We start from the raw sequence: 144,179 nt of genomic DNA, 5'->3' as shown, positions 1-144,179 counted from the left end.
GCCCTGTAACTGGCAGCGATGAGAGATTTTTTTTTCTTTTTATTGTTAGAGCATTTGATTTATTCATTGCTATCAGGTTGTAAAAAATAATTTCAATAAATATAACAAAATGTTTCTAAAAATAAAAATCACCTACCATGCCTTTAAAGTATAGTTATAATGGGTTGGATCAGGCAAATATGCTGTTTTATGAGTAAATGTAATCTGATGCAAATGGCACCTCAATTGTGGAAAAGTGGCATGAGTGGGAAACATTGTGGGGGGGGTTTCTTTGTGTGTGTGTGTGTGTGTGTGTGTGTGTGTGTGTGTGTGTGTGTGTGTGTGCGCGTGTGTGTGTGTTATCAGGGAATAACAGTAATTTTTGATTGTGGTGTTAAAATCCTGAAAGTGTTAAAATCCACACGTAAAGAAAGCCAAAAGAAGGGTTTTGTTGTTGCTGTTGTCATTTGTGTTTTGAGTCTAAATATATACACTTTAGATCACTGTTTGATCAGAAGTGAAAAAAAAATCAACACTGCTCCTGAACGTTATTTGTTTTATCATAATGAGTTTTGTAATATTACATTAACATGACAATATTGCATTGTATTGCAGTTACTGCCAAAACTTTTACACTAAGAGGCAAAGCCAAATGCAAAGGATTTTATTGCTAGTTCATTTGAAATTATTTGTTTTTGTCAAACAGATTCCAACATGTGAAACCACCATGACAACTCTTTTCAGGGGAAAGTAGCTAGTGCATGCTCAATAAGTTGCTAGAAGTTGGAGAGAAACCTCAGCAACAAATATCAACATGTCAAAATACTTTGCATGAAGAAGGAAGATTTTCTGGAGACTCTTTCAAATAGAATAGAATAGAGTCATCAGAATACCCCCCCACCCCCACCCCGAGAGTAGATAGTAACTTATTCTTATTGAAAAATTTTTTTGGTCATTGTACCAGAAATTATTTATGTTAAAAAAAATCCCTCTCTCAAGAATACAGGGAAAAAATAAACAGTAGTCTTGGGGAGTCAGAAAATAGACATGAAGGAAATTGATATGGATGAAATGATTTGGTTTTATTGCTTATAAATATAACCGGCAGCACGGTGGTGTAGTGGTTAGCACTGTTGCCTCACAGCAAGAAGGTCTGGGTTCGAGCCCTGTGGCCGGCGAGGGCCTTTCTGTGCGGAGTTTGCATGTTCTCCCCGTGTCCGCATGGGTTTCCTCCGGGTGCTCCGGTTTCCCCCACAGTCCAAAGACATGCAGGTTAGGTTAACTGGTGACTCTAAATTGACCGTAGGTGTGAATGTGAGTGTGAATGGTTGTCTGTGTCTATGTGTCAGCCCTGTGATGACCTGGCGATTTGTCCAGGGTGTACCCTGCCTTTTGCCCGTAGTCAGCTGGGATAGGCTCCAGCTTGCCTGCGACCCTGTAGAACAGGATAAAGCGGCTAGAGATAATGAGATGAGATAAATATAACCAAGAAGACAGTCGAAGAACAAAGAAGAGCGCAGGTGGGACAAACTGGTCAGTGATTGGGAACAATGGTCGAGTGTTTTGTCACTGAGAAAAATGGTGATCAGGGATTGCTCATTGGGGAAAATGGTGATCAGGGATTGGTCACCAAAAAAAAAAAGGGGGCGGCACGGTGGTGTAGTGGTTAGCACGGTCGCCTCACAGCAAGAAGGTTCCGGGATTGAACCCAGCGGCCGGCGAGGGCCTTTCTGTGTGGAGGTTGCATGTTCTCCCCGTGTCTGCGTGGGTTTCCTCCGGGTGCTCCGGTTTCCCCCACAGTCCAAAGACGTGCAGTTAGGTTAACGTGGGGCAGCCTTGGGCTGAAGTGCCCTTGAGCAAGGTACCTAACCCCTGACTGCTCCCCGGGCACTGTGTGTGGCTGCCCACTGCTCTGGGTGTGTGTGCATGTGTTCACTGCTTCAGATAGGTTAAATGCAGAGGATGAATTTCACTGTGCTTGAAGTGTGCATGTGACAAATAAAGGTTTCTTCTTCTTTATTGGGAAAAATGGTGATCAGGGATCGGTCATTCTGAAAAATGGTCATCAGGGATCGGTCATTGGGGAAAATGGTGATCAGGGATCAGTCATTGGGAAAAATGGTGATCAGGGATCGGTGATTGGGAAAAATGGTGATCAGGGATTGGTCATTGGGAAAAATGGTGATCATGGATTGGTCATTAGGAACGTCAGATGGAACTCAATGAAACTGAACTAGGCTTTGCCCATTAGTATCAGGTTGAAATGAAGTTGCTATGTCATTAGGAACAGTAATGATCAATGATTGTTCAGTGGGGAAAATGTTGATCAGTAATTGGTCACGGGGAAAATAGTGATTGGTCATTGGGCAAAGTGATGATCAGTGATTGGCCATTGGGAAAAATTGTGATCAAGGATTGGTCACTGGAAAAATGGTGATCAGTGATTGGCCACTGGGAAAAATGGTGATCAGTGATTGGTCACTGGGAAAAATGGTGATCATGGATTGGTCATTGGGGAAAATGATGATCAGGGATTGGTCACTGGGAACATCAGGTGGAACTCAATAAAACTCAGCTCGGCTTTGCCCATTGGTGTGGATTTGACCAGTTTTTTGAAATAAAGTTGCTAAAGTGGTCTGAAATGGTGACAAATCAGCTGACAAACTGGCTAAAATCAGACCGCATGAGGTGATATCCAATAATTAATTATTTCATAAATAAGAGTTTTAAATCTGAGAACAAATAAATCAAAACATCCTCCAGAGATTGCTGTCCTAAGAAATCTAGTTCACTGCTGCCCCAAATCCACACTTCCCCAAGTCTCTACAGAGACCCTGTACAGTCCCTGCATTATCAGGGCCTGACACATACTAATACTCTCTGCACTCACAGAAATCATAGCATAAGTGCCCCAAAATTTATCTGGTACATGAAGACAAATGCAGCTCTAAGACATCCCTGGCCCTAGGGTGTAAAATGGAATAAAACATGGAAGCAAGTGGATAAAAGGCTGGAACAGAGAGCATAGTTACAGTCATATTTCACCTTACAATATCTGTATTGTTCAAATAAAGCTAGCATTTCAAGAAAATAAACATGACACCACTATATCACTATATAACAACTATAAACAGAAATGAGTCACATCTGATTAGAATGGAATTTTTCCTGCCCAGTGTTTTTCAGTCAACATGTGATTATTTCTGTTATATTGTTCCTGAATGATAATATACAAGATTTTTGGATCTGCTTTTATTTATTATTAGTATAAATACGGAGGTGATTATAGAAAACCACACATGCTGATTGGTAGAGAAATTCAGACTATTTCTTGATAATCATCTTGAGCGATTCGGCAAAATGGCTGCCAATCACTTTGTCACCGTAAGTGAGGAAGAATTACAAATTATGAAAGAAAATGCTGTTCGTAAAAGCACTAAAGATGCTATGAAGTTTGGTCAAAAAATATTTTAATACTTTTTAAATATATTTAAAAAAAATAATCACCTGTGTATTTATACTAAAAAATTACCTGCCTCAGGCTCAGTGAATATTGGTGAGCAATAACCTTGACTAATTGTTTATTATTATTATTATTATTATTATTACTACTACTGGGCGGCACGGTGGTGTAGTGGTTAGCGCTGTCGCCTCACAGCAAGAAGGTCCGGGTTCGAGCCCCATGGCCGGCGAGGGCCTTTCTGTGTGGAGTTTGCATGTTCTCCCCGTGTCCGTGTGGGTTTCCTCCGGGTGCTCCAGTTTCCCCCACAGTCCAAAGACATGCAGGTTAGGTTAACTGGTGACTCTAAATTGACCGTAGGTGTGAATGTGAGTGTGAATGGTTGTCTGTGTCTATGTGTCAGCCCTGTGATGACCTGGCGACTTGTCCAGGGTGTACCCCGCCTTTCGCCCGTAGTCAGCTGGGATAGGCTCCAGCTTGCCTGCGACCCTGTAGAACAGGATAAAGCGGCTAGAGATAATGAGATGAGATTATTATTACCTTGCCTGGGACTGAGTCCACCAGGGGGCGAGGTATTGTTTTTGGTGGGGTTTCTTTGTTTTTTATTAATGATATTACGGGAGAACGGCTGGACCATAAAACTTTCAGGATAGATGGACATTGGTCTCAAATAAAACCTCCAACATTTTGAGGGTCATCCGGTCAAGGTCACCAAAAAGGTCAAAATCATTTTTGTTGTGGCTACTGACTCATATAGAGGCGCTAGCCACTATGTTATCGTGCTGTAAGAATATAAGAGTGTAACGATCATGCACTGTGTATGTGCATACACGTGTTCCGATTAAAATGGCCGGTGAGTGTATACAATTTGGTTCACCATTCGAAATAAATGGACTAGACTAAAGAAATCGCTTTCAGACATGTTTATGATTATTACAGAGGGAAAGTGCATTCCACTGAGCTCTAGCACCAGGCCATTTCCGGGAAATGAGTTTCGGTCATGGCGACAGCATGTGTATGTCAGCCTCAGTTTGGAGATTTCAGTTTGGAAAACTGTAAGAGTTAAGAGTAGAATAATATAAAGTACAGACACTTGGTATATTTTACTCCTGTGATTTTTAAATTGTTCATTTTTGGTTTATACTTCATTTTTATGGCTACTGCCTCATAGAGTAAATATACATGCTATTGGACATGCTATTGGACTGCTATTGGACATGCTATTGGACTGTATGAAATGGGATCAGAAAACAATTTTATTTATAAGCAGTAGCCACATTTAGCCATAGGGTACCTATTTTTTTTCCGCAATATCTTCCTTTATATTCATCATAAGTTCTATCGGGTGAGGTTTGTTTTGCCTAGCAACACTTGTTATTATTATTATTATTATTATTATTATTATTTTTGGACTAGATGCTGTTGTTTTGCCTTTATGTTCTATCAATGAACACAAGTACACAGGTATTTATAGATAAATTTATTCTGGGAGACATTTGGCCAGTCATTTGTTGCTCAGGGCTTGATGGTACAGCAAGGCAAAAATTATAGCCCAATTTTATTGTTTTTAAACAATGAAACATTAACAATATTCATTTGAAATATCATGTTCTGCCATGCACAAAATAGCAGCTGTTTCATTTTTTGTTCTCACAGCATAATATAAATTTATTTTCTTGGGTTAATGTGATTGGCAATTGTTACAACAGTGCCGGGGAGGAAATAGCTAGTAATTTTGGAGACATTGCAGTCTAAGGAAACACACACACACACACACACACACACACACACACACACATTGACAATGTTCTTTCTGGTAAATATTCTAGGCACTTAGGTGGACAGTTTTTTTTTAAGTTAATCCATGTAATTTGCTAATAATATCCTATAATCCTTGTGTTTTTTATCAAAGTATGGCAGAGCACAGGGAGAAAAATAAATTAAGTTAAAAAACAGTAAAAAATAAAACTTATCTTTTCTTCTTCTTTACTTTAATTTTATGACTAATTAGATGAACAGGCTGATATAGTGTATGTACTGTACTATATGTTGACTATAATCCTTCCTGTTATTTTGCCAATATTTGGTAGTATATACACTCACTGGGGCGGCACGGTGGTGTAGTGGTTAGCGCTGTCGCCTCACAGCAAGAAGGTCCGGGTTCGATCCCCGTGGCCGGCGAGGGCCTTTCTGTGCGGAGTTTGCATGTTCTCCCCGTGTCCACGTGGGTTTCCTCCGGGTGCTCCGGTTTCCCCCACAGTCCAAAGACATGCAGGTTAGGTTAACTGGTGACTCTAAATTGACCGTAGGTGTGAATGTGAGTGTGAATGGTTGTCTGTGTCTATGTGTCAGCCCTGTGATGACTTGGCAACTTGTCCAGGGTGTACCCCACCTTTCACCCGTAGTCAGCTGGGATAGGCTCCAGCTTGCCTGCGACCCTGTAGAAGGATAAAGCGGCTAGAGATAATGAGATGAGATGAGATACACTCACTGGCCACTTTATTAGGAACACCCATCCACCTGCTGTTTGATGCAGTTCTCTAATCAGCCGATCCCTTGACATCAGCATGATGCATAAACTCATGCAGATACAAATCAAGAGCTTCAGTTAATGTTCACTTCAGACATCAGAATGGAGAAAAATTGTGATCTCAAAGTGTGACTTTCACTGTGGCATGGGTGTTGGTTTGAGCCAGATGGACTGGTATGAGTATTTCAGAAACTGCTGATCTCCTGGGCTTTTCACACACAACAGTCTCTAGAGTTTATACAGAATGGTACGAAAACAAACAAACAAAAAAAAACATTGAGTGAGTGACAGTTCTGTGGGTGGAAACACCTTGTTGATAAGAGAGGTCAGAGGAAAATGACCAGATTAGTTCAAGCTGCCAGTAAGGATGTAGTAACTCATATAATCACTCTTTACAGCCATGATAAGCAGAAAAGCATCTCAGTATGCAACAGCCAAAGACCACATTGGGTTCCACTCCTCCTAGCCAAGAACAGGAATCTTATGGCCCTTTTCCACTACCCTTTTTCAGCTCACTTCAGCTCGCTTCAGCTCACTTCAGCCCGACATGGCTCGCGTTTCGACTACCAAAAACCAGCACGATTCAGCTCGCTTCAGCCCTACTTAGCCCCTAAAACTTGCACCGTTTTGGAGTGGGGCTGAAGCGAGCCAAGCCGTGCCGAGTGAGGCTGGGGGCGTGAGCAGACACTCCCCTGTGCACTGATTGGTGAGGAGGAGTGTCCTCACATGCCCACACACGCCCCGCGAGCACGCTGGGATCTGTAAACACCGCAAACCCGGAAGAAGAAGAATTACGAATTACGAGAATTTCTGAAGCCTTATGCGCCTCGCCTCATCTATACGCTCTTGCCAGTATCTGTCCGCGTTGTCAGTGACAACAAGCCACAGCACCAAGACCAGCAACACTAACGACTCCATGTCCTCCATGTTTATTGATTACTATCCGGGTCGTGAGACTACCGATTAAAAGCTCACTGATGTCACTGTTTGCGCTGCTTAACGACATCACCTGACGTCCACCCACTTTCGCTAACTCCACCCAATGTGTCCACCCACTTCCAGCCAGCACGGTTCAGCGCGGTTGTAGTCGAGATGCAACTCCAACAGCCCCGCTCAGCCCGACTCAGCACGGCACGGCTCAGCCCGACTCAGCCGCGTTTGTAGTGGAAAAGCGGCATTAGAATCAAGAACAAGTTCCTATTAAAGTGGCCAGTGAGAGTAATATATTAATATTTCTAACCTTGCTTACACTGACTTATTGCAGTGCTCCAATAAAATCTGTATCCCCTCTCCCCTTTTTGTTTTTCTTTTTCTGGTGGTTACTGTAACAGTGTGGCCTAAGGGTATTTCTGGTCACCAGATGTGCATGAAAAGACAATGCGTATAAATATATAACTGTATTTATTTTTTCATGTACAGGATATCATTTATTAATGTTTCTTCTCTGCATGGCTAGGCTCTGGGGTGGAGGTCAAAAAGGCCATTTCAGTGCACTGCTGGTTTAAAAGTTCAAGCAAGGTTTACTTGTTTTATTTACAGTGGATATAAAATGTTAAAATGGCAGGTTTTGTAATGAAAAAAATGAAGCCAACATAAATCATCAGAACTTTTTGCACTCAATGTGAAATTACAGAGTATAAAAATGAAGATAAAAACAAGCAGAAACATTTTTTTAGGGAAAACATAGGAAAAATAAGAAAGTTACAATAACCTGGTAAGGGTGTACACCCTTTGATAATTGGGGATAATTCAGGATGAACCGATCACATTCAGTCTCATATCCAAAAGTAATTATCAATCAGCTGTCATCAATGGACCTGGCGACTTGTCCAGGGTGTACCCCGCCTCTTGCCCATGGTCAGCTGGGATAGGCTCCAGCTTGCCTGCGACCCTGTAGAACAGGATAAGCGGCTACAGATAATGGATGGATGGATGGATGGATGGATGGATGGACTGTCATCAATGAAATCATTCAGATTGACTGCAAATACAGATCAGCTGTGTCTGTTGGACTTTCTTCACATTTTCTTGATTTCATCCAACTGCTGAAGCCATGATCCTCAAAGAGCTTATGAAGCATGCATGGTATCTCAATTGTTGGAAAGTAACAATCAGGAGAGGGGTAATTTCCAAAATGTTAGACATGCCATGGAGCACCATGAAGGCACCCATCAACAAGTGGAGAATATGAAGCTCCACAGTGACATTACCAAGAACAGGATGTCCCACCAAAATTTACAAAAGAACTAGAAAAAACTTACCATGGAGGCTGCCACGAGACCTACAGCAACATTAAATGAGCTGCAGGTCTGACTAGTAATGATAACTCTCTGCATGTGACAACAATCTCTTGTATTCTTCATATGACTGAGCTATGGGGTAGGGTGGCTAGACAGAAGCCCTTCCACAAAAAAAAAAATCCATTCCAAACTAAATCATGTAGCAAATTGACCAATTTGGCAATGAGGCCAATTCCAAAAAGTATAATAATTCCAAAAAGTTTGTTTGGTGAAGCATGGTGGTGGCAGCATCATGCTTGAGGGCTGCTTTTCTTCAGCCAGAACTGGGGAGTTTATCAAGGTGGAAAGAATCACAAATAGCTACAAATACCAGTCGTTTTCAGTGCACAACATTCAGGTGTCTGCTAGTAAGCTGAATATGAAAAGGAATTGCATCTTTCAGTACAACAGTGACCCAAATACACTACATCCAAATCAACAAAGGAATGGCTTAACCAGAAGAAGATCAAAGATTTTAAATGGCCTAGCCAGAGCCCTGACCTGAATCCAATTAAAATCTGTGGGGTGACCTGAAGTGGGCTGTGCACAGGAAATGTCCCCACAATTTGACAGATGTAGAATGTTTCTGCAAGCAAGAGTGGGAAAATATTGTCAAGTCAAGATGTGCGTGCTGATAGACTCTTACCTCAAAAGACTGAGTGGTGTAATAAAATCAAATGGTGCTTCGGGAAAGTATTAGTTTAGGGGTGTGCAACTAAGTTATTGTAAGTTTTGTATTTTTCTTTTTTTCACCCTAAAAAATTTCTGATTGTTTTTTCCACTTTATTTGTATACATTGCAATTTCACATTAAAGGTGGAAAAAAGAGCTAACATGATTTATCTTAGTGTCATTTTTTACTTCACAAAAAGCCCCTGCAATTTTACAGGAATGGGTAGACATTTTATATCCACTGTATCCAACTGTGCAAATGCAACTGAATGTATTTCAGTTAAAATAGATCGATATAATTTATTGAGAAATGAAGATTCAAAGATTCCCAGAGAAACTGACATGCACACTTCACCTCAATTATGCATTTTGACAGTCTGTGGTGCTTTAAATGAGCATTGCTAGAGTTCAAAATCTCATTCCTCCAAGGCACATGACGCCAACTGACCACATCTTTTTGAAGTGCAACATTAAAGGAGAACTGAAGTTGTTTTTAAACTTGCTTTATTTCTTAATTAACGTGTTATTCAATTACGTTTTCGGTTTTAGTAACTTTATATCATGACTCGTATTGGCAACTAAGTGCAATTAAATATCATACTTATTGGCCTATTCGTTTTTTAGCCATGTTGAATTTAGTTCGTTTGGTCCACGGCAGGCGTCGCTTATCCATGCGATCTTCACCAGACTTGTGTGAGACTTTGAATCGTGAAGTGTCAGCCAGGTGTCGGTGCCGCCATTTTGAAAACTGTTTTCCAAACGAAATATTGCACAAAAACGAGTTTAAATGACGATTACTGCCTACTTTTTTCAAACTTTCCTGATTGCTTTCAAAACAAACAAAACTTCCGGCTTGATTACGTCAGCATTCGAAAGAGGGCGCGCACGTCTTTTGACAACGTTGGCAGATGTTGGTTACTTTGATTTCCGCTGTACGTTTTACTTCCGTCCTACGATGTCTTGCACAGGTCTCAACAAATCTTGTTTATGGCCATTGCTTTGACATATGGACTGATATATTACAGAGCATATTTCAAACACTCATAACTTGCTATAGCAGTGACAAAATAGCGATCAAAAACGCATTCCTATATTTAATAAAATGAGATAAATAAAATTTTGATAATAAAAAAAATGTCTTCAGTTCTCCTTTAATGGGTGGTGTAACACACTCGGAGGAAAGCGATATCCGTCCACTTCCATATGCATGTGCTCACAGTTTCCTCTGATTGGCCAGCATTGCTGTAATTGGCAGGAATCTTTTTTTGATAGTATGCCACCCCTCAGATACAGAGGGGTAGATACAGGGAGAGCAGAAACAAAAACTCCACAAAGGCTGCAATTTTGCAACCTCAGTGCTGCTGACAAATGAGACTTTATTGTTCATTATCGTTTTATGCAGTGTACACATTCACATCACATCTGCACATGAGGCATCAGATGTTTGCACAATCTCATACCCAAAAGTAAATACACCCTCAGTTGCTCACATTATACCACTGTGGAGTCAGATATTCATTTCATCATAAAAGAGCTTCAGCTTTTCTAAACTCAAATGTTCAAATTTCAAATCTCTCCTGTACCTGATGCAAAAATGCATATTGAATGTGTGATTCTTGGTTCTCTGCCTGTGTTCATTACATTCTTTCTGGGAAAAAAAAAGAAAATTATATCTGCTCTCTATTTCTCATGCTCTGTTGACCTCTCTCTCTCTCTCTCTCTCTCTCTGAATGCACAGTTGCCTTGGAAACTAAATTTCCTGACTGTTAAATGTCTAAAGCCGCCTCTGTTCCAAAATGACGTTGCATTTTTAATGTTTTTTTTCTTTTTGTTTGTTGTTGTGTACCCCGCCCCCCCAAAAAAAAGAATGATGTACCCACAGTATATGCATTTTGTGAGTACAGACCACGCCTTCAACTAAATTACATCAAAACATCAAAAGCTATTTTCTATCTGGAAAAAAATGTGAAGAACTCTGAGAACTGGGGCTGGAGTTCTGGGAGTATTCTGCTTTGCATTCGACAAATTCAGAATCCCTCACTAAGGATTCTTAGATTGGAAATGTTGAATCGCGAAGGACAGAGGGAGGTTCTGGGTATGGAAAGTTCATCACTAGTGGAGCAATAGAGAGATGTGAATTTACAGGAAGTTAACTAATAAGAAGGTGCTCTTTCTCCCAAAATTCACTTCTTTCATAACTCCACAGCAGCAGCATCCTTGAGTTTTAATAACTGTATAAAGAACATCTCAGTTAATACTAAGAGCTTGTCACAATGTTCAGGCATTTTAGCTTAGGTGAAAGTTTATTTCATTGTCTGCTAATTTCCCCAGCAGGACGATTTTAATATTCTCACATACTGAAACATGAAACAGTCATATTTCATTTTAATGTCTTTTGTAACAGTGCATTTCCACAGGTAAAAGCAATCTAATTGAGAATATGATTAGTCCTGGTTGCTCTGCATGTCAAACACTTTAACACTTTAGTGTGGAAATAAATGATAATGATCATATGAGTTCAGTCCGATTATTTGTATTTAAAAAAAAAAAAAAACATTAAAATGAATAAGTATCATGCTTATTCTAGCATACAGGTTACCAGACTTTTTATAACTCACAATATACATGATTGATGTCAACAGTTATTATGACACAGTGTGACTCTCGGTGTTAAATCTGCAATTACATTCTAATAAGGCAATAATAAAAATCCAATCTGCGAAAATTGACAAGCGCTTCAAAAATACCTCACCTCAATTAGAGAGAATTATGGTTAAATATATTTATAGCAGTGGCACGGTGGTGTAGTGATTAGCACTGTCACCTCACAGCAAGAAGGTTCTGGGTTCGAGCCCAGTGACCGACGGGGGACTTTCTGTGTGGAGTTTGCATGTTGTCTGCGTGGATTTCCTCTGGGTTTCCTCCCACTGGATACGTGGATTTCCTCTGGTTTCCTCCCACTGTCCAAAGACATGCAGGTTAGGCTAATTAGTGGCTCTAAATTGACCGTGAGTGTGAATGGTTGTTTGTCTCTATGTATCAGCCCTGTGATGATTTGGCGACTTATCCAGGGTGTACCCTGCCTCTCGCCCATAGTCAGCTGGGATAGACTCCAGTTTGCCCACGACCCTGCACAGGATGAGCAGTTACAGATAATGAATGGATGTTATAATGCATTCATAAAGCACTATGTATTGTTCAAATTATTTCTGAAAAAGTATTTTGACAGCACTTACATGATAGCTGTCATTATTATGCTTCTAATAAGGATAGCTGTACAGTGTAATGCATTTTACACTGTTATATCATTACAAGTTATTATACACATGGCCTTCAAAGACGATGTTACCACCAGAAATACCCTTCTGTGGCAGTGGGGGCATGGTCCAGCGGGTTTGTGAATGGAGAGCGAGGCCAGGGAAGGTGAGTGGCAAAGTGGAAGCACCTGTTGTTAATTAATGTGCTGTCTGTGTGTGTTTGTGTGCAGTGAGAAGGAGGAGGTAAAAGGGGAGAGCAGCAGAGTGTGAGGATCTCTTCCCCTAACTGACATCCGTGCTGCGGCACAGCTTGTATTTGTGAAACTGCTGAAAAGAAGAAGAAGAAACCTTTATTTGTCACATGCACACTTCAAGCACAGTGAAATTCATCCTCTGCATTTAACCCATCTGAAGCAGTGAACACACGCACACACACCCAGAGCAGTGGGCAGCCACACTACAGCGCCTGGGGAGCAGTCAGGGGTTAAGTACCTTGCTCAAGGGCACTTCAGCCCAAGGCCACCCCACGTTAAACTAACTGCATGTCTTGCATGCTTTGGTTGATTTTGTGGCTGACTATGGGTGAGAGGCGGGGTACACCCTGGACAAGTTGCCAAATCATCACAGGGCTGACACATAGAGACAAACAACCATTCACACTCATGTTCATTTAGAGCCACCAATTAGCCTAACCTGCATGTTTTTGGACTATGGGGGGAAACCGGAGCACCCAGAGGAAACTCACGCAGACATGGGGAGAACATGCAAACTCCACACAGAAAGACCCTCATCAGCCACTGGGCTCAAACCCAGAACCTTCTTGCTGTGAGGTGACGGCGCCAACCACTACACCACCGTGCCGCCTAGGCAAAGTCCAAGTGTTGGATGACAGGCTGAAGTGAATGAAGTGTCAAATCTACGTTTTGGTCTACAATGAAAATATTGCTATATGTCTTGTATTTTGAGTGCCACTGATGCAGAAAATCCAGCTTCACAAAGTGATATTGTGAGAAATGACATTGAAAATCTTAGCTTTGTCAAATATAAACATGTAAAGAAAACCATATTGAAGCAACGTTACAAGATTGCTCTTCTTGTTTCACTGCGCACATACGTGGAATGGCTCCTTGATCCAACTAAACTCAACATCAGGAGCTAAAAAGATTTCTTGCAACATGATTTTTCAATATTGCAGGTACTCTGGAAGCAGTTTTTCAACAGACAATGGTAAGGGCATGTCTTTCCCTGTAAGGAAATTCCTAAATCAGTGATAGATGGACTGGCAAATATATTTAACTCACATATCCAGTTTCTTTATTGTTGTTTGGACTTCACTTTAGATATGAAAAGACATAACTGATTTGATTATTAAATTCCAGGCTTAGTGTCTTACAGTCACTTAACCTGTTATGCAGTAACTACAGTGAAACGAACAAATATAGTTATAAGAGCAAGTAACATAAATCTGGACCCACAGACAGGTTATTTGTCATTTTAGTAATTTGCCATTTCAGTGCTGGAGTTGACAAAATTTGACATAAGGGGCTGCATGCTCATGTTGACAAAAAGCGTCAACAGATGTTGCAAATGTAGTGAATGTCAATACCTTGCATTAGAAACCATATACAGCAATGACCTAACCAAGCTTTAGTGTACTGTACAGTGTGTGGCGATCATTATCAGCGTATCCCATATCCCTCTGCAGATGTGTTGTGCATCTTCGCCGATGTGGACTCTGATCTCTCAGACACTGACCTTGAACTTGATGATGTCCAAAGTGAATGTGAATCTGAGCACGGAGACAGAGATGGCAAAACCCACACTGTTGTTCATTTGCTAGCTACTTTCAGATGGGATGGTTATCCTGATACTGATCCATGGGGCCCATCATGGTTGCCACACTTCATAAAGCAATGAGGTGTACTGCTTGACACTATACATTACAAGCCTCTTGATTACTTCAAGCTGTTTTTGAACTGATGAGTGATAAGACAAATATGTATGTTGAATGTTTCTTCGATTCACTGGTTGAACTGTCACCACACTTATGTTTTACATCCTGGAACCCCATAACAAATGATGAGATGAAGGGCTATGTGGCAATCTGTAGATTGAGATGGGACTTTACTGATGTTATGACTACAAGGAACAGTGGTTCCTGTCTGCGATGATGAAACCGCAGTCAGTAGGGGTGAAACAGGTTACAACCCCTTCTACAAGGTGCAGCATTTGCTTGACCTGACTGTGCCCACTTAATGTTACCAGCCTAGCCATGATTGCTCAATTGATGAATCAATGGCAAAGTACAAAGGTCATCTCTTTTTCAGACAATATATGCCAGATAAACTGACCAAATATGGTATAAAGGATTTCATGCTGGAGGAAGCCAATACAGGATACTGTCTCAATACGGTTACTTACACAGGAAAACATTAATTTCCCATAGGATTACTGCAGAGTTATGATGCAGTTACAGGATGAGTACAACCATGTTAGACATGTTGTATGGAAAATTTCTGAGTTGTTCAGCTAGTTATAAAATAAGGGAAGTGGTGCATGTGGCACAGCCTGCACGAACTGAACAAATATGTCTTTGCAGCTCAAGCCAGAAAAGCTGAAACTGAGACTCATCAGTGATCCATTTTTGTGCACTCTGAAAACATGATGGCTGTAGAATGGCAGGATGTGAAAGGGTAACTTGCTTATCAACAGTAGACACAAATACAATGTTTGATAAAGTAATCTGTGAAAAGGGGACACCAGATGGAGGCATGCGAGATACGCCTGTGGCAGTTGAGGAATATAATGCAAAAATGGGTGCCGCTGATTGTCTAGACCAAAGGTTGGGATTGTACATGTGCTGTACAGCCACAAGTCCAAGAACTGGCATCATACACTGTTCCACAGAGCATGTGAATAGAATAGAATAGAATAGAATAGAATAGAATAGAATAGAATACCTTTATTGTCACTATACACATGTACAATGAGATTAAAGCATCTCCAATAACAGTGCAAACAGGGTGCAGAGAGAGAGAGAGGAAAAAAGGGGGGGGGGGGGGTGTAAGGGGGGTAAGGTGCACAGTCCTGAGGTGTATGTGTTGTGTTACACATTATGGAGTGAGGTATTGCTCATTGCACATTATAAAGTATTTCACAGAGAGAGTCACATTATAAAGTATTGCACATTATAAATTATTGCATGAGAGAGTCACATTATAAAATAAAATATTACACATTATGAAGTGTTGCAAGGTAAGGTAAGGTGCACAGACTTGAGGTGTATGTGCTGTGTGTAAGGTGCACAGTCCTGAGGTGAATGTGTTGTGTGTAAGGTGCACAGTCCTGAGGTGAATGTGTTGTGTGTAAGGTGCACAGTCCTGAGGTGAATGTGTTGTGTGTAAGGTGCACAGTCCTGAGGTGAATGTGTTGTGTGTAAGGTGCACAGTCCTGAGGTGAATGTGTTGCGTTTCACATTATGGAGTGAGGTATCGCACATTATAAAAGTATTGCACAGAGAGAGTCACCTTATAAAGTACTGCACATTATAAATTATTGCACGAAGAGAGTCACATAGTAAAATAAATAGACTATAAAGTCAGAGCATATCTGAGTTCAGGGCGGTTATGGCTTTTGGAAAGAAGCTGTTTTTGAATCGATTTGTCTTTGTCCTGATGCACCTGTAGCACCTCCCTGAGGGCAACAGGTCGAACAGATCAAAGCCAGGGTGGGAGCTGTCCTTGATAATGTTCTTAGCTCTGCTAAGGCAGCAGGAGGTGTACTGTAAATGTCCATCAGGGAGGGGAGAGGGCAGCCAATGATCTTCTGTGCTGCCTTAACTACCCTCTGGAGCCTCTCCCTGTCTACAGCAGTGCAGCTGCCGTACCATACTGTAATACAGTACGTCAGCAGGCTCTTGATGGATGAGCGGTAGAAGGTCAGCAGCAGGTTGGAGTTTAGGTTGTACTTCCTGAGGACTCTCAGGAAGTGTAGCCGCTGCTGAGCCTTAATGACTGCTGTAATGTTTACTGACCAGGAGATGTCGGCGGAGATGTGGACGCCGAGAAACCGGAAGGTGTGGACCCTCTCCACATACTCGTTGTTGATGTAGAGGGGGGCTAGGTCGGTGCTGTGCTTAAGTCAACAATGAGCTCTTTGGTTTTCTTGGTGTTCAGAGCGAGGTTATTTTCTAAACACCAGGCTGCCAACTTCAGGACCTCCTCTCTGTAGGCTGCCTCGTCTCCCTTTGAGATGAGTCCGACCACTGTGGTGTCGTCAGCAAACTTGACGATAAGGTTGTTGTTGTTGTGGGTCGGACTACAGTCATGGGTATAGAGGCAGTACAGGAGGGGGCTCAGCACACAGCCCTGTGGAGAGCCAGTGCTCAACGTGCGGGTGGAGGAGAAGTGGGGGCCAAGTCTCACAGTCTGGGGCCGGTTGGTAAGAAAGTCCTTTATCCAGGCACATGTGAGGGGGGGAGGCCGAGAGTGTCCAGTTTACTGATAAGGATGTCCAGGATTATTGTGTTGAAAGCAGAACTGTAATCCACAAAGAGTATGCAGACATAGCTCTGTTGCTGCTCCAGGTGGTTCAGTACAGAGTGTAGAGCTACGGCAATGGCGTCCTCTGTGGATCTGTTCGCGCGATATGCAAACTGGTAGGGGTTGAAGTCTGGGGGGAGGTGGTCCTTGATGTGCTGAAGAACTAGTCTCTCAAAGCACTTCATGATTACCGGAGTGAGGGCCACAGGACGGTAATCATTCAGGCTGGTGACAGGAGACTTCTTCGGCACCGGGATTATTGTAGCTGATTTTAGGCAGGGCGGGATGACTGCCTGAGCCAGGGAGAGGTTAAAGATCCTGGTGAAGGTAGGGGTGAGCTGGTGGGCACACGCTCTGAGCACCTTACTAGGTACTCCATCTGGGCCGGCAGCTTTCTTGGGGTTCACTGCCAGGAACACCCATCTGACATCGTGCTCCTGTACAGTGAATGGGGTGATGTACAAACTGTGTGGTGGTGGGGGCAGGGCTGGAGCAGATGAGTGCTGCTGAGATGTTTCAAAGTGAGCAAAGAAGCAATTTAGCTCCTCTGCCAGTGGCGCACTCCAGTCTCCTGTTGACGCATCACAGTCTCTGAAGTTCGTGATGTCTTGTATGCCCCGCCACACCTCCCGTATGTTGTTGCTGGTCAGGTGGGACTCTATACGCAGCCTATGGTCCACCTTGGCTTTTTTAATTTCTCTTTTCAGATCAGCTTGAGCGGCACTGTACAGAGCTCTGTCACCTGACCTGAAGGCAGCGTCGTGAGCCCTGAGGAGTGAGCGGACCTGGCTGGTCATCCAGGGTTTCTGGTTTGGGAAAACCCGGATGTTTTTATCCACCATCACATTTTCGATACAGAACTTGATAAAGTCCAGTACCGTTCCTGTGAATGTCTCCAGCTCCTGGTGTTCAAATAAGTCTCAATCTGTCCATTTAAAGCAGTCCTGTAGTTTGGAGAGTGCGTTGTCAGGTCAGGTTGTGATAGTCCTTGTGGTGGGCCTGGCTCTGTGTCTGAGGGGGGTGTAGGCTGGGGATAGCAGGAGGGAAAGATGGTCTGACTGGCTGAGGTGGGGGAGGGGTATGGCTCTGTACATGTGCTTGATGTTAGAATAAACATGATCCAGAGTGTTCTCCCCTCTAGTAGAACACTTAACATGTTGGTAAAACTTCGGCAGTACAGTCTTCAAGTTGGCCTTATTAAAGTCTTCTGCGATTATGTGAACATCGTCAGGGTGGGCCCGCTGTTGTTTGTTAACGGTGTTCAGCAGGAGAGAGAGCGCTGTGTTTACACAGGCATCAGGTGGAATATACACAGCTGTGACAATCACCACAGTTAGCTCTCTCGGTAGAAAAAAAGGTCGGCGTCTTACAGACATGTACTCGAGGTCTGGGGAACAGTGTTTATCTATAATTGTTCCGTTGTTACACCAATTATCATGCACATAAATACAGAGCCCCCCTCCTCTGCTCTTACTGGAGTTCTCAGTCCTGTCCCAGCGGAGCAGAGTGCGGCCTGCTAGCTGCAAGCTAGCATCGGGTATTTCCGGATGAAGCCAGGTTTCTGTGATAATTAAAACACGGCAGTCCCGAACATAGCGATTTCCAGCGAGTTGTAATTCCAGATCATCCATTTTATGCACCAGGGATCTGGCATTGGAGAGATACAGGCTCGGTAGAGGTGGCTTGTGTGGTTGTTTTCTTAGCCTTAGCATAGCACCAGACCTGTGGCCCCACTTCTGCTTCCTCTCCCTCCTAGACCCGACAACAATCCACGGAGAGCCCGGCAGTCTCGCTATGTCATCTGGGATGTTATGCTTGTAGTGAAAGTCGCTCGAAACAGATATCTGGTGTTGGTCACCGATGACCAAAAGTGACTGGCAGGTGTACCGGATGTTCGCAGAACCGATGGTGCACAAACAAGCAAGAAAGAAATAAAAAAAAAAAAAAAAAAAAGAGCACTGAAAAGGAGAGCCGTGAGCCGCTGCAACCACGCGCACCGCCATCTTGGACATCTAAACAGGACACATCACTGTTTAATGGTTACATATTGCACACACGTGATAATAAAGATATATCTATGACTGCAGCTGATTTGTGCAAGAAGGTTGTTGATGGTTTGCTGTCTGAGTATGTTGCTGTTCAAATCCCAAGGTGAGGCAGGCTGTTGAAGAATGCACTTCCAGACAAGCTAAGCCAGTGGCATTTCCCTGCCACAGACAGAGACAACTAAATGCAAGCCAGCAGCAGTTGGATCAAAGATTGTCACTAATGCAACACATACTGTCAACAGCGTAACCAATGCATACCATTACGTGTTTTGAATGTTACCACACACTGCAGTACAGGTATGAACAATGGGATAAATGGTGGCAAAGCAGTGCAGAAACTATTCAAAGTTTAAAAAAAAAATTAACGTATATTGTATTGTTGTGAATTCAAGAAAAATTTAAAAATATATTTTAAAAATATAGAAATACTGTTTGCCTTATGCCAAAGTTCAATAATTTGAGTTTTAGAAATTGAAAAGAAGCTAAATAAGCTGAATATTATTCAAACACTTCTTCTAAATAAAGAAGGCTGGAGAGCTGACTCCTTGTAAAGCTGATTCAAGTACAAAATTGTTGGATATTTGCCACCTATAATTTTGATCCAAGAGATTTTCTTTTCCCAATTATATTCTTTTACCATGTTCTCACCCAGCCACGGGGGTCGCACAAGCCATTGCATTTGTAGTGCTGGTCCCATGCCCAAATATATTGGCGAGAGTTGTGTTAGCAAGGGCATCTAGTGTAAAACCTATGCCAAATCAAATATACAGATCATAAACTGTGACATGGATGGGATGGAAGTGAATGATCCACTGTGGTGAGCCCTAGCCAGAGTAGCCAAAAGAGGAAGCAAAAGAAGAAGAAGAAGACACCATGGCCTAGTGATTTGAGAACCAGCTTTGGGACCAAAAGATTGCTGGTTCAATTTCCTGGATCAGCAGGAATGGCTGAAGTGCTCTTGAGCAAGGCACCATAACCCCCAACTACTCCCCAGGCTGTACTGGGTATGTTGTATGTTGCTCTGGATAAGAGCATCTGCTAAATGCCATTAATATAAGAAGATTATTTTACCTTGTTCTAAGAATAATAGGGAAGTACTGTATAGCCTATTCAGTATCTTTAATCCTGCAAATGATGACAGTTTACTTTTTCTTTCTTCATGACAGACTGCTAATGCATATTGAATTTCTTTGAAGAAATTCACAAAAATAATCTTTTATCAAAGCAGATACATGTTAAATGTTTAATTTCATTCACCAGAACACCCAATTCCACTTGCCAATGTATAACACTTGTCAATGTATAAAAATTCACACAACTCAAGTTACAACCCCGATTCCAAAAAAGTTGGGACAAAGTACAAATTGTAAATAAAAACGGAATGCAATGATGTGGAAGTTTCAAAATTCCATATTTTATTCAGAATAGAAGATAGATGACATATCAAATGTTTAAACTGAGAAAATGTATCATTTAAAGAGAAAAATTAGGTGATTTTAAATTTCATGACAGCAACACATCTCAAAAAAGTTGGGACAAGGCCATGTTTACCACTGTGAGACATCCCCTTTTCTCTTTACAACAGTCTGTAAACATCTGGGGACTGAGGAGACAAGTTACTCAAGTTTAGGGATAGGAATGTTAACCCATTCTTGTCTAATGTAGGATTCTAGTTGCTCAACTGTCTTAGGTCTTTTTTGTCATATCTTCCATTTTATGATGCACCAAATGTTTTCTATGGGTGAAAGATCTGGACTGCAGGCTGGCCAGTTCAGTACCCGGACCCTTCTTCTACGTAGCCATGATGCTGTAATTGATGAAATATGTGGTTTGGCATTGTCATGTTGGAAAATGCAAGGTCTTCCCTGAAAGAGACGTCGTCTGGATGGGAGCATATGTTGCTCTAGAACCTGGATATACCTTTCAGCATTGATGGTGTCTTTCCAGATGTGTAAGCTGCCCATGCCACACGCACTAATGCAACCCCATACCATCAGAGATGCAGGCTTCTGAACTGAGCGCTGTTAACAACTTGGGTCGTCCTTCTCCTCTTTAGTCCGAATGACACGGCGTCCCTGATTTCCATAAAGAACTTCAAATTTTGATTCGTCTGACCACAGAACAGTTTTCCACTTTGCCACAGTCCATTTTAAATGAGCCTTGACCCAGAGAAGACGTCTGCGCTTCTGGATCATGTTTAGATACGGCTTCTTCTTTGAACTATAGAGTTTTAGCTGGCAACGGCGGATGGCACAGTGAATTGTGTTCACAGATAATGTTCTCTGGAAATATTCCTGAGCCCATTTTGTGATTTCCAATACAGAAGCATGCCTGTATGTGATGCAGTGCCGTCTAAGGGCCCGAAGATCATGGACACCCAGTATGGTTTTCTGGCCTTGACGCTTACACACAGAGATTCTTCCAGATTCTCTGAATTTTTTGATGATATTATGCACTGTAGATGATGATATGTTCAAACTCTTTGCAATTTTACACTGTCAAACTCCTTTCTGATATTGCTCCACTATTTGTCGGCGCAGAATTAGGGGGATTGGTGATCCTCTTCCCATCTTTACTTCTGAGAGCCGCTGCCACTCCAAGATGCTCTCACTTTCAACATTTTATATATTTTATATGCTGTCTATGTTCTATTGTGAATACAATATCAGTTTTTGAGATTTGTAAATTATTGCATTCCGTTTTTATTTACAATTTGTACTTTGTCCCAACTTTTTTGGAATCAGGGTTGTATGTATATTATATATATATATATATATATATATATATATATATTTTTTTTTTTCCTGCCTATTTTTGTAAAGCGACCTTGGGTTTTGAGAAAGGCGCTATATAAATTGAACATATTATTATTATTATTATTATTATTATTTATATTAAAAGATACAAATGTTAGGGTTATGAGATAATGTTCACCAAAACTTCCTGACACAATTTGCATGTGAACATGTGAAAGTCCACACAGCTGAGGATTGAAGCAGCTAGAAGGACTCTGGAGTGATATACAAATGATATTACATTTGATCACTTAGTAACACTTTTAAAAAGCAGGCCTTGGTACAGGCCTACAGGTTGAAACCCACTTCTATAACACAATTATTATAAAATTATTACAGTTGATAGACTGCATGGCAATGTGGATGAAGTGTAGAGCCTCATTCTTACAATTCACATTTTATGTCTCAACAATGTGACAATGATCTTTTTTGTTCACTGGAATGCTCTTTTTTTATTACCCATTTTTATTCCAGTCTCCTTTGAGTATAATGTGTGGTTTATACTTATCTTCTTGGTGACGGTTTGTTTAATCTCCACATTCTCACCATGTGAAAAGGAAATTCAACTCACATTCATTTTACTCAACCGTCCTCTTGTGATCCAGTGGCATAATCTACTCCTTGGCATTTGTTTAGCCAATATCACACAAATAACTGCAGTTGGCAGTGGAATAAATATTCCAACGTGTCTAAACTTATAAAACACAGAATATTAAGAACATCCATTAACAATAACTGGGTTCCCACTGCAGTTTTGTGCAAAATATAAGTGATATTTTAAAAATTTCGACAAAACACAACTGTGAACGGTCTCTGTTTCCACTTAATGTTATCGACTGAAGCTGGGTTTTCTCCTCTCGTGATAATTTCTCCTCTCAGAATAGCTTTTACAGCATGCTCTTTTTTCAGAAAGGTGGTAATTACATTCGCTATTCCTGTCATGTGACTTAAATGTGAATAATGTGTATCCATTTCAAATTTGCTAAATATTGCTTTATCAAGTCATCTGAAAAACCACCCCATGTGAGCGCATAAACATTTTTGCAATATTTGAGCATTTCTTGGTGGCATGGTGGTAAAGTGGTTAGTACTGTTGCCTCACAGCAAGAAGGTTCTGGGTTTGAGCCCAGTGGCTGACAGGAGCCTTTCTGTGTGGAGTTTGCATGTTCTCCCCATGTCTGCATGGGTTTCCTCTGGATGCTCCGGGTTCCCCCACAGTCCAAAGACATGCAGGTTAGGCTAATTGGTGGCTCTAAATTGACCGTGGGTGTGAATGTGAGTGTGAATGGTTGTTTGTCTCTATCAGTGCATTTACATGCACATCCAAATCGAGCTACTGTCGGTAATCGAGCTAAGGGTCCCAGCAGGGGTGCCAGAGAAATCCAATCCTACATGCACACAAGGAAATCGAGCTATTGTGTGAGGTACATTGTGCACCCGAGCCACAGGTGGCGCTACACGCCCCATCGTGTTGGTACACTTCTGGTTGTCGTCATGAAGAAGAGCTATTCAAGAGTATAAACAAAGTTATCAGTTCCATGTTCACAAGAAGAACGACGACGAGGACAGCAACATCAAGATATATATATATATATATATATATATATATATATATATATATATATATATATATATATATATATATATTCAACTCCTTAAGCTGAATGAGCATGAACTCTATCTCCTCATTGCTCCAGAAGTGCACGTTTCTACTACTGTTGTCATGCCGACCGAGGCTGTTGTGTTTCCCGCTTGTGGTCTCGTCACTCGTCACTTCCGGAAGGGGCAGTGCTGAAGTAAGTAGCTCGACTATGTAGCTCAATAGGGTTTACATGCACCAAGTACTGTAGCTCAGCTACAATCGCATAATCTAGGTCACATAGCTCAATTACAAGAAATCCAGTTCGGTTCGATTTCAGCCGAGCTAAGGTGTTTCCATGGCATTTAGAACTTCGATTTCAGTCGAGCTATGGCAGAAATTCGATTTTCTCTATGTGCATGTAAACGCACTGTGTCAGCCCTGCGATCATCTGGTGAGTTGTCCAGGGTGTGTCAGGGTGTGTCGCCCATAGTCAGCTGGGATAGGCTCCAGCTTGCCCGTGACCCTGCACAGGATAAGCAGTTATGGATAATGGATGGAGCGTTTCTTCAAAATTTACGTTTCCATTATTCATTTTTAGTTCATAATTCCAAATTGTGCATTAAGCAGGTTAATGGAAAAATGACTAGTGATAAAATATGTGTCAACATCTTCCGAATTAGCAAACAAGCTGCATGTGAATTCACTGAGACATAATTTGTGCATGTTCTGCCAACACTGGCTAGATCTATGTGTCCCATTACCCTCACATGCCCTAGAGCACAGGAGACAAGCATATGAGTGTGGTCATGTGTTTCATTAAAGTCCAGTTTGTTTCAGAATCCTGCTCCATAGAGAGCTAGTACTCAAACAGTCATTGAGTCATTGGGGAAAACTTGAGCAGATTGGTTAGCCCAGTCCAGGTTGTCTAAGGTCTGTGGACATATGCTGCAATTGGTGTAACTTTGCTGCTTGTATAACTTTGTCTTAGAAAATACTGGGGACAAAAATAATGACATAATATAACATAAATGATAGTTTAATCATACATATCCACTGAGTCTGAGAGAAAAACAACCCAGCATGAAAAATCTGCACCACTTTTTACACACTTTATGTAAGATTTATGCTTTTTTAAAAATTATTTTTCCGAAGTTACTTGATATGGTTTATCATCTAGGTTGCATTAGTAACAAAAAAGAAAGGAACCAAAACAGCACAATCTGCCAAGCTTGAATTAGGCAAGCTGGCCGTGCAAAATCAGCATAAACATGGCTAAACAGTATTACAGTATTATAATGCATTATTAACCTTTGTTGTAGTATCCCTTAACAGAAACACAAAAACAAAAAGGGCAGCTATGTTTATACACTCCATCATGGAACTTCATGTGATAACTGCTAGCTTTTAGCTTTTGTGCTTTTTTGCAGGGTTTTTTTTCCCCTTCATAAATCCCTTGTGGTCAAAACTGGTATATCATGCAAATTGTTCAGCAATTTGCTCCCATTTTTACCTCCACCAACTTTGTTGTTGGAAGAGGTTATGTTTTCGCCTCCGTTTGTTACTTGCAAAAATTGGAGATTTTTGCAAGTATGTTGAGCTGTCCGTTTGTCTGTTTGTTGGTGCTCTGGTGTCATCATTTCTTGACCAATCTTCACCAAAATGCACAGGACAACTCACGAGGATCACACAAAGACATCATTAGTTTTTGGTGGGTCAAGGTCGCCAAGGTCAAATCTTGTAAAAACACCTAATCAGCCATAACTTCCGTTTCTTTGTGATTTTCGCAAGTATCATGCTCTGCACGACTTTTGATTTGTTTGTTCGTTTGTCTTTTCCCAGTGTAACTCAAAAAGTAGTAAATGGATTTTGATGAAATTTTGAGGAAAGGTGGGCCATGGGTCAAGGAACAATTGATTAAATCTTGATGCAAATACAGATAAGTAGATTGATCCAGGGTCCAGATATGTGCGTGGGTCCCGGATTTTTTTTTTCTCTTCCCAACATAACTCAAAAAGTAATGTATGGATTTTGACGAAATTTTGAGGAAAGATGAGCCATGGGCCAAGGAACAATTGTTTAGATTTTAATGCAAATCTGAATATGTGGCTTTGTTAAGGTATGCACTCTATTGAATGCCCTTCTAATTTCCATTTGTTACCCTTATGGTCCACATAAAAAGACAGAAATAAAAAAAAAAAAAGGATTTTACAAAATTAATTTTATGGCTACATTCATTATATTGTTCTACTGCATAAGACAGTAAACACAAACATAAAATGGAAACTTGACTCCTAAAACGCATTTTTTTTTTTAAATTTTACACTTGAAAGTTTGTTATTGTGGTTTGATGTGATGGTTGCTTTTTTTTTTTTTTTGTGTATTCTACCCTCATGTATTTAACCCATTAAAATCTCTAAGAAAAAAAAAAACATTGTTCAAGAACTCTTAAGATAGTTAAGGATTCTTAGCTTCCTGAAGGTAGAACTATCTCTGATAGAGAAACAGTTCTACAAATTTCTTCAAGGATTCTTTCCTGGGCTCTGTATATTGTTAAAGGTTATTGGTGTGGTTCTAGTTTGGAAGTCATTATGATCGGGAAGCATGGTTGTATGGTATTACATACAAACAAGATGTTTCTCAAAAGCAACTGAAGAAAATAAATCAACTTCTCACTGTATAGGATGTCTTTGTATGCTGTAGCTTTACAATTTCCCTTCAATGGAACTAAGGGTCCCAAACCTGTTCCAGCATGACAATGCTCATGTGCATGATGTGAGATCCATTAAAGGATATGGGACATGGAACATAAATGCACGCTATATCAGTTTCTTTCCATTAAAAATATGAATTAATTGCATCAACAAATACAAAATCATCTATTAAATTCAGCAAAATCGTTATATTCGTGATGATTATATGGCATTTCTGCTCGACTTCCGATATGCATTTTTTGCAACCAGAAGAGCCGCTGTCACGTGATCATACGTCACAAAAACTTTCGGGCACAGCACAAGCGGGTAGATGAATGGAGAAGTGGATGACAAGAAAATTGTTTTTATAGTCTTTAAAGTACATTGGACATCATACATTGGACATCATGGTGTATTGTGCTGCTTATGGTTGCAATAATTCCAATAGGAAATGCCCTGGAGTAAGTTTTTTTGCATTCCCCAAGGACCCGAAGCTGAGGAAAGTGTAGGCTCACCTGCGCATGTGCAGTAGGCTTCGCGCATGCGCAGTAGGCTTGGTAGGACAAATCCAAGAGGTAGGATAACTTTACAGAACACCTGTTGAAAAAACTTTGCACCTACTGTTTCCCACAAACTGTGTTCGGACCATTTCACTGAGGATTCTTTCAACATTAATACTCAGGTACTGAGCGATATTAATTCATGAAACATGAAACAGGAAGTATAAGGATGAGAAAAAAAAACAGTTTAAATCGGGAAGCTGCGCACATTTGCACCAGGCTGCACAAATGTGCGCAGCTTCCCGATTTAAACTGTTTTTTTCTCATCTTTATACTTCATGTTTCATGTTTCATGAATTAATATCGCTATTTTTTTAAAAAAATTGGATCTGCGCGATTCAGCCGTGAAAAAGGCGGCATCCGCCGAAAGGCGCGCTGTTTGCATCCCTGCACGGAGGCCAGGGGACAGGGCAGGAATATTTTTGTTGATATGAGTGATCCGGTGTGATTTTGCGACCCCCCTGTTGAAGACCTCTGCGCTAAGCGTCTGAAAGCCGAGGTAAGGATTAGTATTATAATTTTGGGTGTATCAATTATTGATTATCATAATTCTGACTTGTTTCGCCATTTTGAATGTTTTCATCTCGGACTCTGGAAGCATTGTATCTCAATCAATCTCGAAAAATATCAGCAAAAAAAAACTAGCTTGCAACGAACTTTAGCTAGATCTATGATGAACTTTCAATGTATGATACAAAAATAATACTTCTTTCAACAGATCATTAGCCTTTGAGCAGAATTGTTTTTAACTTACCAGGAAGTGCAATGGTGCCACCAGGGGGTGGCCAGGGGGGGCTGTGGCCACCCCTACAAATTTACTGGCCACCCCACTGGCCAGTATAGATTGTAGTAGCCTCAGTTATGCAGTTCATCCCAAATGCACAGCCAGCCAGGCAAGACGCTCTTGATCTTCGGTGAGTGAGGGAAGATCATCTTCCCTCACTCACAGCAGCCCCTCCCCCCTGCCGCTTTTGCGCGCTCCTACAGCAATGGCTCAGCCTGTGCGCGTGACCGCCGCTTGTACCTACACAGGTAAATAATGACCTCAAGAGGAGTTAAGAGAGAAGATGGAGAAGACTACCAGTAAGTAAATAAGTCAAAATATTCTTTAGTAAAAGAAGAGGGGGAAGTATGAGTTGTAACGTGTGCTTTTTAAGTGCTAAATAGTGCTGTTACAGCAGCTTTTTGACGGATTTTTGACATGGAATTCCTGTTAAATAAAGCAAATATATGATTGTTTCTGTCTCCAGTAGTTGTTTTGTTTACAATAAATGTACACCTTATGCCTTATATATTCATTACACAATGAAACATAATTATTGTGGAACTCAAAATGTTAACTGTACTGTTATTAGTCTGTGTACATTAGATCATTAGTAACATTAAATATAACACAATAAACCAAAGTATATCAGTAGGCATTTCCTTAAGTCTTTCTGATAGTTTTCTACTGGCCGGTTTACTACAACAGTATAATGATATCCTGAAATTATGGCTTTTAGTTTTGGTGTGCCACCCCAAGATTTTAAGTGTCCCCATCTGGCCACCCCTATGAAATATTTCTGGAGGCGCCACTGAGGAAGTGTTATCGAGCCGACCACTTTCAGTTTCATGAGGGCTGAATGAACTCTCACTCTCAGAATCATCTGACCCGTCAGAGTAAAGACAAGATCCATGTTCATGTGAATTTCCAGCTATCGGTTCGAATTGATAGGGTCTAACTTCACATCTCTGTGAAACATCGGGAATATCACTGTCGATGGTGTCCATTTCGGTAACCTGTTTGCATTAGATTCCCAAGCGCTGGCTCCTTGGAAAGTTTTTGTTACGTCACGGGTCACGTGACCACCTAGCTCATTAACGAATCCTTGTTTTACGCTGATGTATAAAAAAACTTGAATAATGTGATGATTTTCACATTTTTGATGCCCTGCAGTGATTTAGATGGCATTTCTTATGTCCTTTATACATAATTATGCCCAGGTAAAAATCCATGTCCCATATCCTTTAAGGCATGGTTTACAAAAGTTGGAGAGGGAGACCTCAAATGGGCTCTCAGTGGTGATTGGTCAGGCGTCCACATACTGTATCTGTATGTTAGAAACTTAGTAATAAAGGAAGTGGAAATGCTTCAAAATAGGATACAGTTCTAAGGTTTATAATTGCATATGGTTTATTTTTGCAGAATTTTAAGTTTTGGTAATGTGGCAAGTAAACACTGTTGTTCATTTAACAGGGAACTTCTTGTGAAAGTATGTGGTTATTGGTCATGCTTGGAAAAGAAAGGTGCCAAAGCTAGAAGTTTGACTTATCAGACAACCTTGGGGAAAAACTTTTGAAAAGATCACAATCTTACTGTCTATTCAAAGGAAAATAAAACCTATATTTACAACATTATGGTACTGATCAAAGTGTTGCCATTTGTTTGTTAAAAAACTTTCCATTCTCTGATATGATTTCTTGGTGGCATGGTGGTGTAGTGGTTAGCACTGTCGCCTCACAGCAAGAAGGTTCTGGATTTGAGCCCAGTGGTCGGTGGGGGCCTTTCTGTGTGGAGTTTGCATGTTCTCCCCATGTCTGTGTGGGTTTCCTCTGGGTCCTCTGGTTTCCCCCACAGTCCAAAGACATGCAGGTTACGCTAATTGGTGGCTCTAAGTTGTCTGTGTGATGGTTGAGAGGAGAAAACCTCTATAATAATCCAGTAGAAGGCAACGGGAAACCACTACTGTAATGTTCCCTAGAGACTTTGATGGCTGAAGCTGTCAGAACGGCCATGCCACTGTAGTGATATACCAAAACGGATGGATATGATTTCTTATTATCACCTTTAAACCTTAGGACAACCATTTTATATGGTGCATGCTATTAGCAGCACTACGAGAGGATAAAAAATTATTTGATGTCAAGTCATTTCCATACCTTTACTTCTAAGATCTCTAACAGCTGCTCTCAGGACGAAGTCTTACACATGTTGTTGATGCTAAATGTAACCCATTCTACAGGAAATTCTTTCCATCCTGAAGAGTGATTGGAGGGAAATGAAGCTCTATCAAACTGTGTTTTGCTCCTATCCCTGGCTGGGGAGCCACAATAGCACCAGACCTTTTTGATCATCCTGCAACTACTTCGAGAATAGCGTGTGTCAACTTGTGGCGTTTTGTCATATTCTTGCCTGACACTTTCATTAAATCTCTGGAGGGATTGTTGACATTTCCATCATGGGCAGTGACACCTGCAAAAAACAAACTCGTTTGCGTTGACGGATGGGCGTGTAATTGAGATCATTATGACTTTCACAGGGAGAAGATACATGACAAGCTCCACTCGGCCTGTCGTTGAGTACTGGTCTGATGAAAATGTGAATAAATTGACTCGTCTCTTATTTCAATTCACGCAACAGTTTAAAGATAACATTTTCTTTCTATTTCTCATTTCTCGCTCCCTCTCTCTAACAGACTTCTTTCTCATCTCTCTGCTCATATAACCTCCGACAATTTAATATTTTCCAGAAATGCATTAAGGAAACAACACTGAGGTTTAATCTAAATAAATTGCTCCCAGTTGGAAGGCAGTAATAATGGTAGGCAATAATCTAGCAGTCTGTGAGGAGAAATTGAAGGATGTAAATAACCTCTCTGCTTGGTGCTCTCCTCCTTCTTGGTGTCATGGGGAAATATTCTCAACTTAAACACCACCAAAAAATTATACCTGAACAGGCCATGCAACCACATTACTCCTGTAAGGGAGGGTTATTCACTGTCATGGCATGCTTACAGTTTGTATCAATAATAATGGCTCCCTAGTTCTGCTGCACCTGCTAGCATGACAAGCACAGCAAATGGCATCTTGTTACCCTCTAACATGCTCAACCATCATAATGTCTACACATAATCATCAACAGAGCATCTCAATAAAGTGGCAGACAGCCAGTTCCATTAGATTAAGGCTGACATATGATGCAAAAGGCAGCAGGTGACACAGTTAAACTGCTCTGAATATTCTGAGCTCAGTTTTATTTGTTCAGGTTAGTTGGTTTTAATGTGAACACTTAAAAAAACAGATGCTAATCTGAAAAGGTGTTTCTGTGCTGCTAATTTTTCAAAGTATTTCCCTTCTTATCAGTGAATTTGAAAGGTGGAAAGACTTGCTCTCAATATTTTAATGCTGTCTTCTGAAGATATATTTCACTGGTCTGGGACTTGTAAAGTTGACACTTGGTTATTTGGTTACTGTGGAAAAAATATCTTGATAGTCAGTTCTGATTGGATATTTGACCACACTTTCTTGGCAGAATTGACAGAGTTCAATTAAATGTGTTGGTTTCCTGGCAAGGACCCCACTTTTAAGGACAGTCCACATATTTTCAAGTAAGGTTGAGGTTAGGATTTTGGGAAGGCCATTACAAAAGCTTAATGTTAACCTGCTTTATCAATTTCCCAACTAGCTTTGATGTGTGTTTGGGGTCATTGTCCTGTTGGAGCACCCAACTGTGTCCAGTTTTCTGATGGCTTGAGGTTATGCTGGATAATTCTGAGGTAGTCATCCTTTTTCATTATTCAGTGCACTTTGTGCAATGCACCAACTCCAGCTCCAGAGCATGATGCTACCACCACCATGCTTAACAATTGGTTTAGCATTCTTGGGGTTGAATGCCTCACCATTACGCTTCCAAACATACCTCAGCTCATTATGGCACAACAACTCAATCTTTGTCTCACCAGACCATAAAACTTCCCTCCAGAAGGCTTTTTCTTTGTCCATGTGGCCAGCTGCAAACATTAGTTGAACTTGAAGGTGTTGATTTGGAGCAGAGGCTTCTGTCTTGGATGTCAGCCTCTCAGTACATGGCACTATAAAGCTTGCTTGACAGTAGACAGTGACACTGGTGTTCGAGCAGCTTCCAGTTCATGGCAGGCCTGTGCCTTGGTGGTTCCTGTGTTGTCCCTGATTATCCGAACCAATTTCCTCTCAGCTGAAGGTGACAGTTTAGGTCTTCTTCCAGACCTTGGCTTTGAACTCATGATCTTGAAAGCTGCAGTTGTTTAGAAATGGCTCCAAGAGACATTCCTGAGTTGGAGAAATTTATGACCCTCTTTCTCAGATCTGCACTGAGCTCCTTGGACTTTCCCATTGTACTGTGTGTTGGTCAGTTCATGATTGCTGTCAAACAAACCTTTTTTATGTTGGCACAGAGAATCTACCAGCTGTAGTCAATCATGATCACTAAAAGGAAGTTAAGTAGCCTTGGCCTTGGCAAATTAAAAGACATTTTGGAACTTTCAGCACCACTGAATTAATAATCAAAATGATTGCATGTATATTTTGACCCTGTATGGATAATTGTGACCATGTATTGATTTCAGGAAACCCAAAATAAATTAAAACTTGTGCACCAAGTTTTTTTTTTTAATTAAAAAAAAAAAGTATGTTGTACAATGGGGGTGGCACTGTGGTGTAGTGGTTAGCACTATCACCTCACAGCGAGAAGATCCTGGGTTCAAGCCCAGTGGCTGACAAAGGCCTTTTTGTGTGGAGTTTGCATGTTCTCCCCATGTCTGTGTGGGTTTCCTCCAGGTGCTCTGGTTTCCCCCACAATTCAAAGACTAGGTTAGGCTAACTGGTAACTCTAAATTGACCGTGAGTGTGAATGGTTGTTTGTGTCTATGTGTCAGCCCTGCGATGATCTGGCGACTTGTCCAGGGTGTACCCCTCCTCTCACCCATAGTCAGCTGGGATAGGCTCTAGCTTGCCTGTGACCCTGTACAGGATAAGCGGCTACAGATGATGGATGGTTGGATGTTGTACAATGATTCTGCCACAGAAAAAGAACACTTCAAAGAAATCAGTGAAAGCCCAATATTACCATGACATTTCCAGTTTTGAATACCACTGTATATACAAGTTGTTGATTAACTCCCATGCATTTAAAGGTTGCAATTATTATTACAAATGAATTCCCATGCCATCCCATTTTTAAAAATTTAAAGAAAATTATATTTACTTCTTATAAAACAAAGTGTGGTTATCTGTCTATTATTAGTATTAGTATTTTATCTTTGACATTGCAGTTCATGGTATTTGATTTGTCTGGGTTTCCTAGACACCCACAGATAAATGGATCTCAGTGGAAATATATTTGCTCGGTGGCCAGGCTGTTTCCTGTCTTTCTCTCTCTGTGTCTCTCTCTCTCATTGGTCACTAATCAGTAACACATGCAGTTGCCTCTGACAGCTTTACAAATCAAGTCCAAAAGGCTTTCAGCTAAAATGTGGAGTCGTGTGCTGCAAATGTGGACATGAAAAGACTCTATGAATGGCAAACTTGCTCCTATTATCTCTCTCTTGTTCTTGTATCAGAGCTCTTCTGCTTAATGTTTAAGATGTCTTAAAGGACTAGCTTTCCTCATTTACATCCAGAAAAAAAAAAAAAAACAGCAACACACACTCTCTGTAATTTGCATACCCATATTGTTTTGCTACACAAGACAGACCTGCATTTGTGTGGTTATATATACATGGATGTTCTCTTCTCTATGGCTATAGGAAAAGGCAGAATGAGATTCTCCTGGGGAGAGTGTGTTGGTTTAGCAGGCTGTTTTCCCTTTAGCCTGCTGAGTCCCCCACAGGGACAACTACAGAAATTCAGCTCAGGTAGAAACATCCACGCAGTGCACTCACCGCCCTCCGCCTCCTCTTACCTGCTACTGACTTCACCCTGAAGAGTGAGGAGTGCCAGGCAGGGCTCGGGTACCAGACGTTCCACCAGGAAAGAAACAAATCAGCTGAAGGATACAGTATGGTATGGTGTTGCCAAGCAACTGTGTTAGAACTACATTCATTACTGGGAACATGAGCACATTAACACTAGAGGGTTGCTCTGTCTGGATTTTTCTTTCTTTCAGTATCTTTCATTCTATCCCTCTTTCTCTTTCAGCCTCTTCATGTCTCCTTTTCCTTTCATTTTTATAAATCTTTTTTTAGCTCTTTTCTTTATTTCTTCCACCCTCGCACAAGTAACAACACCGTCTTGCGATTCAATTCAAGATTTGTATAATGCAACTTGGTTGAAAGTTTGAATCAACTTATTATCAACTTAAGTTTAAGGCCGGAACAACATAAAAACACAAAATTGCTGCTTAAAATTCTTATGAATTTTTCATGAGAGCAAGTTCTTTAAGGTATGCCATAAGCAAATTTAAAACTGATTTATGTGACTAGAAAGTAGAGCTGTAGTATAATTGAATGCAAGTGGAAATCATAGCATATAATAATAATAATAATAATAATAATAATAATGTACAGTAGGGCGGCACAGTGGTGCAGTGGTTAGCGTTGTCGCCTCACAGCAAGAAGGTCTGGGTTTGAGCCCCGTGGCCGGCGAGGGCCTTTCTGTGCGGAGTTTGCATGTTCTCCCCGTGTCTGCGTGGGTTTCCTCCGGGTGCTCCGGTTTCCCCCACAGTCCAAAGACATGCAGGTTAGGTTAACTGGTGACTCTAAATTGACTGTAGGTGTGAATATGAGTATGAATGGTTGTCTGTGTCTGTGTGTCAGCCCTGTGATGACCTGGCGACTTGTCCAGGGTGTACCCCGCCTTTCGCCCGTAGTCAGCTGGGATAGGCTCCAGCTTGCCTGCAACCCTGTAGAACAAGATAAAGTGGCTAGAGATAATTAGATGAGATGAGAGAATGTACAGTTTAACACTGCTTTATGGAGACATGCTTTCATTATAAAATTGTAGACTCAGCCAATGTATTTATTAACTGCTGGAGGTATCATTTTTATCATTAAGACAAAATGTACTCCAGTTTAAATGCTTTGTCATAAAAACAATTCGAAATATACTTTATATTTTTTTATAAACCACATTCCTGTTGAATTCCTGGATCTGATTGGTCAGAAGGCATGGATAGTAATTCTGGCTTGTATTGGAGGATGCTACATAGGCCCACAGTCATACCTGGTATTAACATGCATCCTGGGTGAAGTGAATGGTTCCAAGTACAGGTGTGAAGGGGTCAAATGCCTTCTGAATGCACATTGAGATCCGATCAGTCAGCCAACATTCAGAGGTGGCTGCATACTGCCACATTTTTTTTGAGCAGAGTGCATGCAAATGTGTCCCGGTTCACACTGAAGGACTGTCTACTCAACTGAGATCCTCTTTGAAAGTGAAAATACATACTCATTCTCCTGAAAATGCCGTCATATTAAAGTGTGACAACAGGCAACAATGGCATGCTAAATGCATTAAATGGTTAATTTAAATGCTTTAATTTACAGCAGACTAGGCACCAGAGTTTACACTACACTTTTTTGATGGCCAATATAGCTATTATTCTATCCACATTCACTGGATATGAGCAGTTGCGCGCTCTGATTGGCTACTCTACTACTAGGCTATCAGCTCATATACCGTGAGTAGAGAAAAACAAAATGGCAGAGCATTTTGCTGAAATAACAGAGGATGAAATAAAACTTTACTTGAAAAGTTTGAAGCTTAATTTTTTTCAATAAAATGTGTTTTCATTGATTGACTGTTGATGTAAATCTTGTCAAATTTGAATATTTTACTACACATATATACAATTTGTCACGTGTCTGCTAAGTGGAAATGATTTTGTCAGATGTTTTGTATAAAGTTTTTATTTATCCCATTTACAAAAAATAAAAATGCTCTGTTTCTCAAAATCCAGTGAATCTGGATATAACAAAACAATTATTCCACTCAATAGCATCGTACATAACTTATAGATAACTTGACACTATGCTATTCAGCATCTTTAATCCTGCAAATGATGACAGTTTACTTTTTCTTTCTTCATGACAGACTGCTAATGCATATTGAATTTCTTTGAAGAAATTCACAAAAATAATCTTTTTATCAAAGCAGATACATGTTAAATGTTTAATTTCATTCACCAGAACACCCAATTCCACTTGCCAATGTATAACACTTGTCAATGTATAACAATTCACACAACTCAAGTTAGAACCCCGATTCCAAAAAAGTTGGGACAAAGTACAAATTGTAAATAAAAACGGAATGCAATGATGTGGAAGTTTCAAAATTCCATATTTTATTCAGAATAGAACATAGATGACATATCAAATGTTTAAACTGAGAAAATGTATCATTTAAAGAGAAAAAATAGGAGATTTTAAATTTCATGACAAGAACACATCTCAAAAAAGTTGGGACAAGGCCATGTTTACCACTGTGAGACATCCCCTTTTCTCTTTACAACAGTCTGTAAACGTCTGGGGACTGAGGAGACAAGTTGCTCAAGTTTAGGGATAGGAATGTTAACCCATTCTTGTCCAATGTAGGATTCTAATTGCTCAACTGTCTTAGGTCTTTTTTGTCATATCTTCCGTTTTATGATGCGCCAAAAGTTTTCTATGGGTGAAAGATCTGGACTGCAGGCTGGCCAGTTCAGTACCCGGACCCTTCTTCTACGCAGCCATGATGCTGTAATTGATGCAGTATGTGGTTTGGCATTGTCATGTTGGAAAATGCAAGGTCTTCCCTGAAAGATATGTCGTCTGGATGGGAGCATATGTTGCCCTGGATATACCTTTCAGCATTGATGGTGTCTTTCCAGATGTGTAAGCTGCCCATGTCACACACACTAATGCAACCCCATACCATCAGAGATGCAGGCTTCTCAACTGAGCGCTGATAACAACTTGGGTTGTCCTTCTCCTCTTTAGTCCGAATGACACGGCGTCCCTGATTTCCATAAAGAACTTCAAATTTTGATTCGTCTGACCACAGAACAGTTTTCCACTTTGCCACAGTCCATTTTAAATGAGCCTTGGCCCAGAGAAGACGTCTGTGCTTCTGGATCATGTTTAGATACGGCTTCTTCTTTGAACTATAGAGTTTTAGTTGGCAACGGCGGACGGCATGGTGAATTGTGTTCATAGATAATGTTCTCTGGAAATATTCCTGAGCCCATTTTGTGATTTCCAATACAGAAGCATGCCTGTATGTGATGCAGTGCCGTCTAAGGGCCCGAAGATCACGGGCACCCAGTATGGTTTTCCGGCCTTGACCCTTACGCACAGAGATTCTTCCAGATTCTCTGAATCTTTTGATGATATTATGCACTGTAGATGATAATATGTTCAAACTCTTTGCAATTTTACACTGTCGAACTCCTTTCTGATATTGCTCCACTATTTGTCGGTGCAGAATTAGGGGGATTGGTGATCCTCTTCCCATCTTTACTTCTGAGAGCCGCTGCCACTTCAAGATGCTCTTTTTATACCCAGTCATGTTAATGACCTGTTGCCAATTGACCTAATGAGTTGCAATTTGGTCTGCCAGCTGTTCCTTTTTTGTACCTTTAATTTTTCCAGCCTCTTATTGCCCCTGTCCAACTTTTTTGAGATGTGTTGCTGTCATGAAATTTCAAATGAGCCAATATTTGGCATGAAATTTCAAAATGTCTCACTTTCGACATTTGATATGTTGTCTATGTTCTATTGTGAATACGATATCAGTTTTTGAGATTTGTAAATTATTGCATTGCATTTTTATTTACAATTTGTACTTTGTCCCAACTTTTTTGGAATCGGGGTTATATGTTCTCCCTGTGCCTGTGTGGGTTTCCTCTGGGTGCTGTGGTTTCTTTCAAAGACAGGGATAAGGTCAACTGGTGACTTTAAATTGCCCATACGGTAGGTGTGTGTGTGAATGGTGGTTTCTCTCTGTGTTAGCCCTGTGGTAGACTGGTGACCTGCTCAAGGTGTACCCAGTTTCTTGCCCAAAGTCAGGTGGGATTGGCTTTGATGAATAAGTGGTATAGATAATGGATAGATGGATGCGTTCACCTACATGAAATGTTTGCCTCTCTTTTGGCTATTGTGGAGCTTGAGGCTTTTCTGTAGTATCGCTGGCCTCCACACTATTACTTAAAAAATAAAAAAGATGTCTGCGTTGACATTTCAGAGTTGTACTAATATGCAGAGCCGAGCCAAAGTGCAGGGCTGTTGCTAGGAGTGTGTATAGTCTGCTATAGGTTTTTGATTTCGAGCAATGATTAATCACATGACCAAACAGTGAATCTCTCACTTTCATAACAGCAAAGGCAATAATGTCTAGCAGTATTTTGCCTAATATAAGTTTATCTTGCCAGCATATTTTATAGGTCACACAATATGAAATTATTTAATATGCTAGTAATTAGGTGGCACGGTGGTGTAGTGGTTAGCGCTGTTGCCTCACAGCAAGAAGGTCCTGGGTTCGAGCCCCGGGGCCGGCGAGGGCCTTTCTGTGTGGAGTTTGCATGTTCTCCCCGTTTCCTCCGGGTGCTCCGGTTTCCCCCACAGTCCAAAGACATGCAGGTTAGGTTAACTGGTGACTCTAAATTGACCGTAGGTGTGAATGTGAATGGTTGTCTGTGTCTATGTGTCAGCCCTGTGATGACCTGGCGACTTGTCCAGGGTGTACCCCGCCTTTCGCCCATAGTCAGCTGGGATAGGCTCCAGCTTGCCTGCGACCCTGTAGAAGGATAAAGCGGCTAGAGATAATGAGATGAGATGAGATGCTAGTAATTAATTTATTTATTCGGCCTATTTCCTACCAGACACTTTGGTCATTGATATTTTCATCCGCCAGACAACTACACCTGATACCAGCTAAAAGGCACGGGACATGCATCACTTCTTTACACTGGTTAAAAACAATGCATTTGGTCTTTTCAAATGGAAATGACATACATGTTTATGTGCATATAGAACAGGGAAGTGGGGTCTGGTCACATGAGAGGCATGTGGAGACGCAATAAATGCCAAATATGAACTACTTAGAGCTGTCCTGATCACCCAGTACACATGTTCATACCAGGTGTGAAAAGGGGCCACATATTAATAAGAATAAACAGATTTAAAGATGTGTTATTTTTAACAAGGAAAAATGTATAATCATCGACATGGTGAGGCTTTCAGGAAGAAGACGTTTATTTAACATTTATAGAAGGAGTCAAGGGCGGCATGGTGGTGTAGTGCTTAGTACTGTTGCCTCACAGCAAGAAGGTCCGGTTTCGAGCCCCGTGGCCGGCGAGGGCCTTTCTGTGCGGAGTTTGCATGTTCTCCCCGTGTCCGCATGGGTTTCCTCCAGGTGCTCCGGTTTCCCCCACAGTCCAAAGACATGCAGGTTAGGTTAACTGGTGACTCTAAATTGACCGTAGGTGTGAATGGTTGTCTGTGTCTATGTGTCAGCCCTGTGATGACCTGGCGACTTGTCCAGGGTGTACCTTACCTTTCGCCCGTAGTCAGCTGGGATAGGCTCCAGCTTGCCTGCAACCCTGCACTGCAAAACCCGATAAGGTCACTGAGCTCAAAAATTTTATTGAAACCGATTACATAAAAATTGAGGTAAGTAACTTAAATTTTTTAAGGTAAGATTTCTTAAAAATTACAATTAAGTGTAACTATAGTGTAATTAAGAAATCTTACCTTAAAAAATTTAAGTTACTTACCTCAAAAATTTTTACGTAATCCGTTTCAATAAAATTTTTGAGCTCAGTGACCTTATCAGGTTTTACAGTGTGTAGAACAGGATAAAGCGGCTAGAGATAATGAGATGAGAAAGAGTCAGTTACAGCACTTCTTAAAGGTCATTTAGCTTTCCAGCTTAAGAGAGTCTCCATAACAGAGCAGTGGAGCTTCCTGGTTTCTCTATGACAGGACAAGCTGTATTTTTAGTCTTATTAACTTCAGGAGAGAGAGAGAGAGAGAGAGAGAGGCCTGTGAGGGAAAGATGTTTACAGGTGTTGTTCGGTTTTCTGTGGTTTTGTCCCCACCGAAGAGGGCGCTAGAAGAGCGAGACTTGGGTATAACTCAGTGTCCAAAATGTTTTGTTTATTTTTCTCTCTTTACTTGTGACACGACAGCAGGTTATAAACCTGTGGAAAACACCGAAGTTGTGCTATGCATTAGATGCCATAATTATATAAATAACAAATAGAAAGTCATTATAATATAAATGAACAATCCATATAAATACACACAAATGCATCCTTAAAGCATCAGCAAATTACTGTATAAATATCTGCAGCTTGTATAAATAATTAATCTTTAAAGCATTACCAACAAGATCCATAAACATCAACATTAGAATGCACAACAGCTAATTTGTATAACAAACAACAGACATTACACTTAATCCATTTCGTTACATACACAACACCAGAGCCATTACTACAATTTTCACGTTCAAAGTAGCAGAGACAAGAACCCATTTACAAAGCCGAGTAAGTGAACCACATCTCCCATCATGCACTACTGGAAATAACTACGACTACAGCCCCCAGAATGCAACGCGAATCAGGAAGCAAAGTGCAATAGCGCTTCCATTCAAAAGTTTGTCCCGTCATCTCAGACAAGTAAACTTAAGCATTAATCGGAGGATTAAAACAACGCACTAGCCAAGCGACCACAGTGACAAAGTCATTAACTTCTGACCAGTTGAAAAACAGCAGCTGACGATCAAGCAGTTAACAACAAACCAGCGAGAGAATATTAAACCCAGCACCTTACCGGTGATGTGCGTCGCTCTTCCAGCATGCAATTGGATTTTTGTCTCTGTGCGTGCTCGCTCCCGTTTATCAACACATTTCACGGAATATTACCAGCCAACGGCAAGCCAAAACACCAAACCAGGTGAGTGTCCCCACCCACCTAATCAGCTGAGCAACATTACTTGTGATCACCCATGTGTTGACGTTTTCTACCCTCCACCAAAATGACAGTGCGCAAAACACCTCCCACTTGACTGAATGATCGCAAGATCCAATGAAGTCACAATTTCTACTAATTTCTCCCTTTCAGAGTCCCTTTTTTTTTTTTTTTTTCCAGTGCATGATGCAGATTTGCAGTTCTTCATGAGCTTCGTTGACCAGAAGAGCTGCGAGCCATGACTGGTATGGGATCAGTGGTACAGTCACTTTATCCTCATCCAACGACTGGACTCTTCCTCCACAGACAAGTAGACCCGTGGTGGGATGTTTTTGAACGACCAGGCGATCAAGTGTTGAGTCTTGGAACTTGACGTTGTGTTGGGCCTCAAGGGCCAAGAAGTTGAAGGCGGTAGCTCTTTCATCAGTTGAGAGGCATGTTTTTGCCTCCCACTTTAGGGCTCCTGAGGTCTGGGTGCGTTTGCTCAGCCAGATGTCAACTGCTCTCTTCAGCCAGCCAAGAGCTCCACACAGACGTGTCAGAGAGCTGAATCTTTTTGGTTCAACTAGTTTCACGAGAGCGATGATGTTTTGGGCGGGCCATTTCAAGGGCTGAGCTGTGGCGGACAAGACTGTTGCTGAAAATGCCTTCCTTTGAAGCGCTGAAACATCTCCAGTGACTGAGGAGATAACTTCTCCAGCTGTTTTCACAGGCCATTCTTCAAAGGGGAGTTTTAGGAATCCAGGGCCTTCCTGCCATGCAGATCCTTCTGCAAGGTCCTCAGGGGTTGCACCCCTTGTGATGAGGTCAGCAATATTTGCCTTCCCTTCAACCCATCTCCAGCTGTCGACGGGCCCGGCTTTTTGGATTTCCCCTACTCGATTTGCAAAGAAGGATTGATAGCCATAGCTATCCTTCTGGATGGCTCCAAGAATGGTCTGGCTATCGACTATGTGGACCCACTTGTCGACTTGGATGTAGCAGTGCTTTTCGAAGTAGGACCTCAGGCGAGTTGCGAAGACAGCCCCACACAGCTCTGCTTTGATGGCATCACCCTTTTGGTCTAGAGGAGTTAGTTTGGCCTTTGACTCGACTAACCTGACAATGATTCCATCAGCGGTCTCCCAGCGGAGGTATAGAACGGCTCCATATGAAGCTTCACTGCCGTCAGAGAAAGTGATGCCCATGGGGCGGCCCATGGCTCCAAGGGGAGTGAGGCTTCTAGTGAACCTCACCTTGCCGAGTCTTACGCACTGCTCGAAGAGGGTTATTGCAGCCTCCCTGAGATGCGGTGAGAGGGGGTCATCCCAGGTATCTTTGACAGGACGGTCTTTCCCGGCCTCCTGAAAGGACTCCCTCACCAGCATCACACCCCTTTGCTTGATGGGTGAGGCTAAGCCAATAGGGTCGTAAAGCCCAGCGACTTGGCTTAGCAGTACTCGGCGGGTGAGGGGGTCAGGGGTGTTAGCACGAACCTCTTCCTCTTGTAAGTCCAGCCCTGTTCTCATTTTTCCTCTTCGTTTTGAAAAATTTACAGAGGTGAGCAGGCGGAGCTTGTCGGAGTCTGGCTCGTAACCTAGACCGAGTGCCTTACTTTCCTCGTCTCGCATCTGATTGGGGAGTACCAGGGTCTTGGGCTCTGTTGCTCTGGGACAGTCAGGCTCTTCCCCCCTCCCACTTCGGCCAGTGAGGACCCACGGCTTGAGTGAGAAGCCACCCGCTTTGAGTATCTCCTCGACTCCCTCAGTCATCTTGGTAAGAGCTTGGAGGTCATTATAAGACGTCAAGATATCATCAACGTAGCAGTCCTCTGTCAGAATGCGGCGCTCTGGGATCATGGATTCAAACTGGGGCAGGTTGGCGGTCTCTCTCATGGCTACCTGGGCGATACAACCAGCAGGTTTGTCACCAATATTAACTCTTACCACTGCAAAATCGCCAATCTCTTCCTTGGGGTCATCTCTCCAGAGGAATCGGTGGAGGTGTACCTCCTGATCTTTCAGCCACACCGAGTTGTACATTTTTCTGACGTCACCGAGGGCTGCGTAGAGACCACTCCTAAATCTCAACAGGACTCCTCGGATGGGATTAAGAACATCAGGGCCTTTATGGAGTAGGTTGTTCAAACTCATCCCTTTGAACTCCTGGCTGCTGTTCCAGACTATCCTCACTGGCGTGGAGCTGGAGTGGGGATTGGGCGCGACCAGGTGGCTGATGTACCACACTGGCCCGTTCCAAGCTTTGATCTGTTCCGTGGTGAGTTTGACAGCGGCTCCTCTTGCCACCATGTCATTGATTTGGTCTCCATATGCAGCTTTCCACAGTGGTTCTTTAGCTAGCCGGGCCTCAGCGTTTCTGAACGTTGCTTCCACAGCTTGGCGGTTATTTGGCAGACTTGCAGGGTTGACCTTCCACGGGTAAGCTGCATCCCAGTGAGGAGTATCACTGTGCTTATCAGTCAATACATACGAGAGACAGCCTTTGATCTTCTCAAGTTCCCTTTCTTCTCCAAGGGTCATTTCTTGGCCACCCGGAGAGCACTTGCCGCACTTGCAGCTCCCGCACTTTGGGCTGCATGCTGCCCCGATGCTATCCCACTTGAACCATTCGAACACTTCTTTGTTCGTGGCAGCGGTGTTGCTGAAAGCAGTCGGTGGAAGCTCTTCGGCTGGGACAAGAATCTCTTGGTAAAGCCTTGACGAGGTCCTCATTGTTCGTGCGAAGTGGGTCTCGGACTGATGGAGTGTTAAGTCCACGGACTCGAAAAGGTCGGGGTGAGTGCCACCAACTGTTTTGCCGAGTGGCCCATCCCAAAGGACAAGATCACCCTCCCTCTTTAACGGTTGAGGAACCAGACGACCCTCCCTGTGGCTGATTAGGAGGTCAATGGTCTCAGGCCGAGCAAGATCTGCCGCAGCAACACCAGGGAAGATTTTCTGGAGTTGTGCTGGGGTGACTGGGTGGCTAACCTCGGCAATGCTCTCTAGCCCATAACAGAGTAGCCTGTGTTCAGCTACTGTGCCTTTAGCAGTCTTCACTCGCAGCCGAAGGGAATATCTGCTGGTTTTGACCGTTTTGGTCATGCCTCCGACACCATGCACTATTAGGCGAATGCTCTCACCACTCAACCCAAGCCTTTGGGCGGCACAATGAGTGATATAGTTGGTGTCGGAGGCAAGATCTAGCAATGCCCCGATAAGCTGACCGGAGTTGGTCGTGACTTCCAGGAGCATCATCACCACTGGATGCTCTAAGGGCGCTTTCCCAGCAGAGCAGGTTATGGCAGAGGTAGTCTTATTTGAGAAGGCCTTCCGGAATTCCTCCCTGAGCTCAGGGGTAACTTTTGCCAATAGCTCCTCCTGGTGGCTGGTCAGGCCAAGGCCTTTGCCATTTGATTTTTTCCTGGCACTTTCCAGGGGCACTGATCTGGAGCACAACAGATAATGGTGGGGCTCTTCAGCTCTACAGTCTGCCTTTGTGCAGACAAATTTTTTGTTGCCGCAGACAGGTTGAGAGTGGAGTCCAAGACACTGAGAGCACAGCTTGTTTGCATTAAGATGGCTTTTCTTGCTCGGCAGATCCATTTCTCGGAACGCGGTGCATGCAAAGAGCCTACCTGCGTGGGATGAATCAGAGCAGGCCGTGCACGCTTGCGGCTGGTACCCCTTCTGGCCAGAGGTGGCTTTGGAGAAAGCCTTTTTGGCAGATTTGTCCACATATGATTTTGCCGGGGGGGTTCCTTCTCTCAGGCTCTCATCAAGCTGGTCGAGCTCCTCCAGTACCGCCTCCTGTTTCTGGAGGTACAGCAGCAGACAGTCAAAGTGAGTTTGGGGGGTGAATCCATGCAAGGGCTCCGCCTTATACTCGATCCACTTTTCTTTGAGTGAGCTGGGTAGCTTCCGTTCCAGTGACTGCGCGACAAGCCTGTTCTTCAAGATGTCCTCCTCTCCAAGTATGACCAGGTTGCTCAAGGCCCTCTCCACGGCCTGGATCAGTTCAATCGCCTTCCGGGGATCATTTCCCTTCACGGGGGGTAGGCTTTCAATATCCTCAACAATTTTAAGGACAATTCTTGCCTTATTTCCGAAACGATTGTCAAGGCGCTTGAACATCTCTTCAGGGCTTGAACAGCTGGACAGAACCAAGTCCTTTTTGACTCTTTCACTCAGACTTGCCAGCAGGTGGAACCGTGTTACTCCAGCCGTTCTCATTGGATTTCCTAGCTGTTCCAGCTCTGCCCACTCGGCCTTCCAACGATAATAATCCGTCATATCTCCTGAGAAGACAGGCAGCCGGGTTCGTTCGAGGCTGATTTGTGGCTTGGAGATGGTCGGCATGCTAGGCGATGGCGGGGGCTCCGATTTGGGCTTGCGGCTAAGTTTTTTCCAATTCAGCTCCCACTCCCGTGCTCTGCTTTTGAGTTTGAAGATTGTCTGCTTGTGGGGAGTCACTTTGTCAGAGACGAGCCGTTCCCAGGTTAGGACTTTCTGCTCCAATTCATGGATTCCTTCGAGAAGGCCATCACGCAAGGCGTCAAATTCATGCTCTAGCATCTCTGCAATATTAGCATGTTCCACTTCTTTGCATGTCTCCTCGGTTCCTTCTATGTGGAGCTGAATTTCGGACTTTGCAAACTTGTCGTACATGATATCCCTGGCCAGCTGCATTGAGTCACCATAGACAGAGACACACTGCTCAACTTTTGTTTTTGTCCTCCTCGCCTCCTCTTCACTGCCCTCCACATCTTCCACGGCCTCCAAGAAAGCTAGTGCAGTGTCGTGCATCCTGTTGAAATCAGCACTGAGTGCACGCATCTCATCAATAATTGCTCCCTTTTCCATGATGGTCGCAGTGAGAGAAAGCTTATTAGCGCGTCTGGTGAATGCTGCTTGAGCAGAGGATCGTTTCCCTTTTAGTTCTGTTATTTCAGCGGAATCCATTTTCCTTTTGTTTGATGATTTTAATGTTTGTTGAGGTGAAGTTTATTTAGAGGGATATTTGACTTTTTGTCTTCCTCTTCTTTCTTTACGGCACCTCGGTTTATAACTGTTCGGTTTTCTGTGGTTTTGTCCCCACCGAAGAGGGCGCTAGAAGAGCGAGACTTGGGTATAACTCAGTGTCCAAAATGTTTTGTTTATTTTTCTCTCTTTACTTGTGACACGACAGCAGGTTATAAACCTGTGGAAAACACCGAAGTTGTGCTATGCATTAGATGCCATAATTATATAAATAACAAATAGAAAGTCATTATAATATAAATGAACAATCCATATAAATACACACAAATGCATCCTTAAAGCATCAGCAAATTACTGTATAAATATCTGCAGCTTGTATAAATAATTAATCTTTAAAGCATTACCAACAAGATCCATAAACATCAACATTAGAATGCACAACAGCTAATTTGTATAACAAACAACAGACATTACACTTAATCCATTTCGTTACATACACAACACCAGAGCCATTACTACAATTTTCACGTTCAAAGTAGCAGAGACAAGAACCCATTTACAAAGCCGAGTAAGTGAACCACATCTCCCATCATGCACTACTGGAAATAACTACGACTACAGCCCCCAGAATGCAACGCGAATCAGGAAGCAAAGTGCAATAGCGCTTCCATTCAAAAGTTTGTCCCGTCATCTCAGACAAGTAAACTTAAGCATTAATCGGAGGATTAAAACAACGCACTAGCCAAGCGACCACAGTGACAAAGTCATTAACTTCTGACCAGTTGAAAAACAGCAGCTGACGATCAAGCAGTTAACAACAAACCAGCGAGAGAATATTAAACCCAGCACCTTACCGGTGATGTGCGTCGCTCTTCCAGCATGCAATTGGATTTTTGTCTCTGTGCGTGCTCGCTCCCGTTTATCAACACATTTCACGGAATATTACCAGCCAACGGCAAGCCAAAACACCAAACCAGGTGAGTGTCCCCACCCACCTAATCAGCTGAGCAACATTACTTGTGATCACCCATGTGTTGACGTTTTCTACCCTCCACCAAAATGACAGTGCGCAAAACAGGTGTATTAAACATAAGTGATAAAAGGGACTGATCTGTTTTGTGGCCATTCTACATCATTAAATAGAACTATGAACTGATGACATGTACGGCATGTTGTTCTATACTAAATAAAACATTGTTTTGTGTTGACAAATTGGTATAAGTAGAATAAAACACTTCAGAGCATGCAAATATTGGAAAATAATCAACTTTGGGGTGACTACATCACACCATTCTGTCACTGATTAGTTGCCTATAATCATATGACCCATTCTAGCTTACATACATTATTTTATTTCCAAAACCTAAGTCCAACCAATTGTAGTTACATAGGAACTGATGTATCAAAATCTGTTTTAATCATATTTTCATTTTATTCTATCCACATTCACTGGATATGAGCAATCGCATGCTCTGATTGGCTACTCTACTCCCAAAATACCAGCTCATATACCATGAGTAGAGAAAAACAAAATGGCAGAGTGCATCAAGTCAGATATATCACTTTGTTATCAAGTATTTAACCGGCGAGTTGGCCTAGTGGTTAGCGTGTCTGCTTCTCGATCGGTCGGGTCATACCAAAGACCATCACAAAAATGGTACCTACTACTGTCTGGCAAGGCACGCTGCAATACAGATGTGAGTGGGGAGTCAAACTCTCGCGGTTACCAGAGGACTAGCCCCCCACTGTAACTCTAGCTATGTAATAGGTGAGAGGCCGAGGGCAATGGAAATCGGCGCGGGAAGGACTTTGGCTTTTGGCTATCAAGTATTTAAAAGAAACAGAAATAGCTAAAAGAATATAGGGTTTTTTTTTACCCCAATATTTCCCATTCCACACTCCAGCCCAGTCAGTAGTGGTAATGCTCCTTTAAGCTGGTTTGCCAATGGCCAAAAAACCCTAAAGAAGAAGAAGAAAATGACAGACTGTGTTACTGAACTAACCAAGGACGAAATATAAAACAACCCCCCAAAAAAAAAAAAAATGGAATAAAAGTATTTGATAGTAAGAACATATCGTTTTTTTAAACTTTCAAGAATTATTATTATAGCATTTTTCACAAATTGCTACTGTCATCCTGTTGGTTTGTTCACATTCTAAGCAGAAATGATTTTGTTGGACGTTCTGTATAAAGTTTTTATTTATCAAATTTGCAAAAAATAAAAATGCTGTTTCTCAAAATCCAGTGAATGTGGATAGAATAACACAGTTATTCCACTCAATTTCGTCGTGCATGGCTTATAGCTTACTCGTCGCTCAGCGCCTCCTCAGCCATCAGCTCATATACGACTCAATTTCGTGGAATAACTGTTAAATATTCATCTTGTTAACTTCATATAGCAATCACTAATGAAAGAAGTAGAGCTCTTTTACCTCCTAAATCCAAGTTTAACCCTATGACCTATGGTCATAACCAAACTAAACGATATATTTCACATTTATCTAAACGGCTAAGATGTTACAATCCACGCTTCTTTCCTCCACATTCAAATTCAAATTTTATTTGTCACATACACAATCATACATAGTACAACATACAGTGAAATGCTTAGTGCAATGCTTCGTAAGTAATACAGATAGTTAAAAAAAGGAAAAAGGAGTAAAATAGAATGTAATAAATGGAATAAAGAATAAAAATAAAATATGATAGAATACTTTGCAGAATATACACAGAATATGCAGATTATATATACAGTACTGTGCAAAAGTCATAGGCACCATATATTTTCATACAAACTTTGTTATAGATTTCTGTTTTATGACTTCTACATTATTGAGTCAGTACAAAAACATTTTAGAGTCCAAATGTTCGTTTTCCAGAGCAAAATTAAATGCTACAGAAAAAAAAAATGCATCTGAGCAGCACTTTTCAGATTAAAAAAGAAAACATAATGAAGGCTACTGGGTTTTACTATAAAATGAAGAAGCAAGTGCGACAGTCAAAGTGTCCAGAAGAACTGTGGCTGGTTCTGCAAGATGCTTAGTAAAACCTACAGCTCATTTCCTTATAAAACTGCACTCACTGTACCTGAGATTACTTCTTTTTTTTAACCAAAGGGTCGTCTCACACCAAATATTGACTTTGTTTCATTTATTATGGCTTACTTCTGTTTATAGTATTTTTTTAATGTTGAAACATTTCATTTCATTATTTTTTAAACCATTTTTTGTCTACAGCATTTCTTTACATGTGTCTAAGACTTTTGCACAGTACTGTATATTGCACTAAAGAAAATGCACTTGCAATTGAAATATATATTGCACTGTATTGAATGAAACTGCATGAGATGTACAATTCCAGTGGAAATGTTCTATATATATTGCACTTTGGTGAGATGGAATTGCATGAAGAGGTGTAAGAGATCCGGGGAATGAGAGTGAAGTGGTGACGAGACCTAGTTATTGTCAGTTATTGTCTTTTATTTTCCTGATTAAGAGCCCGAATGGCCTGAGGGAAAAAGCTCCTCCTCATTCTCTCCATGTTGGCCTTATGGCAGCTAAAGCACTTCCCTGACCTCAAGAAAAAGAACAGTCCATAGTTGGGATGGCTAAGGCCAAGTTTACATTAGACCGTATCTGTCTCATTTTCTTCGCGGATGCACTGTCCGTTTACATTAAAACACCTGGAAACGCCGGGAAACGGGAATCCGCCAGGGTCCACGTATTCAATCCAGATCGTGTCTGGTCCGGTGCTGTGTAAACATTGAGAATACGCGGATACGCTGTGCTGAGCTCTAGCTGGCATCATCATTGGACAACGTCACTGTGACATCCACCTTCCTGATTCGCTGGCGTTGGTCATGTGACACGACTGCTGAAAAACGGCGCGGACTTCCGCCTTGTATCACCTTTCATTAAAGAGTATAAAAGTATGAAAATACTGCAAATACTGATGCAAATACTGCCCATTGTGTAGTTATGATTGTCTTTAGGCTTGCCATCCTTCCACTTGCAAGTGGTAAGTGATATGCACTGAGATCACACACACAGCGGCTCAGTCCCGAATCACTGCTCGTGCACTATACTCGCGCGCTCTGTGAGCTGCGCAGGGCCGGAATGCCCACCCTCCAGAGGGCACACGCTGTTCAGGGCGGAGTGATTTGGAGCGCAGGATGCCTGCGGAGCCAAGCGTATCCGTGTATTGGTGTTGCTGTGTGCACGCGAACCGTGTATTGGTGTTGCTGTGTGCACGCTACCCGTTTTAAAAACGTTAATCTGATGATCCACTGATACGGTCTAATGTAAACCCCACCTAAGGTCCTTCATTATCTTCCTGGCTTTGTTCCGGTGCTGCTTGGTGTAGATAGATTGCAGGCCATTAACTCTGTGTGGATGATGCACTCAGCTGATCACACTACTCTCTGGAGAGCCTGTCTGTCCTGCTTGGTGCTGTTCCCAAACCAGGTGGAGATATTTCCCATCAAGATGTTCTCAATGGTGCAGGAGTAAAAGTGCCTCAGCACCCTCAGTAGAAGATGGAAGTCTCTGAGACATTGTAAATAAAACAGATGCTGGTGGGCATTCTTAACCAGGACATTAATGTGGCAAGACCATGACAATTCTTGCATGATGTGAACACCCAGGTACTGAAAACTATTCACTCTCTCCCCTGGGGTCCCATTGATGTAGAGGGGCTTGTAGTTCCTCCCCTGCTTTGTGCAGAAGTCTACAATCAGCTCCTTTGTCTTGTTAATGTTTAGGATGAGGTTGTTGTCCTGGCACTAGATCTCCAGGTTTCTGACCTCCTCCGGGTAGGCCTCCTCATTGTTATTGGAGATCAGGCCTACCACAACAGTGTGATCAGCAAATTTGACAATGGTGGTGGAGTCTGATGAGACTACGCAGTCGTATGTGTACAGAGAGTACAGCAGGAGGCTCAGAACACAGCCCTGAAGGGCTCCAGTACTGAGGGTGATGGGGGGAGACATGTTTCCCCACCCTTACTGCTTGAAGATCCACTGACACACTAATGGGCTGTGTCCCAGATCCTTCAAGTTTGTGAAGACTTTGAGGGAATTATTATGTCGAATGCAGAACTATAGTCCACAAACAGCATCTTAATGTAATTCCCCTTCCCAGAGTCAACATGAACACTTCCGTAAAGTGGAAGGAACATGGCTTTTTCAGAGAAAGAGGGAGAGAGACAGAAATGGGGAGGAAGAAAGGGACTTTTGGTGTACAGACACTGACACTGCTCTCTACTGCTTACATGCTCAATTTAGCCAATAGCAAACTTTATCTCCCTTTTAAAAGCTGCTAGGCTTCTGTGGTGTATAAGCTATGCTTCACTGATGTCTCTCATAAAGAGGAAATACTTGAAACAAGAGTCACAATGACTGTTTTACAGTATAGTTCATACTATTCATTGCTTCCTTTATTTTCCTAATTAAATCCAAGTGATAGGATCTTTCTATTAAATCCCTGAGTGTTTCATGAGTGCTTCTTTGAATCATAAAGACTGTCCTATACTCATCCCAGCACACTTATTCACAATATCTTCACAATGAACACCCATTCAACACACATAATACTGTTTCCCTTGGCTCTTTTACATCTGTTTACTGTAATGATTTATAATCCTGCTATCTGCTATCACACAGAAGAGAATGGGCAAGTCTGGTGTGAGTCTGGTTCCTGTCAAGGTTTCTCCATCATGCCATCTCATAATGTTTTTCATTGCCAATCTGATCACTGGCATTCTCATTATGGATCTAAATCTACAGTACCAGTCAAAAGTTTGGACACATCTTCTAATTCAGTTTTTTTTTAATTAATTAAAAACACGTCATGTCTTAAAGTGTTGATGGACTTGTTTCTCTTTACTTAGTTGAGCGGTTCTTGACATAATATGGATTACTACAGTTGTGGAACAGGGCTATTTGCTGTATATTTATTATTTACTATTTCATGTTTGATCTCAAACACATTAATAAGGCAAGAAATTGCACTAATTAACTTTTGACAAGGCATCTGTTAATTGAAAAGCATTCCAGGTGACTACCTCATGAAGCTGGTTAAGATAAAGCCAATAGACCCCTTTCACATGACGTCACCGCGCCACGAGATTTTGTTAGGCGCCATATTGGAAGACCAAGTACATGCACTCACAATATAAAACAAAGTACGAGCGAGAGTAAAGTGACACGATGGATGATAATTCGGGTTATGTGAGTACATTACCAGCTGCAAGGGCACGGTATGTGGAGAAACTGGCTGTGATTGATGGGTTTGACCCATATGATAAGACTCGCGGCAAGGGAGAATGGAAACATAAGGAGGACCTGACACCAATTCTGCCATCTGTTTGCTACCCAGACATTGTAAACTATTTGTTGTTTACACCCAGTGCCTACACTCAGTGTTCAAACTATGCCGATATTTTCGGGGGGGGGGGTGTCCCTTTTTTTCCCTGGGGGGGGGGGGGGGGTGCTTGCGCTTGTCTCGGAGCGCGGATCTCCAAACACATGAGAAGCCTATCTTACGCACATATCACGCGGACTCCACACCTCCACACACGCATCGCGTCTGAAGTCATAACTCATCAGGGGAAATCGTGTCCACATTGGCATGTTCAAAAAACAACCTCGCGTCAACAATGATACCACACGCAAGAAAAAAAAAACAGTCAGGCTACTCAACAACCAACCTGGCAGCAGCGAGCAAGCCCCAAACCATCCTAAATTATTATTATTATTATTATTATTAAATTGTAGACGTCTGGGAGGCTTGCTCCTCATACAGTTATCAACTTGGGGCCAATTTAGCATGTTTTAAATCTGAATTTCTTGCGTTTGCTTACCTCAGATGCCCACAGATCATGCACAGACTTATCCATTATATCCACAGTTTTTTGCCAAGTCTCACACAGGTTTCTTTCAAGTCTACTGTTGGGCCAATAAATCATAAATAAAACAGCTCAGATTTGTTTGCTTAAGTCGTGTGCCACTCCACTTTATTCTCGTGGGTTCACATACCGCTGCCGTTATTTTCCCCTAATCACGAGTTTGTTGGTCTTCCAAAATGGCGCAGGGTCTGTTTACTTCCGGTTTCGGGTGACGTCAGTGAAAGGGGTCTATAGTGTGCAAAGTGTCATCAAGGTAAACGCTGGCTACTTTGAAGAATCTAAAATATGAAACATATTTTGTTTTTTAACACTTTTCTGTTTACTACCTAATCCCATATATGTTCCAAATGTTATTTCATAGTTTTGATGTCTTTAGTATTGTTCTACAATGTAGAAAATAGTCAAAATACAGAAAAACCTATGAATGAGTAGGGGTGTCCAAACTTTTGACTGGTACTGTACAGCTGGGTTTCTGTAAAGCTTCTCTGAGACATTATCTATTGTTGAAAAGTGCACTGAATTGGAGTGAATTGAATCAAATTGAACTGATAAAATGATATAAGGCATTATGATGAGTAAATGACCATTTCCTAGTTCAGTTCCTTGATGTGCTTTACCGCCATGATGTCAGACTCTAATAAGTCATGTGTGGCTGAAAAGAGAATTTACTCTGAACAGACAGCAAATGGTCGATTTATTTTTCAATATTTCACAAAGGAGTGAGATGATAGTAATATTTCACAACCATTGTTAACATCCCTCATCCCTGACCACTTTTAACACAGCCATAAAAGTAAAATGGAAGGAGTCATGATCTCTTATATGATTAAAATCATGATCTTTTTCTTGGTAGTATCATCCTTTTATCAAATAATGTAACATGCTAGATAAAATCTCAGAAGACATAAAAGATTCCTGCCCTTCTTTATTAAGAATTATTTTTTTTTAAACTGTAAATCTTCCTTTGGTATCACAGAGCGGTAGTCTTTACTGAAAACCATACTGCATGCATAGAGTATGAACCCTAAGCACTGCATAATCATATGTATTCATGATCTATTGATCATTCTGGCTTCAGATCAGATTCAGCTTTACAAACGATAGAGGGTGATGAGGTAGTAAAAACAGCTTATTAAGTAAGAACAAGAGAATAAAGGGCATTACTGCAATCTCCAATCCATTTAACACGTATAATACCACACTATTATACCGTAATACCACGAGCTGGACTACTGCACGTCTGCCTCTCGACCAGGAGATCATGAGTTCTAATTGCGGTCGGATCAGACCAAAGACCATCATAAAAATGGTACCCACTACCATCTGGCAAGGCATGCCACAATACAGATGTCAGTAGGGAGTCAAACTGTCACGGTTACCAGAGGACTGGCTCCTCACTGTAACCCTAGCTATGCAATAGGTGAGAGGCCGAGGGCTATAGAAACGGACATCAGGGCCTCCCAATGCGCCTCAAGAGCCTGGTTAGTACTGGGACAGGAGACTACCTGGGAAGACCAGGTCCTAGCACGAAAAGGACTTTAATTATACCATAATATCTATAAAGGGGTTATACTGGGAATCACTGTGCACATTGTGTTCAGACCTTACTATTATCAATAGACCCAACTGCTGCTCAGACAGTTACAGATGTGCATTCGAGCTACAAAGTAGGAAAAACACATGAATGCCATGTTCAACTTCTGAAATCAAAAAGCAAGCCAGCTAACTGTGATGTGTAATGCATATTTACCTCCTTAAAACAGCAATCTGTGTCATGTTATAGATTTTGCAAAATAATATGTCTGTATGTTGGGATAAATTGATCTATATAACTCATTTAAATAAGTTAAAGAAGTACTACTTTCTTTATTGTTAAGCTGCCATGTTGGTTTAGTCACTTGCTTTTTTCTAGTCCAATTTTAAAATGAAATAATCTTTTATAAACCTGCCTGATTACTGCTGCATTTTTCACCCCTACAAATATTTGTGATGCCTTTTTGTGGAAGATCTTGACTGTGAGCACTTCTAGTTTATCCAATGTAAGTGTAATTCTATCTATCTATCTATCTATCTATCTATCTATCTATCTATCTATCTATCTATCTATCTATCTATCTATCTATCCATTTTTATTTGGACCTGCCATATCTTAATGTGGGCAGCATGGTGGTGTAGTGGTTAGCACTATTGCCTCATAGCAAGAAGGTTCTGGGTTCGAGCCCAGTGGCTGACGGGGGGGCCTTTCTGTGTAGAGTTCGCATGTTCTCCCTGTGTCTGCGTGGGTTTCCTCTGGGTGCTCTGGTTTTGTCCAAAGACATGCAGGTTAGGCTAATTGGTGGCTCTAAACTGACTGTAGGTGTGAATGGTTGTTTGTCTCTATGTCTCAGCCCTGCGATGATCTGGCAACTTGTCCAGGGTGTACCCCACCTCTCACCCATAGTCAGCTGGGATAGGCTCCAGCTTGCCCGTGACCCTGCACAGGATAAGTGGTTACGGATAATGGATGGATGGATAGATATATTACTGTGGTGTCAGACTCAGTTAATGTACTACAGTAGGTGTAATGTTGTTATTATTATGACTGAGACTTATCAACCTCAAGCTCTCTATATTAGGCTACTCTAAAAAAAGATTTATATCTAGATTACATTTAAATCCTGACAATGTCTCATCTGCATATAATCATAACAGTCCTGACTTTATTTTTAATTCCGTAAGACATTACAGTGATGTAGGCGGCATGGTGGTGTAGTGGTTAGCGCTGTCGCCTCACAGCAAGAAGGTCTGGGTTCGAGCCCCGTGGCCGGCGAGGGCCTTTCTGTGCAGAGTTTGCATGTTCTCCCCGTGTCCGCGTGGGTTTCCTCCAGGTGCTCCGGTTTCCCCCACAGTCCAAAGACATGCAGGTTAGGTTAACTGGTGACTCTAAATTGACCGTAGGTGTGAATGTGAGTGTGAATGGTTGTCTGTGTCTATGTGTCAGCCCTGTGATGACTTGGCGACTTGTCCAGGGTGTACCCTGCCTTTCGCCCGTAGTCAGCTGGGATAGGCTCCAGCTTGCCTGCGACCCTGTAGAACAGGATAAAGCGGCTAGAGATAATGAGATGAGATGAGATTACAGTGATGTAGAAGTTCAAAACACACTAATCATCCAACAACACACCAGCAAATCAGAAAGCACAACAACATTAACTCAAACTAGAAAAGATGAATGCTAACTGAACATTGCATGTTGCTGATTGGACAATGTGTATTACTTTTTATTCACAAAGAAAAAAAAAAGAACTGTACATTTCTGTAAAAGTCCTCCAGCTTTCAGATCGACACGCCCTATGGCCAATCAGCATTGATGTGATTTTTAAAAAGGACATATTATTTCTGTTTTGATTTCTGAAATTGTTTGATGTGCTTTCACATTTTTGTGGTGTTTCTGTTGTTTGTTGTTGTGGTTTTCCTTTTAGTTTTGCTGTTGCGTAGTACTGTAGTCAAGACCACCTAAACAGAGACCAAGTCATGACCAAGATGAAAGTGTATTGAGACCAAGACAAGACCAAAGTTTTGAGGGGTTGAGATCAAATCAAGACCAAGGCCAAGACAGGACGAGACCAAGTCAAGACCAGGACCAGACCAGTGTGTGTGAAGGGGGGGATTTAGTAATTAAATAAAATTAGCAATGAGTCACATTATTGGTCACATTCGAAGCAGGAAAATTGACATCCAATCACAGTAACGATGTTAACTAATAAATCAGATAGTGCAAAGCAATTTAGTGAAATCCCCACAGTTGCAGTCTTGACCGGTCTTGAAATAAAATCCCGAGTCCTCTATGTCTGACAAGACCAAGCAAAAATGCGGTCGATTCCAAGACAAGACCAAGACTTTCATAAAGTGGTCTTGAGACCGGTCTGGAGTACTACAACACTGCTGTTGTGCTTTTTTTTCTGTTGTTGTTTTATGCCTGTCCTAATTTTATATTTGCTGTCAGTGTATTCTGATTGGTTGATTTTTTTTTTTGGTTTGTTTTCCACATAAAAGTTTTGACATTCTGAAATTTTTGAAAGTCGCTTTTAAAATTGGCTGACTTAAGTGGCCAACTCTGAATGTTGCCCAAAGTGATAGTTATTAAAATAGTTTCTGTTAATATGGCAGTACATATGACAGTTCTAGAGTCCATTAGTGAATTGGAACTGCATGAAATGTGCAGGCTTACTCATGCCAAATGTGCAGAAAAACTCAAGAGGATCCTCATCTTCTATGCACAGTTTTAAAAATCCAGAACATACAAATTATTTTGGAACCTTTATATTCCCGTGAAAATATAAGCACATTAACGCTGACTTTTAATGTTCTTCTGAAGGATAGAGGAAATCAAATTTCACCTCTTTGCTCTAAGTGTGTTTCAGGCACATTGCCTAATCATAAAGGCATTACTTTTAATGGTCAGTTGTGATTAGAGGGACGGAGCAAGAGAGAGAAAAAACAACTAAACAGCAATCCAAGTATATTTTCCCTTTGTATTTAGTTCCGTTGGTGGGCATAATTAGGAAGTAAGCTGCCCTTGACAGTTCATTTTTGCAGTTGTAAGATTGCCATTTAATCATTTTCAAGTGAAGGTAGTTGACACTAAGAATCATATATAATAACAAGGAATTTCTATAGGAGCAATGACCCAAGCTGTAATACCACCTGAGCCATTGCCACAATCTGGGGTTTATTGTGTGACTATCAAGTGCTTCAAGCTGGAGAATTAAATGGCTGACATTTTCAAGTACTTTTCAATTTTGATAAGTAAATAACATCAGCAGTTTTTCAACACAACTCAGGCTAGATAAGAAAAAAAATGCATTGCAGATAAGCATACACTAGATACTACTTGGATTTCGACACAATGTGATAAGCTTTGAAATAGCTGCTTCTAGTCAGTTAGTTTAAGTGCAGGCATTTATATTTCACTAAAGCGTAAGTTAGTTTACATACACAGATTAATAATACATTATTAGTTATCACTTTTAACATACACTATCATTACTTATTATTAACATACGGTACATTATTACTAATAAATAATGACAGTTTACATAAAATTTGTTCAGAGGTAAAAACGTACATTTAGAATAGTTATTTCCCAGACATAGGTGGCATGGTGGTATAGTGGTTAGCACTGTTGCCTCACAGCAAGAAGGTTCTGGGTTCAAGCCCAGTGGCCGACGGGGGCCTTTCTGTGTGGAGGTTGGGTGCATGTTCTCCCCGTGTCTGCGTGGGTTTCCTTGGGTGCTCTTGTTTCCTCCACAGTCCAAAGACATGCAGGTTAGGCTAATTGGTGGCTCTAAATTGACTGTAGGTGTGAGTGTGAATGGTTGTTTGTCTCTGTGTTAGCCCTGTGATGATCTGGTGACTTGTCCAGGGTGTACCCCACCTCTTGCCCATAGTCAGCTGGGATAGGCTCCAGCTTCCCCTTGACCCTGCACAGGATAAGCGGTTACAGATAATGGATGGATGGATTTCCCAGAGACATAAGTTTGGCAATTGAGATCAAATCCATAAAATTTGAAAAACAAAACTAGAAGGGAACTCGTTAGAGTGAATACCTCTGCTAAGCTACATATTAGAATATCCAGATGTTTACTAAGTTTACATGTATATCTGGATTTGCACCAAAATTTAATCAATTATTCCTTGGCCCATGGCTCACATTTCCTCAAAATTTGATCCAAATCCATTTACTATATTTTGAGGAACATACAAACAAACGGAGGAGAAAATATAACCTCCTCCAACAAAGAGCTAACAAAACAAGCAAATAAACAAACAAACAAACAAACAAAAAACAGATGAGTCAGACATTGACAATAAAGATGACTGTGGCTGGAGATTTGGACGTACAGTAGCTGAGCTATCGATGTTACTTATTTGCTTCTATCACAGGCTGGTACAAAGAAAACTAGCTGTGAGAACTTACTAAGAGTAAGAGTTGTTGGGAGTGGTATTTAAAATACAATCCCACCCACACTACTAGTCTGTATGTTCAAGAAAATGGTCTTTATCTCTGTCCTTTATAAAAAAGCTACATGTTGAATTTGTTCTTAACGATATAACCACTAAAGTGATGAAAATAACTGGGACTATTTTTTGTCAGGGAGGCCGCCATAACCCCATCATGCGTGATGTCATTTTCCATGAGCACAGCAGAGGTGTACAAGTGCATGTTATACTAGTGTCAGCGGGGCGAAGTATTTTGTCAGGGATGGTTGGAGACAGATGTAAGTGCAGAAGATCTTTATTATAAAGAAAAGTGCAAACAGGCAAACAGTCCAAATCGGCAGGCATATACAATGTATATTGTGAATGGTAAAACAGGCAAAAGGCCGCGTGAGGCACAAACAGAATATCATAGACAGAAGCAGGATCAATAACAAAGAACAGGAAACAGGAATCAGAAACCAGGAAATCAGTCAGGAAGCAAGGCTCGGTAATGTGTCTCAACAACATAATACTGTGCAAAGTAAATCTGCATTCTGAGTCCTTATATAGGTACGCTGATTGTGCCATAATCCTGTGCAGGTGTGTGTGTCACTTGCAGCGCGTAAGTCAGTTTGTAGCGCATATTGTCCAGAGTCCTTTTGTTGTGACAACTAGACTATGGGTGGCACGGTGGTGTAGTGGTTAGCACTGTTGCCTCACAGCAAGAAGGTTCTGGGTTCGAGCCCAGTGGCTGATGGAGGCCTTTCTGTGTGGAGTTTGCATGTTCTCCCCGTGTCTGTGTGGGTTTCCTCCGGGTGCTCCAGTTTCCCCCACAGTCCAAAGACATGCAGGTTAGGTTAACGTGGGGCGGCCTTGGGCTAAACTGCCCTTGAGCGAGGCACCTAACCCCCAACTGCTCCCTGGGCGCTGTAGCATAGCTGCCCACTGCTCTGGGTATGTGTGTGCGCTGATTGCTCACTTGTGTGTGTGCATGTGTGTGTTCACTGCTTCAGATGGGTTAAATACAGAGGACGAATTTGAGTGTGTATGTGCCAAATAAAAGCTTCTTCTTAGTATAATATTATGGTCTAGCCTGACTCGTCGGTCATTTGTTTGCATTTCTCCACAAAAATGATGGCAATGCAGTATTAAAAAAGGAATCAAAGTAAAACAGTGGCTAATTTATTGCCTGTTTATTAAAAATATATATTTATCTGCTTATCTTCCATCCATTTGATGTGTGACATGGTATACTGTCGGGCTGTCGGTATTATGTGGTGAAACAAAGTCGGGATCGCATCTGGCTTCACTTATTGTTTCTGCCTCGTGTTTCGCTTCTTCCCAGTAATTTTTTTCAAACAATCTTCTGTAAAATGCTCACTGCACAATTTGTTGCTTTTTCCAGGAGTAAAGTTTTCTCGCTTTACTTGATGAAGCCACTCGGCCAAACGTCTTGGAGCTAGGATGGAATGAAGAGGATGTGTGGAATCCTATGTCACGCAGCACCACCCTCATTTTCGTCTCCTAATACATCAATATATCTGGCGAATCCAGTATGGCCGTACCTGGAGAAATGGCCCAATGGACTGATGTTTCAAATTTAACATGTGTTTTTTTAAGCTAAAGTCTGCTTAATTTTTTTCGTCTAGACCATCTTGTATTAATGTCCAATGGTGACATTTCATAGGCCTGTAATTTCAAAATTTCCTGGTTAATAGCTTTAAAAAAGGGAGAATTGCTTTGCTTGGAAGGACAGTCCTAACCTTTGACACTTGTTTATCATCAGTTTGATTACTCAATTATTGAGGCAGCATCCCACACACTTTATAACCCAATCCTGGCAGTGAAAGGGCCGCAGGATGATTACTGTAGTACATCTGCTGTGTTCTCCATAGAAATTCATCACTGCACAGGAAGTCTTTAGGCTTGTCATTTCGATAAAAGGGAAATATGGGCCATGGAATATGAAAGAAAATGATTCTGCAAACCCAAATGTCTTATATTTGCCAGACAAAATTATTAAAAATCCCAGTCACTCTGGACTAGTGATTGACTGAACAATGTCATATCACCTCCTGAGAGCTGCAAAAGAAGCCTCATTAAGAAACAATTTCCTTGTCATTGTCAATTAACATTACCTGACCTCCTTTCACTGCACTTTAAAATCCATTTACAGTACTTTCCGTCTCTTTCTTTCACTTTCCCTTTCTCTTTCAGTCTCTGAAAGGTCAGTGATGAAGGCTTTGAGCCTGACATATATCTCTCTATTCATATTCTATTGTCTCTACCATGCCTTTATTGTCTGTCTGTCATATGATCTATGAAAAAAACCCTGTATCGTCACTTATTTCTCAGAGCGGTGGCATTTTGACTGGCAGTTCATGGCTGCATGTAAGAGGGTGACGGAGAGGAGAGAGGTGGAGAGAGATGAGGGTGTGGGCTGACTCACAGGAAAGATCTCATGTGGCCTGTCAGAGTTGTCTCACTGAGAAGTGACATGGCAGCCCTCAGACACAGATGCAGACACAGACAGAACCTCCTCAACCAGAATACTGATCATACACACAGATACACATATCACACAACCCACATACTGACACACAGACACACACCACATACACAAGTGCACTCTGGCATTACGTCAAAAGAAATCTGCCAGGTTGCTAAATTGACATCATGATGCAAGTTTCAGCCTGTAGCACAGTAATAATCTTACTTAGCTGGATGTCATGAATTTCATTCTGTGGTGGCTGTGACTGGCTGATACACACATGGTGCTCCTTCTTCATAGGCACGTCATAGATTGTTTTGGGTTTTTGGGGGGGGGGGGGGGGGGTAGAATGATGATCATTTTGGAATGGGAAGCTGATAATATTGCAATGTGCAAATGTTACATCTTGCTCTACTGGATTAAAGGGATATCTTAATATACTGGTGCACATGCATTAATAAAACATTATCATCGACATTTTTTAACAAGCTAGTCTTTAAGTAAAGATTCCTTCTGATTATCATCAAAGAGCAACAGAGGAGATGATAAAACGAAGACTTGAAAGAAGTCATGATTAAGCTATTAAGAACTGCAGGATCAAAGTCTGGATGCGCTAATGTGATAAAAGTAGCTTTTAATATGAGCTCGAAAGACAACACACATTATCTTTCTCGCAGAATAGAAAGTCATATGCTGTAAGTGCTATTTTGCTGAACTTGTATGTTCCTTCTGAAATCACCACATCATTCACTTTGAGCAGGTGATGGAGCTGGATTCTCAAAAACAAACAAAAAAAGACAAGAACAAACAAGAATCTGGTTTTGAACAAGTTTGGGGCTTTCTGTCAATATGATATTTTGACATATCAACTATATACAGTTCCAGTCAAAAGTTTGGACAAACCTACTCATTCATAGGCTTTAATAATAATAATAACGAGTTTAATTCTTTTTTTTAGTGCTTTTCACAATCCCAAGGTCGTTTTACATAGGAGGAGGTGGGAGGGAGGGAAACAACAACAACAACAACAACAAATAAAGCAGTAAAGAAGGAATACAAGTGTTCATTGAAGTAAAAAGTCTTTAATTCAGATTCAGATTTGTCTATACTGTAACTATTTTCTACATTGCAGAACAATACTGAAGATGTCAAAACTATGAAATAACATCTCAAACATATATGGAATTATGTGGTAAACAAAAAAGTGTTAAAAAACAAAATATGTTTCATATTTTAGATTCTTCAAAGTATCCACTGTTTACCTTGATAACGCTTTGTACACTATTGGCAATATCTTAACCAGCTTCATGAGGGAGTCACCTGAAATGCTTTTCAGTTAACAGGCGTGTCTCGTCAAAAGTTAATTCATGCAATTTCTTGCCTTCTTAATGTGTTTGAGCTCAAACAGTAAAGAGTAAATAATAAAAATACAGTAAATATCCCTATTCAGCCTGGATAGATTGGGAAGGGCCGCGTCAGGAAGGGCATCTGGTGTAAAACCTATGATACTCTGAGGTGACTGGCATAATACTATTTTCTGAGGCATGCAGCCCTGAAGAAAATGGTATGATGCCAGTCACCAAAGAGAATCCATAATTACCGGTGCCTCTCAGTGCATGGTATATTTGATTTATATCCCTCATCAAAAAATTCCACACTAAAAGTGTTAAGATTGAATCTCAACATAAACTCACTGGAGGAAGCTAAGTTTGTTGTTTACATCTGTGTGACCTTCTTCCTGCATATGCGCAATGTACCATGCTATAGCCTGCCTCGCTAGGCATGATCATAATACGTAGATCTACACACAGAAATGCTTGCGGAGCCACAGATGTGACTTGAATCAGCTGTATAGCTTGAAATTGTGACGCCAGTTCATGGTATATCCATGATATGCCATGACTGACTCACACCATATCCATTTTTTTTTACATCACAAGATACACTGCGTAATCAATGGTGGAACAACAGCCGAAGGACCCACTTTTTTCTTACTACCTATTCTACTCAGCTCCTGGTCCAGGCACTGATTCTCTCCCGCTTGGACTTCTGCAACTCTGCCCTTGCTGGCCTTCCAGCTTCTGCTCATCCAGAGTGCTGCAGCTCGCTTGGTCTACAACCTCCCTCATTCTTCCCATGTCGCCCCTCTGCTTGCCGACCTGCACTGGCTACCTATCGCAGCTCGCATCAAATTTAAGACATTGGTGCTAGCTTACCAGGCTCTCAAGGGGTTAGGTTCAGCATACCTCCAGAGTCTGACCCGCCCCTACACACCAGCCAGGTCCTTATGCTCTGCTACTACTGGTCACCTGGCCCCTTCTCCTCTCTGGTCCTGCCCAGCCCGCTCAAGACTGCTGTCTGTCCTGGTTCCCCATTGATGGAATGACCTTCCCATTGAAGTCAGAACTGCCGACTCCCTGCTCACCTTCAAGCACAGACTGAAGACTCACCTATTCAGGCTGCACCTCTCCCCTTCTTCCCTGCCCACTGTGTAACTGCGTTTTGGTTTAGACCAACCCCGGCTGTGTATGGTCTAGCCTGGGGTTAGCTGTTTTGAGTTCGATTAGTTGTACTTCATATGTTTGGTTTGTTTCCTTGGCTGTTTGAATATTGGTCTTTCAACAGCATATTGCTAGGTACTGCTGCCACTTTTTCAGTTGGCACTAGAACTTTCTTGTCTAGAAGTTCAGCATTTTGTGTACCTGATGTTTGCACTCATTGTACATCACTCTGGATAAGAGTGTCTGCTAAATACCATGTAATATAATGTAATATAACTATTTTATGTCACGTGAGCCATCCTTGACCAATCCCTGCACTGGATTTTTTGTGAGGGATATATATGAGAAAACATACAGTATATTTCACAAAAACAAAATGGAAACATTTTCACTGAGATTATTTCTAAAATCTTTCTTGATAAGTGTGCTTTTCCTGTGATTTGATCAGGGTTTTGGATGCTTACACAATGCAGTGAAACTGAATTAATTCATTTAAATCAGATACTGGGTGTCTAAATGTTTCTCCTGCACATTACATCATCATCAGGACAGTTAAGACTCTGTACAAATTCTATACAGATGAAAGCAAACATTTTTAAACAACTTAATAAAAACACAATTATAAGAAATTTAGACAGCAGTAGAGAAGTGGGTGAATAAATCAGGAATTATTTCCCGTCCAATGTTCGCACAGACAGAGATCAATTGAGTGAAGAAATGGAGACGAGGCTCTGGTTAATCAAATGTCGTGAGACATTTTTACCTCAGGTAATGAAACCGAGACTGATGTAAATGATGCTGATAATCAAAGTGACAACTAATTTATCATTGTAAACTTTAAAATAAATTGAAATATGGCAGTAATGTTGTTTTTCCATATGTAAATTAGGTTATAAATATAGACAGAGACAAAGTGTCTCTCAGTGAAACTGGAATGAAATCTTTAAATGTGATTTTCTCCCTTTTCAGGTTTTTAGAACTATATTACATGGAAAATGTCAAAGTTTGACCTTGTGACCGGTTTTCACAGGCCACCACCCCATGTTAAAACAACACCAAGTATGATGTATCAGTAATTAATCATTCAGCAATGGAAAAATAAGGGCAGTGATCCATGTAGATAACACAATGGTTCAAAATTGGATAAGCCATTATAGTTTTGTCAGCATAGTAATCAAATATACCATGCACTGAGAGGCTCCGGTTGAAATTATGGATTCTCTGAGGTGGCTGGAATAGTACTATTTTCTGAGAGGCATGGTCCCGAAGAAAATAGTATTATGCCAATCATCGAAGAGAATCTATAATTACTGGTGCCTCTCAGTGCATGGTGTATTTGATTTATATCCCTCATCAAAAAACTCCAAACTAAAAGTGTTAAGATTGAATCTCAGCATAAACTCACTGGAGGCAGCCATGTTTGTTTACATCGGAGCGACCTTCGACCTGCGCATGTGCAATGTACCATGCTATCACCTGCCTTGCTAGGCATGATCATGATATGTAGATCTACACACACAGAAATGCTTGCGGAGCCACAGCTGGGACTCGAGTCTGCCGTATAGCTTGAAATTGTGACATCAGTTCATGGTATATCCAGGATATACCATGACTGACTCACACCATATCCATTTTTTATTTTATTTTTGACCTCACGAGATACATTGCTTCATCAATAGTGGAACTATTTTATTTCACGTGAGCCATCGTTGGCTAATACCTGCACAGGAATTTTTTGATGAGGGATATAATAATTTAATATTTCTTACAATATTGTTCCACTTTAGTTAAGATAGTAGTAGTTATAATCGTGATTAGTAATTATTGAGAAACCACTATGGTAACATTTGATTACTTACTGCTAAGTCAGTAAGTTCTTAAGCATTAATTAAGGAACCATATTGTTACAATTGTCATCACTGTAGTTTGGAACTGGGCTAAAAAATTACATCTATAACTTAATACTTAATACATACACAACTTAATTATACATAACCTTATTGTTAGAATACAAAAAATGACTCTGAGCACATTGATCAGGTTTGGTGAATGTCTAAAACAGAGAACGACATACCTAATTCATCTCATCTCATTATCTCTAGCCGCTTTATCCTTCTACAGGGTCGCAGGCAAGCTGGAGCCTATCCCAGCTGACTATGGGCGAAAGGCGGGGTACACCCTGGACAAGTCACCAGGTCATCACAGGGCTGACACATAGACACAGACAACCATTCACACTCACATTCACACCTACGGTCAATTTAGAGTCACCAGTTAACCTAACCTGCATGTCTTTGGACTGTGGGGGAAACCGGAGCACCCGGAGGAAACCCACACGGACACGGGGAGAACATGCAAACTCCGCACAGAAAGGTCCTCGCCGGCCACGGGGCTCGGACCCGGACCTTCTTGCTGTGAGGCGACAGTGCTAACCACTACACCACCGTGACGCCTACCTAATTCATCTTATTGCCTAATTACCAGGTACATTCAAAATGAAATTACTGAGAAATTTCTTGAGAAATTAAGAACTCTATCTATATACAGTGCTCCTACTCAAATGGCACTTACCATGCATAATAACATCTCAAATCCAAATATCAGACCAAAACCAAAGTTTTACTTCTTAATGCAGCTGCTTAAAGCAATGTGCTCAAACACTTAAAATATATAATATTAAATATATGATTGGGAGCTTTTATATGAGTGTAACAGCAGTCACACTGAGGTTTTAATCAGAAATTTGGACTTTGCCAGAAGATCACTGCTGGCTGTCTTTGTTTGTAATGGCACTCAAGCAGTAAACACATCATCTTATGCATTCTAAGACCTTCAATAAAATAATTTTTGATGCAATATTTCTGGTAAAGCAAAGTCCAATCAAAAACAGTACAATGTCTGTTTGCATGTCTATCTGTTTGTTTGTTGTATTTATTTATTTGGTTACAAATGTATTAATGACTTGCAAGTGCACAGGTTTGGTAATAAATTCTTCTTCTAGCTCTGGGAATTTAATAATAATAATAAAAAACAATTATTCGCCAAAGGAGGGGCGGCACGGTGGTGTAGTGGTTAGCACTGTTGCCTCACAGCAAGAAGGTCTTGGGTTCGAGCCCAGTGGCTGGCGAGTGCCTTTCTGTGTGGAATTTGCATGTTCTGCATGTGTGTGCTCCAGTTTCCCCCAAAGACATGCACGTTAGGCTAATTGGTGGCTCTAAATTGACCATACAGTAGGTGTGAATGGTTGTCTGTGTCTATGTGTCAACCCTGTGATGACCTGGTGACTTGTCCAGGGTGTACCCCGCCTCTCATCCATAGTCAGCTGGGATAGGCTCCAGCTTGACTGTGACCCTGTAGGACAGGACAAGCTGCTACAGATAATGGATGGATGGATATTTGCCAAAGGTGAAGTGAATATTGATTTGATTTTATTTAGGTTTTCCACATGTACATTTACAATAAAATACACATTTAATTATTATAAAGACGTAAAAAACCGAGGATGACACAAAAAAGTCTAATAAAATGGCTTATTTCCATTGTGGTCCTCATAAAAAATTACAAAATGGTGACAATTTGATAGAGGACAAAAATTACAAAAAATGTGTAAATAAACAAAGTGTATAAAAATAACATTAATAATATTAATAGTAAATAAATTTAAGAAATATAACTATCACAAGTTTTATATATCACAAAATATCACAATTGTTATCACAGACTTATTATTACACAGAAATTGAATGACAATTTACAAACATATTAAAAGTACATGGGAGAGTCCATTTTTAATGATTCTAATAAAAACCTTTTAACTTGTTTCTTAAACGTTTGTTTATTGGTGAGCGTGTGAACACTTGTGGGTAGGCTGTTCCAGTCTGCAGCTCCCGTGTACCTGAATGTGCTCTTACCCAGTGTGGTCTTAAATCTGGGTAAGGCCAGTGACCCGACACTTGCTCGAGTTCGGATGTTGTGGACTTGGCTGACAGTGGTACAAAACAAAGAGAGATAAGAAGGGGAGGTGTTATTTACAATTTGATGAACATGATTTAGCTTGGGGCGGCACGGTGGTGTAGTGGTTAGCGCTGTTGCCTCACAGCAAGAAGGTCCTGGGTTTGAGCCCCGGGGCCGGCGAGGGCCTTTCTGTGTGGAGTTTGCATGTTCTCCCCGTGTCCGCGTGGGTTTCCTCCGGGTGCTCCGGTTTCCCCCACAGTCCAAAGACATGCAGGTTAGGTTAACTGGTGACTCTAAATTGACCGTAGGTGTGAATGTGAGTGTGAATGGTTGTCTGTGTCTATGTGTCAGCCCTGTGATGACCTGGCGACTTGTCCAGGGTGTACCCCACCTTTCGCCCGTAGTCAGCTGGGATTGGCTCCAGCTTGCCTGCGACCCTGTAGAAGGATAAAGCGGCTAGAGATAATGAGATGAGATGATTTAGCTTTAGTTGGACAACACGTTTTTCTATTGGTAACCAATTAAGTTGAATAAAGTGGGCAGGGGTAATGTGGGTACGAGGATGGAGTTTTAATACAACACGAATTAACTTATTTTGACACGGTTGAAGTTTGTGCTTAGTTTTTTTAGTAAGACCACTGTACCAAGAAGAACACGAATAGTCGAAGTGACACTGAGCCAGAGCGGTAGCCAATAACTTCATCGTCTCGCCATCCAGGTATTTTGATTTACGAGCCAGATATATGGTCCTGGAGCTGACCTTTTGAATAACTGATTGGGCCATATCTTCGCCAGAAATGTAATTATCAATGATTGCTCCAAGATATTTTATTTTGAGTTTTGGAATAATTTGTTTACTGTTACATTGTATGTTTAAATTTTGAATTTTATTGATTTTTGGTTTTGAGCCAAAAAGGATTGATTCTGTTTTACCTAGATGGAGAGACAATTTGTTATCGACTAACCACTCGTATTGATGACTAATAACCGAGATGAAGTCAAGGTATTATCCACTGAGGCAGATGACTGTTTAAATATAAATACACAGGTGATCATTTTAAAAAATAATTTATTTCACACTTCAAAAGCAGCATGCAAATGTAATAAAGGAGTGGCTCAGACTTATGTCACTTATCTGTGCTGAGTCACATAAAATACTTTGTTTTTAAATCGATAAAATAAATCACAATTCCACCTTACCTTTGAATAGTTTTAGATCAAACTTTGTAGCATCTTTAGTGCTTTTAGGAACAGCATTTTCTTTCATAATTTGCAATTCTTCCTCACTTACGGTGACAAAGCAATTGCCAGCCATTTTGCCGAGTCGCTCGAGGTGATTATCGAGAAATAGTCCAGATTTCTTGACCAATCAGTGAGCACGATTTCCGATAATCAGCTGCATATTTCTACTTCTACTACTACTACTACTAATAATAATAATAATAATAATAATAGAGCAAACGGATCATGTTTTTGACAGAGTAATAGCGTAACAGTAGCAACAAATGTTTTATATTTATAAAATTGATCTCTTACCCGAAAATGTTTCTTTATTCCAGATATTGTCCATTCTCTGCATTATAGCACTATATTGCTGCTGATAGAAATTACTTCACCCATGTTTTTTGACACAAACACTAAATTCCATCCATCCATCCATTATGTGTAACCGTTTATCCTGTGCAGGGTCACGGGCAAGCTGGAGCCTATCCCAGCTAACTATAGGTGAGAGGCAGGGTACTCATCTCATCTCATTATCTCTAGCCGCTTTATCCTGTTCTACAGGGTCGCAGGCAAGCTGGAGCCTATCCCAGCTGACTATGGGCGAAAGGCGGGGTACACCCTGGACAAATTGCCAGGTCATCACAGGGCTCAAACACTAAATTATTTGACCTAATATTTTATACTGGTATATATATAACAACAAGAATAACAACAACAACAAGCAAAAAAGACATAAAAAAAGATTTTGGCTGCTTTGATCTCCAGCCTATGATCGCTGTGCTCTATTTGATTACAGTGGGAGCAGGGGACATATTCATTTTACTCAGCCTATACCAACATGAGAAGGGAGGTTTATTCATAATGGAAATAGATCAACTGTCTTTCATTACCATTGCGTAAAAACATTGCAACTGATTTCTTATGCATAAAATTTGGACAGTCTAATATGTACGATAAACTGGGATTCATGACATGTGCACATGAACTTTGTACACTCATGTAATGAATCCACATATATCATGCATATGAGATGAACAATGAGGCCTAATCCATCCATCCATCCATCCATTCATTATCTGTAGCCACTTATCCTGTACAGGGTCATGGGCAAGATAGAGCCTATCCCAGCTGACTACGGGCGAGAGGCGGGGTACACCCTGGACAAGTCACCAGGTCATCGCAGGGCTGACACATAGAGACAAACAACCATTCACACTCACATTCACACCTACGGTCAATTTAGAGCCACCAATGAGCCTAACCTGCATGTCTTTGGACTGTTGGGGAAACCGGCGCACCTGGAGGAAACCCACACAGACATGGGGAGAACATGCAAACTCCACACAGAAAGGCACTTGTCAGCCACGGGGCTCGAACCCAGAACCTTCTTGCTGTGAGGCAACAGTGCTAACCACTACACCACCGTGCCACCATGAGGTCTAATAAATACCAGTTGTTCATGGCTGCTGTGTGTTATAATAACATCCTACAAGAAAGTGAGGCTGCATTCATTAAAACAGTGGGAGTTTCTCAGTGTCAAGGAATGATCCTTAACGGCTTCAACGCAAGGATGCCACATCATCGATAAACTGTTCTGTCTGATGTCTAGAAACCTTTGAATTCTACCAAGGACTGAGTCCTCCATTCAGAGAATATTCAAGGATGCATGCATTGGCATTCTTAAAGGACCCACAATCCTACCGTATGTGCACAATCAAGGTGGAACCTTTTCAGTGATGCACACCTGAAGGACCTGGTGTGGAAGGACCTGTCCTACCAAGGAAGAGTCCCTGACTGTGAGAAACATCAAATGACTCTGGTAGCATTTTATAGGATTTGTGCATAATCATAAGCTAACAAATATATTAGACAAAGCAAATCAAGGCAAAAACAATCTGAGTGCAATTTACATGTATCATTTGCAGTGTTGATAAACTAGGTCCCTGGGTTGTAATTTTAAAATGCACTGATACCTAAATACTCACTAAATCTCAATATGTTCAGTAAAATATGAGCATATGCAGAATATATTTAAATACATTTTCCTGGGGGAGTTCAAGAGGAGCCTGTGACTCTGTGACAACAATTTCATTCTCTACACAGCCACAATAAATATGAATGAATATTATTGAACCCATTTATGTGACTGGTGACATAATAAATGTGAGCTGAATCTCTAAGCTAGTTGTATGGCACATGCTGTTTCAGTCATAACCACTCCTTTACATTAAAACTATGTTTTGAAATGTCAGACTATTAATGATTTACAACCTCGATTCCAAAAAAGTTGGGACAAAGTACAAATTGTAAATAAAAATGGAATGCAATAATTTACAAATCTCAAAAACTGATATTGTATTCACAATAGAACATAGACAACATATCAAATGTCGAAAGTGAGACATTTTGAAATTTCATGCCAAATATTGGCTCATTTGAAATTTCATGACAGCAACACATCTCAAAAAAGTTGAGACAGGGGCAATAAGAGGCTGGAAAAGTTAAAGGTACAAAAAAGGAACAGCTGGAAGACCAAATTGCAACTCATTAGGTCAATTGGCAATAGGTTATTAACATGACTGGGTATAAAAAGAGCATCTTGGAGTGGCAGTGGCTCTCAGAAGTAAAGATGGGAAGAGGATCACCAATCCCCCTAATTCTGCGCTGACAAATAGTGGAGCAATATCAGAAAGGAGTTTGACCGTGTAAAATTGCAAAGAGTTTGAATATATCATCATCTACAACGCATAATATCATCAAAAGGTTCAGAGAATCTGGAAGAATCTCTGTGCATAAGGGTCAAGGCCGGAAAACCATACTGGGTGCCCGTGATCTTTGGGCCCTTAGACGGCACTGCATCACATACAGGCATGCTTCTGTATTGGAAATCACAAAATGGGCTCAGGAATATTTCCAGAGAACATTATCTGTGAACACAATTCACTGTGCCATCCACCGTTGCCAGCTAAAACTCTATAGTTCAAAGAAGAAGCCATATCTAAACATGATCCAGAAGCGCAGACGTCTTCTCTGGGCCAAGGCTCATTTAAAATGGACTGTGGCAAAGTGGAAAACTGTCCTGTGGTCAGACGAATCAAAATTTGAAGTTCTTTATGGAAATCAGGGATGCCGTGTCATTCGGACTAAAGAGGAGAAGGACGACCCAAGTTGTTATCAGCGCTCAGTTCAGAAGCCTGCATCTCTGATGGTATGGGGTTGCATTAGTGCATGTGGCATGGGCAGCTTACACATCTGGAAAGACACCATCAATGCTGAAAGGTATATCCAGGTTCTAGAGTAACATATGCTCCCATCCAGATGACGTCTCTTTCAGGGAAGACCTTGCATTTTCCAACATGACAATGCCAAACCACATACTGCATCAATTACAGCATCATGGCTACATAGAAGAAGGGTCCGGGTACTGAACTGGCCAGCCTGCAGTCCAGATCTTTCACCCATAGAAAACATTTGGCGCATCATAATACGGAAGATATGACAAAAAAGACCTAAGACAGTTGAGCAACTAGAATCCTACATTAGACAAGAATGGGTTAACATTCCTATCCCTAAACTTGAGCAACTTGTCTCCTCAGTCCCCAGACGTTTACAGACTGTTGTAAAGAGAAAAGGGGATGTCTCACAGTGGTAAACATGGCCTTGTCCCAACTTTTTTGAGATGTGTTGTTGTCATGAAATTTAAAATCACCTAATTTCTCTCTTTAAATGTTACATTTTCTCAGTTTAAACATTTGATATGTCATCTATGTTCTATTCTGAATAAAATATGGAATTTTGAAACTTCCACATCATTGCATTCCGTTTTTATTTACAATTTGTACTTTGTCCCAACTTTTTTGGAATCGGGGTTGTAACATGCCTGGACAAATTAATAATTTCCAGGCGAAAAAAATATATGGGGTGATTAACAGTACATGCATTTAGCAGATGCTCTTATCCAGAGCAACATACAACACATCCAGAGCAACCTGGGGAGCAGTTGGGGGTGAACTGCCTTGCTTAAAGGCACTTCAGCCATTCCTGCTGGCCCAGGGAATTGAACCAGCAACCTTTTTGTCCCTCTTCTCTAACCATTAGGCCATGGCTTCCCCATGTGGTAGCTTATTTTTCTTCTTGATGTAGACTAATGGGAAAAGGACATCCAGGGCTCTGTAGAGAAAAGAGCAACACAATAAGATTTCTACTCACTCCTCATAGAGCGATCTGTTACATTATACTCTGCACTTATCTGTAATTAGCTAATCAGTGGAATGGTTAACAGACCAGAGCTCCAGCATGCAGGGAAATGGTCACATTATATCAAATTAAATTATAATAAAGGAAGAAAAATTAGGAAGAAAAAAAAAACTATGTGAGCCCTTCATGGTTGTGTTACCTTCGAGCGCTCCCTTTTAGTTATTCTGTCATCAGTAGACCTGCTTAATTCTCCTCCTTGCACTATGATCCCGAGCATACCTAAAAGTCTGTTCTTGAGCTATCCATTGAGCTGTACAAACTACAGTGTATGTGTACTCAGTGTACTGACTGATTCTGACACACTTCTACCACAGGGATTCTTCTCAAAAAACTGCTTATGCCCTAGAGTCACTATAAGAGCAGCTGCTGTAATCATAAAGACTGCTATGCTCATCTCAGGACTTTTATTCATTAATATTCTCAAAACATCCTTTCAACACACTTAGTACTGGGTGGTTTTACTTTTTGACATCGGTATGGAGGTGATTTCTAATTCCACGATATGGTTTCAACCAGAAATGGATGGATTCCCTCTTGCTTGACTCCTACACCCGAGCGTGCCTAAAAGTCTGTTCTCGCTTTTTCCATTGAGCTGTACAAACTATACATGAACTCAGTGACTCCTCTAATATTCTGAACCTGCCCGATTCATCCTGTTTATGTACTCCTGCTTGAAGCACTCTGCACTTGTGGCTCACCTTCTGCTGCTGTGGATGATCCTGCATTCATACACAAAAACTTACACTTATCAAAAACTGTTTATGCCCTCGAGTCACCCTAAAAGCTGCTGCTATCATAAAGACTCTTACAGATTGCCCTGTATTTATCTCAGGACTTTAAATAATCTGAAAACATCTTTTCAACACATTAATGCTGTTTGATTGTACTTTTCCACACCTGTATGGAGGTGATTTTTAATTTCACTCCAGGTTCTCCAGAAAATCTGAAGTAGCCAGCTAAAAAATGTAGTAGCCGGCTCTGGAATTCGTGGCGGCGAAGCCCCCATAGAAAATTTTTAAAATTACATGCCTTCTGGTGGCTTCTGGTGCAGTTTTCTAATAAATTACTAAACATTTCCCTGCAAAATACTTGCAAAATATGTATGAAATTTCCCTCCAGATGTGTGTGTGCTTGGCTTTCTCAGTTACCCTCTGTAGTATGCTGCCTGGCTCTGTAACATAACTACATGGCATAACATAACTACATGCGCTACGATGTGGTCCGGCTCAGCCAATCAGAGTGTGAGAACTGATCAACAAATATGGCATTGCTTCTGGCCACGCTAGACCTGAAACAAAGACAATTTTTTGGTGGAATAATTGGATTTGCAGCAAATTATGGGCAGCGGAGACGATATAAATAGTTTGAACATTGAAAAGAAAGTGTTTTTTTGGGGGGATCGAGTAGCGGGCACATACCGTCTGTGTAGGCGGAGAAAACCGCTGGTCGCCGGTGCTTGTGGATATCTCTGCTCTCTATTGCCGCTTTTCCACTACAAACGCGGCTGAGTCGGGCTGAGCCGTGCCGTGCTGAGTCGGGCTGAGCGGGGCTGTTGGAGTTGCATTTCGACTACAACCGCGCTGAACCGTGCTGGCTGGAAGTGGGTGGACACATTGGGTGGAGTTAGCGAAAGTGGGTGGACGTCAGGTGATGTCGTTAAACAGCGCAAACAGTGACATCAGTGAGCTTTTAAGCGGTAGTCTCACTACCCGAATAGTAAACAATAAACATGGAGGACATGGAGTCGTTAGTGTTGCTGGTCTTGGTGCTGTGGCTTGTTGTCACCGACAACGCGGACAGATACTGGCAAGAGCGTATAGATGAGGCGAGGCGCATAAGGCTTCAGAAATTCTCGTAATTCGTAATTCTTCTTCTTCCGGGTTTGCGGTGTTTACAGATCCCAGCGCGCTCGCGGGGCGTGTGTGGGCATGTGAGGACACTCCTCCTCACCAATCAGTGCACAGGGGAGTGTCTGCTCACGCCCCCAGCCTCACTCGGCTCGGTTTGGCTCGCTTCAGCCCTACTCCAAAACGGTGCGAGTTTTAGGGGCTAAGCAGGGCTGAAGCGAGCTGAGTCGTGCTGGTTTTTGGTAGTTGAAACGCGAGACGTGTCGGGCTGAAGTGAGCTGAAGTGAGCTGAAAAAGGGTAGTGGAAAAGGGCCATATGGATTTCCTTTTGAGACTGGTTCAGCGGTTGCCAGTGTCGCATTTGGCTTGCTCATTAAGGATCTCTTATAGATTAGAGATCCATTATAGATCATACATCTGGATTTCTATAAAGTCAGATAAAGATTTGTTGAATAGAACCTGCATACAAACCGGAAAAATTAACAATTTTTGAAAAGATTTTTAAACATAAACAGCCTTTTCCAAATATACAGGGTGTTTCAAAAATTTGACATTTCACAATCTAATAACTTTGTCAATTCTCGTTAAATTGACCTCAAATTTTAACAGCATGTGTGGAAACAGGTCAAAATTTTATGTTTAATTTTTTTTTTTGTTGTTGTTGTTTTTATCTATTAAGGTATAGAAATGCCATTCATTGGAAAATAAAAGTCGTTTTTTGTGTTAGAGTATGCTCGAACACAGTCAAACAAGACTGTGCAGCGTGCATTTATGAGAGAATTCTCTAAAAAAGGCACCAACTGCAATGCAGATTTGGACACTGCACAAAAAGTTCAAAGAGGAAGGCTGTCTCTGTGCGTGTCTGTGTGTGTCTGTGTCTCAGGCGGCACGCATATGGAAAATTTGTGAAATTGTTCATGGAATCCACATGGCTTTTAATTTCTCATTCAAATTTTGAGGAATAAATTGTATATTGCTCAACATTAAGCCTGTTCAGTTTCATTTGCCTAGACTATGTAGTTTCTGGGATATTTGCATCTCAAATAATATCCAATTTTTTTGAAACACCCTGTATTGTACACTGAATACACTACTGATGTATTGTCAATATGTTGCAGCCCAACCCTGATAAATACATTTTATTTATTTATTTATTTATTTATTTATTTTTTATCTCAGTGTCTCAAAGCTCTTTGAATGAATATGGAATAGTGTGAATAAAACGAATCAGTATACAGATTAAATGATTCGGTCCCTTTGGAATAATCATGCTGCCTAAAGGCACACCAAAAGAAGAGATATACACACAATCAAATAATGGCAACTACCTGGGGGAGGATTTGAATGGATTATGTACATCCTCGCTCTGGTAACTCCCATTAAAACATGCTGGATGGCAATCACCTCGAGGGCGGGTGGAGGGTAGGGGCTGTTCACAGGGAAACAAACTTCCTTCTCCATTAAAATGTAGCCTGGAATCTTTTGAAACTTTTCAGTACTTCACAGCCTGGAACAACACCTCCCCCTTCCCTTCTTTAATCTTTTCCGTTCTGCATTTTGGTGTATCTGCGGCTTTTCAAGACGCAGTGGGAGGTGAGGCAAGATGAAGCACTTCTACAAGTTTTTAAATCACTGCTGCTTTGAGAGAATTTGGATTTAATACAGAGAGAAGAAGAGAACATGTGCCATGGCCTGAGTGCACCCATGCTTGATGACCTATCTGTGAGAAACATAAGGTGTCTGCATGGAAACCCCTGAGGACACATACACACACTCACACAAGCATACACATGGACACACCAGATTTAGTGCCCAAGCATACTAACCTTTAACATTATCACTGAGGTTTAGTGTAAAGAGAATGACACAGAGCTACAGTGACCTGCAACCAACTGCACTTTTTAAACATAAGTTGAGTCGAATTTACATAGACGTTAGTTTAAAACTAGCGCAGTGTACAATTCAGTTAAAGCACAGGCACTCTGTCATAGCGAGCTGGGCAATAAATGGTCATAAATTAAAACTTTGTCACACCAATTGATGTACTTCACGATCTCCAGCCAGTCAGAAACATGACCTGACATAAACAGGAAATATCATATCCATAACTAGACTGAAACACAGGGAAGCTGTTAGCATCTGTCATTCTCATTTGTATCAGTCAATGTCTGTCTGTCAGGCTCCTAGGTGATGCAACAAAAAAGCATTTGCTTGCTCATCTGGAGATCATAAGCTCAAACCCCAATGTTGCCACAGCCCTCCCTGGTTGGTAGCTGTTGTGTGATAGGTGAGACAGACAGGGGAGAGCTGTGTGGTAGTTGGGAATTGGCAGAGAGAGAAAAGAAAAAGTCTGTTACCCAATTTATGTGTTGGTGTCATGAAATTTAAAATCACCTAATTTTTCTCTTTAAATGATACATTTTCTCAGTTTAAACATTTGATATGTCATCTATGTTCTATTCTGAATAAAATATGGAATTTTGAAACTTCCACATCATTGCATTCCGTTTTTACTTACAATTTGTACTTTGTCCCAACTTTTTTGGAATCAGGGTTGTAGTTTCTAAGTATGCGGTTATCATTCAATCCGAAAATCAACTTAACAGATGTACTAGGAGTATTGAATTAGAAGATTACACCTACCTGATATGAAGTGTTCACTACAAATTTGGCTGGTAGAACTGGGGTTCCAGTTTTCACTTCGCACAGCGGACACCCATTTTGCACGTCTCTCCTCGTCTGTGGGGAATCTATAAAATGACAGGCCCGGGGGCGTCGTGGCTCAGGTGGTTAAGGCGCCATACCATGAATGCGGGCGACCCGGGTTCGATTCCGGCCCGAGGTCATTTCCCGATCCCTTCCCGTCTCTCTCTCCCGCTCATTTCCTGTCTCTACACTGTCCTATCCAATAAAGGTGCAAAAAGCCCAAAAAAATATCTTTAAAAAAAAAAAAAAAATGACAGGCCCTCCTTTTGGCCCTGTCTATTGGTACAACCAAATGCTGAACCAGATATAACCATTCTCGAAAGATCTACTCCCACACACTTGATATGTTAGGACTGGGACTGTTTTGGCCTCTAGAGGCCACTGTTATTTCCTGTTTTTTGTCTATGTTTGTTTTGGCCTCTAGAGGTCGCCACTGTGTCCTGTGTTTTGGGTTGGTGTTGATTGCCTGTTTTCATTAGTGTCACCTGTTTCCAATTTATTTTGTGTATTTATACCCCCTGAGTTCAGTCCTCTTGTCACGGAGTCTTTGTGCTGTTATGTTTAAGCTCCAGTTACCTCTGTTCCGATTTCCTCGTCCATGTCCTTGTGTTCTTTGTATTTTTGCTTTCTTTTGGACTTTGTGGATTTTGTTTTTGACTTTGTGGATCTTCTGAGCATTTGGTATTTTTGCCTTTTCTTTTCTAGTTTTTTTGGCTTTTGTATTGACTTTGAACTTTTGGATTTTTTTTTCCCTTAAGATCTTCTGAGCGTTTTGGATTATACTTTTTGGATTTTTGTAAATATTGTAAATAAACCTTTTGATACTTTTTCTACTTCCACCTCACACCTCTGCATTTGAGTCATCCCCCTGGTGGCCTAGTGGGGGTTTGCTGGATTATCACACCAGCGAACCAGGTTCGAATCCCAGCAAAACCCTAACAGAAAGACTCTGTCATGACCGACTCAGCAGAGGCTGCTTCAACTGTCTACCCGGCCAACCTTCAGGGAATTATGGCAGCTTTGACATGCTTCGGAGCGACCGTGGACGCTCATGGACGAACGCTCACCAGCCAACGTGAGGCCCTTGCTCGCCACTGCTTCAGCAAATTGGGAAAACCCTGACACAGCTGACAACTCTGCCTGCATCTCCTGATCCAGCTCCTGTTCCAGTGCCTCCCACCACACTGTCTCCTTCACCTCGCGAACCCAGCCTTCCTGCACCACAGAGGTATGACGGCAAGCACGGTGAGTGCCGGGAGTTCCTTACCCAGTGCCAACTCACCTTTGAGCTACAGCCTACCACCTACACTATGGATCGCTGCAAGATCGCCTTTGTGATAACCTTGTTAGCTGGTAAGGCACGAGCTTGGGCAACAGCTATCTGGCAGAGACAGGGACCCGAGTGCTCGGATTTTGAACTATTTACTGAAGAGATGCTTCGGGTCTTCGACCAGGCGGACATCAGTACCGACGCAGCCAGAAAGCTCATGTCCATCCGGCAAGGAGGAAGCGTCGCAGATTACGCCATCTCGTTCCGGACGCTCGCAGCAGTAAGTGGATGGAACGAGACTGCCCTGGTGTCAGCCTTCCACCATGGTCTGTCTGACCCCATCAAGGACGGCCTGGCCTCTATTGGATGCCCAAGTGACCTTGAAACTCTCATCTCACATTCTACTCGTCTGGACAACAGGATGAGAGAACGCCGCCAAGTCCTGAGCCCCCCCAGCCTCCCTACCTCTACCTGGAGCCCGTCTACCTCCTCCAGTGACTGTCCAGAACCCATGCAAGTGGGTCGTACTCGCCTCTCCGCATCTGAGAAGGAGCGCAGAAGGAGGGACAAGTGCTGCATCTACTGTGGCAAGCCTGGTCACTTCCAAGCATCATGTCCCGAACTCTCGGGAAAAGGACCGCCCCGTCCAGCCGAGGGAGGGTTGTGACGGGGCCTACCCTCTCTCCTGAACTTCCTGGCCAAGGAATCTACATCCCGGTCTCCATCTCCTGGGGTGAGTCTGTCCACTCTTGTCAAGCTCTGTTAGACTCAGGGGTGGCTGGGAACTTTATGGATATTCACTTCGCCCAAAGTATCAATGTCCCGACTGCACCTCTTGAAGTCCCACTGTCTGTGTCTGCCCTCGATGGCCAAGCGTTAGGTGATGGAAGAGTCACCCAAGTTACTTCTCCAGTCTTCCTCCAGTCTCAAGGTCACAAGGAAGAAATATCCCTGCAACTGATTCCTTCACCTGAGTTCCCAGTTATTCTAGGCCTTCCTTGGCTTACTCGCCACAACCCTCGCATAGACTGGGTAACTAGCCAGGTTGTGGAATGGGGCCCTGCATGCCATGCCTCTTGTCTGCTCTCTAGCTCTCCTGTGTCTCCTGCCAAGCCCCCTGATCTCACAGAGTTATCTCAAGTTCCCACAGAGTACTGGGATCTCAAGGAGGTCTTCAGCAAGAGCAGGGCTGCCGTTCTTCCTCCGCACCGGGCCTACGACTGTGCCATTGACTTGCTCCCTGAGACTACCCCTCCTCGTGGCAGACTGTTTTCCTTCTCTCAGCCAAAACGCAAGGCCATGGAGGAATACTTCAAAGATGCCCTGGTCTCTGGGTTCATTCGACCCTCCACCTCACCTGCTGGTGCCGGCTTCTTCTTTGTCAGCAAGAAGGATGGGGGGCTCCGACCATGTATTGACTACAGGGGCCTGAACAAGATCACTGTGTGCAACCGATATCCCCTTCCGCTGATGTCCACAGCTTTCAACCTGCTCCAAGGCGCCACCATCTTCACCAAGTTGGACCTACGGAACGCATACCACCTCATCCGTATCCGACAGGGAGACGAGTGGAAGACTGCCTTTAACACCCCGTCTGGGCACTACGAATACCAGGTGATGCCCTTCGGACTCACTAACGCACCAGCTGTTTTTCAGGCCCTAATCAACGACGTCTTGAGGGACATGATTAACCTGTACGTTTTTGTCTACCTCGACGACATCCTTATCTTTTCCAAGACCGTGCAGGAGCACCGCCACCATGTCCACCAGGTTCTCCAGAGGCTGCTACAGAACAATCTGTTCACCAAGGCCCAGAAATGTGAATTTCATGTTCCCGAGGTCTCCTTTCTGGGTTTTATTGTACGGACAGGCCAACTCCAAATGGACCCAGCCAAGACCCTGGCCGTCCGGGACTGGCCCACTCCCAAGTCCGTCAAAGAGGTTCAGCGGTTCTTAGGATTTGCTAACTTCTACCGCAAGTTTATCAGGAACTTTAGTTCTGTAGCAGCACCCATGTCGGACCTCACCAAAGGGACAGGTGGATCTTATGTCTGGTCTCCTCAGGCAGAAAAGGCGTTCAAAGACCTCAAGGACCGCTTCTGCACGGCATCCATTCTGGTCCTCCCGGACACCTCCCAACCATTCATCGTGGAGGTGGACGCCTTGGACAGTGGTGTCGGCACGGTGCTCTCTCAACGTTCGGAAGGAAAGCTGCACCCCTGCACTTACTTCTCCCACTGCCTGTGTCCTGCGGAGTCCCGGTACGATGTGGGGGATCGAGAACTGCTAGCGGTCAAATTGGCCCTTGAGGAGTGGAGGCACTGGCTGGAGGGAGTGCAACATCCATTCCTGGTTTGGACTGACCACAAGAACCTGGAGTACCTCCAACAAGCCAAAAGACTGAACCCACGACAGGCTAGGTGGGCCCTGTTTTTCAGTCGGTTTGACCTCACCCTCTCGTACCGCCCCGGCTCCAAGAACATCAAACCTGACGCACTGTCCAGGCTGTTCTCTGCCACTAACAGGGAGAGTGAATTATAGAGCCTATTATCCCTGTGTCCCGGATTGTGGCCCCTGTCCGCTGGGGTATTGAGGAGGCCATCCAACGAGCCCAATGCCAGGACCCCGGTCCTGGGACGGGGCCACCAGGCCTCTTGTACGTCCCACACCAAGCCCGGGCCAAGGTTCTCCAGTGGGGTCACTCTTCCCCTCTCACCGCCCACCCGGGCGCTCGGAGGACCCTGGACTTCCTGAAAAGACGCTTCTGGTGGCCTAACATGGAGAAGGAAGTAAGGTCATTTGTCCTGTCCTGTGAGGTCTGCACCAGAACCAAGAACCCGCGACAGCGTCCCCAGGGTCTCCTGCATCCTCTGACCATTTCCCGGCGTCCCTGGTCCCACGTGGCAGTCGACTTCATCATGGGTCTCCCTGAGTCTCAAGGTAACACTGTCATTTTGGTTATAGTCGACAGATTCTCGAAGGCCTGCCGCTTCATACCACTGTGCAAACTCCCTTCTGCTCTTGAAACAGCCAAAATTATTTTTAATCATGTCTTCCGAGTCTTTGGTCTCCCACAGGACATCATCTCAGACCGAGGGCCCCAGTTCTCCTCCCGAGTGTGGCACGGGTTCTGCAAGGTCATCGGAGCCACTGCCAGCCTCTCCTCTGGGTTTCACCCACAGTCCAATGGTCAGACAGAGAGGCTCAACCAGGACCTGGAAACCACCCTGCGAGGCCTGGCTATGGATAACCCGACATCGTGGAGCACCTGGCTGCCATGGGCAGAGTACGCCCACAACACCCTGCAGTCATCGGCCACCAAGCTGTCGCCATTCCAGTGCCAATTCGGGTTCCAGCCACCTCTGTTCCTGGACCAGGAGGAGGACGCGGGGGTGCCCTCAGTCAACCAATATGTGAGACGGTGTCGCAACCAGAACCAACCAGACTCAGGCCAACCGCCATAGAAGACCTGCCCATGCTTTCCTCCCTGGGCAGCGGGTTTGGCTGTCCACTAAGGACCTTCCGCTGCGGGCGGAGAACCGCAAGCTGGCTCCTCGCTACATTGGCCCCTTCAAGGTGGTGCGCAGGGTGAACCCTGTCTCCTACCGGCTCCAGTTGCCCCGGACTCTGAGGATCAACCCCACATTCCATGTTTCCCTGTTGCGGCCTGTACTGATGTCCACGTATGCCCCTGCCCCTAGGAACCCCCCACCCCCCCCACATCTTCCAGGGTCAGACTGTGTTCACTGTGCATCACCTGCTTGACTCCCGCCGGGTCCGCGGTGGGCTGCAATATCTTGTGGACTGGGAGGGCTATGGTCCTGAGGAGCGCTGCTGGGTTCCCGCTCGGGATGTCTTAGATAAAGAACTGTGTCGGGACTTCCTTTCGGCCCATCCAGATCGCCATGGGAACGTCAGGAGACGCTCCTGGGGGGGGGTCCTGTTAGGACTGGGACTGTTTTGGCCTCTAGAGGCCGCTGTTATTTCCTGTTTTTTGTCTATGTTTATTTTGGCCTCTAGAGGTCACCACTGTGTCCTGTGTTTTGGGTTGGTGTTGATTGCCTGTTTTCATTAGTGTCACCTGTTTCCAATTTATTTTGTGTATTTATACCCCCTGAGTTCAGTCCTCTTGTCACGGAGTCTTTGTGCTGTTATGTTTAAGCTCCAGTTACCTCTGTTCCGATTTCCTCGTCCATGTCCTTGTGTTCTTTGTATTTTTGCTTTCTTTTGGACTTTGTGGATTTTGTTTTTGACCTTGTGGATCTTCTGAGCATATTTTTGCCTTTTCTTTTCTAGTTTTTTTGGCTTTTTTATTGACTTTGAACTTTTGGATTTTTTATTTTTTCCCTTAAGATCTTCTGAGCATTTTGGATTATACTTTTTGGATTTTTGTAAATATTGTAAATAAACCTTTTGATACTTTTTCTACTTCCACCTCACACCTCTGCATTTGAGTCATTGGCCTAGTGGGGGTTTGCTGGATTATCACACCAGCAAACCAGGTTCAAATCCCAGCAAAACCCTAACATGATAATTAAAACGGGTTCGTCTAAGTTCTATGCACGACCTTGCCATCCAAAATGGTGGATAAACAAATATCACGTGACCTTGTCATGTGCACGCTCTCTATAGGAGCCTGGTGAGGGACTTTGCTGTGTGGTGCAACAGGAACCATCTGCAGCTCAACACCTTGAAGACCAAGGAGCTGGTCATTGACTTTGGGAGGTCCAGACCAAGGTTACGACCAGTTCTGGTTGAGGTGGAGGCTGTGGATTCCTACAAGTACCTCGGGCTGTGACTGGCCAGCAAGCTGGACTGGACTTGCAACACCAATCACTTATACAGGAAGGGACAGAGCAGGCTATACTTCCTTAGGAAGCTGCGGTCCTTTAACATCTGCAGGAAACTCCTGTGGATGTTCTACCAGTCTGTGGTCACCAGTGTCCTGTTTTACACTGTGGTGTGCTGGGGGGGCAGCACATCCAAGAAGGACACATCTAGGCTGGACAAACTGATCAGGCATGCCGGCTCTGTGGTCGGCATGAAGCTGGACTCTCTGGTGACAGAGAAGAGGACTATGGACAAACTATTGAACATCATGGATGATGCCAGTCACCCTCTGCACACCATCATCAGCAACCAGAGGAGCCTGTTCAGTGACAGAATGCTCCTTCCCAAGTGCAGGACAAACAGACTCAAAAACTCCTTTGTCCCTCATGCCATCAGACTGTACAACTCCTCTCTGGGGAGGGGGGTGTAACAGGAGGACAGAGGACGGGAAGGAGCAGTAGCCTAGCCTAACAATAAGTAATACTGGACAATCTGCAATATAATGTGCAATATAAAGTGCAATATCTCTCCTGCTGCCCCCCTTTCCCTTTTTCCCCTCCTCTCTCTCCCCCTTCCTCATATCTTATTCTTTTTATATTTGTATATGTAAATACTTCATTTAATTTAATTTATCTAGAAGTTTTCTCTATTTCTTTTCCCTGTTTATCTGTAATGATGCTGGTGGAATCTTAATTTCCCTGAAGGAACCCTCCCAAAGGGATCAATAAAGTTTTATCTAATCTAATCTAATCTAATCTAATCTAATCTAATCTAATCTAAAAAAGTTGGGACTCATAAGTGTAAAACATAAATAAAAACAGAATCCATGACACTGCAATAAGGGGAAAGGTGTGACTTCCATCCATTACTGCTTATCCTGTGCAGGGTCACGGGCAATCTCAAGTCTATCCCAGCTGACTATGGGCAAGAGGCAGGTACACCCCAGACAAGTTGGCAGATCATCGTAGGGCTGACACATAGAGACAAATAACCACTCACAGTCAATTTAGAACCACCAATTAGCCTAACCTGTATGTCTTTGGCTCGTGGAGGAAACCCACGCAGATAACATGCAAACTCTACACAGAAAGGTCCCCATCAGCCACTGGGCTCAAACCCAGAACCTTCTTGCTGTGAGGTGACAGTGCTAACCACTACACCATCATGCTGCATGTATCCTGGGTGTGACTTTTAGGTTTTAATTATGTTTAAACTATGCTACTCAGTTCAAGCGTTACATTATTAGCAGTCAGTGAACTCAAAAGTAGTGGCTTTTTCTTTTCAAAGTAAAGTACAACAAATCTTACTTATTACTAATGCAATGAACAGACGCGCAGCTTGTGAACAGGCAAGGCAGGCAACTGCTTGGGGCCCCCTGGCCCAGGGGGCCCCCGAGAGTCAGGGCCCGAGGGCTTATTTATTTTGTTTTTTTATTGTTTTTATTGTTCTTTACCATTGTATTTTCACATTTGGACTTTAAAAAACTTTGGTTTCATACATTTTTCGTTGGTGTCAGATTATTTATAACATATTGGTGATGAACACTGTTCAGAAGGTCTCCCTGGAAATTTTTGCTTAGGGCCACAACAGACTCTAGAATCGCCTCTGGCAATGAACTGCTGGTCACAAGTCAAATTTCAGCTATCCAACTCTAAAAAATTGCAGTGATAACATGTCGAGTCTCACATGCCATAATTCCTACTTGTCTTAAATGAGACTAATCACTAATCACTGAAGGTGCATCGGCACCTTATAGTGATTGTATGTTTTCTTATTATTTTTATTTCGTTTAATTAATCATTGGGTATTTCTTGGTGCAAAGAAACCATGCATTTTTATATTATATTCATTTTAAAGCACAGTTTCAGGTATATTGCATCAGCTTTCTGAGCTTACTCTTAGAAACTCTTAGAAACAAACATTTTATCTGAACGTAATAAGAATATTGATGAATATTGATGAGACCATGGGTCACAATACAGCGTCAGCTTGGGCAGAACCATCACTGTTTGCTTTTACATGGTGACACTTGAGCAGTTAGATATTCGGTATTTCCACAGATATCTGATTGAGTATTCTGCTGGTGGGAAGAGTGGAGGCAGCCTCTGCCCTAGTCCCAGTCTGGGCTGAACTGTCAACTCTACTTTGTGACAGAGGCATTGCTTCTTCGGATATGCTGAAAAGAGGAAGAGATAGAGATGGCTGAAAGAAAGACAGAAAAAGGAGAGGGTGAAAACAGAGGCTAGAGATTGGCAGGAGAGGGTTAAAAGAATAGAGAACAGGCAGGTGAGAGGACACAGAAAGGCTGGGAAAACAAACATTGCAGATAAGGAATCTTTTTTTCTTTTTCCTGTCTCTTTCCCAGCCACTCCTCTGGACAGCCTGAGGCCTTCTTGTCTGCTTGGTCCCCGTAGGCTAACTGACAGCCTTCATCTTTTACACAGCAGTCATGTTCAAGCTGCAACACACATGGAAAGGTGACATCAATAGCTCTGATCTGATAGCATGCTACAGGCTATACTAAACAATCTATGTCCTTTTCAACCTCTGAGTAGGTGATTAATGAGACAAATGGATCAAAGTATATAGTGTCATATTACAAAGAGGACTTTGAACTTGAATATGAAAGGAGTAGGTGTTATCAGTAGATTAATAAATGGACATTATGTGGATAGTAGATATTAAGTAAGGTGGCATGGTGGTGTAGTGGTTAGCACTGTCGCCTCACAGCAAGAAGGTCCTGGGTTTGAGTCCAGTGGTTGATGAGGGCCTTTCTATTGCCTCTTTTCCACCAAATCAGTTCCAGGGCTGGTTCGGAGCCAGTGCTGGTGCTGGTTCACAACTCGTTCAACTCGCAAGCCAGCTGAGAACCAGTTTGCTTTTCCATAGCTCGCAGTGCTAAGGGAAGACACGTCATTATGTCGCTGTATACATCAGTTACGTCACTGTATATGTCATTACGTCGCTGTATACGTCAGTTACGTCGCTACGTTTGCATAAACCTTGGCGCGAATATCGAAGCAAAAACAACACGGAAGCAGCAGCAGCAGCAACAACAACAACAATAATAATAATAATGGATGACTTCGCGTTTGTACAGCTGCTGCTTCTCGTCGCTTAAAAATGGCGATCTTTCACGGTCTTGTTATTGTTGTTGGTCTTAACAACTCCGCCCCCCCACTGACATAAGCGGTTCTTTCCTCTGGCCCAGCAGAGAGTTGGTGCTAGCCTGGAACCGTTTTTTCTGGCCCCAGAGTCAGTTCTTTGTCAGTGGAAACAGAAAACCCGGTTCCAAACTAAGCACTGGCCCCGAACCAGCCCTGTAACTGCTTTGGTGGAAAAGGGGCATGTGTGGAGTTTGCATGTTCTCCTCATGTCTGCGTGGGTTTCCTCTGGGTGCTCCGGTTTCCCCCACAGTCCAAAGACATGCAGATTAGGCTAATTGGTGGCTGTAAATTGACCGTAGGTGTGAATGTGAGTGTGAATGGTTGTTTGTCTGCGATGATCTGGTAACTTGTCCAGGGTGTACCCCGCCTCTCGCCCAGAGTCAGCTAAGATAGGCTCCAGCTTGTCTGCGACCCTGTAGAACAGGATAAGCGGCTACAGATAATGGATCACAATGCAGTGGAATGCTCTATAACAATTAGTCAGAAAGAGTTGATTAATTTTTTTTCATATAAATATGGAGGTGATGATAGGAAATCATGTGCGCTGATTGTTCAAGAGATTCTGATTGAGTTGAGTCTACTTCTGTTTACTTGCATTGCCTTTTGGCTTGAGTGCAGACGTGTTTTCAGGAATTTCCAAAGAAAAAACATCTTATTGTTGGGCAATGAACTGTAACAACGGGACCGGTTCAGGAAGAAGTTTTTACCTTTTTCCGAGAGAGGAGAAGAGGCAGAGAGAGTGGATTGGCTTTTCCCAGAAGAGGAGAAGAGGCGGAGCAAGAGGATTGACTTTTTTTGAAAAAGGAGAAGAGGCAGAGCGAGTGGGTTGGCTTTTTCCGAAAAAGGAGAAGAGGCAGAGCGAGAGGGTTGGCTTTTTCCGAAAGAGGAGACGAGGCAGAGAGAGTGGATTGTGCACGTGAAGCCAGAGGGTTGTTTTTTTCTGGAAGAGGAGAAGAGGTGGAGAGAGTGGATTGTGTGCATGAAGCCAGAGGGTTGGCTTTTTCCGAAAGAGGAGACTAGGCGGAGAGAGTGGATTGTGCGTGTGAAACAAAATCAAGCAGTCAAAGAAGAAACGGACCAGCAACGCTCAAGCAAAAAGGAGAAGATTGGAGGTAAACATTTTTACTTTTGCTTGCAATTGACAAGTCAAGAATCCTGAGGGATCCTGTACAATCATTGTGGAAATGAGACAAAGGGATATTTCCTTGCTTAGAGTAGGCTATAAATAGTATAATGCCGTGGATGGCAGGCTAATGTGGCCTACCGGCGCACTGTCAAGTAATCGTTACCTATATCCACTAGGGAGGGCAGTTTAATTATTCTTCAAAAGGGCTCTTATTTAGTATTAGGATGAAAGTAGGAATTTATCATAATTACCAGGATAAATCGTTTGGGTGCGAGTCTTGTTGAGGTCCGGGGTCACTGTGATCAGAGTCGGCCGAGTCGCTGTCTGATTCCGAGGCCGCACGGTCAAACCAGTGAGCCACATTCACCGATTGCTTTGCAACGGCCATAGGTTCATATGGTTTCACCTCTCGATATTTAATTTGGAGAGTTCCTACTTCAAAATCGCTATCGCTTTCAGACATTTTACACAACCTCTCATGACCAAAGTCCGTACACGTGTGCTCGGTTCGCAGGTAAACACAGAACTGCTCCCAGTGTGTTTGTCTTAAATGACGTCATGACGACGGTCCCCTGGCGGTGAAAGTGCGCATAAGTGAGATGTAAACAAACCTTCAGAAATTGGGCAAAACAGTATATTTTAACCGTTTTATTCAATTTTTAGGGTGCAGATTAGAAACTAGGAAGATTGAATTCTCTTTTTGGGTCGTTCTTCTAGACAATAAAGTTGATATTCTACCTTTCACCTCCGACCATTGCCTATGGCCTTTAAATGACTCAGCAAAATGGCAGCCAAGGGCTTTGGCACCGTAAATGAGGAAGAATTACAAATTATGAACGAAAATAATGTTCCTAAAAGCACTAAAGATGCTACAAAGTTTGGTCTAAAACTATTCAAAGATAAGAAGGAATTTTGAATTATTTTATCTATTTCAAAACAAAGTATTTTATGTGAGTCAGCATAGTTAAGTGACACGAGCCTGCGCACATGCTGTTGCAAGTGTGTGTGTATTACATTTGTATGCCACTTTTGAGAATATATATATATATATATATATATATATATACTTCAAAAGTGGCATACAAATGTAATGCACACACACAGCATGTGTGCAGGGTCTTCAAAACTTGTGCTAAAAGACTTCTGCGCTAAATAGCTGTAAACCCAAATTAGCCATTATGGTACAGTCTAACTCAGAATTTGGAGAGGTTGTTGGTAGTTAGGATTAATGGAGGGATGATTAAAGAATTCAAGTTCATTGTATTAACATATTCTTCCCGTGTCTGTATGGGTTTTCTCTGGGTGCTCCGATTTCCCCCAAAGGCATGCAGGTTAGGTAAAATACCCAGCCACTGGGTTTGTACAAGACAGTGCATACTTAGATCTGCTCCAAAGCCTGGATAGATTTGAAGACCCAGTGTGAGATTAGCATGAGCTCAACTGGTTATTAGCCTTCTGAAATTAAAGTATTTATTATATGTTTATGTCTTAAGCACCTGCTTTATCAAATTTTCTGGGTGTGTCATTCAGATCGTGCAAATCACCTGCATGTAGTTCTCACCTCTAAAGTTGACAGATTTTTTGAAATGATAGATAATTAAAAAAAGAAAAGAAAAAATCTAATATGACAATACATCAAAGAAAAGATGGTTCAAATAGTAAATCTCACAATACTCACGGGCAAACATAGTTTAATTTGAACAACATGACTTCCTCTCAAGGGTGGCACGGTGGTGTAGTGGTTAACACTGTCGACTCACAGCAAGAAGGTCCTGGGTTTGAGCCCCATGGCTGACGAGGGCCTTTCTGTGTGGAGTTTGCATGTTTTCTCTGTGTCTGTGTGGGTTTCCTCTGGGTGCTCTGGTTTCCCCCACAGTCCAAAGACATGCAGGTTAGGTTAACTGGTGACTCTAAATTGACTGTAGCAGGGTTCCCGGGGGTCCTTAAAAAGTCTTAAATACAATTTTAGGTTTTTAAGGCCTTAAATTGTTTGGAATGACTGGAATTTTCGAAAGGGAGGCATTAAATTTAATATTGGACCGAATGAGTGAAATGTCTCCCTCCGGTTTGGGGTATTTTTTAACTGTAATTTTAAAAGTGACCAGCGCATCTTTTGGGGGCAGCATTGGTTCTGTGCGTTCTGTCTCATCTCATCTCATTATCTCTAGCCGCTTTATCTTGTTCTACAGGGTCGCAGGCAAGCTGGAGCCTATCCCAGCTGACTACGGGTGAAAGGCGGGGTACACCCTGGACAAGTCGCCAGGCCATCACAGGGCTGACACATAGACACAGACAACTATTCACACTCACATTCACAACCACGGTCAATTTAGAGTCACCAGTTAACCTAACCTGCATGTCTTTGGACTGTGGGGGAAACCGGAGCACCCAGAGGAAACCCACGCGGATGTGCGTTCTGTGCATTCCGTAAATCAAGAGCTAACATTAGGAGGCTACTGGAGGAAGTGTGGTGTGGTGAACGCAGTGTGGTGCAGTGCGGTGGCTGTGAAGAGAGATGCGCAGGTAGCTTACGCGGGCGCTAGAAAGCATTGATAATTATGGGAAGATGTCTGTTTAACGACAAGTGGTTGGGGGATGACAGATACCCCCAAAATAAGGAGAAGAATCGTTTGCGATAAAAAGTGCTGGATCGCACAAATGTGTTTAAAGACGTTAACGCAGCGCTGGGGGCACGCCCACTGGGAAACTGGCTTTTCACAGACATGAGGCGCGTGTGCGCGTGTGTGTTAGAGGTCAAGCGCTCCGGAGTGAAACGCAGGGGGGTTCGCGCATGCGCACAAGAGTCAGGTGGAAAATGGGACTTACCGTATAGGAAATACTACTAATAATAATGAATAGCATCATTTTTTTTAACATAATTGTTTATTGTACTAAGTTTAATATTAATATATAAACAACATTTATTTCAAAACTCAATTAAAAAGAACTACAGAAAATACAATAATTCTAAATATAGTACAATATAAATAATTTGTATAAAAAGTTTTTTAGTTTTATTACCTATCGTCTACAACAGTGTTTTTAATATAATAAGAATATTAACAACCACTAATAATTATTATTATTAGTAATTATTATTGATTATTAATCATTACTATTTATGAATTAGTGATTAATAAGTACTAGGGATTATTAAATGTTATAAAATTAAGTTATTAAAAATTATTACAAATAATTATTAAAAAGTAGTAATTGGTAGAATACAAACAAATTAAATAGTGAACATTGATATAAAATAACTCTACTACTACTACTACTAATAATAATAATAATAAACAATAACACTACTAGTAATACTTGTTGTTAATGTTATTATTATCAGTACAATTGTTATATCAATGTTCACTATTAAAAACAAATTATCTATAATCCATGAATAATTGTTTGTATCACTACTACTACTACTACTACTAATAATAATAATTACTACTTTTTAATAATAATTTTAACTAATCTTATAACTCAATTTTATAGCATTTTAATAATCAACTTATTAATTATTAGTATAATTAAGTAGTAGTTGATAATAATTACTACTTAATTATTAAATTATAGTTTGATAATCACTGCTTATTAATTAAGTAGTAATTAATAATGATGAATTATAATAATTGCTACTCTATTAATTATTAATTAATATAGCTAATAAGTAGTGATTATTAAAATGTTATAAAATTGAATTATTATTTTTTATTATTATTAAAAAAGTAGTTTGTAGTAGTAGTAGTAGTAGTAGTAGTAGTAATACAAACAATTATTCATGGATTATATATAATAATTAATGATTATTTTTGAATAATGAACATTGATATAACAATTGCACTGATGATAATTAGTTTACAGTTATTACAACACATTGATTGATTAATGTTGATAATGGTTATGAAAGGTGACAGTTGTTTTTCTGTGTTTAATGTAATGCTCTGATGATTGTATGACTGCATAAACAGGTTTATGCTGTTACCTGCTATAATGCAGAAGATACTCGAGAACTTCCTCAGCCAGCTGTATACTGTACGACACTCAGACTGATTTTGCTGTCAGACACAAAATCACACATCATCAAAGATGATCTTTGGGGATTGAAATAATGCCGGCTAAGGTTGTTCATCTGGTTCTACTTGCCGTTTATTGTTTTCATTTTTGAAATGATTCATAGTGTTTTCTCCAGTAAACACCAGTCTTCTCCTTGCTGCTACAGTAGTTCTGCAGGCCCAAAGCACACAACTTTGCTTCAGCTGTTTGCATGTCTAACAGTTGCCATTGATGCACCCTGTTGTTCACCAATTGTGTGCATTCTTCTTAAAGTTAGTAAAAAAAACTATTGCAGAAAACAGTTTTAAGTTGTAGTATTTATCATTTTCTTTGCCATGGTACAGTCTTAATTTTTCCATTTAGAGGTCTTGAAAAGGTCTTAAAAGTCTTTAAATTTGTACTTGAAAAATGTGCAGATACCCTGGTAGGTGTGAATGGTTGTTTGTCTCTGTATCAGCCCTGCGATAACCTGGCGACTTGTCCAGGGTGTACCCCGCCTCTCACCCACAGTCAGCTGGGATAGGCTCCAGCTTGCCTGCGACCCTGTAGAACAGGATAAGCAGCTACAGATAATGGATGGATTGATGAATAGCTCTCAAGTCTGTCATACATCTGAATGCTGTTATGCACAATTTTGGTATTAAATCTTCACTAAGGACACTTAACTCAAATCTGAATACAGCCCTTTGTACTTATTAGGTGTGTAGATGAGTAGCATGGTGAGATACACTGGCGGTCTTTATGATTTTCAATCCTCAAAGTTTACAAAACTTTTAAATGGCCACCAAGATGTTTTGTTTCATCAAACTATTCAGCAGTTACTTAACAGACAATTATAAGCAGTTACCCAGATAAAATCTGTGTATAGCTATACATTTCATCATACTTATGGTAGTTATGAATGTGAGATATAGTCAGAAGGCAGGGATGCAGTGACTGAGTCACAAGAAAACAATTTATAAAAAAAATAAACAGATTCAGCGTTACTGGTTTGTTAATTGATAGGCATTTTGCATTGTGTGAGAAATCATGCATCATTTAGTAGGATCATTGTTATTTCCATAGTAAAGCTATGTGAGACTTTGTGAGTTTTTTGGTAGACAGATATTCGGCACAATAACAAGCCACTACTTGTGTAGAAATAAAACACAGGCCATACCAATAACATCTATTTCAACATTTTACCCCGAAGACGACTGTAATGTGCTTTATGATGGAACAAGAGAAAAAGAGAAACAAGACAAATAATACAGAAAACTTTAAAATGGCACACTCATAACTGTTGTTTGTCTTTTCACTTCCTTTAAATCAAATTAATCCAAGCAAATCCTTTCTGACTGACACACCAACATTTGGTCTTATTTTAAAACAATATCCCACTGAGCCACAAATGCAATTTACAGCTGATGGAGAGCACTCAAGGGCTGGATGTGGGAAAACATAGCTGGAGGGCCCAGCAGGGACCCACAGTGTGTGTCTATACATTTATCATCTGAAGCTTGTTTTAGCTCCTAAAGAAGGCATGGGAATGGGGTGTCCAAGTAAATGGAAGGGACTTGTGAGAAACTGAAAACATGAGAATCAGTCAATATAGTTTGCATGTTGACAGATGTGGAGTAAAGAGAATGGAGAAGAAAGAAAGAAAGAAAGAAAGAAAGAAAGAAAGAAAGAAAGAATAGTAAATGACAATGTAAAAACCCAAAGTATTCATTTACATGATTATTAACTCGCTAATGGATGAGGTCCTCTGAATTTATTATTTCTACATAATCTCAAATCCACACATCCATCCACATTAAACATTTAATAATTTTACTTCACCCACACCAGCTCTTAAGCACCGGGGGTTCCTAATGAAGAGAGAGGCTGCTGCACCAAATCCTGACCTCAACAAGTTATTTAAGACTTCACTGGAACTAAGAAGTGCATGCCTGTTCCAGCATGACAATGCCCTTGTGAACAAAGCAAAGTCCCTGAAGATGTGGCTTGCTCAGGTTTATATGGAAGAACTCTGCACAGTGGCCTGCACAGAGCCACTGGGATGAACTGGAATGCCGATTGTATGCCAAGTCTCATCGCCTGCAATCAATGCCTGACCTCACTAATGCTCTTGTGGATGAATGGGCAAATCCTCACAGCCATGTTCCAAAACCTAGTGGAAACCCTTCTCAGAAAAATGGTGATTATAAGGTTATTATACCAGGAAAGGGGGACTAAATCTGAAATGCACATGTATGAGTGTGATGGTCAGGTGTTTACATATGGTTGGCCATATAATGTGTATCGGTTATGTGTTTACTTGTCATCCTTAAAGCAAGCCTTATGCATGCTTGCCCTTGTTTAATGTTGAGCCTGGAGCTGTGGCTACAGCAGTGTAGGAAACCACACACCTTTGTCTTGCAAGGTTGCATTTTCCTTGTGCATTCCACAACAATGAGTGCATGCCATTTGAGCACATATAAATCCATCCATTATCTATACTGCTTATCCGTCAGGGTCACAGGGGAAGCTGGAGCCATTCCCAGCTGACTCCAGGTGAGAGGTGGGGTACGGCCTGAGCAGGTCACCAATCTGTCGCAGAACTAACAGAGCAGCAAACTACCATTCACACTCACACCTATGGGCAATTTAAGCTGCTTTTACATGGGCAGCGGGAACAATTTGGTCCTGGAACATGTTATGCCCACTTTCCTTCATGTTTACATGCTCACTCTCTATTGGTGTCAAACCAGACATTAGACAGGTAAACACAAATGTATGCATGTGAAAATCAGTGATCAGAAGCTTGTTTTTAACTTGCTTAATTGTCCTCTCGCTGCTTGTTTCTGTTTAAACGTTCAGTGATTTGGTGGTAAATCAGCTCATTGCAGTCTGATTTCTCCAAATCCAAATGGGTATCTGTATCTCCCTACAAGTGGATGAGAGAAAGAACTTCTTTATTAGTCCAGTTTTCATGAAGATTGGTTTGGGAATTGCTTGACTCTATCATTTAAAGGTGAAAAAGCTTGACAAGGAAAAGCACCTGAGAAGAACTGACCATTGTTGCAAAACGGTCTTGTCCAGATGATAAATGAACCGGATGAATGCTACCGTGCATGCATAAGCCCTCATACTTGCCACTATTGTGTTTAGACACTAAGTGGGAACAAGTCACGCCCAAAACAAGCTGTTCCGGGACAAGTTGCACCACCTTGTAAAGTGGAGCGAGTTGTGCCCACTGGTATCAAATTGTTCCAGAACAAGTCGTGTTTAGACAGGCAGTTGCACCAGGGCAACTTGTTCTGGGAACAACTTGTTCTGGTACAAGTGCCGGTGTAAAAACAGCTTTAGAGTAGTCTAATCCACACATCTTTGGACTGTGGGAGGAAACCAGAGTGCTCTGAGGAAACTCATAGAGGCATAAGGAGATCATGCAAACTCCACACAGAAAGGCCTCAGTCGGCTGCAAGGTTCAAAATCAGAACATTCTTGCTGTGAGAAGACAATACTAACCATTGCACCACTGTGCTGCCTAGCACATATACGTTTCTTGGCAAATTTTATCCAAGGTAACTTAAAAGTTAGGCCAAGTTTACATTAGACCGTATCTGTCTCGTTTTCTTCGCGGATGCACTGTCCGTTTACATTAAAACGCCTGGAAACGCCGGGAAGCGGGAATCCGCCAGGGTCCACGTATTCAATCCAGATCGTGTCTGGTCCGGTGCTGTGTAAACATTGAGAATACGTGGATACGCTGTGCTGAGCTCTAGCTGGCGTCGTCATTGGACAACGTCACTGTGACATCCACCTTCCTGATTCGCTGGTGTTGGCCATGTGACATGACTGCTGAAAAACGGCGCGGACTTCCGCCTTGTATCACCTTTCATTAAAGAGTATAAAAGTATGAAAATACTGCAAATACTGATGCAAATACTGCCCATTGTGTAGTTATGATTGTCTTTAGGCTTGCCATCCTTCCACTTGCAAGTGGTAAGTGACGCGCATGCCCGATATGCACTAGGATCACACACACAGCGGCTCAGTCCCGAATCACTGCTCGTGCACTTCACTCGCGCGCTCTGTGAGCTGCGCAGGGCCGGAGTGCGCACCCTCCAGAGGGCACTCGCTGTTCAGGGCGGAGTGATTTGGAGCGCAGGATGCCTGCGGAGCCGAGCGTATCTGTGTATTGGCGTTGCTGTGTGCACGCAAATCGTGTATTGGCGTTGCTGTGTGCACGCTAATCGTTTTAAAAACGTTAATCTGATGATCCGCTGATATGGTCTAATGTAAACCCCACCTTAGACTGATTTCAGGCCAAGGGTTTAGTGCTTAAAGGCTGAGACTGTTTACACCAATTATAGACTAATTAACCAAAAACGACTGCAAAATACTTGTAGTTAGAACAGAGTGCTACAGCTCCTTGAATAAGAGTAGTGAGGTCTATGAAATCTCTTTTGGAGTTTGCCAAAAGGCATGGTGGAGACTCAGCAGCCATGAGGAATATGATTTTCAGGAGCAGTGAGACCAAAATTAAACATTTTAAGCCTTGCCACCAAGCTTTACATTTGGAAACCCAATAGTTTTCATCACCCTGAGAACACTGTCCACACAATGAAGCATGGTGGTGGTAGGTGGTGTTGAGTGTCAAGGCCTCTGCATGCTCTTGCGACAAAGCTTTCGCAGATAGCTTTTTGCAGACAGTTGTAATTTATCGTTGAGCGGGGAGTAATAGGCGTGCGCGATGTTATTCACTGCCACAACGCAAGGGGGCGCGAAGTCGCGAAATCGCTAGGAGTAGTTGGTGGGTGTGGTTAGTGGAGTGTTTATCCTCCGGTTACTTATAATGACTAGAACTGGAGTCGTATAGATGTACGTACTTCCTCACTTCCTCGATCAACCGCTCTTCGTGCTGCTCCATCTTCGCTCGTGTTTTTAAAAATGGCGGTCGTGAAAACAAAACAAACCGGGAAAGTAGGGAAGCAGAAGTGCGTGTACAACGGATGTAGAGTGGACCAATCAGAGCCCTCTTGTCTGCAACGCTGTCTGCGAGGCTGTCTGCGGTGGTCACAATTTTTGGGAGGTGCGCGCAGAGCATCTGCGAAGGGGGGGGGCTTCGCAGACGCCATCTGCGACGCCATCTGCGAGGACTGGGTTGTCAGCATAAATTGGCCTTTACTCATCTCTGAACAATATCTGATAGTCACTGACTCACTGACATTTGTTGGATAGCCTCTAGGCTAAAGTTTAGGGAGAGTTACAAAGAGTTGTGCCATATGCTTTCCATTTTTAATAATGGATGTAATGGGATATTCAGAATGTCTGTCTGTCTGTGTGTGTGTGGGGGGGAGGCGGTTTGTGCTAGTGCTCTGAAGTGCTACTCAAACCACAAGAAAGCCAAATCATAAATTGTATAAGCTTGCCATAAGCACTCCATAAAGGCAACTTCAAAAACGAATGAAACTCAAATTTGCAAATTCATGTTCAAAATATATTCCCGTAAAAATGGAATCAATCTCATGCCCCAAGGAACACTCTGACGGAAGAAATACATTGTGGGTGTGGGGGTGTGGATGAGCATCTGTTTATGAATGGAGAGCGAGGCCAAGGGAGATGAGTGGCAAAAGCGATCAGACCTGAATTTGTATAATGCTGATGAGTGTGTGTTTCTCATCTCTTCCAGTGATGACCAACAGCTAAAAAAGGCAGAGAGGAGTCAAGAGATACACAGAGCTCTGTGTGCGCACACACATGCAGAAATTCAATGTGTTTATGCTGAAGTGTGTCTCAGTGTGAGACCGGAAAATAAAAGAGAAATTATGCTGAAAAGCGGCGGCACGGTGGTGTAGTGGTTAGCGCTGTCGCCTCACAGCAAGAAGGTCCTGGGTTCGAGCCCCGGGGCCGGCGAGGGCCTTTCTGTGTGGAGTTTGCATGTTCTCCCTGTGTCCGCGTGGGTTTCCTCCGGGTGCTCCGGTTTCCCCCACAGTCCAAAGACATGCAGGTTAGGTTAACTGGTGACTCTAAATTGACCGTAGGTGTGAATGTGAGTGTGAATGGTTATCTGTGTCTATGTGTCAGCCCTGTGATGACCTGGCGACTTGTCCAGGGTGTACCCTGCCTTTCGCCCGTAGTCAGCTGGGATAGCTGTAGTCAGACCCTGTAGAAGGGTCTGACATACAGCCGTAGTCAGACCCTGTAGAAGGATAAAGCGGCTAGAGATAATGAGATGAGATGCTGAAAAGCAAAAATAAAAATAAAAATGCCAGCAAAGGACTCCGCCTGTCTCCATCCTTCAGTATCCCAATCTACCTTTGAAGTGTTACATTTTGAAACTTTAGTACAGAGGCATTATGTGTAGAATAGTAAGAGTTTTTGTCTTATTTACGTTGAACAGATAGAGACATAGATGACATAAAGAGCAGAATAAATAAAATAAATAATGTGAATCCCTGACAATTATACTGTCATAGTCCAGTTGTGCCTCCTCGTCATTCCTTGTGTCTCCCCTTATCAAAAAGTATACTTCAAGTTCATTTTATTAAGTATACTTAAGCAAAGTTAAAGTACAGTATATTCCCTTAAGTATACTTCTGTGTACCAAGTATATTGATATTAATGTACTTACAGTATACTTGTAAGTAAACTAATCTAATAGTTCTTGGGACTAAATTGGCCCACTTTTAGTTTATAAAATGTATACTTTAAGTCTAAGATAAGTAAACTTTGAGTATACAACTAGTTTTTTTTTTAATTTTGTACTGCAAGTATACCAGAAGTAAACTTATATACTAATAGTTTACTAATTCTATACTTGTAGTCCACTCTTTAGTTTACAAAAGCATACTTCATAGTATACTGAAAATATACTATTGGGTTACTCGTTACACACTTCTAGTCCACATTTTAATTTATAAAAGTATACTTTATAGCATATTTAAAATATACTATTAGTTACTGGTTATATACATCTAGTCCACTTTTTTAGTTTTGATGTATACTGCCATTACCCTTCTAGGTATACTATTAGTTTTCTAGCCCTAACCCTTACCTCATGCACACTACCAGTAGACAACTTAAGTGTTTTGTACCTTAAGTTACAATGAAGTTATAAAGGTAAGAATTCACAAAATAACAGATACTCAGGATTAAGAACATATTCATTTTCTTTAAAAATCAAAATTTAAAGCAACATTGTATTAAATGCCAAAGTATAAAAACATGGCAATGACAACTGAAACTGATATCCAAGCTCTAAAGAAAAATAAATACATTAAAAAAAAAAATTATCCCACTCAGCCCTGCGATGACCTGGCGACTTGTCCAGGGTGTACCCCATCTCTCACCCATAGTCAGCTGGGATAGGCTCCAGCTTGCATGCGACCCTGTACAGGATAAGCGGATAATGGATGGATGGATTATCCCACTCAGGGGGGAAAAAAAAAACTTATATGGAACCACAGACATACCTAAGAGTCAACAATGCCGAAGCACAACTACACGGCAAGTACACTTAAACATAAGGCACAAATATTTTAATACTTTATTACACTTTTTTTTAAAGTATATATTGATCAAAAGTATAATTATAAGCTTAATATACTTAGACTTTTCTATGTACTTTTCAGTATAAGCCAAGTATACTTATGTATAACTTTATTAAGTATATCTCTGATAAGTAAATAAAAACTAAACTGAAAGCATACGCTCTTATTTTTAGTTTAAAATAAGTATATTAGAAGCACACTTGAATAACCTTCTTTCTTTTTGTAAGCGTCAGCTGTTCCCCTCCCTTTTGTATTTCATCTTGTGGGTGTGTCTGGGTGTGTGTGGGTGTGGCTCTCCTGCTTTAGCCAATCAACTCCTGCTGCCAATCTGCATGCACACCTGCAATCCATCCAGCAATCCAGCTCCAGCAGTCTGGTCTGCACTCGGTAGTCTACTTGTTTGGTACTGTGTGAAGGCCTCTTGTACCTGGTGAAGTTGTTGCTTGTATGTTTTGATTAACTGTGAATCTCCTATGCTGCAGATCCACTGTCTTGCTGTTACCTGTCTGCCAACCACCCCCAGTCTGCCTGCTCTGCCTGTCTGCTCAGATCCCCTGGAAAACTTCTGATCTTCTGCTTGCTTTTGTTTAATAAATCAACCCTACCTGCTGAACTGCCAGTCTTGAGTCTTGCTTTTGGGTCCAGTCTTGTCTACACACTTAACATATACAGAACCAGATAGATGTTCAAGCACAGTTAAGGGAAGGGAATCAAGCATGTTTTACAGATAAGTAAAGTAGGGACCAAGTCAGTCTAGAGTCTGGCAACAACAAAAATAATAATAACCTTAAAATGCACACCTTACTTATTTCAGAATGTAATCAATTTATTCAGGCCCACCATCACTCCTTTTTGGATCTAATAGATTCCTATTGTTTTGAGTATCATATCTCATATTATGGAATTATTGTAGATCAGCGAATGAAATGGAGTAGTGTTACTAATGTTAAATGATCAGAAATTAAGTTCTGAACTGGGGCGGCACAGTGGTGTCGTGGTTAGCACTGTCGCCTCCAGCAAGAAGATTCTGGGTTCAAGCCCAGTGGCCGCCGAGGGCCTTTCTGTGTGGAGTTTGCATGTTCTCCCTGTATCTGCGTGGGTTTCCTCCAGGTGCTCCGGTTTCCCCCACAGTCCAAAGACATGCAGGTTAGGCTAATTGGTGGCTCTAAATTGACCCTAGGTGTGAATGTGAGTGTGAATGGTTGTCTGTGTCTATGTGTTAGCCCTGCGATGACCTGGCAACTTGTCCAGGGTGTACCCCGCCTCTCACCCATAGTCAGCTGGGATAGGCTCTAGCTTGCCTGTGACCCTGTACAGGATAAGTGGCTACAGATGATGGATGGAAGTTCTAGACTAGAAAGAAAATCTAGAGATAATCTGTTTGGGCTATTTTGATCTTGGGGAAATAGGAGGTGAAGTTCAGGTTTTCTGGATTTATTAATTAAAACCACTGTAGCAGATAAACAGAAAGGGCTAGGCACTACTCAGAAACTTGATGGTGAGGCATGGTCAGCAAACAGACTTAAATTAGATGAGAATAAAATGTGAATCAGAGTATGGACACAAGATAACAAAGCTCAGATTTATCACAGGGTCCATGCTGGAGCAAGAGATCACAAAGTAACACTGATAGTCTGGGTTATTTACAGGGATTATTGTAATTGCAAACCATTTAGTTCCTTTAGTAATCAGGTGATTTTGCATGGAGATAGGTGCTTGACTGGGGTGCAGGGGAAGAACTGCAAAGTGATTGTACTGTATGTAAAAAAAAAATGGCAAGAGTTAGTAGTATGAGGACTCCTCCCCTCCTCCTCCTTTCCACTACTTCCACTGTAACCGATTCTCTAACATCTAGCCATGTACCAATTGTCTTTAAGGCAGCAAAAGGCAAACCCATCCTGAAAAAGCTTATAATAGATACCTCAGTCATCAGCCAGCCCTAACCCCCAGTATCACTTCTCTCCTTTCTTGCTGTGTCAGTTGTCTCTATCTTACCAAGACCCAACTCCATGATCCTAAACAGGCTGGTTTCAAAGTGGCATATTCCACTCCTTGTGGCTTCACTAAGAAGCAAGGGCGGGTGGTGCATAAGGGCGATTGGGCGACGCACTGCCAAAATGAAAAAAAAAAAAAAAAGTGTTTTTTTTTTTTAAACAAACTTTCACCAGTGCTGTTCTAGGCCGTTTTAATCTGTCTCTGGGTATCATTGTCCAATCAGGGTGGTCTTGCTTCTAGAGTACAGCCCCTTTTGGGGCGATTTCAGTCATGTTGAAAATCGCTCAAGAGTTCACTGATAGAGTCCCATGTTAATATATTTTTTTTTCTCCTAACTGACACTTCAATGCAATCTCTATGGGTTCCGGGGGGGCTTGTCCTAACGTGCTTTCGTCACTGAGAAGTGCGGCAAAGTTACGTTCGATCCTCTCAGCTTCTGAGGTGAGATGGATGTGGAAAGCAATTCAGTGTGGTCCTTAAAAGAAGTTCCATTTAGTCAGCGATCAAATCGAGCTAAATTGGCAACAAAACAAGCTGGACCCCCTCGACCAAATCTAAACATAAAACAAATTTTGACAAAGGGGGGGAAATCATATACTCGAGGTTTTACTTCAACATGGTCCCAGCGCAAATCCTGGCTGCAAGGACGCCTCAGCTGTTTTCTGCTACCCCTGCTTACTTTTCCACCCTGGAGGTGGCTCCACGGACAACACTGCTTGGACTGTCACTGGAGTTTCGGACATGCATCATTTGTCGGAGAAAATAAAAAACCATGAGTCATCAAAGATTCACATGGGCAGCTGCCTGAAATTTTCGGCTTTTGGGAGAGTGAACATCGCTACACAACTGGATGAGGGCTACAGGCTAGCAGTTCGCTGCCACAATGATGAGGTGAGCAAGAACAGGCACATATTAAACCGGCTTATCCAATGCGTTAAATTTTGTGGAGTGTTCGAGTTAGCTCTACGAGGCAAAGACAATGTAATAGCCTACCACTCTTCAATCCCCCCCACTCACACACACACACAGTCACAGAATCAGTTCACTTTTGATGTTTTCAATGTGCATTTTTATATTTGCCACGCTTTGCTCTGAGAGTTAGCACTTTGGTAATATCCTTGGTAAATACCAGTAATTGCAAGATCTAAAGATCCACTTATCTATTTATTCAACTGCTATTGTTATGTCAGCCAACTGTTTACAATGTTTTGTTACAGTAAGTGCACTTTCCTGTTGTCCTTAAGTTGCACAGTCCGTAAAATTCTTGCTGGTCATGGAGTTTGAAGTACAAAATCTATTTACAGAACATTCTGTAGAACAGTACTTTCAAGATTGGCAAATAAATATGTATTATTTTTAAAAATATGGTTTCCTTTCTTATTTAGTTGTTGGACATATCTTTTATAAAGATATCATTCTTAGCTATTTCACATCATACAATATTGAAATAATGTGACTAGTGAGTAATTGGAATTGGTCATTGTGGAGCCAAACTATTCTTCGATTGTGAATGTTGTTTGCAACTTTACACCACAGCCTATAGCTTAGGTAGCTACAGGGAAAAGATTTCTGTAATGTGCTGCCATCTAGTGGACAGAAGTGGTATGGAACTGTGATCTCATCTCATTATCTGTAGCTGCTTTATCCTGTTCTACAGGGTCGCAGGCAAGCTGGAGCCTATCCCAGCTGACTACGGGTGAAAGGCGGGGTACACCCTGGACAAGTCACCAGGTCATCACAGGGCTGACACATAGACACAGACAACCATTCACACTCACATTCACACCTATGGTCAATTTAGAGTCACCAGTTAACCTAACCTGTATGTCTTTGGACTGTGGGGGAAACCGGAGCACCCGGAGAAAACCCACGTGGACATGGGGAGAACATGCAAACTCCGCACAGAAAGGCCCTCGCCGGCCCCGGGGCTCGAACTGGAACTGTGATATGCAGAGAAAAAACAAAAAAAAGAGTCAATAATGTCTGGCTACCTATAATGTACCTGTTGAATGCGTCACCTTATGACATTATTGGATAATTTGCCCCTCCTGAGAAAATTTTCAGGACCCGCCACTGCTAAGAAGCTTAACACCACTGGATTAGTTACACAGTCAGTGGTCTACATTCTCCTTGACCTTACAGCAGCGTGTCAGCAGAACATTGTCAGTCACAAGACTGTACTGTCCATTCTCATGAGTCTTGGAATTCATAGCACAGCAGTGTAGTGGTTTCTTCCTTACCTGGATAGTCATATAAAGTGATATGGAGGAGATCCACATTTGCTTCCTATCAGGGCCTTTCACATGATGTCATCGTAACTGCGGATTTGTTTATGTGGCCATATTGCCGGGCAAGCTTTGTGTTTGACAACCACTGGCACAGTAGCGGCAAAAGTGTATGCAAATAATTGTAAGCCTAATTAAGTAAACATCTACAAATAATCCTGTAGAAGTTATATCTAAACAAACAATGCCAGAGACCTGTAGTGCTTTTGGATGTAATAACAGACGTGGATAATCCTGGTTTAACTTTTCACTGCTTCCTGGTAAACCCAGAAAGATGAGAAAAATGGAGAGTTGCAGTTAAATGGGAAGACTGGATGCCAACAAAGCATTCCTGTGTGTGTGGAGAACATTTTATATCAGGTTAGTGTGAAAGCTCTGTGCAACTTTAAAATGTATATCTGGATGTGGGCTTTGGATGCAATATATTTTATGAGACCTAATTCTTAACTAGACTAGCAGCATGTTTGTTATGTACTGATAATGTAGATTTGGCTGAACGACATAAAATATGTGAGATCGAGGCCCTGTTTTTTTTAATTACTGTTAGAAGTCTATGTTTGAGCTTACCTTTGTCATAATAAGGTATTTTTCTTTATTGGGATTTTCCCATTAACATTCCGGCATGCACAAAACCAGCCTTGAAATATTGGTAGGCATATGTACTTTTGTATACCTTTAGCATCTCTCCATTGAATTTATAAGTCCAAATACTAAATAGTTCAGGGTGTCATAGTGTCCCAAATTTGGTAGCTGGATTGTCAAACACTTTTCAAGTGGAATAAATACTTTTGTGGTTAAATTAAGAAGAAGAAGCCTTTATTTTTGTCATATGTAAACACAAACACAGTGACATTCCTTCTCTGCATTTAACCCAGCTGAAGTAGTGAATGCACACATGCAGAGTGAGAGAGAGAGAGAGAGAGAGAGAGAGAGAGAGAGAGCACGTGCATGCAGTGGGCAGAATAAATAAATAAATAAATAAATAAATAAATTTGTGGGTAAATTATATGGATGTGTGATGCCTGCATGTTTCAACTTTTGGATGTAAAACGATCTGGTGGTATAATCTAAATTTTAATAGCTTCAGAGAGATTGTACTGACTACAGTCGTCTCGATTTTCATTATGAACTGTCACAGCTATATTTCTTTGTTTGGATGCCGCGTGATGAACAAAAATCTAGGACATCAGTGAAAGGCCCCTATAGCTACCCATGTCAGATTGAAAATACTGATGTATACAAAGACAAAAAACAGACCAGATCTATCTACCTGAAGATGCTTATCATGCCCCACTTTGTATCGTATTCCCTTTGAGTCTCTTGTATGGCTCGACCTGACCCACCATCCCTCAAAGTACAAAGGAAGAGATGCATTAAGACTTTTCTCTGCGCTGGAACCCAGGTGGTGAAGTCACTGGTGATCTTCAGATGAAAATTGAACACTGACCGCTTCTCAAGTACTTAAATGAGCATTAATATTTAAAAAAAAATAAAAAATCTGGACTTCATGTTTTCTTGCTGTACTTACTTTTCTCTAACAGGGTTTAGCTCGATGGTATTCTTAGACCCTGACCTATTGACTTAGCACTAGGGTATGCTGTTTGATGTACACTACAAAGTACTCGTGTAAGCCACTCTGGATAAGTGTGTCTGCTAAATGCAGTAAAATGTAAATGGTTCAGATTCAAAGCATAAATATACAACTCCAGCTGCTCTTTTCTTTTTAACACAGACTTGCTGCTAGCACCATGCCTTAGCCAACTTCGTCCAGCTCTTAAAGACTGAAGACAGGCCAAAAAGGATATTTTCTCCCAAGATGTTACAATTACATATTTTTTTTCCTCCTGAGAACAGCCTTTCATTCTTAATAGAATGCTCGGCAGGTGAGAAGTGGAAGAAATGCACCTATTGTGTTAAAGTGGATACAACTGTGGCAGAACGATGAGTGTAAATATAGATCCTTATTTTTGAAAGTGCAGCTTTAAAAAAAAATACAGTGTGGGTTGACATCATACTATCGTCAGAGTTTTTTGTCAGTTCTTTTTAACATTTTTGAATTTTTTTTTTCCTCCTTGGAGGGTTTATTTATTGTATCAGGGCTATTTCTATTTGTGGTTAAGATGGCTTCTCTTCTCTTCCCTAAAATCCACTTGGGCAGAAAAATACAACAACATTGAAATAAATTTACATTTCTTAATTTGCAGTTATATAACATTGCACTTATAATAGAATGATGACAGACTTTGAACTGTATCTGAGGGACTAGTTTGCCTTCAGGTCAGTTCATCTTTTCATTTATATTATAGCAGCTATAAACAGTCATTCCCTCACTAGCCTAATTTTTTTTCTGTCTCTCTATACATTTATAAGACAAAATGAAATGTGTCTTTTTTTATTACATATATATGGGTCAATCCAGAATTCGGGGTACATTTCGCCTCTCTAAGATAAACCTTTTGTTATTTTCCACAAAATAAATCTTTATTGAATCAGTTTTGAACAATAATGCAAATTATGACAAGCTTTCACCAATAGCACTGCTTGATGTACATTTTAGACCCAATTTATCCATAAAACATTTACTAAATGACTCCCACTCCCCATTATTGGCTGTCTTCGACTACTGATTCATCCATTCAACTTAAATAAACATGAAGTGATTCAGTCTAACAATCTGTTTTTGGGGGCTTATTCTCTTAACTGTGACAACATCAATTACATAGAAAGTCTATTTTCTGTATTATGTGAAATTTTAGGAATAAAAAATATGTATTTTTTATCCGTCCCAATGTTCTTGTCAACTCTGTCGACTCTGTTATAAAACCACATAAAATCCACAAGGACTTTTAATAATACGCATGACACCTGCACCAAGAGATGTCACTTCTTCTGGCAGGAAACTTCAGAAAGGCAGTGAGGTATGTTTCTTCTCTCATTAATTTGAACAAAATATTGAGGATACACCAACGGTAGATTAATTATCTGTCAAATCTGTTATTGTGATATTGGATTGACTCTCTCACTCATTTAAAAAAAATAATAATAATATGATTGAAATCCATAAAATTCTGCTTTTATACATGCCATGTGGGAGCTAGTTTGAGGTTAGCATGTGGAGTTAAGACATAAAATGGTGGAAAATGTAAACTCTTATCATCAATTCTGTTAATGGATTGTCCAGTTTAACAATAACAGAGTTGACAACAGAGCCAGCACTTGAAATATACCTGCAATCACAGAATGGGTCATATATATATATATATATATATATATATATATATATATATATATGTATATATATCACACACACACATCACATTATCTCTAGCCGCTTTATCCTTCTACAGGGTCGCAGGCAAGCTGGAGCCTATCCCAGCTGACTACGGGCGAAAATGTATATATATATATATATATATATATATATATATATATATATATATGTGTGTGTGTGTGTGTGTGTGTGTGTGTGTGTGTGTGTTGGAAAGCTTAACGTAACAGCTTTACCTCTGACTGATACGGATCCTGTTCACTCCTTCGAAAAATTGTTAAAATATATGTTCCCTCACAATAACCTCTTTTAAAAATATATTTATGTGGATCATCCTCCACACACGTCTCTGAATACATTAATATTAACCTTGCAGGCAGAGCTACTGTCAGACCTGCTATTAAAGAAAATTCAACACCTTCTGACCAATCAGAATCAAGCATTCAGATGTACTTATGAACTACGTTATAAATAGATTTAAAATATAGGCTTGAAGAGGATTAACAGAAAAAAGAATGACAGTCAGTTAAAGCCTCCAGTTGTTTATCTGTTTTGAACAGTTTTGTGTTGTCTTTACATGGTGCCCTGTGCCTGAGTAATACAATGAGACTGATCTATGTGCATGCTTTCAACTATTAAAAATAGTTTATGTAGCAAATTTGACATTCAGTAAAAGACAAGAATTTATTAAAGACAGGAAATTGCTGGGTTTCAGTCACGTGACTTTTCTTAGCGGTTTTACCGGAAGTTGAACAGCTGGTGGTCTAAACGGCTGCCATAGTGCAAACAACTTGCGATAACTCATCAGAGTATGTTCGTAACCTAGAAGCCACTGCTCTCTTTAGATATATTTAGAAGATCGCTATGTGCAATGGAATCGACCCCTACAGCCTGGGAAAGAAGGATTTGTCATACGATCTTGAAAACTACCCTCCAGTCGAGTTCCCTGACATCTCGAACTATCTGGTGTTGCAGACATCCTTCTACACCCCAAAACAGATGAAAGCATGGAAGAGTATGGAGGCTTACAACTTTTTTGTATGTGGCTGGGTAAAGGACCTCAGTATCAAGTTGCTGTCGAATGAATCCTTTACTGTTTTTGCCCGTGTAAGTATGTCTTTTTTAAGCTTTTTGTTCATGTCTTTACAATGAAGTGCTGCAAGTTGAAGTGTCAACAAACAACAGTTTGCTTGATTCTCACTTGTATTCGATCATCTCTCAGGTAAATCATTCACAAAGATCATCAGAAACCCCTTTAAAGACCTGGATCTTAGTTAAACAAGATGGAGAAGTGATCACGGCGCATTGTAACTGTATGGCTGGGTAAAAATTTTGTTGCAACCTTCATGCATATGGACTTTGTGAGGAGTGAGGAGGAAAAGAAACAGCTGGGGACTTTAGCGCTTTGTGACTAAAAAGGTGCCATAAAAAATTGACACATAGCAAGAAAAGTACTTGGAAAACACTAACGACATAGCTGAGAGGGAAATACAAACCTTTCACGAAGTGATCACTGCAAACTCGAGCATGCTTCGACTTGGATCCCTTTGACTTCAGTGAGAGGTTCAAAAGCCACCTTTCTTGACGTCTTTTTTGTGAAATCCTGTGTTCATTCACACTGTTTTATTAGTTCACAGGGAACCCTGAAGAAACTTTGATCAGTTTCATGGTTTGATTGATTTGAACAACCTAAAACAACGCAAGCATAAGGCATTTTTCATGCGAACAATGCACCTTCTCCGTACAAACGTTTTGTCAACTGAGCCTTGGTCGACCACCAGCTAAAGTTTTGAATAACTGATGAGGCAGATGTGACGTCACATGAAACCCAGCAATAGTCATTTTCTTTTATGAAAACCTGACCAGGCATATGGAACATGCTCATCCACTGAAATGAATTTCTGTCCATCCTCCCCAAATGGAGCAATACCTGACAAAACAGGCAGTGTGTATTAATTTACCCCATCCACCTACTTTTCACTCAGTAGCATTGAACTCTTTAGACCTCTCTCTGTTTCAAGGACTTGAAAGTGTCAGTGACACTCATGGAGGCACTGGGCAAGTAAATTAGCAAGTACTGTAATTAGGTTTAATTCTGAGTTTTGATAGAAATTGTTTTGATGAATGTAAATCAATAGTGAGAAGGAAGATCTTAAAATGGTCTAATGGGTAAACATGAAACCCAGCACAAGCAGATTGAGTTCAAGCTTTCCTTTTGTATTATTTATATATTTATATGTAGAGTAGATTCAATAACCAGAAATTTTTTTTACATTTGCAAAAGTTTTAATTTGATATGTAGTTATGTTTAAGCATAATAAATTTCATGCACACCAGTGTTGTAACTATCACACACACTAAACATTCAGAATCCCACCACCTGCTGCACTATACACATTGGCTGGGATGCAGATGGATTATTTAGCATGCACAGTCGGCAAATGATTATTTTTGTAGAATCAGGAACACACAGCATATGGAAACAGTGACAAAACCAAGCAAAATAATGTTCAGAACAAAGCTGGCACTTACCCCAACATGCAGTCACCTCACAGTTTTACATATAATCTTAACTAGCTAAATAGGCTGCCTTACATTATTACACGATGTTAGCTATCACTTTTAGCTTGGTCAATTAGGTTTCCAGGTAACCGGAACATACAACTGGGAAGCACATTTAAAGCTTTTACTTGCCCAGTGAGCAAACTAATGATTTTTTTTTCCACCCCAGTTACTTGTGCACATAACTGACCAATCAATAAGAACATTCATAATCCCCTCTTTGAGTCCTCTTTGGCAGTTGCCAATGATTTTTTAAAGAGATTTACACACCCAAACACACTCACAATAGCATGCCAAGTAGCAGTTAATTACTTATTTCTTGCATGACGTTTCTTGTAACCAGCCTGGCAGCCCTTCGTGTCACAGTGCAGCTCTGTTCCTTGGCCGAAAGAAGAAGAAGAAAAAAAAACCCTGCCATTTCTCTCACAAAGATCCATGACACACAATTAAAATGATTCTGCATGAGCGAGAAACTAGCTCTGGAGGAGTGTGGGGGTGTGATCTCTAACTCTAGCTAATTAAGAAAATACACAGAAAATATAAAATATAGTCCTAGAAGGCATTGGAATGGCAGACATAAGGTATATAAAAGTAAGAAATGAGCATTCGAGTCAGGTCCAAAGATAAACTCATGGAGTGTGAAAAGTTTGTGTGTTGTTGCCAAGGAGGAAACAGGAAGAAAACTGTTTCATTTTCCTTTCAACGGCATGAACAATCATATGTTAACATTGCTTAGTAACAGACATCCTTTCGAGTCTCCAGGTGCTTTACTGCGGAGACATGGAGAAAATAAATAGACAGCAAGGGAACAGGAAGCAAGTGTAAAGAATCAGCCAATTACCCAGTTACTCTTTCTGACTGCTCCCTCATGGTTGCATCCCATTTCAGAGCAACACACACACACACACACACACACACACACACACACACACACACACACACACACACTTTAAAGTCAGATGCTATATGGAACTGTATGGATGCCAATATAGTCAAAACCTTTCCCTGTTTGTAACTGGAATCGTTTGTGAAAGGAAATCCATTTGCTCGAGGGTAATATATACACTCTGAGATATAAATGTACCAAAATTTGCCTTTCCTTGTCACTGGGATGTTTTCTACCTTTAGTATATCTATGGAGAAACTTTGAGAAATATTCAAAGTTACATAACTGGACGTTAAGGATCACTTATTTAAAAGTTAACCAAAATGCATTACATTGACTTTCCTAGGTACTAAATGAACAAAATATGCCCCTTTGATGAGTACAGTTGGTACTTTACAATGTCAACTTCTGGACCATGTTCAGGATGTGGAACCTGTAAAATAGTCTGGAAAAGAAATGACTGTAACTCAGTAGCTGAACTGTACTGTGCGATACTCTGTCGTGTTGTTGTTTTGTTTTGCTTTGTTTTCATGGACCGTCACGACTTTTGTAGCAGATACTCTTTTGTGGCTTCTCGTGCATTTATTAATATTGTTTACTTCAAGACAGCTCTTTGAAAAAGGAAGGCATTTTCACAAACTTTTTGTAGATCTTTTGATTTGATTTTATATTATTTTATTTACACTCTCTGGTGTGATTACTGATGTGATGGCATGGCTTCAAAATCAAGACAGAAGATAACAAAAACAGTGTTTCAACACAAATGGACAGGAATGTATGCATTTATTCTCAGCTTCAAGATCAAAATTGCTCTAGCTCATCTGTTCAGAGTGTGTGGCATTAGTCAAAAGTGGTAGTGTGAAATAACAGTGCGAAACAAAACACTTGTTTTCTGTGACTTGCAACCCCAATTCAAAAAAAAAAAAAAAAGACTGGGATGCTGCTTAAAAAATAAATAAAAACAGAATGCGATGATTTGCAAATCATGGAAACTTTATATTTCATTGAAAATAGTACAAAGATAACATATCAGATGTTGAACCTGAGAAATTGTATTGTTTTTTTTTGTTTTTTAAATATATGCTCATTTTAAATTTAGTGCCAGCAACATGTTTCAAAAAAGTTGGTACGGGGCAACAAAAGACTGAAAAAGTTGTATAATGTTAAAAAGAAAAAAAAAAAAACTCCACCACATTAGGTTAATTAGCAATAGGGCAGTAATATTATCATCTCATCTCATTATCTCTAGCCGCTTTATCCTGTTCTCCAGGGTCGCAGGCAAGCTGGAGCCTATCCCAGCTGACTACGGGCGAGAGGCGGGGTACACCCTGGACAAGTCACCAGGTCATCACAGGGCTGACACATAGACACAGACAACCATTCACACTCACATTCACACCTACGGTCAATTTAGAGTCACCAGTTAACCTAACCTGCATGTCTTTGGACTGTGGGGGAAACCGGAGCACCTGGAGGAAACCCACGCGGACACAGGGAGAACATGCAAACTCCACACAGAAAGGCCCTCGCTGGCCACGGGGCTCGAACCCAGACCTTCTTGCTGTGAGGTGACAGCATTAACCACTACACCACCGTGCTGCCCCGGGCAGTAATATTATTGGGTATAAAATGAGCATCCCAGAGAGGTTGAATCTCTCAGAAGTAAAGATGGGGATGGGTTCACCGCTCTCTGAATGACTGTGTGGGCAAACAGTGCAATAATTTAAGAATAACGTTCCTCAATATAAAATTGCAAAGAATTTGGGGATCACATCATCTATGGTACATAACATCATTAAAAGATTCAGAGAATCCAGACAAATCGCTATACGCAACAGACAAGGCCGAAAACCAACAGTGGTTGCCTGTGATCTTCAGGCCCTCAGGCGACACTACATTAAAAACAGACATGTGTCTGTAGTGGAAATCGCTGCATGGGCTCAGAAACACTTCAGAAAACCATCGTCTGTGAAAACAGTTCATTACTGCCTCCACAAATGAAAGTTTTTAAAAAATGAACTCAAGCTCATTTACGATGGACTGAGGCAAGTTTGAAAATTGTCCTGTGGTTTGATGAATTTAAATTTGAAAATGGTTTTGGAAATCATGGACAACACTTCCTCCGGGATAAAAAGGAGAGGGACTTGTTATCAGCACACAGTTCAAAAGCCAGCATCTGTGATGGTATGAAGGTGTATTAGTGCACATGGTATGGGTCGCTTGCACATGTGGGAAGGCACCATTAATGCTGAATGATATACAGGTTTTGAAACAACATGCTGCCATCTAAGCAACATCTAGGCCTTGCTTATTTCAGCAAGACAATGCCAAACTGCATTCTGCATGTATTACAACTGCATGGCTACATAGTAAAAGAGTCTGGGTGCTAAACTGGCCTGCCTGCAGTTTACGTCTCCCATTGAAAACATTTGGCACATTATGAAGCACAAAATATGACAAAGGAGACCCCAGACTGTTGAGCAAATTAAATTGTATATCAGGCAATAATGGGACAATGTTTCTCTTTCAAAATGACAGCAGTTGGTCTCCTCAGTCCTCAAGCATTTACTGAGTGTTGTATGTTTAAAAAAAAAATAAATAAAATTTTTCAGTTTCAACATTTGATATGTCTTTGTGATATTTTCAATGAAATATAGGGTTTCCATGTTTTGCAAATCATCCCATTCTGTTTTTTATTTGCGTTTTACACAACATCTCAACTTTTTTAGAATTGGGGTTGTATTTATAATCATGAACTAATCATTAATGGTTAAACATTAAATGCTCACTGTTGACATTGTCATGTTAGTTGCTTATCCAGCATACCAGAGTTTTCCTATATTTAACTGAGCAATGGTTTATCATCTTCATTCAAAACATTATTCCAGTAGAATGGATATATTTTATGATTCATCTAACATTTCTCAGTATGGTACATAAGCATTTATTTTGACCTTTAAATTAATAGCACATTTTAAATACATTTGACAATTTCTATAATTAAACTAGTTGGGGAGAAAGTGCACTTAGCTCTGAACCTTATGTTTTTCATGAATATAAAATATTATTTCTTTTTCAGACGGTATGCATTTGGAGAGACAAGGAATGTGAAATAACCTTGCTGCCCAACTGCAGAAACTCTGCTGACAGGCTGATGTTGGCATGGCAACAGGCGACTGAAGACATCCTGCTTCCATTGTTCCATTAGCTGGACTCTTTTTGACAGGAAGAAACAGTTTTGACATGACAGTGACAATAATGACAGTGAAAGACAAAAGCGTTAGACAAAAGTGCTTTGTGTTAGTCTGATTTGAACTTAACTTTGAGCCATATAGCTTTAAGGAAATGCACGTGAGATTCTGGTTTGATATTTGCACAGTATTTCTCAATACAGTGCATACTTTTTCCATTGCTTTAGTGCACACTGCTTTAGAAATTCATGAATTATTTTCTCACTCATACAGAAGTCAGAGCTTAGCACTACATTTCTACAGTACTGCCATAGAGAATTCAAACATCCATCCATCTATACCACTTAACCATCAGGGTCACGGGGGGAAGCTGGAGCCAATCTCAAGATTGCCAATGTATCACAGGGCTAACACAGAGATGAACAACCTTTTACACTCACATTCGCACCTATAGGCAACTTAGAGTAGCCAATTGACCTAATCTACGTGTCTTTGGACAACTGTTGTAGTCAAGTCACTAAACTTCGAGTCCGAGTCCAGTCTCGAGTCCCCAGTGTTCAAGTCTGAGTCAAGTCCAAGTCATTAAAGAAAATTTTGAGTCAAGTCCGAGTCGACTCCACTATTGATCCGAGCCGTGTCCGAGTCAAATCCGAGAACAATACTCCAACCGCACCATTTGACCGTGGCTGTTGCTGCCTTTACGGTATGTGAAACCATTTACAGAATGTGTGGGAGAGTCCGCTTGGTGTGCGCGCTGTCCAAAACATGCCCGAGAGTCTATCTGATGCCAAGGCGCACAGGTGTGACACTCTTACACAAAATTCATACAAAAATTAATGGAGATATAAATATCTTATACCAAACTATTTTGGCATGTTACAAAAAATAAAGAAAAAATCCGAGTCCTCGTCTCCAATTTACGAGTCCGAATGCAGCTAATATACGAGTTCGAGTCCAAGTCCGAGTCATCAGTGCTCAAGTCCAAGTCAAGTCATGAGCCCTTAAAATTAGGGCACGAGTCGGACTCGAGTCTGAGTCCTGGACTCGAGTACTACAAGCCTGCTTTGGACGATGGGAGGAAACCAGAGCACCTGGAATAAACCCACACAGATACAGGGAGAACATGTAAACTCCATACAGAAATGACCTAGTTGGCTGCAAAGTTCAAACCCAGAACCTTCTTACTATGAGGTGAAAATGCTAACCACTGCACCATCATGCTGCCCTAGAGAATTCAAATAAATAAATAAATAAATAAAAGAAGCAAAACTAAATAAAGCTACAGTTTTCTAATCAAGAATTGTCCTGTTTTGGTTAGTCTGTGCCCATCATACCTCAGATTTCTGTTCTTGGCTGACAATAGTGAAGCTCAGTGTAATTTTCTGGTGTTATAGCTCATCTGTCTTAAGGTTCAAAGTGTTATGCATTCTGACATGTTTTTTCTGCTCATCACGGTTGTAAAAAGTTGTTATTTGAGCTACTGTAGCCTTCCTGATGCTCGTCTAGTCCAGCCTTTCTCATCCAGGGTGCCGTGGCACCCTGGGGTGTCGTCTGGCTTTGTTAGGGGTGCCGTCAAAAAATTATATATTCTAACATTGAAATAAATAAAATGAATTAAAATTCCAAAAAACAATAAACCTTCATCCTACCAAGTGGGGTCCATCTGGACCCCGCACCTATATGTTTGTTTGCCATTTTAAAAATATGTGACATACTGCCTCACCGTTTTATGAATTTGTCGGAATTTATGTCTTAATTAAAACAGTAAAGCACCGGAAGATCAGCTTTTTGCATTGTGAAGGTATAATTAATTTGTTACTGGGGTCCAACCGGACCCCAGAGTAAAGTTTATCTGTCTTTCATTTTATAATTGAATAGCACACTGAAAGTTAACTTCTTTTATTTCTTTTATGTTCCATAATGAAACTACCAAGGCATTCCTTCTTGGGGTCCGTGTGAACCCCACTGCTGCAATAAGCACAGGCTGCAAAACAAAAGCCCTAAATTATTTTACAATTACTTTTTTGTTTTAAATTCTGTAAGAAAAGACCTAAGTTGTAATCCAGAATGTTTTACAGCTGCATGAGCTGCAAAAATCATGTATATAATGCCAATTTTTTTTTTGTGGCGCTATAATTTGCTACATGTATGCTAGTTATTGCAATATTATTGCAATGTTATTGCATTTATAATACATCATTGATATTCAGCCATAGTGGATTTTGTTCTTCAATAAAGTTATGTCTGTTTGCTGCATTGAATTGGTTCTTACTGCATTGATTTCAAGGTATTCCCTCCTGGGGTCCATATGGACCCCGCCTGGTAGTTTGTGTATGTAAAATTGGCTGGTAGGATGAAGGTTAAGTGTGTTCTTTATGCCTTGGGCCCGTTAGTGTATTGCTATTATTAATACAAGATGTTCTGAACAAAACTGAATAAATAGAATAGGGTTGATTGTTATATTAGAACTAGCTTAGTATATGGTATATATTTATTTATGGGGATAGATATCTTCATATTTACAGGGATAAGTATGTAGTAGATATATATATATATATATTTTTTGTAATTATATATTTATATAGATAGTTATGTGTATATGTATATATATGTATATGGATATGGTATGTAGTATATATTTATTTTTGTAATTATATATTTATATGGATAATCATGAAGGGTATATGTGGTATATATTTTTATAAGTGTATTAATGTAGTTTGGATTTCGGGGTAGTTAAAAAGGGGTGGGAAATTAAAAAAAGTATTGTACTTCTTCCCACTCCTTTTTCGAACAATGTGCGGTGTATTGTAATGTATTAGCTCTTTATATTATTTTATTTATTCTTTTTTGTCACTTTTTTCATTTTCTTTCTTTTGTATGTACAAATAGTTACATACATTTTTATACATGTTCGAAATAAATAAATTCATTCATTCATTCATTCATTCATTCAAACTTATCTGGTGATTTTGTCTTTATAAGCTTTAATTTTAAAGAAAAGTATTGGGGTCCAAACGGACCCCACATGGTAAGATTAAGGTGTAAAATAGCATGGTAGGATCAGGGTTAAACTAATGCAGATCATCGCCGCCTCATGCATCATCAAAATTTGTCTCACGGCCCCCTTTCCCATGTCACAACGTCACTGCCGGGGTCAGCGTATGGTCAGCGTATGGTCAGCATGACTGTGTATATTTTATATGGGGATGCCTTGAGAATTTGCATACTTCTGAAGGGTGGCGTGACTGAAAAAAGGTTGAGAAACGCTGGTCTAGCCATTCTCATCTGACCTCTATCATCAAATGGTGTTTCAACCTGCAGAACTTCCACTCAGTGCATTGTGCTTGTTGGTGTCATTGTTGTTTACGCCATTCTGTGTAAACTCTAAACTCTTGCGCTTGAACATCCCAGGAGATCAGCAGTTTCTGAAATATTGGTAGCAGCCTGGCACCAACGATGCCACAGTTATAAAAAAAAAAAAAGTCTCCGTTCTGATGTGGGATGTGGTGAACATTAACTGAATATCTCTCTCTCTCTCTCTCTCTCTCTGAAATAGTACATTTACTGATTTACTTCAATTTTTTGAGACTATTCATTTGAAAGTTTATATATATATATATATATATATATATATATATATATATATATATATATATATATATATATATATGAGAAAGAGAGATAGAGAGACCTACAGTGATTTAAAACAGATCAAAAAAATCTAAAAGAATGAGATAATACAATGTGTGAAATTTATGCCTCATTTATTACATATGAAATATTAACTGTGTTATTTACAGGATTAATATTTTATAGCATCTCAACCCTCAGTTTTATCCACCAAGCCACACAGAATCAGAGGCTGAGTCACACTGAACACCCCCCCCCCCTTCCCTGTGTGTGCATGTGTTGTTTTACTCCCTTACTCCTAGGAAATGTCATGATAGGAAATGATGTGAAAAGTCACCGTAATCAAATAAACATGCAGAGAGCTCAAGCGCAGCTCTCTGAGGGGTCAGAGCGTATTAACCTGTTTTCAAATTACTTTTGAGTAAAGTGCAGGAAAATAAGATGGGCTTTTAGCATCTGATCAAGCTCTATTATTGCCAAATGACCTGAAGTGAGGTGAGGCTGAGCGTAAGACAATGACAGTTGTGTTTTTAAGCAGCTGTTCCTTCATCTCTGCCCTTGTGTCAGTATTTTTTCAATAGTTTTTCCTTTCATGTTTCTCTGAACCAAAATGGATTTTTCTGTGATGTTGATGGTTGTTCCTTGCTGGATCATTTATTTATTTATTTGCCCATATACTCTACCTTTGATTCTTTTCATTGATCTGTTTTAGGCATTTTTCATCCAAACTCTCTCAGTGCAGCACAGACAATAAAGGCAGCAAAAGCTCTAGAGGAACCGAGAGAAGGAAAGAAAGAAGTAAGGAAGAAGGAAATAATGTGTCTTATTAAGTTACTTCTATTTTCAGTCACAAACTCCCATCCATTCTTTTTTTGTTCACCTGTTGCATTTTCACCCTCAGGATTTCGAGTCTCCAATCTGCACCTTCTCCAGCAGATAAGAGCTCATTCTTTACCTAAGGCCATCCTCTCTCTCTCTCTCTCTTTCTCTCTCTCTCACACACACACACACTCACACACACACACACCTTATCAAAAGTTTTATATTTCATCTTTTAGAGTAAAAATCACGTACATTTGAAATCACATACGATTACATCAAAATGCATTTCAACAAATTATGTCCTGATTCCTGAAATTGTCGACATGAGTTCAAGTAAACACTTCTGATACCTTGTGATAATTTTTCGTGTGTCTATTCACGTGAAAATGCACATGCACTACATGTGAAAAATTAACGTGTGAAAATAAATGAATCACATGCATGAATTAAGTGGAAATAATCGAATTGTGTAAAAGTCACATGCAAAAAATAAATAACTAATGTGTATAAAATCATGTGAAAATGGATCATGTGTACAAAATCACAAATGAAAAATCAAACAATCATGTCAAAAATCACGTGTAAAATAAAAACACATGCACTACATTAAATAAATACCTTGTGGAGTGTCTATAAAGCACAAATACAAATTTATTTGAATCGTTTTTGTGTATTTTCTATCAGTGATGAGATTTGAGAGAAAGAGAAATTAGATTAGGCATTAATGAGTGAATTTCTTTTCATGTTAACTTTCATACAGCTGCTTCTCAATATCTGCTAAAAATGAACGTAAAACAAATTTCTCTATCTTTCTGCAAAACAAATTCAACTGTAAAATCTGCGATTTATCATGCTGTCCATCTGGCACAGCCACAACATATTTTTGAATCTGCATTTTTTTTTTCCAGTTGCAACGTTAATTAACAAAAGTATGTTGGGATGAAAGACCATCTGGCATTTATTGGCCCTCAAAGATAAATATCCAGAAGATTAAAAAAAATATTTTCTGAATGATTGATTGGGAAGTAGATGCATGGTAACATTTCTCCAAAGGTTAAATAACATATGCAAGGTAATTTGGTTCATAACAAAAAAACTTGCAGTGAAGATTAAATCAATTATATACTTGGAATGAGAGTTAAAATGAAAAATACATGCAACTGCACACTAAAGTGACTATAATGTTAAATTTTAAATTTACATTCATGCAGTACCAGTCAAAAGTTTGGACACATCTTCTAATTCATCCTCTGCATTTACAGTAACCCATCTGAAGCAGTGAACACACACACACACACACACACACACACACACAGAGCAGTGAGCAGCCACACTACAGCGCCTGGGGAGCACTCAGAGGTTAAGTACCTTACTCAAGGGCACTTCAGCCTGAGGTCACCCCATGTTAATCTACAGTAACAGCATGTCTTTGGACTGTGGGGGAAACCGGAGCACCCGGAGGAAACCCACGCAGACATGGGGAGAACATGTAAACTCCACACAGAAAGGTCCTCGTCAGCCGCTGGGCTCGAATCCAGGACCTTCTTGCTGTGAGGCGACAGTGCTAACCACGACACCACCATGCCACCCATAATGATGGATGTTGTTTCTCTATACGTAGTCGAGATAATATTCTTGACATAATATGGATTACTACAGTTGTGGAATAGGGCTATTTACTGTATTTTTACTATTTACTATTAACTGTTTGAGCTCAAACTCATTAAGAAGGCAAGAAATTGCACTAATTAACTTTTGACGAGGCACGCCTGTTAATTGAAAAGCATTCCAGGTGACTCCCTCATGAAGCTGGTTAAGATAATGCCAATAGTGTGTAAAGCGTCAAGATAAACACTGGCTACTGTGAAGAACCTAAAATATGAAACTTTTTTTTTTGACACTTTTTGTTTGCCATATAATTCCATATATGTTCCAGATGTTATTTCATAGTTTTGATGTCTTCACTATTGTTCTACAATGTAGAAAATAGTCAAAATACAAAAATAATAATAATAAACCACAGATGAATTATTAGGTGTGTCCAAACTTCTGCCTGGTACAGGCTTCTGTTAGCTGATAAATACCAGTATTTGACCAGTAAAAACTCTGCATGCCCTGTGCTCTTGTAGCAACACCATTCTGAACAGTATCAGGCCCTGTCCACATGGCAATGGATTCAGGTGAATCTGATACAATTGTTTATCGTTTCAGCCTGGCGTCCACACGGCACCGGCGTTTTGGGTGCCCCAAAATGCAATCTTTTGAGAACGGGTTCCAGAGTGGAAAGATCTGACAACGTTGCCGTTGCGAAGTCATCTGGATGAGTAGAATGGATTTGTTTACGATGACGTCACAACCACATGACTGTCAGTGCTTCACGCCGGGTAGAAGTGTAACGAACTCGATGCGAGTTGTCAACAAATCCTATAACTTGGTTCATGAAACGCGCTTACAAAATATTTTCACTGTGAATATTTATTGTGTAATGGTGCAAAGTGAGAGAGAGAGAGAGAAAATACCCCTTAGGGCAGAGTCAATCCCGCCAGCAAAAATAGGGAAAAAAAGGAGCGATCTCACCTCTTCAGATGTTGGTTTAAGTCCTACAATACATTCCTCAAAAAGGGCGTAGAACAACAAATTAATCCATCAACGTGTAGCATTCAATTTATTCCGGACCATTAAAGACGCCGCCTTCCGCGTAGAATCATACGTCATCCTCACCGCCATATTGGATAGGTCAAAGCGGAGAATAAAGATGCCTCATTCATGTGCTGCGTTTAACTGTACCAACAGGTTTACCGTCCAAACGAGATCACATGGGATTACCTTTCACAGGTGAGACTGGAAAAATACTTTTCATTGTATTTGGTCATTATAACGTAATTTTACGAACAGATTTTCCTGACTTTGTGGCTAATATGAAGTATCGCGCATAATAGTTTATGCGCATGCGTCCTTACTTCTTCTATTGTTCTGGTGTCTCCGAAGGGACCGTCTTACAGCGCCCCTAGAGGCATGGCATGTGTATTGCATCGTTTTCAGCAAGCGTTGCGTTGCCATATGGACCTGATATTTTACTGATCGTTGCCCATTTGGACGCGATATTTTTTTAAATAACATCTCGTTGCCATTGTCGTGTGGATGTAGCCTCAGTACAGGATTCACACACACACACACACACACACACACACACACACACACACACACACACACTTCTATCTTTGTGGGGACACTCACTGACAATGTATTCCCGAGCCCCTTACCCTAACCTTAATCATCACAAATAAATGCCTAACCCCAACCCCAACCCTTACCCTAATCCTAACCTAAACCTCATTCTAACCTGAACCCTAAAACTAAGTCTTAACCCTCAAACAGCCCTTTGAAGAAGCAAGGACCAGCCAAAATGTCCTCACTTCACAAAAATCTCCTATCTCTTTTGGGGAAGAAAAAAGAAAACTATTCTGGTTCTCAATATGAGCAAGTACACACACACACACACCTGAGTAAACGCAGACATATGATAACTAGTTGACTTGAGCTCAAATCTACCTGCCAACAGAATTTACACAAATGAAACCAGAGGAGAAAATAGAAAAGTTTGCTGAAGCCTTGGTGCTTTCAGTGACAGATGCTTAAAAAAGTCAATACACATAACATAGGATTAAATAAGTGCATTGGTAATGCTAATATATTTCATTGAAATGCCATGTAATCTTGGAAAAATTGAAAACTGACCCACACTCTAACACAATAACACCAAATCTAGCTTCTGTGTCGAACTCCAAATCTAAGCATTTTCAATCAAAACAGGTTCCAAATGCAAGCTAAGAAAACTTCAATGAAGATAACCTAACTTAAGAACGATCCAAATCTTGCTGTATTTTATTGCAGGAACAAATATACACGCACTTTATTAGGAATACCGGTATACCTGCACATTCATGCAGCTATCTAAATCAGCAGCACAATGCATACAATCATGTAGGAACAGGTGAAGAGCTTCAGTTAATGTTCATTCAAACATCAGAATGGGAAAAATGTAATCTCTGTGAATTTGATCATGGCATAGGTGTTGATGCCAGATGGGCTGGTTTGAGTATTTCAGATACTGCTGGTCTTCTGGGGTTTTCACACACAACAGTCTCTAGAGTTTACACAGAATGGTGCGAAAAACAAAGAACATCTTCTGAGTGGAGGCCCTACAGGCTGAAAAACCTTCATGAGAAAATGACCAGACTGGCTTGAAGTGACAAGAAGTCTATAGTAACTCAAATAAACACTTTTTACAACCACGGTAAGCGAAGAGCGTCTTAGGACACATCCATCCATTATCTGTAGCTGCTTTATCCTGTCCTACAGGGTCACAGGCACGCTGGAGCCTATCCCAGCTGATGATGGGTGAGAGGCGGGGTACACCCTGAACAAGTCGCCAGGTCTACGCAGGGCTGATACATAGAGACAAACAACCATTCACACTCACATCTACGGTCAATTTAGAGCCACCAATTAGCCTAACCTGCATGTCTTTGGACTGTGGGGGAAACCGGCGCACCCGGAGGGGACCCACGCAGACACAGGGGCAGCATGCAAACTCCACACAGAAAGGCCCTCGTCGGCCACTGGGCTCGAACCCAGGACCTTCTTGCTGTGCGGCAACAGTGCTAACCACTACACCACTGTGCCGCCGTCTTAGGACATATACCACATCAAACGCAGGTGTACAGGTGTTCCTATTAAAGTGGATGGTGAGTTTGTATAAGTTATAACAGACATTTAAAATGTCAAGGTTTTAAACCCTTTTTTCAAAGTTTGCTGCCAGGACATAAAAAGCACTGATCCATGATAATGAGTCATATATTATCTATCATTTAAAGTAAGACCACTGGATTTTGTGTTTGCATGGCTCCTAATGCTAACATGACAGTGACTGTACAGGTTGGATTATGTGACAGTGTTTCAAGGAGACCGAGCCAGAGTCTGGCTTTGTTCCAGCTCTCCCTCTTTTTTTTATTTAATTGCTGTAGAGTGTGGAGAGCTGTCGCTCCACGGCTAAAATTTATGGAGCAAGGGTTGAGGTGTGCTAGACAATTATTCGAAATGCAGTAACAGGGCCTGACAGAGCTGTGAAATTAAGAGTCTGCTCTGGTTACGGTTCAAGACAAGAATTAAAGTGCTCTTGGGGCGTGTAGAAGAGTGTGTGGGGAGGTGTTTGGGTGAAGGCAGTGAGGTGAAAGAGCAAAGATATCAAAGTTATTAAAGCGAGAAGATGATGTTGTTTTTTATGACATCACATCAATAGGTAAGCTGTTGATATATAGATAATGCTTTGAGGTAAATTTACAAGATGTGTTTCCCTTAAGGGGCGGCATGGTGGTGTAGTGGTTAGCACTGTCAACTCACAGCAAGAAGGTTCTGAGTTCAAGCCTAGTGGCCGATGGAGGTCTTTCTGTTTGGAGTTTGCATGGTCTCCCCGTGTCTGTATGGGTTTCCTCTGGGTGCTCCGGTTTCCCCCACACTCCAAAGACATGCAGGTTAGGCTAATTGGTGGCTCTAAATTGACCGTAGGTGTGACTGTGAGTGTGAATGGTTGTTTGTCTCTATGTGTCAACCCTGCGATGCCCTGGTGACTTGTCCAGGGTGTACCCCGCCTCTCGCCCATAGTCAGCTGGGATAGGCTCCAGCTTGCCTGCAACCCTGCACAGGATAAGCAGTTATGGATAATGGATGGATGGATGTTTCCCTTAAGGAAACATTACATACGTTTTTACATACTTTTCCAGTGTAAACGAGATCGTCAATGACAGTGTAGCTCACTCCGGCCCCGTGTAGTCCAGAAAGAACGATCTAAAGTGGGCCACTTTGCACAATAAATGTTGCAAGCTACTGGTATATACACTATATACAAGCTATATATAGAAGCTATGTACACCCTAGGAATACCTACCGATTTGCCAGAAAGAATACAAAACGGCGAGGAATTGACCAAGAAGAAATGATTTTTGTTGAACTGCTCATTAAGGCTTAATTAGTCCATAACTTCATTAATAATTGTAATTAAGCAAATCCAGGTAGAAGTTATATGCACCCTAGGTAGCCCTACCTTCTTGCCAAAAAAAATCAGAATCAGTGAAGAATTGAGGGAGAAGAAGTGATTTGAGTGGAAACTGCTTGTTAGGGCTTAATTACTCCATATCTTCATTCTTAATTGCAATTATGCGAAGTTGGGTAGAACCTATATGCACCCCAGGAAGACCTACCTTCCTGCCTAAAAGAATAAAAATCGGTGATGAATTGAGAGAGAAGAAGCGATTTTCATGAAATGTGGATGCCACCGGATGGACAACGGACAACACATGATGGTATAAGCTCATCGCCTGTCGGCTGGATGAGATAATAAATTGTGATCACATGTGAAAAACATGTGAAGGTGTGTTTCAATGTGTTATGCCCTGAAATTGTTTCTGAATTATGTGCAATTCAGGGAGAATAAATAAATAAATCATGTGGAAAAAAAAATGACATGCAAAAATACAAATATATGTACCACATATGATAAATTATAGGATTATGAAGCAATTATTGGACAATATTGAAGAAAATATCATGCTTTGTCAGTGGTGAGTTAGAGACACTAACAAATCACAATATTTTTTTGAAAACCAAGTTCAGTAATTGTTTTATATTTCAAATTATTATTCTTTTGAAATACTAATTATAAAGTTCATGCAGCGAGGGTTTTTTTTGTGTGTGTTTTCACTGTTTTTACTTTCAATTAAAGAAGCCAACTCACTGTCTGTCAATTTAACGAAGTGAGCCACATTGACAAAAGCGTGAAGTAACTGCATATGAGCAGACCGTTATTTGTCGTTAGTTATTTGCAGTTCACTCAGCCAATTAAATCGGCATAAAATAATTTTAATGATTAAAAAAATAACATGCAAAAATAAATGAAGTGTGTAAAAAAAAATCTAGTAAAAACGAACCAGGTGAAAAGATCACATGTGAAAAAAAAATCCACTACTTGAGAAATAAGAAGAAACCTTTATTCAGTGCACACATGCACACTTTATCCTCTGCATTTAACCCAACTGAAGCAGTGAACACACGCGCAAACACACCCAGAGCAGTGGGCAGCCACACCAAAGCGCCCGGGGAGCAGTCAGGGGTTCGGTACCTTGCTCAAGGCCACTTCAGCTCAAGGCTGCCCCACGTCAACCTAACTGCATGTCTTTGGATTGTGGGGGAAACCCACACAGACACGGGGAGAACATGCAAACTCCACACAGAAAGGCCCTCGCCGGCCGCTGGGTTCAAACCCGGAACCTTCTTGCTGTGAGGTGACCGTGCTAACCACTACACCACCGTGCCACCCTGTATGCCAACTATGTAAGAATTAACAATGTCTAAAAGACATGTATTTGACTTGTGATTTTTCATACATCAAGTTGGTGTAACATTTTCTGTAAGTAAAAAAAAAGAAATATTGTTTCCTTTTTTTGTATTTTCTGTCTAACAGTCACTTTGCTGGCTAGTGTTAACAGAGAATACAATCACGTTCATATACTGGAGCCCTCAATATTCTCTTGACACGTTACAAAACCATCAAAAGACTTTTGAAAGTCACATTAATGGAACAGAAATTCTTTGGGCTCAGTAAAATAATAAGCTGATCATGAGATAAGCTAATGTGTCCACAGAGGGCAGACAAGGGTGGCAGTAATAAGGCAAGAGGGCAGATCTGAGCTGAGCTGAGCAAACATTCATTTCCATCACCTGTTAGTCTCAAGCTAATTAATTAACATCTATCATGTTTACTGCTGTTTTCTTCAGGCGTAATGTTCCCTTTCACAATCTCCTTCTCTTGCAAGTGCTAACAAAGAAAATCTGTTGAACATCTGTAGATCTCTACATCCTGGGAAATTATGCAGAAGGCAGATAAAACCTTTTGTTTTTCACTCGTTTGGCAGATTGGAGGATGATCAGTGAAATGGCAGCACTGCTTCTTTTTATGTCACTTGGCTTGTTGAGTTTCAGTGTTATATTTCAGTACAGTGCCATCTCTGTATATGTGCATATAGATGCATGCAATCAAGGCACATATACAGTATATGCACACTGTAAAATATAATAAGTTGACTTTACTTAAAAAAAATATGCAAAGTCGTTGCCTCAAAAAAAGTCATTTATGTTGATTTAGATAAATTAGATTGGGTTAACTTATTTTTTGTGAGTTTGCAGTACTCAAATTAACTTAGATTAGTTTGATTACATTAACTTATTTATTGTGAGTTTGCAGTACTCATCTTATATAATTTTGATTACATTAACTTATTTATTTTAAGTTTACAGTACTCAAATCAATGGCTTTCAGATATCTTTTTTCATAAATTTAACTTAATATTCATGAATTGTGAAAGCTTAATTCTCTAGTTTTACTCATCCTTCATATTGAGGCCAATTTAACTTTAATTTTCTTGACCAAAGAGTTTTGCGAAAGACAATAGGACACATGCTAATTTAATTAAAAAAAAAAAAAAACACACACAATACAAGGTAATGAGCCCCCAAACAAATGAATGGTGAACACATTGGATTTACTTTGCAATTAACATTTATTTTAAATGCTAAACAACGCATCATTTAAGGCTCTGGAAACATGTTCCACTTTTGTTAATCCTGGTGCATGTGCTGAAAAGACCGCGCGTAGATGGGGCAGGTCTGCGCATGTCTAAACACAACGCCCAAAGGACTCTGGGACAATAAATTATATTTTCTAATTTAACTGAAGTGGAGTACACTAAGTTAAGCGTGTTCTCCAACTTGAAATTAGCAGTTATTTATTTAATATTAGTGTTGACAACAGGTTGATGATTTCTAAGTTTGATTCACTAATCATTTCTAATTAATTTGAATATTTGCATTTACAGTGCATGAATAATACACACAAAATAACTTATTTTTCATTTATCACACCAGTGACAGTTTGGTCATGTAATTCTAAAGAAAATTAAGCTCAAACAGGAAATTAAACATTAACACAGAATTATTACACACCTGGATTCGACTGTTCGTCCACTGAAACAGTTTTATGGGTGTATTGTAGTAATACTTCCATGAAACATATTGAATGCACAGTTAAAATAGTTTTGCCAGCCATGGCTTGAAGGATAGAGAAGCAGCCTTTGGCCCAAAGGGTTGCTGGTTTGAGTCCCAAGACTGGCAGGAAAAATGTGAGGGAAGTTGAGTGAATGAACAGCACTTTCCTCTCCCTCTGTATCACAGCCCTTAAGGAAAGTAGCTAAATCCCGACTGTTCCCTGGGTATGTATGTGTGTGTGTGTGCTCATTGCTCACTTGTGTGCGCATGTGTGCGCTCACTGCTTCAGATGGGTCAAATGCAGAGGAGGAATTTTACTGTGTGTGTACATGCGATAAATAAAGGCTTCTTCTTCTAAAAAAAAAAAAGACTAATTGAGAAAAAGTTCTCATCTCATTATCTCTAGCCGCTTTATCCTTCTACAGGGTCGCAGGCAAGCTGGAGCCTATCCCAGCTGACTACGGGCGAAAGGCGGGGTACACCCTGGACAAGTCGCCAGGTCATCACAGGGCTGACACATAGATACAGACAACCATTCACACTCACATTCACACCTACGGTCAATTTAGAGTCACCAGTTAACCTAACCTGCATGTCTTTGGACTGTGGGGGAAACCGGAGCACCCGGAGGAAACCCACGCGGACACGGGGAGAACATGCAAACTCCACACAGAAAGGCCCTCGCCGGCCCCGGGGCTCGAACCCAGGACCTTCTTGCTGTGAGGCGACAGCGCTAACCACTACACCACCGTGCCGCCCTGAGAAAAAGTTAGGGAGTTGAAATCTATACAAGTTACTGATTGATAACAGCCAGGAATCACGAATCTTCATAATGAAATGACCATTTATTTCTAACAACTACAACACAAACTTAGACAAATGCTAAAACAGGTTTAAAAAAAAAAAAGCACACAATGCAAGTGGATGGGAATATTGAAATGCAATGACCAGAACAGCACAATAATACAGTGTCATATTGGGTTCACATTCAAAGAGTTTACTGTAGATCATCATCTAAAAGGTGGAGGTTGATTTGAAACTCAGAGTAATTGAATTATGCTGAGAGAGAGAGAGAGAGAGGTTAACAGAAAAGCACCAGATTGCACTGAAGAATGCAACAGAAGGTTTTGTTACTTGTTTTGCTGAAAGTTTTCAGAAGTTTGACAGACGTTTGATTCAGTCAGTTTGTAGTGCTGTAGAAGATCTGGCAATGTGTAGCAGACTGGAGATTTGTACTGGTGACCAAAAGCTCGATTTCCGGGTTCAGGTGGTGACTTTTTCAAGGGGATTCCTCATGCATATTAATTATCCAGACAGGCACTCTGACCAGTAGCTTCCTTCGCTCTTCCCTTGAGAGGGAAATTCGAGGATACATGTTTAGGTGGTCTTACCTGAGACACAATTTCTTAACTGGCCTTATATCCATTTTGCAAAACTATGGATAAACACATCCATCCATTACCTGAAACCACTTATCCTGTCCAGGGCTGACACATAGAGACAAACAACCATTCACACCTATGGTCAACTTAGAGCCACGAATTAACCTAACCTGCATGTTTTTGGACTGTGGGGGAAACCGGAGCACCCAGAGGAAACCCACACAGACACGGGGAGAACATGCAAACTCCACACAGAAAGGCCCTCGCCGGCTGCTGGGCTCGAACCTAGGACCTTCTTGCTGTGAGTTGACAGTGCGAACCACTACACCACCGTGCTGCCCTGGATAAACACATCTCATTCTCATTATCTGTAGCCACTTTATCCTGTTCTACAGGGTCGCAGGCAAGCTGGAGCCTATCCCAGCTGACTACGGGCGAAAGGCGGGGTACACCCTGGACAAGTCACCAGGTCATCACAGGGCTGACACATAGACACAGACAACCATTCACACTCACATTCACACCTACGGTCAATTTAGAGTCACCAGTTAACCTAACCTGCATGTCTTTGGACTGTGGGGGAAACCGGAGCACCCGGAGGAAACCCACGCGGACACGGGGAGAACATGCAAACTCCGCACAGAAAGGCCCTCGCCAGCCATGGGGCTCGAACCCGGACCTTCTTGCTGTGAGGCGACAGCGCTAACCACTACACCACCGTGCCGCCTGGATAAACACATATTTGAGAAAATTGTATACCAGATTTGAACTTCTAAGACACTGGTGATCAATATGATACCAAACACTGCGAATTCTCACAATTTATCAGTTACTACTGAGTTACAACCCCGATTCCAAAAAAGTTGGGACAAAGTACAAATTGTAAATAAAAACGGAATGCAATGATGTGGAAGTTTCAAAATTCCATATTTTATTCAGAATAGAACATAGATGACATATCAAATGTTTAAACTGAGAAAATGTATCATTTAAAGAGAAAAATTAGGTGATTTTAAATTTCATGACAACAACACATCTCAAAAAAGTTGGGACAAGGCCATGTTTACCACTGTGAGACATCCCCTTTTCTCTTTACAACAGTCTGTAAACATCTGGGGACTGAGGAGACAAGTTGCTCAAGTTTAGGGATAGGAATGTTAACCCATTGTTTTCTAATGTAGGATTCTAATTGCTCAACTGTCTTAGGTCTTTTTTGTCGTATCTTCCGTTTTATGATGTGCCAAATGTTTTCTATGGGTGAAAGAGCTGGACTGCAGGCTGGCCAGTTCAGTACCTGGACCCTTCTTCTACGCAGCCATGATGCTGTAATTGATGCAGTATGTGGTTTGGCATTGTCATGTTGGAAAATGCAAGGTCTTCCCTGAAAAAGACGTCATCTGGATGGGAGCATATGTTGCTCTAGAACCTGAATATACCTTTCAGCATTGATGGTGTCTTTCCAGATGTGTAAGCTGTCCATGCCACACGCACTAATGCAACCCCATACCATCAGAGATGCAGGCTTCTGAACTGAGCGCTGATAACAACTTGGGTCGTCCTTCTCCTCTTTAGTCCGAATGACACGGCGTCCCTGATTTCCATAAAGAACTTCACATTTTGATTCGTCTGACCACAGAACAGTTTTCCACTTTGCCACAGTCCATTTTAAATGAGCCTTGGCCCAGAGAAGATGTCTGCACTTCTGGATCATGTTTAGATACAGCTTCTTCTTTGAACTATAGAGTTTTAGCTGGCAACGGCAGATGGCACGGTGAGTTGTGTTCACAGATAATGTTCTCTAGAAATATTCCTGAGCCCATTTTGTGATTTCCAATACAGAAGCATGCCTGTATGTGATGCAGTACCATCTAACGGCCTGAAGATCACGGGCACCCAGTATGGTTTTCCGGCCTTGACCCTTACGCACAGAGATTCTTCTAGATTCTCTGAATCTTTTGATGATATTATGCACTGCAGATGATGATATGTTCAAACTCTTTGCAATTTTACACTGTCGAACTCCTTTTTGATATTGCTCCACTATTTGTCGGCGCAGAATTAGGGGGATTGGTGATCCTCTTCCCATCTTTACTTCTGAGAGCTGCTGCCACTCCAAGATGCTCTTTTTATACCCAGTCATGTTAATGACCTTTTGCCAATTGACCTAATGAGTTGCAATTTGGTCCTCCAGCTGTTCCTTTTTTGTACCTTTAACATTTCCAGCCTCTTATTGCCCCTGTCCCAACTTTTTTGAGATGTGTTGCTGTCATGAAATTTCAAATGAGCCAATATTTGGTATGAAATTTCAAAATGTCTCACTTTCGACATTTGATACAGTATGTTGTCTATGTTCTATTGTGAATACAATATCAGTTTTTGAGATTTGTAAATTATTGTATTCCGTTTTTATTTACAATTTGTACTTTGTCCCAACTTTTTTGGAATCAGGGTAGAACATAGGCATAATTATCAGATTAAAATATTCAAGATACATTTACATGGATAACACAACAATTGTGACATGCAATCCAAAGACATGCAGGTTAGGTTAACTGGTGACTCTAAATTGACCGTAGGTGTGAATGTGAATGGTTGTCTGTGTCTATGTGTCAGCCCTGTGATGACCTGGCGACTTGTCCAGGGTGTACCCCGCCTTTCGCCCGTAGTCAGCTGGGATAGGCTCCAGCTTGCCTGCGACCCTGTAGAAGGATAAAGCGGCTAGAGATAATGAGATGAGATGAGACACAACAATTGTCATAACTATTCAGATGAATATAGACAGTTCGATAAGCACATAGGAAAGGTAATCTGAGTAAAATACGAGGCTTAGAATCACCGTTTTTCTTTCAAGGGGGATTATTTCCTTTGGTCATGGAGGTGTGTGTGTGCAAAAGGTTTCCACTTTCTGAAGTTTCAGTGGTGTTGCTAGTGTGTTCAGATTTGCTGTGGCTAGTTGATAAAATTCTTGATTAGTTGGAAAGGCCATAGAATCCTTGGTTACATTACAAACATTTAGCAGATGCTCTTATCCAGAGCAACATACCCAGAGCAACCTGGGGGTTAGGTGCTTTGCTCAAGGGCACTTCAGCCATTCCTGCTGGTCCAGGGAATTGAACTAGCAACCTTTTGGTCCTAAAGCTGCTTCTCTAATCATTAGGCCATGGCTTCCAGGTGGAAAGTCCATAAAATTCAGTGTTCTCAGACTTTGGGGATGAGCGGCACCGTTTCTCACCAAAAGGTCCAGTCTTGGGAACAGCTTGCGATTTTTTAAATAAACCATTGCCTCTAAGCATCCTGCTGGGAAGGCGCCAGGATGTCTTGCCAGTTTCGAAAGTCATAAACAGACTCTTTGTATGAATGAACAGAACAGCTGGTGTTAAAACTCTGGTCATAAAACTCTGTTAAAGTGATGAACTCTGGATCACCTGATCTGTTCTAATAAGAGGTGCCAAAATGTCGAGGGTCTTTTCTGTGGCTGATGTGAGACCCTACATTCACATGTCAATTCACACCCAAAGCCAGCTCTCACTTATCATAAGACAGTTACCAACCAGGGAGAGCGAAGGCTAACACATGCTTCCTTGGAGACATGTGAAGCCAGCCAAATGCATCTTTTCAAACTGTTGCTCATGCTGTGTCACAGACCAATGTAACAAACTCTGAAGAAAGCGCTTTATACCCTCTTCTACATACATATGATTGACGGGGGAGAGACTGTCAAATGGGAGACGTTTCAGCCTTTTCTGAGGTAGCTGAAGAGAGCCAAACTCCCCCCTTCTGTCCTCATCTCTTCCTCTAGAGGGACAATAGAGAGCATCCTGGCCAGCTGTCTCACCATGTGGTACGGAAACTGCACAGCCTCTGACTGCAAAGCCCTCCAGTGGATTGTAAAAACAGCTGAAAAGATCATTGTGGTCTTTCTACCTACCATTGCCACTTCATACAATAACTATTGAATCTGCAAAGACACCAGCATTGTGGACTACCCCTCTCACCCATCCCATAAACTCTTCACCCTCATTTCATTTGGCAGCAAGGTACAGGAGCATATGTGCCACCACCAACAGACTCCTTAACAGTTTTTATCCCGAGGCAGTCCGATTACTCAGCACTCTGCTGCCTCACAACACTCACCTGGGCTACTCAAACACATAACCCAGTATGACTCAATGTCATTGCAAACCTGCACTGTATAAAGCTGCATCAGACACTTTATGGCACAATATACTGTATGTATTGCTGCTACAGATACACCTACTGCTGCTACACTGCCAAATAGTTGACAGATTACAGCCCATGTTCTGTATTTTTAGTATCCTGTGTATTTTTTGTCCTGCACTCATCTCCACCTGTTGTGTATTTGGCTGTGGCATCATCAGGATTTGAACTCTTCTTACAACAGGGCAAAAGCTTTTCTGTTGTGCCACTCTGGAATCTGTACTAAAACACTTCACGAAAGGGCATTGCCAACAAGCCTTCAAAAACATGTATAAACTATTATTCCAGCATGTGCCAGCTGTCATACACGTTGCTCTTGTCAAAACTGATGTCTAGTTGACATAACTCCTGTGTCAAGTGACAAACAATTTTGGTGACATGAAGTGGTGTCATAGCCCTGTGATTGACTGGCAACCTGCCCAGTGCATACCCCGCCTCTCACCTGAAGTCAGCTGGGATTGGCTCCAGCTTCCCCTGTGATCCTGACAGATAAGCAATATAAATAATGGATGGATGGACTGATGGATGGATGGAAGGCTGTGCCATGACAGAACATGAAACAACATAGCATGTTATGACAATTGATTTTGTTGCTCAGCATATTTATTGGTGTCAGTGTGATGTAATGCTGATGATGTGATCAAGTGAGGCTGCTTGCAAAACTGAAATCTCAGCCATGAAACAGAGCTACTCTTTTCAGGTATTACTCAAAGATGCTATGCCTCTTTTTGGGCTTCTTAAAGAGGTGTATGTGGAAGGTTACAGTGGTGCTTGAAAGTTTGTGAACCCTTTAGAATTTTCTATATTTCTGCACAAATATGATCTAAAACATCATCAGATTTTCACACAAGTCCTAAAAGTAGACAAAGAGAACCCAGTTAAACAGATGAGACAAAAATATTATACTTGGTCATTTATTTATTGAGGAAAATGATCCAATATTACATATCTGTGAGTGGCAAAAGTATATGAACCTTTGCTTTCAGTATCTGGTGTGACCCCCTTGTGCAGCAATAACTGCAACTAAACATTTCCAGTAACCGTTGATCAGTCCTGTAAACCGGCTTGGAGGAATTTTACCCCATTCCTCTGTACAGAACAGCTTCAACTCTGGGATGTTGGTGGGTTTCCACACATGAACTGCTCGCTTCAGGTCCTTCCACAACATTTCAATTGGACGAAGGTCAGGACTTTGACTTGGTCATTCCAAAACATTAACTTTATTCTTCTTTAACCATTCTTTGGTAGAACAACTTGTGTGCTTAGGGTGGTTGTCTTGCTGCATGACCCACCTTCTCTTGAGATTCAGTTCATGGACAGATGTCCTGACATTTTCCTTTAGAATTTGCTGGTATAATTCAGAATTCATTGTTCCATCAATGATGGCAAGCCGTCCTGGCCCAGATGCAGCAAAACATATCCAAACCATGATACTACCACCAACATGTTTCACAGGTGGGATAAGGTTCTTATGCTGGAATGCAGTATTTTCCTTTCTCCAAACATAACGCTTCTCATTTAAAACAAAAAGTTCTATTTTGGTCTCATCTGTCCACAAAACATTTTTCCAATAGCCTTCTGGCTTGTCCACATGATCTTTAGCAAACTGCAGACGAGCAGGAATGTTCTTTTTGGAGAGCAGTGGCTTTCTCCTTGCGACTCTGCATGCACACCATTGTTGTTCAGTGTCCTCCTGATGGTGGACTCATGAACATTAACATTAGCCAATGTGAGAGAGGCCTTCAGTTGCTTAGAAGTTACCCTGGGATCCTTTGTGACCTCACCAACTATTACACGCCTTGTTCTTGGAGTGATCTTTGTTGGTCGATCACTCCTGGGGAGGGTAACAATGGTCTTGAATTTCCTCCATTTGTACACAATCTGTCTGACTGTGGATTGGTGGAGTCCAAACTCTTTAGAGATGGATTTGTAACCTTTTCCAGCCTGATAAGCATCAACAACGCTTTTTCTGAGGTCCTCAGAAATCTCCTTTGTTCATGCCATGATACACTTCCACAAACATGTGTTGTGAAGATCAGACTTTGATAGATCCCTGTTCTTTAAATAAAACAGGGTGCCCACTCACACCTGATTGTCATCCCATTGACATTGCCACTCACAGATATGTAATATTGGATCATTTTCCTCAATAAATAAATAACCAAGTATAATATTTTTGTCTCATTTGTTTAACTGGGTTCTCTTTATCTACTTTTAGGACTTGTGTGAAAATCTGATGATGTTTTATGTCATGTTTATGCAGAAATATAGAAAATTCTAAAGGGTTCACAAACTTTCAAGCACCACTGTAAAGTCCTCCACTCCTGCAATTTGGATTCTCAACTTGATTTAAGGTCAAGTGGGTAGACAAACCATTTCTTTAAAAATCCCAGCCTCCTCTTGTACACGCTTTTACTTGCCAAGTCATGTGTAAAAGTTGACAAAACTTTAACTTTTTTGATTGTAACATTGGTGTCAGGCAAGGAGAAAATCTCTTGCCATTATTATTTGCAATATACTTGAATGATTTTGAAATGTATGCAAGTAAATGATATAAAGGTCTTGAATTTTTCTCAAATGAAGTTAACACCCATTTAAGTGATGATGATGTAGAAATCTTCTTAAAACTATGTTTTATTGTATGCTGATGATACTATAGTACTAATAGAATCTGCAGAAGAACTGCAACTTGCGCTAAACGCCATACATAGGTATTGTCAGGAATGGGCTTTAACTGTAGATGTTACAAAAACAAAAATAGTCTTTTTTTCATGAGGTAAAGTACATAACTATCCTAACTTTTCATTTGGAAATGAACCATTACAAGTGGTCGATGACTGTGTTTATTTAGGTTCCACTTTTAATTATAATGGGCACTACAGCAAAGCTATTCACAAGCAGATATGTCAAGCTAGATGTGCTATGTTCAAATTTCAACAAAAGCATGTAAATTGCAACTTCCTATTGATATACAGTGCAAGCTTTATGATCAGCTAATTGTACCCATACTTTTATATGGTAGTGAAATCTGGGGTTATGAAAATCTTGATGAAATTGAAGCTCAACACAGGAAATTTCTGAAGAATTTGCTGAAATGTAATAAGAGGAAAGCTAATTGTATGGTGTATGCAGAACTAGGATGTGGAGAGCTAAAATCATTAGTAAAATGTAGAATGACCTGTTTTTGGCTTCGATTAGTTCAAGGTAAAGAAATAAAACTGTATTGTATTATGTTAAAATTGTTAAGGAAATTGTATGTATCCAATGTCTACCAATCCAAATGGTTGACCCATGTAAAGGGCATACTAGATAAGTGTGGTGTGTCAAATGTGTGGGATGATTATGAAAACATTAGTCCTGAATGGTTTAAACAGAGTATTAAGACAAAAGTTAATGATATTGATGTTCAAAACATGTTATCTGAAATGAATAGAAATAGACTGTGTTTTAACTATAGACTGTACAAAGACAGAATACCAGCAGCTTTTGAGGAATATCTAGTCAAACTAGATGATGTACCGTAAATAGAATAAACTTATGCAGATTTAGGTGTTGTAACCATAAGTTGCCAATAGCTGAAGGCAGGCATGCCACTGGGAATATCTAAAAAAAAAGTGAATGTCAAGCCAGGGGGTGTGGGGGCAGGCTATGCCCCCACTGGGGTGCAGGGGCAACGCCCCGCTGGGGGGTCTGGTGGCCAAAGGCCTTTTCACAGAATTCATAGCACATATTTTAAAATTTGAGAAACTTTTAGAATAAAATGCATGCAACTTTCAAATTACAAGAACATTTTCACACTTTCAAGAAATCTCATGACCACTGAGGAGTGCTCCACTCCTCTGACTAGTGGAGGGCTACTAAAATTTATTAAAAATGGTAATGATGTTTGATAAGTTTATTTTCAGTAAATATTACTGAAACAGGATAGCATTTTTGAAAATTAGTTAATACAAAAACACAATGTACATTATTTCATAGCTCATAACTTTATTATATTGCTGAAAAATTACACATAATAAGTTGACAGCATGCTTTTTCTTTTTCTTGGGTGGTTCACTGTCTGAATGGTTGTGATCTAATCATCTCCAGTGAACAGTCTTTCAAAGTTTTCCCCAGTCCATGAATCAGCTTGTAAGTTGCACTACTTCTGGCCATGTGAAGTGCATCCAAGGCTTTTTTTAATCTTTAGCTACTTCTTTACACAAGGCTACAAGATCTTCTACATCACTCATGACCAGAGTTTTCTCTGCAGCAAAAGCTAAGATTAAAGCCTGAAAAAATAAGTTTTAAAAGAAGTTAAAATCACAGTACATATCTGCTAATATCAACATGTACAATATTTAAATTTGAGAAGCATTAAACCACAACATTAACAGTTCCATGCAAAAGCATATAGGCCTATAGCCTATTAGATTCACTAACTGTTCTATTGTGTATTACGAAGACTCACATGTACACTAAACTACATTTGATTAGTTAAAATTAACCTGCAGTAGATCTCAATATTTAATGTTTTATCTGCTTAAAATTACTTTAGTGAGGTATTTTCATGATTTTGCAATTGTAACTCAAAACTAGATCTAAATGTCAAATCAGTAGCATTTCATTCTAAATTTGAAACTTTTCTCTATAATTAGGAAATATTATATTCCTTGCATTGTTTGACCGTTAAGAGGAAAGTGGCAAAAACTTTGGCAAAAAGTGGCTTCTTACCTCAATATGTGCTTTCCTGTCCACAAATGGTGTCAGACGCTTAGACTATGTAGCTGCAGGCTTTTCTGAGGCCTGTAAGTAAACAGGGCTAATGCCATATGTCAACTCTTGTTTTTGTGCATCTTCCCAGCGACGAGTGAAAAAATTACTTGGCAGTTGATGATTTGACCGCTTTTCATACAGTTTCCGTGCGTGTCCTTTTGTTTTGATATGGTCGACCAGGGCAATACAACCACGATCAGCATAGTTAGTCTCTGCATCACACAAGATGCACCTGCATTTACCAGCAATGTCAACTTTCCAGTAATATTCGCCCACAGTGGTGTCCATTTCTTTATCGCTATAAACGACTTTTAATGGTTTTGAACACCATTCCCAATTCCATTTCACTCTGCACCCACTATCAACTTCCCTTGCTCGGTTTTCTTCTTTTCGATCAATAATTTTTGCCTTTGTTCAAAATATTCGCTTTCTAACTTCGAAATGCGGTTACCAGGTTGTAAACAAGCAAGAACAAACTACAATATATTCACATCGCCGACTGGCTACATTACTAATGCTTGACACATTTTCTTCCAATCATGAACCTGGTTACACATGCATAATCGGAGTCAAGGTCAGTCCGTAAAACATGGAATGGGACATGGAATCGGATGCAAAATAGCAAATTTTACATTTGCACATTTACCGCAAGTCAACACCTCTCCCGATTTGAGTATTTTGGCATTTCACAAAATTTTCAAAATTTATTCAAATCCGCAAATTTTTGCAGATCCGCAACCAAATAGCATGCCTGGCTGAAGGTAGATATTTAGCCAATCAAGACAGAAAACCTTGCACTCTGTGTGAAACCCATGAACAGGGTGATGAATTCCATTATATACTTGTACACTATGTCCTTATTTTAATGTGGAAAGAACTCATTTCTTAAAAAGACTTTTACACTCGACCAAATGTGTTTAAACTGAATCAGTTACTCAACTCTTGAAATGTGAAGGAGTTGCGTAAGTTAGTCTGTTTCATCAGGGAAATAATTTCACAGTTTTAAAAACCAAAATTTGTAGTTAGGGCAGCACGGTGGTGTAGTGGTTAGCACTGTCGCCTCACAGCAAGAAGGTCTGGGTTCGATCCCTGTGGCCGGCGAGGGCCTTTCTGTGTGGAGTTTGCATGTTCTCCCCGTGTCCGCGTGGGTTTCCTCCGGGTGCTCCGGTTTCCCCCAAAGTCCAAAGACATGCAGGTTAGGTTAACTGGTGACTCTAAATTGACCGTAGGTGTGAATGTGAGTGTGAATGGTTGTCTGTGTCTATGTGTCAGCCCTGTGATGACCTGGCGACTTGTCCAGGGTGTACCCCACCTTTCGCCCATAGTCAGCTGGGATAGGCTCCAGCTTGCCTGCGACCCTGTAGAACAGGATAAAGCGGCTAGAGATAATGAGATGAGATGAGAAATTTGTAGTTACTGTAGTACACATAGATATCTTGTTTTTTAGTATTCACTTGTTGCATGTTGGCAAAAATTGTAGTTAGAAATGGTTTTTTTTTCTCCATGTTAATATTGTATTGATGAATCTCAAAGTTGTTGTATGTTAGAAAACATCAAATGGAATTGGTAAGCCCTTTTTCTTTACCTTCTTTCAGTCCAACTGAGTGTCATTTTGTAAAAAAATATTCATTGTGTTTTATGAATGTGTATTTTTTGTAATCTCATACCTCCTGGAGGAGTCGTAGATATCAATAAAATTCATTGTCATTGTCTCTAGATATCTTATGCCCAACATTGATATGTATATGTGTATAAATCAAATACTACTCAGAGTAAAAAAGTTTTGACAGGTAGTATATATGTACAAATGTAGGTGGATGACTACTGGCTATCATTATGGGCATATTTCCTGACATCTTTCCATCACAGCAATGCACATCTTCTCATTTTGTCAGTTTAGCCCCATGGCATGCCTCTGGATGTACAGTATATATTCACAGGTAATGGGTTTGACACTGGTGAAACATAAAAATGTATAGTAATACCCAACTTCTGGGACTCTTCTTACAGCCATTCTTGAATACCATTGAGAAGTGTATTTTAACAAATAAATACAATAACAAAAGGATTTGTTCAGGTATGAAATAAATTAGAAAGGCTTTATACATCTACAAAAGTACAACCCCAAATCAGAAAAAGTTGGGACTGTATGTTGAAATTGAAATTAAAACCGAAAATAATGATTTGTAAATATTCTTTGACCTGTATTGCACTCCACCATGTAAAAGTTTTCAGGATGAAAAACCTGTGTTTTGTTGTCGTATTAACTACAAAAGAGAGGAACCAAGGCTGAGTACGATCTATGAGAGGATGGTAAGAGAACAAGGGGACAACCATTTATAGTTTTTTTTTTAATATAAGTAGCTGTTTTAACGCACAATATACGAGTGTTTGTGACACCTGACCATCACACGCTTATGTAGGCCTTTCCCAAACTGTTGTTACAAAGCACACAATTGTATAGGATGTCTTTGTATGCTGTAGCATTACAATTTTCTTCACTGGAACTAAGAGGCTTAAACCTATTCCAGCATGACAATGCCCCTGGACAGAAAGTAAGATCCATGAAGACATGGTTTGCCAAGGTTGGTGCAAAATCAATTGGCCTGCACAGAGCCCTGACCTCAACCCCACTAAACACTTTTGGGATGAACTGGAATGCTATAAATGATTATGACAGCAAAGAGGATCTAAATCTGGAATGGGATGTTCGAAAAGCACATATGAGTGTGATGGTAAGGTGTTCACATCCTTTCAGCCATACAATATAAGTGATAACAGGAGCTAACTTGTCTCAGAGATGATCCAAATGATTAAATGTAACAACAAACCATGTCATTCATTTAGAAATTGTAATTGTTGGAAAATTGCTGTGGTTTAAGAGAAATAAAACACTTCAGAATATCCTGGAAAATATTCAAGTTCTGGGTGGTAACAGTAACTCTGCTTTGCGTTTGGTCCATCATTGATTATTTTCCTATAACAGAACACATCGTGTTTTGTTCCTTACTCTACTCAGAGGATACATTATTCAAATATGAAATATTTGGGTTGTTCACAATGTTAATATGGGATTTACTTGCACAACAAGCAGTTGTGCAACACAATATTTGGTGGTACCTATATAGCACATGTTTATGTGCTACACTGACCACTATTAAGCACTTTATACATGAAGATAGCAAATGTTCTTGCATAAGTTTTGTAATTAGTACAGGATAAATGCATTTATACAGTCTGCAGACATGGGTATTCATTAGTTTATAATATTTATTAAACAGTATGCCTTAAATGAGCAGCAACTAATTACAGTTAAAAAAGAAAATAAATAATAAATAGTCTACCAAACAAGGGAAAATCAACAATTACAATACAAAAGAAAGTAAAGAAAAAAAAAGAATCATCAATATACACTGATCAGCAATAACATTAAAGCCACTGACAGGTGAAGTGAATAACATTGATTTTCTCATTACAGTGGCACCTGTCAAGGGGTGGGATATACAGTATTAGGCAGCAAGAGAACAGTCAGTTCTTGAAGTTGATGTGTTGGAAGCAGGAAAAATGGGCAAGGATCTGAGTGACTTTGACAAGAGTCAAATTGTGATGGCTAGATGACTGGGTCTGAGCATCTCAAAAATGGCACAACTTGTGGGGTGTTCCCAGTATACAGTAGTTAGTACCTACCAAAAGTGGTCCAAGGAAGGACAACTGGGTCATGGGTGTCAAAGGCTCATTGATTCACATGGGGCGTGAAGGCTAGTCCATATGGCCCAATCCCACAGAAGAGCTACTGTAGCACAAACTGCTGAAAAAGTTAATGCTGGCACCTTTGTGCTTTCGCTTTAAACATTAGTATTAACTTTTTCAGCAGTTTGTGCTACAATACAAACTAAAGGAACAGGAGGAGAAGTAACTCAGGTACATCAGTGCTATGTTCCTCAGCTTGGTTCTGTGGTGTAACTGTAGAAGGTATTTGTGGGACAGACACGCTGACAACACCGAGTGTTTTAATGAGCATGGGGACCATCTGAAGACAGCTGGCATGCCAACGAGACCCATCAGTCAAGTGATACATTGCTGGTCCCAGCTGACAACTGACCTGGTAAGGTGTCTTGTGTTTACAGTTGTATGCAAAGTTTTGGGCATATTTTGTTGATATCTGGAGTGGAAAGAGGGAAACATGTCCTCCAGGGTAAGCATTTTCAGCAAATGTTAATGCACAGTTGCTTTTTATTTGGCAGCACAGAAAATTAAATAAAAGTATTTATGTCATATGTAAAAGTTCGGAGACCCTACCAGTTGGAATGTCCCAAAACTTAATGTATGCCTTAATTGACTCTTTAGGACTCATTACTCAGGTCAAGAATTGTTATTAAGAATTGTCAGCTGATAACAATTGTGGAATGTTCATTGCAAGATCTGAAAGACCAAGAAAACTCAGATTGAATAGCCTGCATACTGGGCAGAATGGCAAAGCAAAATCCCCAAATAACAGAAAGGACCTGCAGGAAGATTTAACTCGCACACTGGAGTGGTGGTGCACCATTTGTGAAACCTCATTACAAAAGTCTTTTCTGAAGTGTGTAAAACTGTATCCAAGAGGCATTATGGAAACAAGTGCTGTGGACTGATGAAGTAAGAATAAAACTCTTTGTCCACAGTCTTCAAAGGTATGCTTGGGGGGAAAAATAGAGTAGCTGTATCACAGTGAGAAAAAAAAAGGCATTTCAGATCATTTAGTGTTAACTAATTTTAGGTTTCATACAGTTCACAATTACCTATTGGAGCTAGTTAACTCTCAGGGGTCTGAGAGTATTTTCTGGCACTAATGATTTTGGCATGCTCTAATGCTGTTGTCAATTTCAACAAATCTAAGCAGCATTTTCAAAGTTACATGACTGTTTTTTGTATTCAGCACAAGTTCAGCTACAATAATATCAATGTAGTATGTATGTCGGTGGTGTAGTGGTTAGCGCTGTCGCCTCACAGCAAGAAGGTCCGGGTTCGAGCCCCGTGGCCGGCTAGGGCCTTTCTGTGTGGAGTTTGCATGTTCCCCCCGTGTTCGTGTGGGTTTCCTCCGAGTGCTCCAGTTTCCCCCACAGTCCAAAGACATGCAGGTTAGGTTAACTGGTGACTCTAAATTGACCATAGGTGTGAATGGTTGTCTGTGTCTATGTGTCAGCCCTGTGATGACCTGGCGACTTGTCCAAGGTGTACCCCGCCTCTCGCCCGTAGTCAGCTGGGATAGGCTCCAGCTTGCCTGCGACCCTGTACAACAGGATAAAGCAGCTAGAGATAATGAGATGAGATAAATGAAGATGTCATAAAAAAAGTTGTTGGAATGTGTGGAAAAAAACAAAAGCATGACCTTACCCATTGTGGCGAACCGTTCTAGTCACTTGAGGTGATTCTGTTCAGTCTTAGGAATGTATCAAGCACAAAAACTTAAATCTGCTCCATTGATTTGGACAATTAACTGGCCATAAAACAATTTATGTCCTATAGTTATGGGATAAAGGGTTGGCAATGGGAGGGGTATTCAATGAGAAGAGTAAAGCATTCCATTCCATTCAATGAGAAGAGTAAGTACCCCTCCCACTGCGAACTCTTAATCCCATCAGCTAAAATGATTAAAACAGTTTGTCACAATGGGTAAGGTAAGGTTTTTTCACACATTCCAACACAGTTCTAAAACTGCTTTTTACAACATCTTCATTTAATATATATCATGGGAGGTTTGGTAATAAATGAGCAAATGAGTTTTGGCTGTCTATATGTATCTCAGGGATGCTTATTTGGGTCATTCATGGGGATTTTGGAATTTTCAAAGATATGTATACATATGTGTTTCAATTTAGATTGAAATTGTCATTCTGATGTAATGATTTGATTTAATACATGTGAAAGGTCACTGCTAAGGGGAAAGGAAAAAAGGGTGGAGCTGGCATCTTCATTTTTCTGTTGTCTGAAGACAGAGGAAAAAAAGAATGAGAAAACATTGTATACGCTGGAGACTCTTTTGTCCTGTGGTAAAGTATTTGGATAGAATATCTACCGATGAATATGATAGTAGTAAAGTGCAATTTTGTGTAGGAGTTACTGAAGTCAATGAAGCTTTGGCAGTTAGCTTTACATGCTTGGGGCTTTCATGGTCGACTTCTACCACCAATCATGGATAAACTTAACTGAGTCTATGAAGTCTGTTGTTGCTGCATGGAGATTCCGAACTCCTTGTTAATGAACATTTGATTCGTGTTGTTGGTGCATGGAGATTCAGATGTTGTCATTGTGGTAAATCATCCATTACTATGCATTTTCTTATTCTTTGCTCTTCAGTGAGTGAAGCAGATATTTGTTTTGGGTCACACAGAACCCTAGCATCACTTCAGGCTTGGAACATTTCATATTTTTCTTTGTCTGTTTGCTTGCTGGCTTAAGTCTAGGTTGTGTGAAATGTGTGTGTGGGCCCACAGTTCTCACAGATAGTTTTGTTAATGTTAAGGACATTATGATTCGAGGTGATACGTTGTTGGTAAGGTATTGACAAATATTTTATTTTATACTGAAGAGAATTCACTTAAGTATTTCTGTGGTAGGGGCGGCACGGTGGTGTAGTGGTTAGCGCTGTCGCCTCACAGCAAGAAGGTCCTGGGTTCGAGCCCCAGGGCCGGCGAGGGCCTTTCTGTGTGGAGTTTGCATGTTCTCCCCGTGTCCGCGTGGGTTTCCTCCGGGTGCTCCGGTTTCCCCCAAAGACATGCAGGTTAGGTTAACTGGTGACTCTAAATTGACCGTAGGTGTGAATGGTTGTCTGTGTCTATGTGTCAGCCCTGTGATGACCTGGCGACTTGTCCAGGGTGTACCCCGCCTTTTGCCCGTAGTCAGCTGGGATAGGCTCCAGCTTGCCTGCGACCCTGTAGAAGGATAAAGCAGCTAGAGATAATGAGATGAGATGAGATTTCTGTGGTATAAAATTTGGATGGAAACTCATTTCGGCCGCTTGTATCCGCGATCTTGTCCTTTCGGTCATTACCCAAAGCTCATGACCATAGGTGAGAGTCGGAACATAGATCGACCGGTAAATTGAGAGCTTCGCCTTTTGGCTCAGCTCCTTCTTCACCACAACGGACCGGTAAAGCGACCGCATCACTGCGGAGGCTGCACCGATCCGCCTGTCGATCTCACGCTCCATCCTTCCCTCACTCGTGAACAAGATCCCGAGATACTTAAACTCCTCCAC

The 144,179-nt window shown here is 41.1% G+C and overlaps 1 protein-coding gene across 3 annotated transcripts; it reads left to right on the top strand.

Moving 5' to 3' along the window:
- Window positions 1–45,579: 45,579 nt before the first annotated feature.
- Window positions 45,580–99,456, top strand: LOC132893260 (uncharacterized). 3 transcript variants are annotated; one of them, XM_060932189.1, is made up of 5 exons: window positions 45,580–46,009; window positions 85,340–85,451; window positions 98,596–98,799; window positions 99,150–99,230; window positions 99,326–99,456. In XM_060932189.1, exons 1-5 carry the CDS (start codon window positions 45,892–45,894, stop codon window positions 99,432–99,434), a joined length of 624 nt encoding a protein of 207 aa, XP_060788172.1. In that variant the 5' UTR covers window positions 45,580–45,891; the 3' UTR covers window positions 99,435–99,456. The 3 variants fall into 3 exon arrangements, 2 of the variants coding, with proteins under 2 accessions (XP_060788172.1, XP_060788173.1); XM_060932190.1 differs by lacking the exon at window positions 99,150–99,230; XR_009655539.1 differs by lacking the exon at window positions 85,340–85,451 and having other exon boundaries at window positions 98,596–99,246.
- The last annotated feature ends 44,723 nt before the right edge of the window (window positions 99,457–144,179 follow it).

Source organism: Neoarius graeffei, chromosome 10 (genome assembly GCF_027579695.1).
Source record: "Neoarius graeffei isolate fNeoGra1 chromosome 10, fNeoGra1.pri, whole genome shotgun sequence".
In the NCBI taxonomy this organism is placed as follows: domain Eukaryota; kingdom Metazoa; phylum Chordata; class Actinopteri; order Siluriformes; family Ariidae; genus Neoarius; species Neoarius graeffei.
This window is presented reverse-complemented; position numbering and strand designations above follow the sequence as displayed.

Excerpts from the sequence above, each read along its gene's own strand:
- LOC132893260 (XM_060932189.1), top strand. The coding sequence starts at position 45,892 with ATGTGCGTCGCTCTTCCAGCATGCAATTGGATTTTTGTCTCTGTGCGT. Across the intron at positions 46,010-85,339 it reads AAGCCAAAACACCAAACCAG|CCACTCCTCTGGACAGCCTG; the intron begins GTGAGTGTCCCC and ends TCTCTTTCCCAG. Across the intron at positions 98,800-99,149 it reads TGCCGAAGCACAACTACACG|CCAATCAACTCCTGCTGCCA; the intron begins GCAAGTACACTT and ends CTCCTGCTTTAG.